We start from the raw sequence: 144,179 nt of genomic DNA on the forward strand, positions 1-144,179 counted from the left end.
TTTTGTCAATGACCATGTGGTTTTTTTGGAATGACCATGTGGCTTTTTTTCTTTGAGTTTGTTTGTGTAGTGGATTGTATTGATGGATTTCCATATATTGAACCATTGCTGCATCCCTAGGATGAAGCCTACATGATCCTGGTGAAGGATCATTTTGATGTGTTCTTGGATTCAGTTGGCAAGAATTTTATTGAGTATTTTTACATCAATATTCATAAAGGAAATTGGTCTAAGGTTCTCTTTTTTGTTGGATCTTTGTGTGGTCTTGGTATCAGTGAAATTGTGGCTTCATAGAACTAGTTGGGCAATGTTCCTTCTGTTTCTATTTTGTGGAATCATTTGAAGAGTATTGGTATTAGGTCTCCTTTGAAGGTCTGATAGAATTCTGCACTAAAACCATCAGGGTTCGTTGGGAGACTGTCAATGACCACTTCTATTTCTTTAGGGGTTATGGGACTGTTTATATAGTCTATCTGATCCTGATTAAATGTTGGTAGTTGAGATCTGTCTAAGAAATTGTCCATTTCATCCAGATTTTCCATTTGTGTTGAGTATAAGCATTTGTAGTAGGATATGATATATTTTTTTAATTTCCTCAGTTTCTGTTCTTATATTTCCCTTTTCACTTCTGATTTTGTTAATTTGGATATTGTCTCTGTGCCCTCTGGTTAGCCTGGCTAAAGGCTTATCTATCTTGTTGATTTTCTCAAAGAAACAGCTCCTGGTTTTGTTGATACTTTGTATAGTTCTTTTTGTTTCAGTTTGGTTGATTTCAGCACTGAGTTTGCTGATTTCCTGCCTTCTGTTCCTCTTTGGTGTATTAGCTTTTTTTCTGTTATAAAGCTTTCAGGTGTGCTGTTAAGCTGCTAGTGTATGTTCTCTCCAGCTTCTTTTTGTAGGCGCTCAGAGCTATGAGTTTTCCTCTTAGCACTACTTTCATTGTGTCCCATAAATTTGGGTATGTTGTGCCTTCATTTTCATTAAATTCTAAAAAAGTTTTGATTTCTTTCCTTATTTCTTCCTTGACCAAGGTATCATTGAGTAGAGCATTGTTCAGCTTCCATGTATATGTGGGCTTTCTGTTGTTTGGTTGCTGTTGAAGACCACGCTTAATCCATAGTGATCTCGTAGGAGGCATGGAATTAGTTCAATCTTCTTATATCTATTGAGGTATGTTTTGTAGCCCATTATATGGCCAATTTTGGAGAAGGTACCATGAAGTGCTGAGAAGAAGGTATATTCTTTTGATTTAGGATGAAATGTTTTATAGATATCTATTAAATCCATTTGGTCCAAAACTTCTGTTAGTTTCACTATGTCTCTGTTTAGTTTGTGTTTCCCTGATCTGTCCATTGAGGAGAGTGGGGTGTGGAAGTCACCCACAATTATTGTGTGGTGTGCAATGTGTCCTTTAAGCTTTAGTAAAGTTTCCTTTATGAATGTGGGTGCCCTTGTATTTGGGGCATTGATGTTCAAAATTGAGAGTTCTTCCTGGTAGATTTTCCTTTGATGAGCATAAACTGTCCTTCTGTCTTTTTTGATGACTTTTGGTTGAAAGTCTAGCTTATTGGATATTAGAATGTCTATTCAGCTTGTTTCATTGGACTGTTTGCTTGGAAAACTGTTTTCTAGCCTTTTACTCTGTGGTAGTGTTTGTCTTTGACACTAAGATGCATTTCCTGTATGCAGCAAAATGTTGGGTCTCATTCACGAATCCAATCTGTTAGTCTATATCTTTTTGTTGGGGAATTGAGTCCATTGATGTTAAGAGATATTAAGGAATAGTGATTGTTGTTTCCTGGTATTTTTGATGTAATTCTTTTTTTTTTCTTTTTGATGTAATTCTTATGTTTGTGTGGTTATTTTCTTTTGGGTTTGTTGAAAGAAGATTAATTTCTTGCTTTTTCTAGTGTGTAGTTTCCCTCCTTTTGTTGGTGTTTTCCATTCATTATCTTTTAAAGGGCTGCGTTTGTGGAAATACACTGTGTAAATTTGTTTTTGTCATGAAATACCTTTGTTTCTCCATATATGGTAATTGAGAGATTTGCTGGATATAGCAGTCTGGGTTGGCATTTGTGTTCCCTTAGGGTCTGCATGACATCTGCCCAGGCTCTTCTGGCTTTCAAGTCTCTAGTGAGAAGTCCAGTGTAATTCTGATAGGTCTACCTATGTTACTTGACCTTTTCCCCTCACTGCTTTTAGTATTCTTTCTTTCTTTAGTATATTTGGTATTCTAATTATTATGTGATGGGAGGTATTTCTGTTCTGATCCAGTCTGTTTGGAGTTCTGTAGGCTTCTTGTATGTTCATGGGCATCTCTTTCTTTAGGTTAGGGAAGTTTTCTTTTATAATTTTGTTGAAGACATTTACTTTAAGCTGGAAATCTTCACTCTCTTCTATACCTATAATTCTTAGGTTTGGCCTTCTCATTTTGTTCTGGATTTCCTGAATGTTGGGGTCAGGAGCTTTTTGCATTTTTCATTTTCTTTGACTATTGTATCAATGCTTTCTATGGTATCTTCTGCATCTGAGATTCTCTCTTCTACCTCTTGTTTTCTGTTGTTGGTGCTTGGACCCAAGACTCTTGACTTCATTCCTAGGTTTTTTATGTCTCGAGTTGTTTCCCTTTGTAATTTCATTATTGTTTCTACCTCCTTCTTTTGATCCTGGATGGCTTTGTTTAATTCCTTCACCTGCTTTGTTGTGTTTTCCATTCTTTAAGGGCTTCTCCCTGTTTACTTCTGTTCTCCTGTATTTCTTTAAAGGAGTTTTTTCAAGAAGTATGTCCTTCTTGATGCCCTCGATGAAGCCCTCCATTAGCATCATGACCCGTGATTTTAAATCCAAATCTTGCTTTCCTGGTGTCTTGGGGTATCCAGGACTTGCTGTTGTAGGAGAATTGGGTTTGGATGATGCCCTATTGCCTTGATTACTGCTAGCAGAGTTCCAACATTTGCCTTTTGCCATCTGGTTATCTCTGGTGTTTGTTGGTCCTGCTGTCACTGACTGGTGCTTGCCTCTCCTGTGTGCCTGCAGGCCCATCTCAACAACCCTGGGTGACCTGCTTTCCCCTGGCACAAATTGCTGTGGTGCTGCTGAGTTCCTGGTTGCAGGTGGAGTCCTGGTGGAGTGTGTCCCAAGGAATCCTCTACTCTGGTGATCCCTGCCTACCAATGTGTTTCACAGGCGGTATGCTGCAGAACTGGGGATGAGACTATAATGGCATCTCAAGGAGCAAAGGTGTAAATCTTAGGTTAGTCCACCTGCCTCCCTCACCAACAGTAGCTTTTTCAATGATGGCCTTGAAGTTTTTAGAAATGTTATATCATCTGCACATAACAATGATTTACCTCTTCTTTTTTTCCTTATTCTTCTCTATTAGGAGGTATTAGTTAATGCTTTTAATATAACATTGTATGATATATTAGGGTTTCATGAAATGGCTTAAAATATTACTTTCTTCCATTCTGACCACAGCTTTGTCCTGTATATACATATTATTCTCACTTGGGATCACTTGGGTTATTATCTTCACTTGTGGTCATGGTAGTTCCACTAAACAGGTGGGAGAAATGAATGGTCCTATTTTTGCTTTGACCAAAAGTTATCTTTCTTGTCCTAAGTCTACAAGGATGTGCATATCAGAGGCAGGTTGATACCTTGTGGAACTAAGAATTTACTGCACATGAGCAGTATTGCCTTGATTTGTCCCAAAGCTAAAAATGAGGAAAGACCTGAGTCACCTTCCCACACACATTTCCTCTCTCAAACAGAAACCCAACACTAGTCAAAGAAACTCATGCTTGCTCTCCTATGGGAGCCACACCAACCTCTAAGCCTGACAAAAGTCCAAGTCTTTTAGACTAAGGCATAGCTAGGGAATTCCAGGGCACTGAATGCCATTAGACAATTAGACTAGTGTCTTTTGACTGGTTCAGTGGAACTCTGACCTCCAAATACCCAACTAAAAATTTCACTTTACAAACCTTGTCAGATGTCATGACAGAATTCAGTCATTCTCCTGAATTGCATGAATGAATGAGTAATAGGGACTTCATCATTTGTGATTGTGGGATGTCAAAAAGAAACTGTCTGGCATGATAGTTCCAGTATTCCTTTCAGTACTCAAGAAGGAGGGCAGGAGCTAGCAGATTTCTGGTAGTAGATCAGCCTCATCTACATAAATAGTTCCAGGCTAAACACAAACAGAAAACCAAAACCAAAACCAAACCCTGTTCTTCCAAGATATATTTCTTAGTAAAGGGACACCCAAGATGATCTTCTCATTGCAAATATTAGTTGTGTTACTTCTGAGTAGAGTGTAAGATCAAACTTCATCATGCCAATATGAATTCAAAAACCTTGTGACCAGTGCAGTGCAGACAAAAACTTAAGTGAATAAAACAGTATAAAAGTGTAAAGCCCCCAATTGAACTTTATATGTGATATTTTGTAAGCTACATTAAAAAAATATAATGATAGGAGAAATAAGTGGTTAGTAAACTCGCATGTATTTGACTTAGACACATGAATGTTTGCACTCACTTCAGAATTATTTTACATAGTCACTATGTTTCCTTATGAAATATCCTATAGCATCCCCTGGTTTATTAACTTCTACTCTATTTTCTGGGACAACTGATATTTATAGGCAGGGATATAATGACGTTGACTAAAATTAGGAGCTCACCTTTGCACATTAAGCTAAAAATACATATCAAAGCTTAAGACTCCATGATTAGACTTATAGGAAGAATCCTCTTGTAGGTTAGGGTGAACAGCTTTACCTAGCATTTCTCAACAAGCAATTCCTATTGTGTAAATGTAGGGATTTCTCTGTTTTATTTTTTTTAGTGGATCCTTTGTTCCATATTTTCACCAACTAAATTATCTTGCTACAAAGAACCACAGTCAAGGTACAAAGGTAAGAGGATAGTGGACAAAGTCCTGTTGATGTGGTAGGAGGGACTGAATGCTCTCAATACAGTTTCTTGTCTAGTATTGTATGAAGATTACCCAGGCAGCAGATAATACAGGTTGCTTGGTTTGGCATGTATCATGTTACCTTTTGTTACAAAATATGTACCTATGGGTTGTTTATTTTGGTCTAAAATTAATATAATTTACATTCTCTGAAAAGGGGAATGTCAAAGGGTGAAGGATGGAAATAGAAGCTTAGCTGTCATCTCGCCCTTTGCTATACAAACCACCCTCTTCTACCCTATTCCCATGGAGCAAGAAGACATTCCCTTCTTTCCTTAGATATTTGAACCAGGGGACAGGGTGGACAACTTGCGAATAACTACTTAGTAACATTCTTTAAGGCCAAGGCTTTAGCTACACATTTCTCTCTCCTCTAATATCTGACTCCTCTCCAAGTTGCCTTGAGAAACAGTGGAAGGGCAGATGTATGTCTTGCAGGATTGCTTCCATCTCACCTTTAGAAGGGAGAAAGAGGAGCCTACTTTTTAGAAACAGCCAACTGAAGGAAACAGGAATAACCCAAGACTTTGGGACATGGATTCTCCTTTCTCCCTGTCCTTTCCTTCTCTCCAAAGCTGAACCTTTGTCTAATCCTGTGAGCAATGATAGCATTATCCTAAAAAAAAAATAGAGACCAACGAAATCCCTCTTCCCTTCATTCAATCTAGAAACATTACTTCAGTCCCAATCCTGATTCTTCTCCAAACTTTAATGCTCAATCTCTGCCTCCAGTAAAGCTCAACTTCTAGATTCATGACAGCAACTGCCACTCATCTTTTTGACATAGAGGTATACAGATCCCTATGCACTCCCACAAGGAACAAGGTTATTCTGAGTCACAGAAGTCTTTGAAATGTTTCTGTTTCCTGCATTTTATGCAAGTTAAGAGCCTTTCCTATAGACTTTGTTTCTAGAAAGCCTTTGCTTTCTCGATCTGTCCTTGTGCACTAAGAAACCTGTGTGACACCAGAGTACAATCCCCTGGGAGTCCACTCTCCCACTACAGTGAGGAGGGCCACTCATCTCTGCTTGTCATGCAGCCAAATCCTATCTTTACTCCTTCACACAGACCATCCCAGATGCGAGGTGGTTTTTCAAGGTGGCTCAAGACTGGAACCACACAGACGCCAAGACATTCCAGCAGGTCACAGTTAGGAAGGCTCACCGCTGATCTTGACCCTGCCTCACCCCAATTAAACTGCATCTCTTGTCATTCCCAATCAGTTGGGGTCTAATGGTAAGTGGTGTAGCATTCTTCCAACCAGCTCACATCCCTGGGTAGAAGAGAGGCCAAGGTTCTTCAGCAAAAGTATCAGTGAAGGTGTAGATATGTGAATGGTCTGTGACATTGTAAAAGACAGTGTGCTAGCCTTATAGTCTAGGAATATGTCTACCCACTTAGGCTTCACCTTGATGTGAATAGGGGTAAAAGGCGTGGTGGTAGCTGCATACTTGTCTCCATTCCACAGCCTCACATGCCAGTAGCCAATCTCAGGGAGTGAGTCAGTTCGCCCTTTCTGCATACTCCTACTGCCCAGTGGGTCTTGTCACCTACCTCCACCTACTAATGAGGTGAAGCCTTCAGTAGCTAAGACACAAGGGTAGAAATTGAAATGCTGCAGTGTGTCAGGGAGGTCTTGAAGTCTTGCCTCCACAAACTTGACACTTTTACAATCCTCTGACAGGCTGAGGTTAGGATGAAGACATCTCAAGGTCCTGGGTCACATCCTCAATTAACTGTTTAAGAATTTTTCTTATGGTAAAGTACTTCCAGGGGAAATTTCTGAACTTCTTTCCAGCTTTATAGATACTGAAGTCTCTGTAATAAGGATGCAAGTAATTCTGTTTGGCTATGTAATTCTGACATACTGTGGCTTTAGTTGAATAACAAGTAATCCCTGCTTTTCTGCCTAGGGAAAGCTTTTTGCACCTTGCTTAAAAGGACTTGTACTTGTATCTCATCTATGTGCACAAATGATCTCTTCCAACTGAATTTTATTTTGCTTTTATATTTATGTGTATTTTCCCTGTTTGTATAGGTGGATGCACCATATACATGCCAGGTGTGGGTAGAGACCAGAAGAGGGCATTATATATCCTGGAAATTGAACTTAGCAAGGTGTTTTTATATGGGTCTTGGGAACCAAATCCACATACAGTGCTTATGTTAACTACTTAGCTAATTTTCCAGTCTCAATCCCCATCTCTGCTACCACCATGCCCTTTCAATAGCAACCCTTCTACTAAACTTCTGTCTTTATGTAGCCTCTTTAACTTTTCCTGAAGTGTACTGCTGGTATTTCCCATGCAGAAGAATATATGTAATATTCATGAAATGTAGAAATCCTAAGAAAATGATTCCCAAGGTTATATCACTTAAAAATGAAACATTACTGTAACTGAGGGTTCCATCTAGATCTTGCTGTGGTTTGGAATAGATACCCATATAATTTTCTTCTCTGTTTAAATGGTAGGAGAGAGTCACATAGAAGCAGTAGGGCTATCTTACAGGTTAGTACTCAGGAAAAATGCATGAAGACCCACTTGCCAGAAGAGGTCGCCAAAACACCACCTTTAGTTTTTCACCAGTTGGCTTGGAACATTTCTTTACACATGCAACAAGGTTGTGATCAACACATTTCTGTGAAGTCCCTCATAAAATAAATAAATAAAAACTATGTGTGCATTGAGAGATAGGGTGTCCTTTAGTGTATATCTGAAGGTCAGAGAATAAATTAAGATGTCCTTTCTCTCCTTCTAAGGGCCTGTGGATGTAACTTAAGTTTTCAGGCTCAACTGGCAAGCAATTTTCCCCTATAAACCATCTCAAGTCATTGGCCCAAGGTGATTTGTTTGTTTGTTTATTTATTTATTTATTTATTTATTTATTTTTGTTGTGCTTTGTCTATGCTGGTCTGGAACTTACTATGTGAAATAGTCTGGTCTCGATCTATTTCTGACTCCCTAGTTCCGAGTTTAAAAGCATGCATCCCAGGTCCTATCTGTTCTGGAACTTCCTCAATAGATCAGGATAGCCATGAGCTCAGAGATCTCCTTGTCTCTTAAGTTCTGCGATTAAAGGGGTGCACCACCAAGTCTGGCCCAACTACTAGATGAACACTTTTGTTTTAGTAGATCAGTTTACTGAAATGTTCTAGCAGGACAAGGAGCAGGGATGTACACATGCAACAGGAAAGTCAGATGTGCTACACCTGTATCACACATGGATCAATTGGAACTGTGGTGAACATAGATTTGTTAGTAAAGAGGCTCAACTGAACATACTATTCCTGCCCTGCACACAGACTTAAATGTGCTCATACAGAAGAAGTAGGGCAGTTCACACTGATGCCCTAATCAGCATGTCTATGTATTTATCAGTACACGAGAACACAGATATCCATGAACAGCAGTGCACTTGAGTACACTTGAACAACAGCACTTGGGAAAGAAGAAATGGAGCACACACTGAATTTGGTATTATGGGGTAGCATGCATGTTCTTGCACAGCAGCACATGAAGGTGCACTAGTACAGCTATACCCAGATATTATAGAATCACTCAAAGGCAATACTACTGCAGGACTCATGAATGGACTGCATCAGCATGCATGGAAGTAATAGACAGGAACACCCAAGAATATACTAAGACATCAAGGCATATATATGTATTAAGAGACCATGAATCTATTATTAAAGCAATCCACAATGGCATCTTTGCAAAAGAAAAAAAAAGATGTGTCACAACTGCTGTGTAAACTAATGTACATTTAAAATAAAGGTGTACTTGAGTGTCAGTGCATATTGATGAACGGGAAAATCAGTGAACACCTCTGCAGGGGTAGAGCAGTGCTCATGAATCAGAAGTACACTGTGCTCACGGATGTAAAGCACAGGAAGAGCGGTTGTATTACAATAATATCATACAGAGAAGTACTAAAATAGAAGTGATCATAGGATTACTTGAAAACCATGCACGAGTATATTATTGTGATGAGGACATGAAATTATTAATGCAGGTGTATAGATATGCAAATTGATGACCTAGTACAAGTTTTCATATTTATATACAAGTACAGCACTACAGATGGATTTCTGTGGACATAAGTGTGCATGGATGTACTCTAACCACAGCATGAATGATGTACTATGACATCTATGTGAATTACAAAAGCGTACATGCATGCACTGTTAAAGGACAGAAGGGTGCTTCAGTAAACCAGGATACAAGAGACTCCAAGCAGGCGCACACACAGATACACTGCTGCAGCCATGCACTTGAATGTACTGGTACAAAAGCAAACATCATTGTGCTAACTACTACAGTATGCATTAATTACTGTGACAACAGTGATCATAACTGCTGCTAAAGCAACAAACTGAGTATAGTTACATCTTCAAATACTTTAAAAAATGGATGAATGAATGCAGAAGTACAGGGCTGCACACTGATGTCCTAGTATAGCCTATTATATCCATCTCTGTGAAAACTGAAGCAAAACAGATATGCAAACAGTTGTATAGAATATGAAAATGCTGGCATCAAAGCCCATAGATATAGTAATATACCACTGTACCCAGATGTCTTGATAAATCAGTTTCTATGGATATACTATTAATGCAGTACATGTGTAAGCACTTGTACACATTGGTTTACAAGTAACACAGTAGAGGCAAATATATTTTTGCAATACTGTACATGGATGTATTCAGTAGCAGCACAGATATTAAAACAATGTTACAAAGTCATGTAATAAAATATACGCGAAGAAAGATGAAGTACAGATGAAGACATGGATGTAGTACAGCAAAACAGTGCACAAAGATGTACTAATACTGAAGTACACCTGCAGGTCACACTATAGCAGTGCACATGAATTTATAACACTTCACATAGATGCAATAATTTTAGAAGAATTCATTGCTACACTAGTACAGAAGTGTACACAATTTGCTATAGTATAGAAGTGCACTTGAATATAGTAATATATCAATATTCATGGTTGTAATAGTAAAGATGGTTGCATAAATTTAATAGAGTAATGATTAGGGACACAGAGAGCTTCACACATGCATGTACTATTGAACTCTATTAACAGATGTTCTATTATAGGGAGAGGCACATAGAAATATTGTATCATAGCAGGACATAATAGATGTACTTGTAAACCAACAATAATGGAAGTACTAGATAAGAGCACACAAGTACAGCACAGAACATGCATGTATTTATCATACAGATATCTCTTACTAATGTACTTTATATCAGTGTCAAAAAGCCAAAAAGGAAATTCTATTATTGCAGTGTAAATAGGTGAGCATTAGCTAAGACAACAACATAATGGGGCAGCGGGGCACATGCCTATACTAGAACATCAGTGCACAGATTATTTAGTAGTAATTCAGTTTGTCTCGATGTTTGACTACAGTACTGAATACAAATGCACATGTACAACAGACAACATGAATGTACTACTATGGCACCAGCCATAGACCTACACAAACAACAGTGAAATATGTTCAATTGTAACAAAGTGTACATTAACTTACTATTATTGCACTGTACATGCACATAGATGCAGTAATGCAGAAGTAAAAGGTGCACACTGATGTGTTACTCAGTATGTTCATGTATTTACTAGTACACCAGTACTGATGGATGTCTGTGAACAGTAGTGTACACTCATGCATTAGTACTTTGGCATACAGGAAAATACACATAGATTCAATATTACAGGAGATTCTTCTGAAGCTCCACATATGGCTGTATGAGTAGAATGTGGAACTATGAATAGTAGTGTGCACAAAGATTCAACATTACAGTAGTGCTTATAAAGTAACAGACTTGGAAAATATGATTATAGTCTTACATAGATGTATTATTTCAGAAATGCACATGGGTGTGTTCGTTCAACAGGAGTCATGGATATATCATATCAGTGTGTGTGGATGCTCTTGTGAATGGTACAGGAATATAATATATAGAAGCAGACAAGGGAGAACTGTACAATCCCAGCACATCTCAAATAGTAGTCTAAACAATAAAAAGGATTCCATCGCTCTCCCTAGTGTCTTCTGGATCTCCTGCTTGATTTTTATCTAAAAACCATATAACTTTTCTCCATTCTTTCCTCTTTCTCTTTTCTCTGTCCTCTCCTTTCTCCCTCTATCCTCACTCCTGTCCATCCTTCCTCTCCTCATTTTCATTTCTTGTTTCTCCCTTTCACTTGCCTTCCACGTTCTTCATCTGTCGCTATTTATCACCATCAACCATATTTTCTATATTCCTGCATGTCTCTTCGCTCCATGCACTTCTTTCTACCTCTTTCTTTCTTTCTTTCTTTCTTTCTTTCTTTCTTTCTTTCTTTCTTTCTTTCTTTCTTTCTTTCTTTCTTTCTTTCTTTCTTTCTTTCTTTCTTTCTTTCTTTCTTCCTTCCTTCCTTCCTTCCTTCCTTCCTTCCTTCCTTCCTTCCTTCCTTCCTTCCTTCCTTCCTTCCTTTCTTTCTTTCTTTCTTTCTTTCTTTCTTTCTTTCTTTCTTTCTTTCTTTCTTTCTTTCTTTCTTTCTTTCTTTCTTTCTTTCTTTCTTTCTTTCTTTCTTTTTCTCCTTTCTTTCTCCATAACAATTGTTTGTATCAACTGTATCTCCTATATTGCCTCTAACACTCTCCACAATTTCCTATCTTTATCTCTCTATCCCCCCTCTAGTTTCTCTCTCTTCTCTTCTCCCACCAATCTCTCACTCTTTACTGTCTTGCCCCTTCTGTTAATCTCATGTCTCCTATCTCTGTCTCTGTCCCCTCTTTCTGTCTTTGACCCTTTCCCCTCCTCTCTCCTGCAAATCTCCTTTTTCCTCTACTACCAACTCTTCTTTCACTCCATCATTTTTTCCTCTTTTGTATTTCTCCCTCCTTTCTATCCTCTCTTTGCCCTCCATTTCCTTGTTCAGTCACTCCCCTTGACCTCATTTCTCTCTTTTTACTCTCTCCTCTCTTTTCAGTCTCTCCCTTTTCTTTTCTACTCCCTCTCCTCCCTCTCTTCTATTGGTCTCTCTATATCTTTGCTCTCCCTTCCCCATTTCCTCTCTCACATATTGTACTCCTGTCTCTAATACCCCTCTCTCCTCACTCTTCCATTTACTCCTGACCCTTTCTCACACCTTTCTTCATTCTCACTCCCTATCTCTCATCTCTTGTTGATCTCACTTCTTTCTTTCCCCCTCTCCTATTTTCCCCAATTTTCTCTTTCCTCTCTCCTATTTCTCCACCCTCTCCACCTTTCATCTCTCTTCTCTCTCCCCTTCTCTACCCCTTCTCTTTTTTCCTCTCCTTCCCTGTCACTTCTCTTCTTTCTCTCTCCTCACTGACTCTTCACTGCTCCTCTTTCTTGGCTCTCTCTACTTTCCTTTCTCTCTGCTCACACTGCTCTTTCTCTTTCACCCCATCCAATCTTCCCTCCTTTTTATCTCTCCCACTTCTCTCATCTCTCTTTGTGTTCTCTTTCTACTTTCCTGTCTCTCACTTTTCTCTTCTCTTTTGTATCTCCATATCTCCTCTTCCCTCTTCTCTTTTCACTTTCCCTACTATTCCTCTCTTTCTATTCTCTTTCTCTACTTTTCTGTACTTCTCTCCCCCTCTTTTACATTCTTTTTTTTTTATTTGATATAATTTATTTACATTTCAAATGATTTCCCCTTTTCTAGCCCCCCCCCACTCCCCGAAAGTCCCGTAAGCCCCCTTCTCTTCCCCTGTCCTCCCTCCCACCCCTTCCCAGTTCCCCGTTCTGGTTTTGCCAAATACTGTTTCACTGAGTCTTTCCAGAACCAGGGACCACTCCTGCTTTCTTCTTGTATCTCATTTGATGTGTGGATTATGTTTTGGGTATTCCAGTTTTCTAGGTTAATAACCACTTATTAGTGAGTGCATACCATGATTCACCTTTTGAGTCTGGGTTACCTCACTTAGTATGATGTTCTCTAGCTCCATCCATTTGCCTAAGAATTTCATGAATTCATTGTTTCTAATGGCTGAATAGTACTCCATTGTGTAGATATACCACATTTTTTGTATCCACTCTTCTGTTGAGGGATACCTGGGTTCTTTCCAGCATCTGGCAATTATAAATAGGGCTGCTATGAACATAGTAGAGCATGTATCCTTATTACATGGTGGGGAATCCTCTGGGTATATGCCCAGGAGTGGTATAGCAGGATCTTCTGGAAGTGAGGTGCCCAGTTTTCGGAGGAACCACCAGACTGCTTTCCAGAGTGGTTGTACCAATTTGCAACCCCACCAGCAGTGGAGGAGTGTTCCTCTTTCTCCGCACCCTCTCCAACACCTGCTGTCTCCTGAATTTTTAATCTTAGCCATTCTGACTGGTGTAAGATGAAATCTTAGGGTTGTTTTGATTTGCATTTCCCTAATGACTAATGAAGTGGAGCATTTTTTAAGATGCTTCTCCGCCATCCGAAGTTCTTCAGGTGAGAATTCTTTGTTTAACTCTGTACCCCATTTTTTAATAGGGTTGTTCGGTTTTCTGGAGTCTAACTTCTTGAGTTCTTTATATATATTGGATATTAGCCCTCTATCTGATGTAGGATTGGTGAAGATCTTTTCCCAATTTGTTGGTTGCCGATCTGTCCTCTTGATGGTGTCCTTTGCCTTACAGAAACTCTGTAACCTTATGAGGTCCCATTTGTCAATTCTTGCTCTTAGAAAACAGTATTCACTTATCAATGAGTGCATACCATGTGTGTTCTTTTACACTGACTGATAAGTGGATATTAGCCCAGAAGCTTCGAATATCCAAGACACAATTCACATATCAAATGATGTCCAAGAAAAAGGAAGAACAAAGTATGGATTCTCTGGTCCTTCTTAGAGGGGGGGACAAAATACCCACAGAAGTAGATACAGAGACAAAGTGTGGAGCAGAGACTCAGGGAAAGACCATCCAGAGACTACCCTACCTAGTGATCCATCCCAAATACAGTTACAAAATCCAGACACTGTTATCGATGCCCACAAGTTCTTGCTAACCAGAGTTGGATATAGCTGTCACCTGGGAGGCTCTACTAGTGCATGACAAATACAGAGGGGGATACTCTCAGCCAGCCATTGAACTGAGCACAGGGTCCCCAATAGGGGAACTAGAGAAAGGACCCAAGAAGCTGAAGGAGTTTGCACTGCCATAGGAGGAACAACAATATGAGCCACCCAGTACTTCCAGAGCTCCCAGGGACAAAACCACCAACCAAAGAGTGCACATGGTGTCACTCATGGCTCCAGATGGCAGCAGAGGATGGCCTTGTTTTACATCAAAGGGAGGACAGGCCCTTGGTCCTGGAAAGGCTCAATGCAGTAGTGTAGAGGAATACCAGGACCGGGAAGTGCGAGAGGGTTGATTGATGAACAGGGGGAGGGGAGATGGGTTATGAGACTTTCGGGGGAGGGAACTAGGATAGGCGACAACATTTGAAATGTAAATAAAGAATATATCTATAAGAATAAAGGAAACTGAACTAACAAAAAAGAAAAGAGGATTCACCACACAAGTGTGGAGGTACAGTCAAAATACAGGTTCAGTTTGAGACAAGACTTTCACAAAGGTTCACTACAGAAAAACAGAGTAATAAGAATAGTTCACATCTGAACTGCATGAATGATAAAGGATTTTGATACACAGTGAAGGAGTCTGACCTTGGCCTGCTTGTGATACTATAGAGATGAGGGCAGATGATATTCATCTGAATGCTGTGAAAGTGGTAAAAACAAGTGATTTAACTACCCATCCCTCCTGATGTAAAAGGCTTCATGATCCAAGGCAATATGTGGGATTAGATAACCATTAGTCACCTGGTTACTTCTGGCTGAGGGTCTCAAATATATTGGAAACTAGAGGAATTGGACATATGTGAGACAGTATTTAGTATACAGTTCACCTGGACCTATAAGGTGTTCACAGAATAGTTAATTCATCAGGTACCTCAGGACCAGTATTGACCTTCACTGGATTTGCTGGGCTGTGTGTTGGGTTAAAACCTTAATGAGTTAGGAGAGGTAGATCTAAATAATTTAAATCAGCACATGAATTGGGTTTGTTTTGATGCAATGGTCCCGATATGGTAGTTAAATGTGTAAATTGCTATAAGCACTCACAGGGGAATGAAAATGCAAGACACACGATGGGGTCTGCCTGGATCACTGAAATGGAAGTGTGGCAAGATTTGTATGGTGCTAAAGTCCATACTGGGAAATTTCATAGCCAAATTCATCATTATCAGCTTTTGGAAAGCTTTAAAAGCAAACAACAGCTCAGCAAGGGAGCTAGAACAGTGCAGTTAAGAAGAAAAACTTATAGATACAAGAGACAACATCCTGAAACAACAGCTCAGGCTGTAAGATCAATAATTAATAAATGGGCCCTTAAGAAATTGAAATGCTTCTGTATGTTAAAGGAAACCATCAACAGGACAAAACAGTAGGATATAGAATGGGAAAAGATCTTCATCAACCTTATATCCAACAGAGAGCTAATATCCAAAATATATAAGTAACTCAAGGAACACCAATAAACAAAATAACCCAAATAAAAATGGGAAACACATCTAAATAGAGAATTCTTGACAGTGGACTCTCTAGTGACTGAGAAACACTCAAACTCAAAGAAATGTTCAACATCCTTAATCATCAGGCAAATGCAAATGAGCACCACTCTGGGATTCCGTCTTATACCTGTCAGAATGGTGAAGATTAATGGTCACCTGAAGTGACAGCACATGCCATTGAGGACATAGAACACAGGAGATATACATCCATTGCTGGTGGGAGTGCAAACTTGTACAACCACTTTGCAAATCAATTTGACAGTTTCTCAGAAAGTAGGGAAAAGTTCTACCTGAGGACCTAGCTATACCACTACTGGACATGTGCTCAAAAGATGCTTTAACGTACCAGAAGGACACTTGCTCAGCTATTTTTATAGCAGCTTTAATCATAATAGCCCCAAACTGGAAACAACCTAGATGCCCCTCACCTGAAGAATACATAAAGAAAATGTGACACATTTGCACATTTCTCACTTTTTAAAAATCAAGATCATGAACTTTGTAGGCAAATAGATGGAACTAGAAAAGATAATCCTCAGCCAACCATTGGACTGCTCATAAGATCCCCAATGGAGGATCTAGCTATATCACTCCTGGGAATATACCCAGAAAGTGCTCCTACATGTAATAAGGACACATGCTCCACTATGTTCATAGTGCCTTATTTATAACAACCAGAAGCTGGAAAGAACCCAGATGTTCCTCAACAGAGGAATGGATACAGAAACTGTGGTATATATAACAATGGAGTACTATTCAGCTATTAAAAACAATGAATTCATGAAATTCTTAGGCAAATGGATGGAAATAGAAAGTGTCATCCTGAGCGAGGTAACCCAGTCACAAAAGAATGCACATGGCATGCACTCACTAATAAGTGGTTGCTAGTCCAAAATCTCAAAATAAACAAGTTACAATTCACCCAGCACAGGAAGCAACAAGGAAGCCAATGTGTGGAGAAGAGTCTGAAGTAAAGGCCACCCAGTGAGTGCCCTACCTGGGGATTCATCCTATAAACAGTCACCAAACTCTGACACAACAACGAGAAGTGCGTACCAAAAGGAGCATGCCATGGCTGTCTCCAGAGGGTCCCTGCCAGAGCCTTACAAATACAGAGGCAGAAACTAGCAACTAACTATTGGACTGAGCTTGGGGTCCCCAATGGAGGATCTGGAGGGTGGTCCAGAGGAGCGGAAGGGGTATATAGCCCCATGGGAAGAACAGTGACTTCAGACACCCAGATACCCCAAGACTCCCAGGGACTGAACCATCAACCAAGGGGTATACATGGTTCCAGCCAAAAATGTGGCAGAGGAATGCCTTGTTGGGCATCAGTGGGAGGAGTGGTCTTTGGTCAGGTAAAGGCTCAATAAAGGCCACAACAAAGGGAAATGGATGGGGTGTGGGGGGGAAGTTGGGGGGGAGGTGAGAATGTGTTGGGTAGAGGGGCATATACATGGAGGCAGGGGTGGGAGGAGGGGTAGGGAATCGTTGGGGAGGGGGGGTTTTGGGAGGGGGGAAATTGGGAAAGGTTTAACCATTGGCAATGTAAACGAAGAAGATACTCAAGGAGCTGTCAGCCCCATAAGAGGAACAACATTATGAACCAACCAGTACCCACAGAGCTCCCAGGGACTAAACAACCAACCAAAGAGTACACAAGGAAGGACCCATCTGCAAATATAGCAGAGGATGGTCTTGTTGGACATCAAAGGGAGGAGAGGCCCTTGGCCCTGAGAAGGCTGGATGCCCCAGTATAGGGGAATGCCAGGACAGGGAATCGGGAGTGGGTGTGTTGGTGAGCGGGGGGGGGGGGGGGGGGGGGGGGGGATACAATAGGGTTTTTTTGGAGGGGAAACCAGAAAGGGGATAACATTTGAAATATAAATAAAGAAAATATCTAATAAAATAGATAATCCTGAGTTAGATAACCCAGATCCAGAAACTCACACATGGCATATACTCACTTTTAAGTAGACATCAGTCATAAATTACAGGATAACCATTCTCTAATCCATAGAATCAAAGAAGGTAAGAATCAAGGAGGACCTAAGGGAGGATATTTGAATCCCTCCGAGAAAAGGAAATAAAGTAGACATTAGGGATGGATAGAGGGAGGGATCTGAGTTGGGACAGGGTGTCAGAAAGGAAACAGAAGGGATCAAATATGAGGAAGACTTATGGAAAACGAACTAGAATTGTTTTGCAGAGGGGGCATCTCTGGGAAAAACTGGAAACCTAGGAAGAGAAACTCCCAGGAACCTATGATGGTGGTCCTAGCTAAGACTCCTAACAATAGGGGATATAGAACCTGTAACCAGGCAAGACCTCCAATGGAAGGATGGAGATACTAATGTACCCTCAAAACATTTGAACCACAATTTGTCCTGCTTAGAAGACATGCAGGGATAAAGATGGGAGAGAAATTAAGGGAATGGCTAACAAATGATGAGCCTAACTTGAGACCCACACCATGAGAGAGAGCCTACCCTTGACACTATTAGTGATGTTATCTTGTATTTGCTGAGAGGAACCTAGCACCTAGCACAACTGTCCTCTGAGAGGCTTTACTCAGCAGCTGATAGAAACAGAAGCTGGAGGGCCATGAGTCATGGAGCCCTGTGGAGCTGGCCTGGAGCAAGATTGGGTATGTCTAAACCCTGGAAATCTCATACTGAGATTGGCAGGAACAGGAATGCTCTCCATATCTGATCTGGGCCTGAATACTCTTCCCTGGGCCTGCATACCCTGGCCCATGCAGTCTTGTGCCCCACCTTTGCCCTTCAGAGGCAATCACATAGCCTGGCAGCCTGGATGGACTTCCTCTCTTCATAAGGTTATCTCCAGCAATATCTGATATTCTTCCCTATGCGTGTAAGGCATCCTCACTGCTCTGGCCAGGCTAGTGATTTACACTCTCTCCGAAGACCCCTGCTCACTCCCCAAAGGTTCAATTTTTTTTCTTCTCTCAATTAATGAACTATCTTATGGACACGTCTCTCCTGAGGGTCTGTTCTCACCATGCTCACTCACTGTCTGAGGTTTCCATTATTCATTTAATTCTTCCTGTTAGTCCACTGGTTGTGATTTCAGGCAGTCTCTCTATTATAGGTAGTGAAGCAGTCTGGGAAAACACAATACAGAGACCCATCGCCAAACATTAGGCATAACCCAGGGAATCTCGTGGGAGATGGGGAGGGAGGATTGAAGGAGCCAAATAGGTCAAGAACACCACAAAAATTCTACAAAACCAGCTAACCTGGGCCCATAGGTGCTTACAAAGACTGAACTACTAGCCAAAGAGTAAGTATGTGATGTACCTAGGCCCCCTATACCTATATAACATATGTGCATCTTGGTCTTCCTGTGGGACCCCTAACAACCAAAGCAGGAGCTGTCTGTCTCTGACTCTTCTGTTTGGCTTTGGGTCCCTATTCTTTAACTGCTTTGTTTAGGCTCAATAGGAGAGGACACACCTAGCCTCACAGAAACTTGATGTGCCAGGGTGGGTGATGCCCAAGTGACCTCATCTCAGAGGAGAAGGAAATGGGGCATAGGGGGAGGATTGTCGAACAGGATGACCTGGAAGGGGTCAGTGAGCAGAGTGTAAAGTGAATACGGTGGATAAAGGGTACGGGCTCAGACAGGGTCTCACTATGTAGCCCTGCTGGCCCTGGTTATGAGGATGTTATGGAGATCTGTCTGCCTCAGCTTCCAGAGTTCTGGAAGTAATGGTGTGTGGCACCATGCCCAATCCACACTTCTTGCCCAAATTGGCTTTCCTTTGTTCTTTCTTGGTAAAATGTTTATCTCTATTTGTCTCTTAGAAAAATGCCTATCTTCTATTTCTACTTCTAACCATGTGTCCCTGGTACTGTTATTTAGCCTGGGTCACAAGAAATCCCAGTAGGTGCCCCTTGGACTTTGATTGCTTAGTCATACCACCTTCTTAAACTTAAATAAAGAAATGATAGCATTCAACTTAATTATGGGACAAAATTGCAAAGTTCCTCTCTTAGCATTCTAAATGTACTTACTGTTTTTCTTTCATAAAAAGGAGCTTTACGTGTACAACTTACATGGATGAATTTTCATTTAATTTCAATTTGAAGTGCACTGTTGAATGACCATTGCCAACACAAGTCTAAAAGTAATGAACACTGCAATCAAGACACAAAACAAGCAGGGGTGGTGGCACATGTCTTTAGTCCCCAGCTCTCAAGAGGCAACCCTGATCTACATATTGGGTTTCAGTCCAGCCAGGGCTATATAGTGAGACCTTGTCTCCAAGAAATAAGACAAAATCCATCACAAAACCTTTCCATAATTGACAAATTTCACTGTCTGCTTTGTATCCAGGCTGCTCTCCTCTACCAGCAGCTGTTTATCTCCTTTCTAATTCCACAATGCCCCTGTCTCCTGAACTCCCTTGTTTCCACCCTATCTCCCCTGTTCTCACTGACCTGAAGCTCACTATGTCACCAAACAGCAACAGTGACTTTCACACTAAGCCTACAAATTCCCCAGCCACAGGTTTGTCACCAAACTTAGGAGCTTCCTTTCTGCAGTTACATAAGGTAGAGTATGAAAATGTGGCAGTCTCCCAGGAGCCTTCAAAACACCATCAGCTGTTTATATTTAAAGGTGCAGATTATAACTATGTTAGGTATCATATCCATAATGAGCCCAACTGTGCTTGGGTCTATTGTATGGAAAGATCATCCACCCTACCTGGAGGTGCACATGTATGTGTTATGGATCCTTTCTCAATCTGTGAGTAATGCAGATGTAAGAACTGATGTGTATGTCATTCCATTGCAAGTAGAGGCACTAAGAAAGTAACTGTGTGAGTAGATTCAATGATGGAGCACTGCTAGAATTCTGAGGTTAATTTGAATTGGTGTTGGAGCTAAAGGAACACAGAAAAAAACCTTTAGAATCTATTTAAAAAATAAAAATTAAATTAACAGAGAGTGGTGCCTGAGAGAGAGAGAGAGAGAGAGAGAGAGAGAGAGAGAGAGAGAGAGAGAGAGAGGCAGAGACAGAGACAGGGGGAGGGAGACAGAGCAAGAGAAGAAAATGCCCCACAGATATACCTAGTGGGAAATCTGATGGCCACCCTTATTTGAGGTCCCCCCTCCTCAGATATGTTCAAGAACATGTCAAGTTAACAAAAACTAACACAACAAAGTTTTCTTCTCTACTTAAATCTTTAAGTGCATTGACATTAGAGAGAATATGTCTGTTTAGGCAGTAGTTTCCCTCACATTTCTTTTAAGGGAAAAGTTTAGGGTCATCAATAATAAATTTATGCACCTTAAAACAAACAAGAAAACAAACAAAAACCAAAAACATGGATGGCATCTGGTGGCAGCCTGGTTAAAGAAGGTCCTAAGGAAAAGTTTCTTGCTGTTGACCTGCTTGCTTTTCTGCAGAGCCGGTAAGTTCATCTTCTACAGTGTTACTGCTGCAGAGGTGTTGTCACAGCTGTTTTCGGTTGTGGCTATCAAACCCCAGCTTCTTCAGTCTTCCAACATGTATTGAATCCTCCAGGCCTCCGGTGCCAGACAGGAACTGCTGAGACACCCAGCTTTGTTGACCAAGCAGATTCCAGACTCCCAGTTTTTTCAGTGTCAGAAGAGTATTATTATACAACCCAACCTCCATCACGTAAGCCAATATCACACTTCTCTTTTGTGATGTATATTCATTCTATTGTTTTTATTCCTCTCAGAACCTTAACACAGGAGCCAAGCATAACCTTGAACTCGTGATTCTCCTTCCCTACATTCCACGTGCTAGTATTACCAGCATGCACCACCACACTCAGTTTATGTAGTGTTGGGGTTGAACCCAGAGCTTCATGCTCTTTACCAACTTAACTATATCCTCAGCAATTTGTTGAATTTTGCATGTGTATGTGGCATGAATGTGTGGGGACACATGCAGGTGTGCACGCACATGTATGTGTACATATGGAGACTAAAAGTTGTCATGAACTATCTCCATGTTCCACCTCATATTTTGAGGCAGGATCTCTCACTTGATTCTAGAGCTCACCTGTCTGGTAGTTTATAGGTAGCCAGTTTGTACCCTGAGATCTTTTGTCTTTGGATCTGATTGTTGATATTATTAAAAAGTAACCTTTATTCACCTAATGTAACTGTCATCTCAAAGTCTCACTGCTGAATAAGATCACTTTTTCAAGTTTTTTCCCCCTGATCTCTGGACTCGTTTAACTCAGCTGTTTTGGCACAAAACTCTCCAAGCTGACGGAGTCAACCTGTGTTCTCTTGGTTTCTTACTGAATTGCTTTGTTTGGAAAAACTGCCTCTGCGTTTCAGGAACTGAACTGTACTTTGAGAACTGAATTGAACAGAACTAAATGTAACTTCACAAACTCAATTGAATTCAATTGCATTCAACTGAACTGCATTGAACTGCACTGAACTGAACTCAACTGCATTCACCTGAGCTGTACTAAGCTGCACTCAACTGAATTCAACTGCGCTCCACTGCATTACCTGAACTCAACTGAACTGTACCCACTGAACTGCCTCTCAACTGCTCTTAGCCTCTTTCCTCTGCATTCTCTTGAGTGTTGTGTGTATTCAATCTCTGACTCATTCTCCCAAATCTTTCTCTGAATCATCACTTTACTACCTTTCAGTTAGATATCAATTTCAAACATGGGTGTTTCTTTTTACAAACTAACTTTACCTTCATTGTTTGGGATTAAAGGTATGTTTGTACTCCAGTCAGAGTCATTAAAGGTATGTCATTCCTGCAGGATCACAAATATCGAAGACCTAGAAAGTTTTTTGATGCAATCCTTTGTCAGAGCAGCCATGTTGCTGGATTATAATTCCTCTACAGTATTACAAGCATGTCATCACACTTATTTATCATTTATAAGGATTCTGGAAAGCAGAACTCTGGTTTTCATGCTTGAGTGGTAAATAGTTTATTAGCTGAGCCATCTCCTCAAGCTTGTTCATTTATTTATTTATATTTATTTATTTATTTATCTATTGTCTTGGTATGTATTCCAGGTGGACCTCAGATTTACATCAATTCTCTTGTGTCAGCCCCTGACTGCTGCTATTAGTGATGCAATAACTTAACTATCTGGAAATACAAGTTTTGGAAAAGAAAATAAACAAAAGTTTTGCTGCTAGGGTCATGGTATCTTTGAAAAGATGTGGCTAAGTAAATACTCAATTGTTTTAACACCAAAGAAAACCCTCACTTCCTGACACATGCAGCATTTGTGAGGAGTAATTAAGTGAAATCCTGTATCCACTGCACCCAAGTGTCCCTGGTACTTGGTTAGAATTCTTCACTGAGATATACCTGCTCAATGATTTGTTAACTACCCCTCCCCCAACACCAACACCAACACCAACACAAACACCGACAGCAACTGCAAACCAGGCAGCTGTGTGGAATGTCTGAGCAGACAAAGAGAGTCTGAATTATGTAATACATGTTTATAGTGTAAGAGGGAGAAACTACCCCTCCCAGGTTGCACTAGGAAGGCAGAAGTATGCTGGACCTAACAAAATAGCTCCCAAACATTCCTCCCAAAAGTGCTTGCTCTCCTCTTGGAAGTTTTGCTCAAAGGCTGTAATGCCTACTGACAAGAAAACTCGGAGTAATGTTTCCATTTCTTAAGTTGGTTGTGACGATTTTCAGAACATTCTAGGGCCCTTTGCAGCCTCTGTACTGTGAACCACTATTCTTGCGTTCATGTATGTCAGTAAATTTTCAATGCTTTGTGTTAGGATCATACTTTTCTTTCTTAATTCAGCAATAGTTGCATAGCTACTTCTTAAAAACATGTGACATGAGACTAGGGAGAGATTTCTCAGTGAATTAAGTGCTTTTTATGCTAAAATGAGGACCTGAGTACAAATCCTCAGTACCACACAGAAAGCTGGGAATGGCTATAACCTAGAACTTGATAGAACTTCAGTGAAGTGGTGTTGGGGGTGAGACAGGAGGATTCATTGGATGTGCTGGCTAGCTGTCAGTCTTGACTCCAGGTTCAATAAGGGACACTTTCTCAAGGGAGTAAGGTAGAGAGAGATAGAGGTCACACTTCCCCAGGTGCACACACCTGTGTAGTGTGTACTCAGTCACATATTTAACACACACACACACACACACACACACACACACACACACCACAGCACAGCACTCACATTAAGGTGAAGAGTGGTTTGAGGAAGATTGTGACATAAACCTCATGCATGCACATATCCCACCTTCCAAAAAATGTGACTTCTAATGGCATGTTTTTGTATGTCTGTGACAGAAGTTAAATTGAAACCAGTTTCAAAAAGATGAATGGATATTCTTGATATAACCAAAAATGTAAAGTTATCAGGTATGGCTGGATCAAATGTGGCTAGATCAAGACACTCAAGAATGTCAAGGAGACATCTCTTCCTATCTGTGGATTCTGATTTCTTTGGAGTTAACTTTATTCTCAGTCTAGAGCTCGAACATGTCAGGTAGAACATGTGATGGAAAAGAGCCCAGCATCTCAGGATGGTAGGGCCAGCGTTTCAGAGAAGCTGTAAAAGTGTCCTATTCAGTGTCCAAGTATGGATTACAGCGTTTTGGGGGTGTGTCACTTGTTTATGTGGTCCTAGGTGTGGCAATGCTCTTCTGTAATGTTAACACTCAGGAGGAGGTTGAATTAAGATCAAAAGTTCAAGGATATCTTCACTTACATAGAGGCCAGCCTTCACTTTAGGTGATCTTGTCTCAAATTAAAAAAAGAAGATAGTAAAAAACAAATAAGAAACAGCACTGTAATAAACATCTCTGACCTCAGCACTTCAGATGAAGAAGCAGTTGGATCTCTGAATTACAGAAAGTTTTGGTCTACATAGTCAGTTTCTAGCAGGCCAGGGCTACACAGTGAGACTCTGTCTCAAAAACAACAAAGAAAACAAAAAAGGAGATAAGGAAGAGGAGGGAGACTCCTTGCTCCTACAGTGAGAGTTACATCTGTCTAGGAGACCATGTTTAGCTCACATGACTCATTCTTGATTATTTAATGCTGCCACCACATCTAATTTTTATAGTGTTTCTTTATCCACGTGGAAGGAATATGCTACCGAATGAATGAAATCTCCAGCCACCACACCCATTTCCTGTTTTACATTTCATTACAAGTTTCTATCATAGAACATGTTTACATTTCCTTTTACTTCTTCATGGGGAAAAATTTTAATGGCTGGAGAAATGGCTCAGTGGTTAAGAGAACTCGCTTTTCTTATCAAGGACATAGGTTCAGTTCTCAGCACTTACAGCATAGCATAGATCTGGATAGGGAGATACTATCTCAATATAAAACACATGAACAAATATAAAACAACCAAGGGCATAGTGATGCACATCTATTTTCTCAACACTTCAGAGCTGAAGGCAGGAGGATCAGGAGTTTGAGATCAGGCTAAGCTATATCTCAAGTTCTAAGCAAGCTTGGGCTACAACCTTGTCTCAAAAGCAAGCAAGCAAGCAAGCAAGCAAGCAAGCAAGCAAGCAAAAAAGCTGACAGAAAACTTTCCATATCACTTATAATTTACTAAGCATCAAAGAGAAAGTAGAAGGAAAAATGTCATGCTCCTTCAGAAAAAAAATGCTATCTCTTCTTAACACTGCTCCAATAGTACAGTCTCTAGCCGGCTGATGGATAGGAGCTTAATTCTGCTTTCCCACATCAACAACTCCAAGACCACAGAACAAAGAGTGGATGGAATGGCTGGAGTTATAAAGTTAAGACCCAAACCTTTGAACAGAAACCACCTTTGACAAGTATCAAATGTCTTGAGTTCTTTTCTTCTGAACATCAGAGAGTTGATAGTTTTATTTATAGACAGTGGGATTCTAAAATTGGTAGCATCTGGCTTTTGAGGACACCCACTCGTGTTCTTCTGTTAGCACAGTAGAAGCAGTATGAGCATCCAGATACCTGCTGAGCAATGTAATTATAAAACTAGAGAAATTTACAGGCAACGTATTAAAAAATAACTTTGCTTATTTCGTATTTGTGAATATTTAGCTTGAATTTATGTATGTATGTGAACCCATGCCAACCTAGTGCCCTCAGAAGTCAGAAGAGGACACCAGCTTTCTGAGAACTTGAGTTACAGCTGGAGGGAGGGTGCACATGTGGGTGCTGGGAATTGAATTCATAGTCTCTGCAAGAAAGATGTTCTAAGCCAAGAAGTCATATGCCTCCAACCCTCAACCTTTTAAGAGAAGAAATCACAATGTAGCCCTGGCTTGTCTACAATTTTTCATGTAGATCAGGCTAGCATCAAACTCATAGAGACCCACCTGGCTTTGCTTATTGAGTACTGGGAAGGTCTCATGTATCCCAAGCTGGTTACAAGCTCACTGTGTAGCCAAGAATGGCTTTGAACTTCTGCTTCTCCTGTTTTTCCCTCCCCAGTGCTGGTATCAGAGGCATACACTATCACACAATATAGGCAGTGACAGGGTGAGAATACATGGCTTTGTGCATGCTAGGTAATACTCTACTACCAGCTGAACTACATTTGTAGCCTCAACAATACTTTAATGCAATCAATGGTGCATTAACTTCTGTCTTAAGATAAACTCTAATTTTTCAAGTGTAATTAAAAAGTTGTTTTTGAGAGGCAAAAGCCCCCAGAACTGCAGCATTGCTATGTAACCTAAAAACCAACTCCAACTGGATGTAGTGTCACATGCCTGTAATTCCAGCACTCTGGGACCTGAGGCAGGAAGACGGAGAGTTACAATGAAGCCCAGAAAGACACTAAACAACAAAAACAACAATAACAAACACACAAACAAATAAAAGAAAGGAAAATCCAAATGTTGAGATTACGAAGGGAAGCAGAAAAATGACACAATTCTCAGTACAGTGTTTACTTTGTGCTTCTTACCAAGGCTTCACAGATAATTCAACTTGAGACAAAAATATACATTGTAAGTTCAACACTGTGTTTAGGGGCTGGAGAAATTTCTTAGGGGCTGGAGAAATTTCTTAGTGGTTAAAAAAAAAACCTTGTTGCTCTTTATGAAGACCCAAGTTTATTTTTTTATTAGATATATTCTTTATTTACATTTCAAATGATTTCCCCTTTCCTGGTGCCCCATCCCTGAAAGTCCCAAAAGCCCTCTTCCTTCTTCCTGTTGCCTAACCAGCCCCCTCCTGCTTCCCTGTCCTGGTATTCCCCTTTACTGCTGCATCAAGCCTTTCCAGGACCAGGGGCCTCTCCTTCCTTCTTTTTGGGCATCATTTTATATGTGAATTGTGTCTTGGGTATTCTGAGCTTCTGGGCTAATATCCACTGATTAGTGAGTGCATACCATAGGACATACTCTCTCCTATGTGCTCCAAAGTTGTATTCTAAAACTGAAAAAAAAAAACCAAAAAACAAAAAACAAAAAAACCAACCAACCAACCAACCAACCAACCAAACAAACAAACAAACAAAAAAACCAAAACCATTGTTGTTACAGTGATTATGGTAGCAAGACAATGTCCCTCTTAGGAAATTTTACTCTTACCTTTAGAGTAATTTAATTTTACTTTTACTTTTAGAGATTGGGGGCTTGGGAATCTGGATCAGTTTGCAGAGTCCTTGTCTGGCAGGTAGAAGCCAGCCCTGCAGAACCAGCATGGGGGTATCTACCTGCTATCCCAGCACTTAGAAAGTAGAAGGTGGGGGGGGGGGGGAGATCAAACATTGAAGGTCCATCTCAGCTATACAGAAAATTTGGCGCTTTCTTGGAAAAAACAGATCTTGTAATAATACAAATGGTGACAATTTAACACCAGAGTATACATTTTGTACTTCTCTCAATCTGTAAAAGCAGGTGATTGCAGATTACATTTCTTAGGTTCTATTGCCACCTAGTGGTACGTTCCTGTTATCTTGCTAACCTCTCTCTCTCTCTCTCTCTCTCTCTCTCTCTCTCTCTCTCTCTCTCTCTCTCTCTCTCTCTCTCTCTCTCTGAGGAGAAGTCATAGTCAAGTGACTAGTACCAAAAGCGACTTGGGGAGAAAACGATTTATCTTGTTTACAATTCCATGTCATATTTCATCATCGATGGTAGGCAAAGCTAGGACCCTGGAGGCAGGAGCTGAGGCTATGGAGGAGTTCTGCCTGCTGGCTTCTTCTGCCTGCTTTCCTATAGAACCCAGGACCACCAGTCTAGGAATGGAACTATTCACAATGTGTTGGGTCCAAAACCGATCACTAAATAAGGAAAATTCCTGCAGGCCTGTCTAGTGGAGGTTCCCTTCTCTCTGGTAGACTGCAGTTTTTTTTTTTCTTTTTTTTTTATTCGATATAATTTATTTACATTTCAAATGATTTCCCCTTTTCTAGCCCCCCCACTCCCCGAAAGTCCCGTAAGCCCCCTTCTCTTCCCCTGTCTTCCCTCCCACCCCTTCCCACTTCCCCGTTCTTGTTTTGCCGAATACTGTTTCACTGAGTCTTTCCAGAACCAGGGGCCACTCCTCCTTTCTTCTTGTATCTCATTTGATGTGTGGATTATGTTTTGGGTATTCCAGTTTTCTAGGTTAATAACCACTTATTAGTGAGTGCATACCATGATTCACCTTTTGAGTCTGGGTTACCTCACTTAGTATGATGTTCTCTAGCTCCATCCATTTGCCTAAGAATTTCATGAATTCATTGTTTCTAATGGCTGAATAGTACTCCATTGTGTAGATATACCACATTTTTTGCATCCACTCTTCTGTTGAGGGATACCTGGGTTCTTTCCAGCATCTGGCAATTATAAATAGGGCTGCTATGAACATAGTAGAGCATGTATCCTTATTACATGGTGGGGAGTCCTCTGGATATATGCCCAGGAGTGGTATAGCAGGATCTTCTGGAAGTGAGGTGCCCAGTTTTTGGAGGAACCGCCAGACTGATTTCCAGAGTGGTTGTACCAATTTGCAACCCCACCAGCAATGGAGGAGTGTTCCTCTTTCTCCACACCCTCTCCAACACCTGCTGTCTCCTGAATTTTTAATCTTAGCCATTCTGACTGGTGTAAGATGAAATCTTAGGGTTGTTTTGATTTGCATTTCCCTAATGACTAATGAAGTTGAGCATTTTTTAAGATGCTTCTCTGCCATCTGAAGTTCTTCAGGTGAGAATTCTTTGTTTAACTCTGTACCCCATTTTTTAATAGGGTTGTTCAGTTTTCTGGAGTCTAACTTCTTGAGTTCTTTATATATATTGGATATTAGCCCTCTATCTGATGTAGGATAGGTGAAGATCTTTTCCCAATTTGTTGGTTGCCGATCTGTCCTCTTGATGGTGTCCTTTGCCTTACACAAACTCTGTAACCTTATGAGGTCCCATTTGTCAATTCTTGCTCTTAGAGCATACACTATTGGTGTTCTGTTCAGAAACTTTCTCCCTGTACCGATGTCCTCAAGGGTCTTCCCCACTTTCTTTTCTATTAGCTTCAGAGTATCTGACTTTATGTGGAGGTCCTTGATCCATTTGGATTTGATCTTAGTACAAGGAGACAAGGATGGATCAATTCGCATTCTTCTGCATGCTGACCTCCAGTTGAACCAGCACCATTTGTTGAAAAGGCTATCTTTTTTCCATTGGATGTTTTCAGCCTCTTTGTCGAGGATCAAGTGGCCATAGGTGTGTGGGTTCATTTCTGGATCTTCAATCCTCTTCCATTGATCCTCCTGCCTGTCACTGTACCAATACCATGCAGTTTTTAACACTATTGCTCTGTAGTATTGCTTGAGGTCAGGGATACTGATTCCCCCAGATTTTCTTTTGTTGCTGAGAATAGTTTTAGCTATCCTGGGTTTTTTGTTGTTCCAGATGAATTTGATAATTGCTCTTTCTAACTCTGTGAAGAATTGAGTTGGGATTTTGATGGGTATTGCATTGAATCTGTATAGTGCTTTAGGCAAAATGGCCATTTTAACTATATTGATTCTACCGATCCATGAGCATGGGAGGTTTTCCCATTTTTTGAAGTCTTCTTCCATTTCCTTCTTCAGAGTCTTGAAGTTCTTGTCATACAGATCTTTCACATGTTTGGTAAGAGTCACCCCAAGATACTTTATACTGTTTGTGGCTATTGTGAAGGGGGTCATTTCCCTAATTTCTTTCTCAGCCTGCTTATCCTTTGAGTATAGGAAGGCCACTGATTTGCTGGAGTTGATTTTATAACCTGCCACTTTGCTGAAGTTGTTTATCAGCTGTAGGAGCTCTCTAGTGGAGTTCTTTGGGTCACTTAGGTAGGCGATCATGTCGTCTGCAAATAATGATAGTTTGACTTCTTCCTTTCCAATTTGTATCCCTTTGACCTCCTTATGTTGTCGAATTGCCCGAGCTAGTACCTCAAGTACAATATTGAAAAGATAAGGAGAAAGGGGGCAGCCTTGTCTGGTCCCTGATTTCAGTGGGATTGCTTCAAGTTTCTCTCCATTTAGTTTGATGCTGGCTACCGGTTTGCTGTATATTGCTTTTACTATGTTTAGGTATGGGCCTTGAATTCCTGTTCTCTCCAAGACTTTAAGCATGAAGGGATGCTGAATTTTGTCAAATGCTTTTTCAGCATCCAATGAAATGACCATGTGGTTTTGTTCTTTGAGTTTGTTTATGTAGTGGATTGTATTGATGGATTTCCGTATATTGAACCAACCCTGCATTCCCGGGATAAAGCCTACTTGATCATGGTGCATGATCGTTTTGATGTGTTCTTGGATTCGGTTGGCAAGAATTTTATTGAGTATTTTTGCATCTATGTTCATAAGGGAAATTGGTCTGAAGTTCTCTTTCTTTGTTGGATCTTTGTGTGGCTTTGGTATCAGCGTAATTGTGGCTTCATAGAAGGAATTGGGTAGTGTTCCTTCTGTTTCTATTTTGTGGAATAGTTTGAAGAGTATTGGTGTTAACTCTTCTTTGAAGGTCTGGTAGAATTCTGCACTGAAGCCATCTGGTCCTGTGCTTTTTTTGGTTGGAAGACTTTCTATGACTCCTTCTATTTCTTTAGGCATTATGGGACTGTTTAGATGGTCTAGTTGGTCCTGATTTAATTTTGGTATTTGGTATCTGTCAAGGAAATTGTCCATTTCCTCCAGATTCTCCAGTTGTGTTGAGTACAGGCTCTTGTAGTAGGATCTGATGATTTTTTGGATTTCCTCAGTTTCTATTGTTATATCTCCCTTTTCATTTCTAAGTTTGTTAATTTGGATACTTTCTCTGTGTCCTTTGGTCAGTCTGGCTAAGGGTTTATCTATCTTGTTGATTTTCTCAAAGAACCAGCTCCTGGTTTTGTTGATTTTTTGTATGGTTCTCTTTGTTTCTACTTGATTGATTTCGGCCCTGAGTTTGATGATTTCCTGCCTTCTACTCCTCCTGGGCGAAATAGCTTCTTTTTGTTCTAGGGCTTTCAGGTGTGTCATTAAGCTGGTAATGTATGCTCTCTCCATTTTCTTTTTGGAGGCACTCAGGGCTATGAGTTTTCCTCTTAGCACTGCTTTCATTGTGTCCCATAGATTTGGGTATGTTGTGTTTTCATTTTCATTATGTTCTAAAAAGTCTTTAATTTCTTTCTTTATTTCTTCCTTGACCAAGGTATCATTGAGTAGAGTATTGTTCAGTTTCCACGTGTATGTGGGTTTTCTGTTGTTTCTGTTGCTATTGAAGACCACTTTTACTCCATAGTGATCAGATAGAAGGCATGGGATTAGTTCTATCTTCTTATATTTGTTGAGGTCTGTCTTGTGACCAATTATATGGTCGATTTTGGAGAAAGTACCATGAGGTGCTGAGAAAAAGGTATATTCTTTTGTTTTAGGATAGAATGTTCTATATATATCTGTTAAATCTAATTGGTCCAAAGCTTCAATTAGTTTCATTGTGTCCCTGTTTAGTTTCTGTTTTCCTGATCGGTCCATTGAGGAAAGTGCAGTGTTGAAGTCACCCACAATTATTGTGTTAGGTGCAATGTATGCTTTTAGTTTTAATAAAGTTTCTTTTACGAAAGTGGGTGCCCTTGCATTTGGGGCATAGATGTTCAGGATTGACAGTTCTTCTTTTTGTATTTTTCCTTTGACCAGCAAGAAGTGTCCCTCAGGGTCCCTTTTGATGACTTTGGGTTGAAAGTCAATTTTATCTGATATTAAAATGGCTACTCCAGCTTGTTTCCTGAGACCATTTGCTTGTAAAATTGTCTTCCAGCCTTTTACTCTAAGGTAGTGTTTGTCTTTGACCCTGAGGTGTTTTTCATGTAAGCAGCAAAATGTAGGGTCCTGTTTATGTATCCATTCAGTTAGTCTGTGTCTTTTTATTGGGGCATTAAGTCCATTGATGTTAAGAGATATTAAGGAATAGTGATTGTTACTTCCTATCATTTTTGCCGTTATTTTTTAAATTTGAATGCTTATCTTCTTTTGGGTTTGATGTAAGGTTACTATCTTGCTTTTTCCAGGGTGAAGTTTCCCTCCTTGTATTGGTATTGTCCTCCTATTATCCTTTTCAGGGCCGGGTTTGTGGATAGATATTGGGTAAACTTGGTTTTGTCATGAAATATCTTAGTTTCTCCATCTATGGTGATTGAGAGTTTTGCTGGATATAGTAGTTTTGGTTGGCATTTGTGTTCTCTTAGAGTCTGCATGAGATCTGCCCAGGACCTTCTAGCCTTCATAGTGTCAGGTGAAAAGTCTGCTGTGATTCTGATAGGTCTTCCTTTATATGTTACTTGGCCTTTTTCTCTTACTGCCTTTAGTATTCTTTCTTTGTTTAGAACATTTGGTGTTTTGATTATTATGTGACGGGAAGTATTTCTGTTCTGGTCCAGTCTGTTTGGAGTTCTGTAGGCTTCTTGTATATTCATGGGCATCTCTCTCTTTAGGTTAGGGAATTTTTCTTCCATAATTTTATTGAAGATATTTGCTGGCCCTTTAAGTTGTAAATCTTCACTCTCATCTATGCCTATAATCCTTAGGTTTGGTCTTCTCATTTTGTCCTGGATTTCCTGGATATTTTGGGTTACAAGCTTTTTGCATTTTGCATTTTCTTTAACTGTTGAGTCCATGGTTTCTATGGAATCTTCAGCATCTGAGATTCTTCTATCTCTTGTATTCTGTTGTTGAAATTTGCATCTCTGTCCCCCGATTTCTTCCCAAGGCTTTCTATCTCCAAAGTTGTCTCCCTTTGAGTTTTCTTAGTTGTTTCTACTTCTGATTTTAGATCCTGGATGGTTTTGCTTAGCTCCTTCACTTGCATGTTTGTGTTTTCCTGGAATTCTTTAAGAGATTTTTGTGTTTCCTTTTTCATGACCTCAGCCTGTTGACCAAAGTTCTCCTGTATTTCTTTAAGAGATTTTTGTGTTTCATTTTTCATGACCTCAGCCTGTTGACCAAAGTTCTCCTGTATTTCTTTAAGTGTTTTTTGCATTTCCTCCTTGTTGGCTTTTGTATTCTCCTGGATTTCTTTCAACGATTTTTGTGTTTCCCTTGCAAGGGCTTCTAACTTTTGATCCATTTTCTCCTGAATTTCTTTAAGTATGTCCTTCATGTGTTCCTGTACCAGCATCATGACCAGTGATTTTAAATCCAAATCTTGTTTTACTGGTGTGATGGGGTATCCAGGACATTTTGGTAGAGGAGAATTGGGTTCAGATGTTGCCATATTGCCTTGATTTCTGTTAGTGATGTTCCTGCGTTTGCCTTTTGCCATCTAGTTCTCACTGATGTTAGTTTGTCTTGTCAGTGCTGGACTCACCAGTGTAAGCTGCCCCTTCCCAGTTGGCCTCTGGTGCACAGCTTACCTCCTGCATTGCTTGTAGACAGGGTGCTGCTGCCCAGGCTGTTCAGATCCCAAAGCAGGCACCCGAAGGCTCCCGCTGGGGCCCGCTGGATTCACTGGAGCACACTGACTTCTCCCAGCTGGCCTCCCGGAAGCCCAGCTAGCCACTTGCAGGACTTGGAGATGTGGTGCTGCCGCCCAGGCTGATCTGGATCCGGAAGCGGAGGGAGTAGAGCTGAGGGCTTCAGCCTGAGGTCTTGCCCCAGATTGTGTCTGTGGACCAGATGGAGCCTGTGTGCACCCCCAGGGAGTGCTGATGATGTATGCTGCTGTGATCTCCCCTGTGTTCCGCTCACTCTGCTGGGCAGCCGATCCACCAACCGGGCTGTCGCACACAAGGTTAGCCTGGCCGCCCAGTCCCTGAGTCCAGGCAAAAGCCTGGGAGGCCAAGGTCCGAGCAAAGTTCCCCTAGGGCTATGACTGTTAATTGGGTCTGCCAGGTGACTAGGATGGTGGGCGTGCGTGCCTGCGCTCCCTGAAAGCGCCGGGAGAGTCTGCTGTGCTAACAATCCCCTGGGCGGACTGACTCGCAGATGGCCCACCAAGCCGCCCAGTCCTTGGGGTCAGTCCTGTGCCTTTTGGGGCCTAGACCCTCACTTTGTTAGCCTCAGGCTATGCCTGTTACTGGTCTGCCCGCCAGAGCTCTCTGTTGTCCTGCAGGCAAAATGGTGGTGGTGCGCGCGCGTGCAGGCCTGGGCAAAAAAAACCCTGGCTGGATTGGCACCCCGATGGCCCCCCCGACCCGCCCAGGGCCTGGGTGCAGGCCAACGCCCGTCGGGCTCACACCACCGCAGTGTTGGCCTCGGATTATGTTTGTGTACCTCAGTCTGTCCGATCCCCGGAGTCCGGAACCAAGATGGATGCACCTCTCCTGACTGGTGGGAGGCCGAGTTCTGAAGTTAGACTGCAGTTTTATGCATGTCAAGTTGACATAAAACTACACAGCACAGAAACTAAATGGAAAATCTTGAACTGCTTTAGGATAATTGCCACAGTGCCCCATTTTTGTCCCCACACAAGGCTTTTGTACTTTTACTTTTCTTTGCCAAGAACAATATATCAGTCATGCTCAGCCCATTGAAAGAAAACAAGGGTTTGAATGAGATTAACTGAAGAATCATTTACTGTGTTGCAGACAAGTTATCCTTGGGCCTTAATTCCCCCTACTTTTGGACGAGAATAATAACTGACTAGAGGGTTTTTCCCCCTTAAATCAGTTAATAGAGGACCTGGGGCACACTTGGTGGGTGTGGTGGTTTAAATAGGAATGGCCCGCATTGATTCATTGGCCATAGGGAGTGGTACTATTAGGAACTGTGGCCTTGTTGGAGTAGATGTGACCTAGTTGAGAAAAGTGTGTCACTGTGAGAGTAAGCTTTGGTGTCTCATAAACTCAAGTTATATCCACTGTGGAGCAGTCTCCTTCTGCTGCCTGTGGATTCCAATGTAGAACTCTCAGCTCCAGCACCGTGTCTGCCTGCACATCATCATGCTTTGTGCAGTAATGATAATGGACTAAACTTCTAAACCAGACCCAATTAAATCTTTTTATTTTATTTTATTTTATTTTATTTTATTTTATTTTATAAGAGTTGTTGTGGTCCTGATGCCTCTTATAGCAATAAAACCCTAACCACGATAGTGGGTAAAGTACTTGCCTCACAAACATGACCATTAATACCCACATAAAAAGCAAGGTGTGACAGATAGCTCATGGCTGCAAAAAGCAGCACTGAGGAGCTAAGACAGGAAGTTCCATGGGAATCGTAGGCAACTCATTCCAGCTAAAATGCTGAGCTCCAGGCTCATCAAAATAGCCTGTCTCAGAAAATAATATTGAGGGCTGAAGAGATGACTGAGCAGGGAAAAGTTCTCATCTTACAAATCTCCAGAGCTTAGTTCAGCACCTGCCTTCCTTACTGTCTCCCAATGCTGTATGGCATAGAAACCTATATGTAGTAGCATGCATCAGTAATCCCAGCACTTACATAATGAAATGGGAGGCAGAGATAGGAGGCCTACTTGAGGTTCTGGGCTAGGTATCTTGGAGTACTTAGCACAGCAGAAACAAGGGATACTATGACTTAGGAAGTACTAAACTGATTTCTAAAAGTTGATCTCCTCAATACAGACATTTATAGACATGTCTATACACACATGGACATGGAGAGAGAGAGAGAGAGAGAGAGAGAGAGAGAGAGAGAGAGAGAGAGAGAGAGAGAGAGAGGGAGAGAGAGAGAGAGAGAGAGAGAGAGAGAGAGAGAGAGAGAGAGAGAGAGAAAGAGAGAGAAGAGAGAGAATAAGCAGTGGTCTTTGTTCACCACAGTACTTGACAAAAATACTACCTGGTATAAAACACTACAAACTATGATCATGTACTTTCTATCATGTAAAAGCATAAGTGCATACATGGGAAGTCAAGGATTCAAAGTATTTCATATTATTATTCTGTAGTTTGATAAAGTCTCTTGTATGCCAGACCAGACTTAAGTCACTGTATAGCTAAGATGACCTTGAACTTTGTGTCCTCTTGTCTCTACAACGACTGTCTTAGTTATGGTTTTATTGCTATGAAGAGACACCATGACTGTAGCAACATTTGTTTTTTTTTCTTTTCTATATTCTTTGTTTACATTCCAAATGCTTTTCCATTTCTAGGTTCTCCCCTCCCCATAAGTCCCATAAGCCCTCTTCCCTCTGCCCATTCGCCAATCATCCACTTCCTACTTCTCTGTCTCAGTAATCCCCTATAATGCTGCATCAAGCCTCTCCAATACCAGGGCCCTCTCTTTCCTTCTTCTTGGGAATGATTTGATATGTGAATTGTGTCTTGGGTATTCAGAACTTCTGGGCTAATATCCACTTATCAGTGACTGCATTCCATGTGTGTTCTTTTGTGATTGGGTTAACTCACTTAGGATGACATTTTCCAGATCCAACCATTTGCCTAAGAATTTCATGAATTCATTGTTTTTAATTGCTGAGTAGTATTCCATTGTGTAAATATACCACAGTTTCTGTATCCATTCTTTCATTGAGGGACATCAGGGTTCTTTCCAGTTTCTGGCTATTATAAATAAGGCTGCTATGAACATAGTGGAGCATGTGTCCATATTGCATGCTGGGGAATCCTATAGGTATATCCACAGGAGTAGTATAGCAGGGTCTTCTGGACATGCCATGCCCAGTTTTCTGAAGAGCCACTAGACTGATTTCCAAAGTGGTTGTACCAACTTGCATTCCCACCAGCAGTGGAGGAATATTCCTCTTTCTCCATATCCACGCCAACACCTGCTGTCTCCTGAGTTTTTAATCTCAGTCATTCTGACTGGTGTGAGGTGAAATCTCAGGGTTGTTTTGATTTGCATTTCCCTAATGACTAATGATGCTGAACATTTCTTTTTTTTTAATATTTTTATTTTCTATATTCTTTGTTTATATTCCAAATGATTTCCCCTTTCCCGGATCCCCCCTCCCCATATGTCCCATAAACCTTCTTCTTTCCATCCCTTCTCCAATCACCTCCCTCCTTTTTCTCTGTCCTTATATTCCCCTCCAATGCTAGATCATTCGTTTCCAGGATCAGGACCCTCTCCATACTTCTTCATGGGAGTCATTTGTTATGCAATTTGTGCCTTGGGTATTCAGGGCTTCTGGGCTAATTAATGTCTACTTATCAGAGATTGCATTCCACGTGTATTCTTTTGTGATTGGGTTACCTCACTTAGGATGATATTTTCCAGATCATACCATTTGCCTAAAAATTTTGTGAATTCATTGTTTCTAATTGCTGAGTAGTATTCCATTGTGTAAATATACCACATTTTCTGTATCCATTCCTCCTTTGAGGGGCATCTGGGTTCTTTCCAGCTTCTGACTATTATAAATAAGGCTGCTATGAACATAATGGAGCATGTGTCTTTATTGCATGCCGGGGAATCCTTTGGGTATATGCCCAGGAGAGGTATAGCAGGGTCCTCCGGAAGTGTCATGTCCAGTTTTCTGAGGAACCTCCAGACTGATTTCCAAAGTGGTTGTACCATCTTACAGCCCCACCAGCAGTGGAGGAGTGTTCCTCGTTCTCCACATCCTTGCCAACACCTGCTGTCTCCTGAGTTTTTGATCTTAGCCATTCTGTCTGGTATAAGGTGAAATCTCAGGGTTGTTTTGATCTGCATTTCCCTAATGACTAATGATGTTGAGCACTTCTTAAGGTGCTTCTTGGCCGTTTGAATTTCTTCAGGTGAAAATTCTTTGTTTAGATCTGTACCCCATTTTTTAATAGGGTTATTTGGTTCCTTGGGGTCTAACTTCTTGAGTTCTTTGTATATATTGGATATTAGCCCTCTATAAGATGTAGGATTGGTGAATATCCTTTCCCAATTTGATGGTTGCCATTTTGTCCTTTTAACAGTGTCCTTTGCCTTACAGAAACTTTGTAATTTTATGAGGTCCCATTTGTCAATTCTTGATCTTAGAGCATAATCTATTGGTGATCTGTTCAGAAACTTTTCCCCCATGCCCATGTCCTCAAGGGTCTTCCCCAGTTTCTTTTCTATTAGTTTCAGTGTGTTTAGTTTTACATGGAGGTAGTTGATCCACTTGGAGTGAAGTTTAGTACATGGAGATAAGAATGGGTCAATTCGCATTCTTCTGCATGCTGACCTCCAATTGATCCAGCACCATTTGTTGAAAAGGCTATCTTTTTTTCCACTGGATGTTTTTGGCTCCTTTGTCAAAGATCAAGTGACCATAGGTGTGTGGATTCATTTCTGGATCTTCATTTCTATTCCATTGGTCCACTTCTCTGTCACTGTGCCAATACCATGCAGTTTTTTTACACTATTGCTCTGTAGTATTGCTTGAAGTCAGGGATACTGATTCCCCCAGAATTTCTTTTGTTGTTGAGAATAGTTTTAGCTATCCTGGGTTTTTTGTTATTCCAGATGAATTTGAGAATTGCTTTTTCTAACTTTGTGAAGAACTGAGTTGGGATTTTGATGGGGATTGCATTGAATCTGTAGACTGCTTTTGGCAAGATGGCCATTTTAACTATATTAATCCTGCCGATCCATGAGCATGGCAGAAGAAAATCTTTTCTCAATTTGTTGGTTGCTATTTTGTCCAATTGACAGTGTCCTTTACCTTACAGAAACTGTAATTTTATGAGGTTCCATTTGTCAATTCTTGATCTTAGAGCATAAGCTATTGGTGTTCTGTTCAGGAACTTTTCCTCTGTGCCCATATCCTCAAGGGTCTTCCACAGTTTCTTTTCTATTAGTTTCAGTGTGTCTGGCTTTATGTGGAGGTGCTGAATCCACTTGAAGTTGAGCTTAGTACAAGGAGATAAGAGTGGATCGATTTGCTTCTTCTGAATGCTGACCTCCAGTTGAACTAGGACCATTTGTTGAAAAGGCTATCTTTTTTCCACTGGATGTTGTCAGCTCCTTTGTCAACGATCAAGTGACCATAGGTGTGTGGGTTCATTTCTGGGTCTTCAATCCTATTCCATTGATCTACCTGCCTGTCACTGTACCAATGCCATGCAGTTTGTAACACTATTGCTCTCTAGTATTGCTTGAGATCATGGATACTGATTCCCCCAGAATTTCTTTTGCTGTTGAGAATAGTTTTTGCTATCCTGGGTTTTTGTTATTCCAGATGAATTTGAGAATTGCTCTTTCTAACTTTATGAAGAATTGAGTTGGGATTTTGATGGGGATTGCATTGAATCTGTATATTGCTTTTGGCAAGATAGCCATTTTTACTATATTAATCCTGCCAGTGTCATGTCATGTCAGATTTTTCCATTTTCTGAGGTCTTCTTCGATTTCCTTCTTCAGAGACCTGAAGTTCTTGTCATAGAGGTCTTTCACTTGTTTGGTTAGTCACCCTAAGATACTTTATATTGTTTTGGCTATTGTGAATGGTGTCATTTCCCTAATTTCTTTCTTAGACTGTTTATTCTTTGAGTATAGGAAGGCTACTGATTTGCTTGAGTTGATTTTATAACCAGCCACTTTGCTGAAGTTGTTTATCAGCTTTAGGAGTTCTCTGGTAGAGTTTTTTGGGTTGCTTAAGTATACTATCGTATCATCTGCAAATAGTGATAACTTGACTTCTTCCATTCCAATTTGTATCCTTTTGACCTCCTTATGTTGTTTAATTGCTAGAACTTAAAGTACTATATTGAAAAGATATGGAGAGAGCGGGCAGCTTGTGTAGTCACTGATTTTAGTGGGATTGCTTCAAATTTCTCTCCATTTAGTTTGATGTTGGCTACCAGTTTGCTGTTTATTGCTTTTACTATGTTTAGGTATGGGCCTTAAATTCCTGTCCTTTCCAAGATTTTAAGCATGAAATGATGCTGAGTTTTGTCAAATGCTTTTTCAGCATCTATTGAAATGACCATATGTTTTTTTCTTTGAGTTTGTTTATGTAATGGATTGCATTGATGGCTTTCTGTATATTGAGCCATCCCTGCATCCCTGGGATGAAGCTACTTGATCATGGTGAATGATTGTTTGATGTGTTCTTGGATTTGATTGGCAAGAATTTTATTGAGTATTTTTGCATCAATATTCATAAGGGATATTGGCCTGTAGTTCTCTTTCTTTGTAGGATCTTTCTGTGGTTTTGGTATCAGCGTAATTTTGGCTCATAGAACGAGTTGGGTAGTGTTCCTTCTGTTTTTATTTTGTGGAATAATTTGAGGAGTAATGGTGTTAGGACTTCTTTGAAGGTCTGATAGACTTCTGCACTAAAACCATCTGGTCCTGTGCTTTTATTGGTTGGAAGAAATTCTATGACCCCTTCTATTTGTTTAGGGGTTATGGGGCTGTTTCAATGATCTATTTGATCCTGATTTAATTTTGGTATTTGGTATCTGTCTAGGAAATTGTTCATTTCCTCCAATTTTTCCAGTTGTGTTGAGTATTGGCTTTTGTAGTAGGATCTGATGATTTTTTTGAATTTCCTCAGTTTCTGTTGCTATATCTCCTTTTTCATTTTTAATTTTGTCAATTTGGTACTGTCTCTGTGCCATTTGGTCAGTCTGGCTAAGGGCTATCTATCTAGTTGATTTTCTCAAAGAACCAGCTCCTGGTTTTGTTGATTCGTTGTATGGTTCTCTTTGTTTCTATTCGATTGATTTCAGCCCTGAGTTTGATGATTTCCTGTTTTCTATTTCTCCTGGGTGAATTAGCTTCTCTTTGTTCCAGAGCTTTCAGGTATGCCTTTAAGTTGCTAGTGTGTGCTCTCTCCAGTTTCTATTTTGGAGGCACTCAGGGCTATGAGTTTTTCTCTTAACACTGCTTTCATTGTGTCCCATAGATTTGGGTATGTTGTTCCTTCATTTTCAGTAAATTCTAAAAAGTCTTTGATTTCTTTCTTCATTTCTTCCTTGACCAAGTTATCATTGAGTATACTATGGTTCAGCCTCTATGTGTATGAGGGCTTTCTGTTGTTTTTGTTGCCATTGAAGACTATTCTTACTCCATAGTGATCTGATAGGAGGCAAGGAATTAGTTTGATCTTCTTATATTTGTTGAGGTCTGTCTTGTGGCCAATTATATGGTCAATTTTGGAGAAGGTACCATGAGGTGCTGAGAAAAAGGTATAATCTTTTGCTTTATGATGAACTGTTCTATATATATCTATTAAATCCAATTGGTCCAAAGCTTCAATTAGTGTCACTGTGTCCCTGTTTAGTTTCTGTTTTCCTGATTGCTCCATTGAGGAGAGTGGAGTGTTGAAGTCACCCACAATTATTGTGTTAGGTGCCATGTGTGCTTTGAGCTTTAGTAAAGTTCTGTTTACGAATGAGGGTGCCCTTGCACTTGGAGCATAGATGGTCAGAATAGAGAGTTCTTTGTGGATTTTTCCTTTAACTAGTAAAAAGTGTCCTTCCTTGTTTATTTTGATGACTTATGGTTGAAATTCAGTTTTATCTGATATTAGAATGGCTACTCCGTCTTGTTTCCTAAGACCATTTGCTTGTAAAAATGTTTTCCAGCCTTTCACTCTGAAGTAGTGTTTGTCCTTGACACTGAGGTGTGTTTCCTGTAAGCAGCAAAATGTAGGGTCCTGTTTATGCATCTAGTCTGTTAGTCTATGTCTTCTTATTGGGAATTGAACCCATTGATGTTAAGAGATATTCAGGAGTAGTGATTATTACTTCCTGTTATTTTTGATGTTATTTTTATGTTTGAGTTGTTATCTTCCTTTCGGTTTGATGAAGGAAGGTTATTGTCTTGCCTTTTCCAGGGTGTAGTTTCCCTCCTTGTATTGGTGTTTTCCACCTATTATCCTTTCTAAGGCTGGATTTGTGGAAATATATCGTGCCAATTTGGTTTTGTCATGGAATATCTTGCTTTCTCCATTTATGGTAATTGAGAGTTTTGCTGGATATAGTAGTCTTGGCTGGCAATTGTGCTCTCTTAGAGTCTATATGAGATCTGCCCAGGATCTTCTAGCTTTCATGGTCTCTGGTGAGAAGTCTGGTGTAATTCTGATAGATCTTCCTTTATATGTTACTTGGCCTTTTTCTCTTACTGCTCTTAATATTCTTTCTTTGTTTTGTACCTTTGGGGTTTTGATTATTATGTGATGGGAGGTATTTCTGTTCTTGTCCAGACTGTTTGAAGTTCTGTAGGTTTCTTGTATGTTCATAGGCAACTCTCTTTTTAGGTTGGGAAGGTTTCTTCCATAATTTTGTTGACGATATTGGCTGGTCCTTTAAGTTGTAAATCTTCACTCTCATCTATAACTATAATCCTTAGGTTTGGTCTTCTCACTGTGTCCTGGATTTCCTCAATTTTTTGGGTTACAAGCTTTAAGCATTTTGCATTTTCTTTGACTGTTGTGTCAATGGTTTCTATAGTATCTTCGGCATCTAAGATTTTTTTTCTTCTACCTCTTGCATTCTGTTGTTGATATTTGCATCTATGATCCCTGATTTCTTCCCAAGTTTTTCTATCTCCAAAGTTGTCTCCCTTTGTGATTTCTTAGTTATTTCTACTTCTGTTTTAGATCCTGGATGGTTTTGCTCAGTTCCTTTACTTGTTTGTTTGTGTTTTCCTCTATTTCTTTAATAGATTTTTTTGATTCCTCTTTCATGACTTCTGCCTATAGATTCAATTTCTACTGCATTTCTTTAAGTGATTTTTGCATTTCCTGTTTATTGCCTTCTATCTGTTTACCCATATTCTCCTGAATTTCTTTAAGTGATTTTTTTTTGTTTCCTTTTGTAAGGACTTCTAATTTATTCATGTTCCTCTGTATTTCTTTAAGAGATTTGCTTATGTTCTTTTTGTGTTCCTCTAACAGCATCCTTACCAGTGCTTTTTTAGTCCAAATCTTGTTTTTCTGGTGTGTTGGGGTATCCAGGACTTGCTGTTGTTGGAGAATTGGGTTCAGATGCTGCCATATTGCCTTGATTTCTGTTAGTAATGTTCCTGGGTTTGCCTTTTGCCATCTGGTTATCTCTGGTGTTAGTTGGTCCTGCTGTCCCTGGCTGGTGCTTGAACCTGCTGTGGGCCTGTAAGCTATTTCTGCACCTCTGGATGACTCGGTTTCCCTTGGCACAGATGACTGATGTACTACCCCACTCTTGGGTGCTGTTGGAGCTCTAATGTGCCTTGTCCCAAGCAATGCTATATTACTCAGGTTGTCTCTGTGTACCTGGTGGTGCCTGCCTGATCAGACCAACAGTGATGACGATGTGAGGACCTCCTCCAAGCTCTGATCATTCTGCAGGGCAGACATCCCAGGACAGGGCTTGCTTCCAGATTTCAAATGCTCTGCTGATGTTGGTTCTTGAATGCCCAGCTTCTACCGAATAACCTACTCCTGTCCGTTCTTGAGAGAGTATCAGGAAGTAGGATCTTCCTCGGTTCAGATGTAGCACAGGTCTATCACATCCGATGGAAAGGGGCAGTGATGATTAACCTGCTCCTTCTATATCTCTAGATATTATCTGGACGTGGGTTCTTCCCCCTGCCAGATATGGTACAGGTCTCTGGCTGATCCCCCACTCAGGTGTTCCCCCATGCACCTGGTTGAACTGGTTGCTTGGTCACCAGAGCCAAGATGTTGGCAACCTCCTACTGCAGGGCTCTGTCTGACTGCTGGACTCCCTGCAGGTCAGATGCTCCCCTGTAGGATACGTGCCCAGATAGCTGTAGAGCTGCCCGGCTCCTGCACACAGAAGGAACCCAGGCAGGATTTGTCTCAAGTTTTCCCCCCTTCCGGTGTTCCCTGAGCACCTGGTCAAGCTGGCTGCTTCCCACAGCAACACTTATACAAGAACATTTAATTTGTGCTGATTTAGAGCTTAGATGTTTGTCTATCAACATCATGGTAGAAAACATGATATGAAGGCAGAAATGGGAGAGTTCTATATGATTGACAGGCATCAGGAAGAACAAGTGAAAGTTGCTGGGCCTGGTTTGAGCATTTTAAACCTGAAAGCCCACCCCCAGTGACATACTTCCTCCACAAAGGCCTCACTAATCCAACAAGGCCACAGGACCTAATCCTTTCAACAGTGTCATTCCCTTTGAGCCTATTGGGGTCATTTTCATTCAAATGACTGATTTGTACTGTTGAGGATGAACCCTGAGGATTAAAGCATGCTAGATAAACAACTAGACTCCAGCTCATTTTTCTTTTCTTTTCCTTTCCTTTTCTTTTTTTTTTTTTCTTGAAGTTGATTCTGCTGGCCTCAAAACTCTCTATCCTTCCTATTATCCTGAGAATTACAGATATGGAGTGTTGTGGATGGGCCTGGTGCTATTCTTGTGAACAAAACCCCTAATGAATAAAGGAACCAATCACTGGGCAAGTAGTCAGGCCTTCCAGGTTGAATGGAGGAAGAGAGAAAGCAGGAGAGAGTGATTTCCTTTTTGGAACAGGGACAGCAGAGGGGTAATATGTAGCTGCTAGAGTTTCCTAGCATCATGGTGGATCCACAAGGATTCACCACCAGAGGGATCAGACTTTAATAAGGTTTACAGGATTAGTTTATAGTTGTTGTGCCCAGAGATTGAGATACCATTATTTCTGAACTAAGTTTGTGTTGCATTTTCCTTCACTCGATGGCTTGTATGGGTTCAAGAAAGAAAGGTATGGACTCCTGGGCGTATAGCCAGAAAATGCTCCTGCATGTAATAAGGACACGTGTTCCACTATGTTCATAGCAGCCTTATTTATAATAGCCAATAGCTGGAAAGAACCCAGATATCCTTCCACAGAGGAATGGATACAGAAACTGGAAAGAACCCAGATATCCTTCCATAGACGAATGGGTACAGAAACTGTGGTATATATACATAATGGAATACTATTCAGCTATTAAAAACAATGAATTCATGAAATTCTTAGGCAAATGGATGGAACTAGAAAGTGTCATTCTGAGTGAGGAAACCTAATGACAAAAGAACACACATGGTATGCACTCACTAATAGGTGGATGTTAGCCCAAAATCTCAAAATAAACAAGTTACAATTCACCCAGGAAGCTCAAGAAGGAGGACTTAAGTGAGGGCGCTTTGGTTCCTCTGAGAAAGGAAACAAAATACTCACAGGAGCAATAAGGGAAACAATGTGTGGAGCAGAGAGTGAAGTAAAGGCCACCCAGAGACTGCCTTACCTGGGGAGTCATCCTATAAACAGTCATCAAACCCTGACACTACTATGAATGACAAGAAGTGTAAACCAAAAGGAGCATGCCATGGTTGTCTCCAGAGGGGCCCTGCCAGAGCCTTATAATTACAGAGGCAGATGCTAGCAGCCAACCATTGGACTGGGCTTGGGGTCCCCAATGGAGGATCTGGAGGGTGGTCCAGAGGAGCTGAAGGAGTTTACAGCCCCATGGGAAGAACATTGATTTCGGCCACCCAGACGTCCCAGGACTCCCAGGAGCTAAACCATCAACCAAGGGGAACACATGGTTCCAGCCAAAATTGTGGTAGAGGAATTCCTTGTTGGGCATCAGCGGGAGGAGTAGTCCTTGGTCAGGTAAAGGTTCAATAGATGCCCCAACAAAGGGAAATCAAGGGGGGGTGGTGGGAGTAAATCGGGTGGAGGGGCATATATGTGGAGGCAGGGGGTGGGAGGAGGGGTTGAAGGTCTTTGGGGAGGGGGAAATTGGGAAATGTTTTATCATTGGCAATGTAAATGAAGATGATATTCAATAAGAAATTAAAAAAAAAACAAAGAAAGAAAGGTATGGTGGCAAAGCATGGGTTTGCCAGATGTGTACCACAAAGGCTGTGGGGGATTTGAAGCACGGGGTTGGCATGGTAGTGACCCACCACTGGGAACCTAGTGAGCTGGGTGGAGATATTTTGGGAGGTCTGGGCCAGTGAATCTCCATGAATCTCCAGTGCATGGCTGGCCAGGCCACTGAAGCAGAGGCACAAGCTCAGGAACGTGACAGTTCTACTTGTTTAATATTTACCTCAGCAACACAGCACCATGCCGAGCACTGAATAATCTAAGTTTGTGTCATGGTGTCACAATGAAACAATGCAAAGGATTGTTTAAAGATTGTGGTATCATCATATTTCAATTTGGTATCACAATGGTGTTCTGTGATGTCATAATTCCTCATTGTGACGGCATAATTCAGAATTGTGGTGCCACAATTACATTTTGCTGGCTCTTTGGAGCACCTAAATGCCAATCTTCAGCACTGTCAAAGCAAAATGGAGCATTATTTCAAAGAAGTTGAGCATTTACTATAAAAGTTCTGGTCTGTGATGTCACAATGGAGCACTGGGATGTCAAAGTTCAGTATTATGAAGGCACAGTTGAATATTTCAATGGCACAATCATAATCTACAGTGGCATGCTGTGGAACACTGTCTTGTCAGAGGGGACTTTCTGGTCTTTGCTGGGCACTGTGATATTGTAAGAGCTCTGTGTTGTCACAATGCCACATGTTGGCACAGTGGAGCCTTAGTTATCTCAGCTTACCATTGTGACATAGCAATGAGTCATAATCCAATGTCACATTTGAGTGTGGTGATGTAATAATGGTATAGTGTGATTGCCCAAAGCAACAATGAGATGGAAAATGGATAGTATGATGCTACAACTCAAATTATGATGGTCCTGTTTAATTTTACATGCATTATGGTCTACTGACATTAACATAACCTCAGGATACAGCTTAGACCATAGACATCCACGTGGTCTTTTGTGGTACTGACACACCAACACAGTGACATAGGGCCACTGACATCAACATAGTTGATGGAGCAGAACCTAGGACTTTTCATGGACATTTGCAGCAACACAGACCTAGGCATCAGAATAGCCCCATGTGGCAGTTCTCAGATCAATAGTGGCAGGCAACATGGCTCATTGTCATCAACATAATCACACAGGGCAACAAAGATGATAGACACCCGATGGTCTTCATGGGAAACACAGGCTATGGGCATCAACACAGACCCCAGCTGCAGTAGAACCATGAGCTCAGACATGGCCATCAACAGAAGCATAGACCTGGACATCACCATGGCCTCAGCAGTGCACACCTCTCATATCAGCATGGCTCCCAGTGGAAGCATGGCCTACAGACATCAGGATGGCCTCAGGTGATGGCTCAAACCAAGGATATCCACGTGGCATTCAGTGGTAACTTGGGCCAGGGATATCAACAAGCCTCCCAGTTGTTGTAGGACTATGGGCATTAGGCTTCAAAATGTCCTAGGGCAGTGGACCATGGATACCCAAGTGGCCTCCTGAGGCAGCCTGGACCGTAGAGGTAATTTTTGAAGGTCCAATCCAGAAATCGAACCATTCTTTATCTTGAACATTCTGTTTTCTCTTAGAACCAGGGTGATCATGTGACTCAGCAGAAAGTTTGGGGCCTGAGTCAGTGTGTAAGCTCCAGGCTACTGTTTACCTTACTCAGCAGTCCCCAGTACATGACAGCCCTCTCTCACACCTGCCACTGCTGTAATGTCTCTATTGCTCATTTACTGCTCCTTTCCTCCATCTTTCCCATCTCTCCATTTCACATTTGTTCATCATAGTTGCATTAGAAACTGCAATGTGTCACACAGTTTGTCTTTTTGTCCAAAGAGATTTACATGCAAATATTCATTGCAATGTGTCATTGGTCTAGTTCAAGTTTTCTAGTCTGTGATACACCATAAATACTGGACCACTGCTGAGACTCATTTTAAATATTCTGCTGTTGCCCCAAATCAGAATGATCTGTGGCTAGGCAGGGTGTCTGAGGACAGGTTCCCTTTGAGAATGTGTCACACACATTCTCCCTTCTAATTCAGTTGCCCTGAGCCTTGCTGGGCTTGACCTTAGTGCTTGTAAGTTACAGGCAGTACCACTGCACTGTGATCTCTGTGTCCCTTCAGGGAAAGCAACTTGAGCTGAAGCCACGGTGGCTCCATGCTGGAGGCCTGATGGGGGCCTGTCAGCGGGCCTAGCACCAGCTTTATTTAGTAATGATTCCTAGTTCCTCCTAGCACTAGCACTAGTTCCTCCTCTGTTTCCAGCAGCTCACAGATAGAGTAGCTGTGTTGGATTAACTCAACACGCTGAATCTGGGCCTGATAGCAGCTGAGTTTGTCAGTGTATCTGAGCAGGCCTGCCTTCCACGCATTGCACTTAACCCTCAAAACTGAAATTTCAAACCTACACCTGACTTCATATCAGTACCTGAGTGCAAATGCAAGTCTGTATTAACACTTAGACTACCTTCTCATTCTATGTGTATTTAACATCCAGTTAAAGCTGCCTGAGATTGAAGCTGGACACATTCTTCTGTGTTTCATGTATAACCACCACCTCACAAAAAGCCAAACAACTAGTAGGGCCATTTAGAACAAGGTGTTTAAGCCTGTAGTATCATGCAGATAGAGTAAAGGAAAGAGAGCTATGGAACCTGATCAAAAATCTAGGACTAGGAGAGGCCAGAACAGCTAAGTTTCTGATGGCTTCCCTCACCAGTGTGAATAAATGTGTTTTTCCTCCAAAGTCTCATCAGCACTAGGTCGCTCTGCATCCAGTAATATATAGTAGCCCTTTATAATAAAATCCTAGTACCCTCAAATCTGCCACACAGAATGTTTTCAGAATCAGTGGTCACTTTTTCTTTTCCTTAGTCATTTTTTTCCCTTGAGGGTGGAGGTGTGGAACTTTCTTGCTCCTCTTCTTTCACTGTAAATATAGTTTGTTTGAAATTGATATCAGTGTCCTTTATTGTCCTTCATTTTTGTCACTTCTAATTTTTGTGTCTCCAGGAATGTTGAAGTACAACTGGTGTGGGACCCTGAGACCAACAAGTACATTGCAATCCAAGACTGAGAAAGGGTATCAGGAATGACTATACAAACATTCTAATTTTAAGTTGTGTCATGTTTGTGATCTATTTTTGACCCAATTATATGTCTTGGTGTGACAACTGAAGACATTTAAGAGTTTAGAAACTTAAAAATTCAGTATGCAAACTCATTAACTGGACATGCTTTATTATAAGGTATTAGATGCAAAACTGTTAAATCACTAGTTAGGGATTTACCAAAATGTCACAAAGCCAGGTACTGTGGTACATATCTTTAATTCCAGAACTCAGGAAGCAGAGGCAGGTTGATCTCTGTGTGTATGAGTCCAGTCTGAGTTACACAGCAAGTTCCAAGATAGCTAGTGCTATAGAGAAAGACCATATCTCAAAAAAAAAAAAAAAATAAACAAACAACAAAAGTCACAAGGTTCAAGCTGCAATCTAGCCAGATTGATGGTTTACCTTTTTTTTTTTAAATTAGATATTTTATTTCCATTTCAAATGAAATGTTATCCCCTTTCCTGGTTTCCCCTCCAAAAACCCCATATCCCATTCCCCCCCTCACTAACCCACCCACACCTGCTTCTCTGTCCCGGTTTATCTTTGTAGTGTCAACTATTGTAAGTGGAGGCAGGAAGACCAGGAGTTTGGCCAGCCTGGCCTACAATGAATTGTAGACCTGCTTGAACTACATGAGTCCCATATCTAAGGATCAAGACCAGAAAACCTCAAAAACTCTCCCAGTACTGCTGAATGAAATAGTGGAGACTGACTTTTTCCTTCAGAATATGCTCACCTGGTTGTCTGTTATTCCTAGGTAACAGAGGAGTATCATTGGATACTTCCTCCTCCCTCCTGTCACCTCCTTAGGCATGAATGAAACCTTTATTCCTAGGTTAGGCAAAAACTAAAAATAAATGCGAAAGGTTTCATAATTTTCATATTTCCCAGTCATTTGCATATACTACAGCCATATGACACATCATACCTTGTCTAATAAATGACTCGGCACAGTGCTTCTATGACTGGTAAAGGTTGGGGCAGGAAGTATAGCAAGAGGTGACAGATATGTAGTTTCTGAGGAAGGTCTAAGTAGTTGGCATAGCTCATTAACTAATTAGTATTGTGGAAAAAATGGTGACAGGTTCAACAGAAGATGGAAAACATTTTCAAGATTCAGCAAGCAAGAGGTAAGATGTTTGCCAACTCCCTTTACACCCTGATGGGACTTTCGGGGAGTGGGGGGTCCAGAAAAGGAGAAATCATTTGAAATGTAAATAAATATATCAATAAATTAAAAAAAAAGAAATCTTTCTGCCTTAAAAAAAAAAAAAGAGTGAAAGACTCCTGCACACTCCAGTGGTGATTTGAATGAAAATGTTCCTCATAGACTCATAGAAAATGACATTATTTGAAGGGATTAGGACATGTTGCTTTTTGTTGGAGTAGTTGTGGCCTAGTTGGAGAAAGTGGGTCACTGGGGCTATACTTTGAGGTTTCAAAAGTGCAGGCCCAGTGACTCTCTCTTTCTTCTTGCTGCCTGTCAATCTGTATAGAAAACTCTCAGCTGCATCTCCTGCACCATGTCTGCTGTGTGCCACCATGTTTCCTGTCATGATGACAGTGGACTAAAGCTTTGAACTTGTAAGCAAGGCCCTATTTGTTCTCTTCACAGCAATAGAAACCCTAGCTAAGACAACTCCTTTTAAAACACAGAGAGGAAAGTTCAGGAAAGATTCTGTAGTCTTATTCCCTGACTAGCAAAAACCTTAGAATAATTTCTGCCAACTCCCTTCCCATTCCTGGGATTGCTGTAGTCCAATCTATGCACATTCAAAATTACAAACTGGGGTTCACTGAATCATTTTGATACAGATTTTACTAATATTTCTGATTGAAAGAAACAGGAAACAAAATATTACCTGGAATAGCATAAAAATGAAGATCAAAGTGCTGGAGAGATAGATCAGTGTTTAAGAGTACTGGCTACTCTCCCAGAGAATCTGGGTTCAATTTGCAGCACCCACATGTTAGCTCATAAATCTCTGTGTATGTGAGTCTGCAGAGGCCAGAGCACAGCCTTGAGTATTCTTCCCCATCACTGCTTTATTTCCTGTAAATGAGGTCTCTCAAAGAACTGGAAGGTAGGATCTATGACTGTGGAGAGACACCATGAACAGGGCGACTCTTGCAAAGGAAAACACTAAATTTATGTCCCGTCATGTTCCTTCAACATGTGCCAAAATTCCCAGTGGGTGACCATTTTTTTCTCTCCTCTCTTCCCTCCCTCCCCCACCCTCTCTTCAACACTCCGTTTCTTTGTTTCTTCCATTGTCTTTCCTCTTTCCTCACTCTCACTTTCTTTCTGCTTTTTCTTCTTCTCTCTCCCTTTCTTTACTATCCTCTCCCTATTTTCGTCTTCCTCTTCTTCCTTATATGTCTCTTTCTCTTGTCCTCTTTCTCTCATTTTCTCTCTTCATATCTCTCTTTCTTCCTCTGCCCCTTTTTATTTTCCCCCTTCTCTCACTGTCTTTCCCTCTCTCCCTCGACCTCCCTCAATTATCCTTTCTCTCTCCATCCATTTTAGTCAGTGTTTTATTGCTGTGAAGAGACACCATGGCCAAGGTAACAATTAAAAGCAAAAAAAAAATTACTCTAAGCATTTAATTGGGGGCTTAATGACAATTTCATAGGTTTAGTTCATTATCATGGGCGGGAGCATTGTGGGATCATGACTGCACTCATGTCACTGGAGTAGTAGCTGAGAGCTACATCCTAATCTATAGGTAGAAAGACAGAGACAGAGATATAGAATATATATGTGTGTATGTGTGTATGTATGTATATGTGCATATGTATATATGTGTCCGTGTATATGTATATATATGTGTCTCTCTCTCTATATATGTATATGTATATCTGTATCTATATATAATAAAATAGGCTTAGTTTGAGCATTTGAATCTTCAAAATCTACCACCAGTGACACACTTCCTCCAACACCTACTTCCTACACCTACTCCATCAAGGCCACATCTACTCCATCAAGGCCACAAGTCCTAATCCCCAAGTAGTACCACTCTCTAATGACTGATCATTTGAATATAGTAGCCTATGGGGGCCATTCTTTTTCAAACCATTACATCTTTTTTCTTGTCAGCACCCTCTTCTTCTCTCCTGCTCTCTCCCTTTCTTTCAACCCCTCTCACTTTTGTTTCCTCCCACCCCTCTCTTCATCTTCTTTTTTTCTTTTTTCCTCTTTATATCTCTCACTGTTGCTCCCTCTATGTCCTTCCCCCCTCTTTGTTTTTAGTCTTCTCTCCCCATTTTTCCTACTCTCTCTCATTTTCTTTTTCCCTTATTCCCTTCTTTTCTCTCATGCTTTCCCTATCTTCTTCCCCATCTTTTCTGTCCTACCGCTCCTTCTCCCCCTCCTGTTTCTCTTCCTCTAGGATCAAATGCTCTCCTCTGGCCTTTGTGGCACTCAAACCAGTTGTGCAAAGATAGATAATTTAGTACAGGTGGGGAGAGAAAATATCTGGAGGATTCCATTCGTCCAGCATTCTAAGCCAACAACTGACAGATGTAATATCATAAATTTAAAACCTTTCTGGAGATAAAAAGACAATTAGTGGAATAATACATTATTATTTCTTTTGCTTTTAAGGATTTGGGTTATTTTATGTACATGGATGTGGTGATTTGAGTATGCTATTATTAGGAGGGTTTCACCTTGTTGAAGTAGGTGTGGCCTTGTTGGAGAAAGTGCATCACTGTGTGATGAGTTTTGAAGTCTTATGCTCAAGCTCTGCCCAGTGTGGAAAAAGCCTCTTTCTAGCTGCCTGAAGAAGAGAGTCCTCTGAAGGATTGAGGTGTAGAACTCTTGGATCCTCCACCAAGTCTTCCTGTACACTGCCATGCTTCCAGCCATGATGATAATGGACTGAACCCTGAACCTCTGAAACTATGAGCCAGTGACAATTAAATCATCTCCTTTATAAAAATTGCCTTGGTCACGGTGTCTCTTCACAGCAATGGAAACACTAACTAAGACACGAGATATATTTGAGCTAGAGAACATCATACTAAGTGAGGTAACCCAGACTCAAAAGGTGAATCATGGTATGCACTCACTAATAAGTGGATATTAACCTAGAAAACTGGAACACCCAAAACATAATCCACACATCAAATGAGGTACAAGAAGAAAGGAGGAGTGGCCCCTTGTTCTGGAAAGACTCAGTGAAGCAGTATTCGGTAAAACAAGAATGGGGAAGTGGGAAGGGGTGGGTGGGAGGACAGGGGGAGAGAAGGGGGCTTATGGGACTTTTGGGGAGTGGGGGGCTAGAAAAGTGAAGTCTCCAGAGTCTTTCACAGTCTCAAGGTTGTTTAAAAGTCCAAAGTCTATTCTCAAATTGAGTAGTGCCCCTGTAAAATCAAAATAAAAAATATCAAATACTTTCAACATACAATGGTATAGAATAAGCCTTACCATTCCAAATAAGAGGAGAGAGAGCACACAGAGAGAAGACACTGGTTCAAAGCAAGACCAAAACCCATGGGGGCAAGCTTCAAATTCTATACCTCCATGTTTGATATCAAAAAGCTATTTTATTTTACTTTATTTTATTTTATTTACAATTAAATGTTATCCCCTTTTCTGGTTTTCCCTCTGCAAAACACCCCTTACCCTGCTTCTATGAGGGTGCTTCCCCATCTACCTACCCTCTCCCACCACACCACCCTAGAATTCCTCATCACTGGGCATTAAGCCTTCACAGGACCAAGAGCCCCCTCTCTCACTGATGCCAGATAAGGCCCCTTCAGCTCTTTCAGTTCTTCCTCTAACTCCTCCCCTGGGGTCCCTGTACTCAGTCTAATGGTTGGCTGTGAGCCTCTGCAACTGTATTGGTCAGGATCTGGCAGAGCCTCTTAGGAGACAGCTTTATCAGGCTTATGTCAGCAAGTACTTCTTGGCATCCTCAATAGTGTCTGGGTTTGGTGTCTGCACGTGGGATAGATCCCCAGGTAGGGCAGTCTCTGGGTAGCCTTTCTTTCAGTATCTGCTCCACTCTTTGTTCCTATATTTCCTTTAGACAGGAGCAATTATGTATTAAAATTTTGTAGCTTGGTGAGTGGCTCCATCCCTCACCCGGGAGCCATGCCTAACTTATGGATATGGTCTCGACAGATTGTCCCTGTCGGATATTTCATCTAATATATACTTCCCTCCTATATTTACTGGCAACAACCCACTTCTCTCTATTGGGATAGTCTCATGTCTAGTCTATAGCTCTCCTTGGCACTCATCCCCAAATACTGACATCTACAACAACTTAGGGTCTCTAATGCAATCCAGGCTTCACCTTCATAGCTTAATCTTGATTTTTTGAGGTTGGAAGATCCATTTCTAATCTGGGTCATGCCTTCTGCTCGAAGCCTATATAAGGATATGGAAGAGAAGTAGTCTTGCTCTTTGCCTGCTTGCTCTTGCCTCGTTGGCAAGTGCATTTCTTTACTGGCTTGAATTAAAGCCCACTTCTTGGAATTCTGGTGTATTCTGAAGAACTGCTAAGATATCCAGCCTTGTGGACTGAACAACTAGTTGATTCTTGGACTCTGTTCATGGGCACCCATTGTTGGATTCCCTAGACTACAACTTGTAAGTCATCCTCTCTATCCATCCCTTCCTTTCTTCTTGCTACTCTTTCTAAATCCTTTACTTCCTCTCTATCTCTTTCCATTTCATTTTTCTCTCATACCCTCTTTCCTCCTTTGCTCTTTCTGTTATCTTTCTCTTTGTTTTTCTGCCTCTCACCATCTCTGTTTCTCAGCCCCCTCATCCATTTATCTTTTCCAGTCTCTTCCTCTTTTCCTTCTCTCATTCCACTTTTCTCCTGATCATTCTCTATTTCAATATCTCAGTTTTCTTTCTTTCATTCCCCATCTCCCTCAACTCCATTTGTATCTCTCCTCATCTCTATTTCTCTCCACAAATGTCAATTTCTCTTTATCCCCTTCTCTCCCTTTCCTTCTCCTGCTGTTTTGCTTCCAGTCCATAGACTTCTCTTTCTTATTCTCTCCCTCTCTTACCTTCTATCTCCTTCTTTGACATTTTTTCTGTTCCTATCTTTCTTCCACTTTCTCTCCTTAACTTTCATGAATCTTATATATATATAAAAAAAAAAACCCAGACTAATTCTTTACTTCCTTGTCTTCACAAATTCTTCATTGGTTCTTTTTTTTTTTTTTATAGGTGGAAAGTATTTGGATGTATGAAGTTCATCGGTCTATTGTTGGTCTGGCTCCCTGGGCAAATTAAGACTTCTTCATTAACTTCTTCTCAACACCTATGTAGCGTTGGGAACTGATGATGTTTTCTAATTGAACATACAGTATGTCTAATTTCACATTTAGGTCCTCTGTCCTATCAAAATTTAATTTAGAATTCATTTTTGTTCAATGTGATTGATACTTACATGAAAGCATGCTTTACTCTACTTCATTTTTCTATATGTATATAACCAGTCTTTTCAACTCTAGTTTTCAAAGGATTATCTTTTCACTTGTGTGTTCCTGGCATCTTTAAAAAAATATTAGATGGCTGTAATATCACCTTCTCATGCTGTTGTCTTGGATATTGCTCTCTCAGTCTACATGTCTGTTTTTGTGCCAGTAACATGCTGCTTTCATTACCAAGGCTCTGTATTTTATTTTTAAGTCTGGAATGCTCTCAGGATTGTTTCGGTGTACCAGAGTCTTTTCTGATCCCATATAAATTTTAGGATAGTCAGTCTTTCTTTCTCTCTTTCATTTCTTATGTTCCTGTTTCTGTGATGGATAAGTTAGGACTTTTAATTGGAATTCCAATCATAGCCTTTGGTAGAATAATAATTTCCCCACTGCTATTCAAAAAGCATGTTATGTCTTTGCATTACTTTCATCTTTATTTCTTCAGAGACCTAAAATTTTCATTGTTGAAATCTTTCACCTGCTTGCTTAGAGGTATTATTAGATATTTGCTTTTCTTTCAGGCTATTGTAAATAGCTTCATAGAAACTTTGGGAGAATTCTTCCTGTTTCTGGAACTTTTTTTTTAATTTCTATTTCAACCCACTTATCACACATTAATGAATGTTTTATTTGATCTCTAGTTCCTTAGGACTAGGTGCCCAGATTGGTCCTCTGAGTATACAGGGCAGGGACTTGGTTTATATGCAGGCAAAACACATCTCCACATAAAAATAAAGACATAAAAAATGAGCCACTGATTTTCACCTGTATTCTAAATTTATTAGCATACACACACACACACACACTATATATATATATATATATATATATATATATATGTATATATATATGCTAATAATTATTATTTTTCTCTTGGTACATCACATGCCTGTTTCTCCAGATGTCTATGGGGTGAGGATTCTTCTCAGAGCAATCTTGTTCATTGTTCTCTTTGACTGGGGACTGGTGTCTGTGTTCTTATTGTAGTGTATAAAAATGGTGGCTGTACTTACAGTTAACTACCTTTCTTATCCTTGCCTCTACCATGTGTGCCCAGGCTAAACCAGGGGACCTCTGGTTGATAGCAACTGTGATAATATGATAGCATTCAAAATGTGATAACATTTTGAATATTATGAAAGCATGCTTTACACTACTCAACCATCTTTTTCTAATCCTGGGACTGAAGGGGATAACGTCTTTTATAATAGGTTGTTCCTATAAATTTAAGTTGGGTATGTAAGAGTGTTTGCACTAGCCCCTGTTTTTGGTTTGTTTTGAGTTCCATTTTTATTTTTGTGTGTTCATGTCTCCTTGCTTTTGTCTGTCTGTCTGTCCATCTGTGGTCTTCCTGACGAATAAATCCTAGGGAGGTATTGCTAAGCTCTTTGTTTCTTAGCCAGATCTGGAACTTTTTAAATAGAAATGTGTGTCTCTTTAACATTTTTATGACTCATCAACTACACACAGTATAATATATGGACAAATGAGTCCTTTGATGTGTAAATTCTATTATCTCAGACTTGAATGAGAGAAAATGGAACTTGCTGGCACCACTCTATCTGAACAGAAATGCAGAGGTGAAAGCAGATGTATTAGAAGTTGATGTGCATCATTCATTTATAGCACTTTGAAGTTGTGCCAGAGACTATAAGGGAGAAACTTGAAGGATGGGGCCACAGCTTGGAATGGGAAAAAATGTGCAAGAACACAAGGCTACTCTAGCATTCTTTAGGATTCTAAGAGTGACCCTGTTGTGCTGAAATCTCCTCACTTTGTCCTTTTTACTTCTCCTGTAGGGAAAACCTATGTAGCTATACACAGAGATAAGTAAATGCTAAAGCTCATAGCTCTCTGATACCCACTCCTCAAGAATATGCAAGGGGAACATCTTCTCTTTCTAGAACTTGGTGCTTAAACTTTTTTGTTGTTATACTTCTTTTTTTTTTTTTTTTAAATCTCAGAGATACCTTAATAGGGTTTATTGGTTAGGAAGACCACAGTAATACAGACAGACAGAAACGAAACACAACACACATAAAACACACACACACACACACACACACACACACACACAGAGAGAGAGAGAGAGAGAGAGAGAGAGAGAGAGAGAGAGAGAAGCGATCACAAACAAACACACAAACAAGGAAAATGTCCTATTACCATCACTCTTGCTTGTCCACTACAAAGTAGATGGTGACAACTTACTAACAAAGAGCTCTACAATGAGAACGTCAGATCTATAAAGAAGGATATGGAGAAAGACACTAGAAAATGGAAAGAAATAACATGAATTTGGATTGGTAGGATTAATAGTGTAAAAAAAATCACTGTGTAAGGCCATGATTGGAATCAGTATAATTCCAATGAAACATCCTACCACATTGTTCACAGAAATAGGAAAAAAAAGTAGAAAAAAAGAGAGACTGACAGACTATCTTGAAATTAATTACTTAATTAACGATAAAAGATAGTAGTTTACCATAGCAGTCCTTATAGCATTCCTGACATGATATATTACAGACACTTAGTAATTAAAATAATATGATGAAGGTACAAAAGCAGATATATAGGCGGAAGAAACAATATCCAAGAAATAAAATGAGAACATGTAGCTACAGCCATCTGATATTTGAAAAGATACAAAGAAACACACATTAGAGAAAGGACAGGATCTTCATAAAATAGCATTGACAAAACTGGATACCCACATCTATAAAAATATAATTAAGCAGTGTATCACTTATCCTGAATAAAAAATGATCTTTCAAGGCATGGAAGACCTAAACATGAAGTACAAGACACTAAAGAAGCTGTTAGACTCCATCTCTCTCCCTCTCCTTCTTTCTCTCTAGCATTCTCTTTCCCTTGCTTCTTTCTCTCTCCCACTTACCCTCTCCCTCAGCTTTTGTCTCTGCTTCTTTCTCCCCCTCTCTCAAACTTTTCAGTACTCTGCATGGTATAGATATGTGTAAAGACATAATAAAGGGGATTAAATTACCTGTCTTTGTACCAAATGTTTGCAGTATCCAGGGAGGTCGGAAGAAAGTATTGAATACTAGACAAACAGAAAGACAGGTGGCAGAGAGAGAGAGAGAGAGAGAGAGAGAGAGAGAGAGAGAGAGAGAGAGAGAAAGAGAGAAGCTGGGGGAAAATAAGAGGGAGAGAGTACAAGGGAGAGAGAAAGGTGCAATAGAGAAAGAGGAAGAAAGGACTAGAGGAAAGGGAGAGAATTGGAGTCATAGGGTAAGATTGGGAGAAAGGGGAGCAGGAGAGAGATTGTGAGGGAGAGAAACAGAGGTAGAGGGGAGGAGAACAGAGAGTGGTGAAGTGAGGAAGTTAGGTGGGAAGTATGAGAAAGGGAAAGAAAGACTTAAAGAGTATGAGGAGGGGAGAGAGTGGGAGAGGGGATGGAGGGATATAGTGAGAGAAGAATTGTAGAGAGACACAGAGATACAGGGAGAAAGTACAGGAGTAAAAGAAGGTAAGAAGGATAGGATGCAAGACAGAGTGAGGGAAAGACAGCAAGTGAAAGAGAGAGAAGCAAGAGTGAAAGAAAGGGAGAGAGAATGAGAGAAAGGGGGAGATGCAAAGGGAGAGGGAGAGAGAGCAGAAGACAGGGATAGAAGCAGCACTTCTCATATAGGTAGAGTGAGAAGATTAGATAGAGAGAAGAAGAATGAAAGACAGAATAGAGAGGAGTAATGAGCAGGAGAGAGGTAGAGGGAGACACAAAGGGAAAGAAATGAAGAGAGAAATTGAGAGTGACACAGAGTGAGAGAGGCAGAGAAAGGTCTAGAGAATGAGGTACAGAGAGTGAAGCAGAGAGAGGAGAGAGGGAGAGAGGAGAGAGAGAGAACAAATGAAGTGGAGGGGCAAAGCAAGGAAGAAAGAAAAAGAGGCAACAAAAACAAGAGAGGATGAAAAATAAAGGGTAAGGGAGAGAGAAGAAAGCAGATAGGGAAAGAGAGAGAGAGAAAGTGAGAGAGCTATGGGGAGAGAGACTAACAAAGACGGGAGATTCAGGGAAAAATTTTGGGTAGGGGAGAGAGGAATCAAGAATGGGAACATGTGGAATGAAAGAAGAGGACAGACAGGAAGGAAGAAAATAAGTGAGCAGTGGAGAGGGACTGACAGAGATAGAGGGGGAGAAAGGGAGTGAGAAAATATATGAGTAATATAAAGTGATGGAGAGGAAAAGAGAGGCAGGGAGGTAGGCAAAGGAGGGAGAAAGGAGAGGGAGAAGGTGTGTGTGTGTGTGTGTGTGTGTGTGTGTGTGTGAGAGAGAGAGAGAGAGAGAGAGAGAGAGAGAGAGAGAGAGAGAGAGAGCTGGAGAGAGAAAGAGTACAGAAGAAAGAAAAGTATGATATTCACCTTTTGAGTCTGGGTTACCTCACTTAGTATGATGTTCTCTAGCTCCATCCATTTGCCTAAGAATTTCATGAATTCATTGTTTCTAATGGCTGAATAGTACTCCATTGTGTAGATATACCACATTTTTTGTATCCACTCTTCTGTTGAGGGATACCTGGGTTCTTTCCAGCATCTGGCAATTATAAATAGGGCTGCTATGAACATAGTAGAGCATGTATCCTTATTACATGGTGGGGAATCCTCTGGGTATATGCCCAGGAGTGGTATAGCAGGATCTTCTGGAAGTGAGGTGCCCAGTTTTCGGAGGAACCGCCAGACTGCTTTCCAGAGTGGTTGTACCAATTTGCAACCCCACCAGCAGTGGAGGAGTGTTCCTCTTTCTCCGCACCCTCTCCAACACCTGCTGTCTCCTGAATTTTTAATCTTAGCCATTCTGACTGGTGTAAGATGAAATCTTAGGGTTGTTTTGATTTGCATTTCCCGAATGACTAATGAAGTTGAGCATTTTTTAAGATGCTTCTCCGCCATCCGAAGTTCTTCAGGTGAGAATTCTTTGTTTAACTCTGTACCCCATTTTTTAATAGGGTTCTCACTAATAAGTGGTTATTAACCTAGAAAGCTGGAATACCCAAAACATAATCCACACATCAAATGAGATACAAGAAGAAAGCAGGAGTGGTCCCTGGTTCTGGAAAGACTCAGTGAAACAGTATTTGGCAAAACCAGAACGGGGAACTGGGAAGGGGTGGGAGGGAGGACAGGGGAAGAGAAGGGGGCTTACGGGACTTTCGGGGAGTTGGGGGGGGGCTAGAAAAGGGGAAATCATTTGAAATGTAAATAAATTATATCGAATAAAAAAAAAAAAGAAAAAAAAAAAAAGAAGTTGTACAGAGCCATATTGGAGCAGTCTTGCACTTGGTCAGAGTTTGACTTTGGTCAAGGTTAACTTCTCCCAGAAAGCCAGGATCCTTCTCCACCTAGGGTGGAGTGCTCAAAGTAAAGGTTAAGTTCATTGTTCCTCCAGGTCTAGGAATTCCTGAATTAAACAGGTGACCCACCCAGCTGCCGGAGCAGTCAAGACGAGGACCTCCAAGAGAAGCTAGACAACTTCCACCGGAACTCAGCCTGGAGTCTGGGGGGAAGGGTTTGCCCAAACTGTTAAAACGTCTGGCGCCATTAAAGTTTCGGGCTTTGATCAGTGAAAAAAAAAAAAAAAAACAAAAAAAAAAAGAAAAGTATGATATTGAGCCTGTGGGAAAGAAGATAGATGTAGAGAGGGAGAGAGTGAAAATGAGAAATAGACAAGGAGAAGGCAGGATAAGAGATGAGTGGCTTGAGAGAGGCAGAGAATAAGGGATAGAGGAGTGTGAGGGGGAAATGAAAAGAGGTATGTTGGGTGGAAGAGAGGGGAGGTGGGGAAACAGTTAAGAGGAAGGAAGACTGAAGGATATAGAAAGTGTAGGAGTGATGTGAAGAGAGACTGAGAATAAAGGGAGGGTAGAGAATGTGGGAGAGAGGAGAGTGAGAGAGGGGAGGGAGGGAGAGAGATCAGAGAGGAGAGAGAGGGGGAGTGCGCAGGAAAGCGAAGGGGAAGGGAGGTTCCACTGCTGTGAGGAGTCACCATGACCAAGGCAAATTCATTTGAAAGAAAATATTTATTTGGGGCTTGCTTATAGTTCCAGACACTTAATCCATTATCATCATGGCAGGGAACAAGGCTTTGGAAAAGTTGAGAGCTTCGTCCTGATCTGTAGACACCAAGAGAAAGAGACTCTGGGCTTGGCATGGGCTTTTGAAACTTTAAGGCCCATCACCTGTGATATACTTCATTCAGCAAGCCACACCTCTTATGTCTTCTAATCCTTTTAAACAGTCCACTCCTTAGTGACAAAGCATTCTTCAAACACATGAGCCTATGGAGACCATTTTTATTCAAACTACCACAGAAGAGAATATGGAACAGGAACAAAAGTGAGATAGGAATCTGATGAGAGAGAAGAGAAACAGGTAGAGTTAGAGAGTAGGAAAGAGAGGGACAGAATGAGAGGGAGAGAGGGAGGCTGAGAGAGAAAGAAGAGAGGGAGAGAAAGGCAGAGGAGAAAACAGAGAAAAAGGCAGAGAGAATGAGAGGGGAGAAGGAGCAGAGGGAAAGAGAGAAAGGGAGAGAAAGAAGGTGAAATAGAAAGGGTTTTTGAGTGTTAGAGAGAATGGTGGAGAGTAAGAAAGAAAGAGAAGAAAGAGGAGAGGGAGAGTGACAGGCAGAGGGATATGGACAGAGAGCAGAAGAGAGATGGGGAATAATATCGATAGGGGTGACACAATGAGGGTGCAAAAAAGTGAAAAAGAGAGAGTTAGAGGAGGAAAGAATAAAGAGAAAATGGGAGGCAGGGAAAAGGATAAGAGAGGAGAGAAAAGAGAAAGGAGAGGAGAGGAGAGAGAGAGAGAGAGAGAGAGAGAGAGAGAGAGAGAATGAATTTGTGTTGAATGAAAATGTGGAGAAATGGAATGTTTGTTACATGCTGGTGAGAACAATGTCAGTGTGGTTGCTATGAAAAATATCACAGAGGCTTCTGAAAAATTTAGGCATAGGCACCAGGTTATGATAAAGACATCTGTTGTGATGAAGCATCATGACCAAAAGCAACCTGGGGATGAAAGGACTTATTTCACCCACAGTTTCATATAACAGTTGATCACTGAAAGCAGTGAGAGTGGGAACTGAAGTAATGCAGGAGCTGGACACTGGAGCTGGTGCAGAGGCCACAGAGGGATGCAGCTTAGTGGCTTTCTTCCCGTGGATTGCTCACCCTGCTACATCTTTCTCTACATCTCTCTTCTTTCCGACTCAGCCTCCCAGGAGCTTAGAACCCAGGAACACCATCCTAGGGATGGTGCCCTTCACAATGAGATAGGCTCTCCCACATTAATCATTAGTTAAGAAAATGCTTCACTCCCTCCTCCCCTCCAAGTCTCCCTTCACGTCCCCATCTTTCCATGCTCCTCCTTTCCCTAGAACAGGCTGAGAAAAAGGGAGACTTCCCATGCATATCAAACCATCCCTGCATATCAAGTTGCAGCAGGGCTAGGCACACACATTTTCTCCTATTGAAGTTCAACAAGGCAGCCCAGCTAGGAGAAAAAGATCCAAAGACAGGCAACAGAGTCAGATACAGCTCCCACTCCTGCAGTTAGGAGTCCCACATGAAGACCGAGCTGCACAACTGTTACATGTATGCTGAATGTCTCAATCTCTCCCATGCATGCTTTGGTTCAATCTCTGTGAGCCCCTATGGGCCCATATAAGGATCTTGTGGCATCCTTGACCTCTCTGGTGTCTTCAATTCTTTGTGCCCCTTTTCTATAGTTTTCAGTTGGCTTTGGGTCTCTGCATCTGTTATCATCATTTGTTCGGTGAAGTTTCCCAGATGACAATTTGTTATGCACCTTCTGAAAATCTATCAGAATATCATAACAGTTTCAGGGTTGGTTCTCTGTCAGGGCATAAGTCTCAAGCTGTGCCAATCATTGGTTGGTCATTCCTTCAATCTCTGCCCCATCCTGACCATTGTGCATCTTGTCAGCAGGATAAATTGTAGGTCTAAGGCTTTGTGGCTGGGCTGGTTTACCAGTTTCTCCATTGGAAGTCTTTTCTGGTCACAGGAGATGGTCATTGAAATCTCTATATCCCTCACTGAAGGCTCTATATCCCTCACTGCTAGGAATCCTAACTAGGATCACAATTACACATTCCGAGGAGCCTCTCCATTGTCTTAGGTTCCTAGCTTTTCCCATAGATATTCCATCCATTCCAGTTTTCTCTCCCAGTACTTTCTCACCAGCACTCCCAATTGATTCCTTTTGCTTCCCTTCTCAGCCCATCCCCCACCTCATTCTCTCCCTCTATCTACCTCTGATGTCCACTCTATTTCCCCTTCTCAGTGAGGAGATTTCCATTATCATGTCTGGAATTGAAATTTTTGTTAGGTGGTCTTTGACTCTTGGAAGGAGTGCCACCCACCCAGATGACAATAGTCCATTTGAACTATATGTATATACGTATACATGTATATATGTACATATATATGTATATATGTATGTATATATATACACATATGCGCACACATTGCATTGCCTGCAGTAATTTTTAAAGTCAAATAGTCAATTTTATGGTTCTTGATGGCTTTTAGACATAGATATCATTATTTGACTCCCTCTCTCCTTGTCTTGTATTTAACCCTTTCCCCTCTCCAAGTAGCCCCTGTGTTTTTCCTATCAGTTCATTTGTATCATTCTGTTATCCTTTACCCTTCTCTCAGCTTCTTCTGTATTTTCCTTCCTGCATCTTACTAAGGATTCTTTCACTTTCCCATTTCCCTGATCAGATTGCTTGTACCACACACTTCCCTCTCTTCTCTGTTTCATACAACTCTCCTATCCTGACGGTGGTGGTGTTCTGCTTTCCTGGTTTCTGTAGTTACTGCAGGCTTTTTACTAACATCTGAAGATTTGTAGCCAGGAGCCTCCAATAATAGAGGACGAGCAACATTTGTCTTTCTGGGTCTGCATTACCTCACTCAATATGATCTCTTCCAGTTTCCTTTATTTATTTGTAAAGTTCAATAGTGTTTTATGGTATATATGTATATCATTTCATTATCCATCTATCAGTTGTAGGACACAGATTGTTTCCATTTCCTAGATTTTGTGACTAGAGCAGCAATGAACATTGCTATGCCAGTGTATGTAAAGTAAGATCTTGAGACCTTTGGGCATATGCCAAGTTTATTTATTTAAAAATAAATAAACTTATTTATTTTTAGCTTTTTGAAAATTTCCCACATTGCTCTTTATAGTGGCCATAGCAATTTGCATGCTAACAACAGTGAATGAGGGTTTAATTTCCCTCATATTTCCTTTAGTATTTGTTGCTGGTTATTACATTGATATTTGCCATTCTGACTTGGAAAGAAAATAATCTCAAAGTTGTTGTGGTTTGCATTTCTTCTAATTGCTAGGAATAATGAACTTTTTAAAATTTCTTAGTCATTTATTTTTTTCTTCTATTGAGAACTCTCTGTTCAGGTTCCAGTGCCATTTTTTGAATGTGTCAATTTTTATTGTATGTTCATTTTTGTTTTTGACATTTTGTTTTTTGTTTGCATATTTTGGATATTAATTCTCTTTCTAGATATAGCTGGGAAAGATTTTCTCTTATTCTCTGGACTTCCTTTTCAACTGATTGTTTCTTTTGCTGTGTAGAAACTTTATGTCAGAAGACAAACTTGTCAATTGTTGGCTTTAATTCTTGGGCAAAAGAATGCTAATTAGAAAATCTTTTCCTATACCTATATCATGTAGGATACTGCCTATATCTTCCTGGAGTTTCAGTGTATCAGGTTTAGGACTTTGATCTATTTGGAGTTAATTTTGTGCAAAGTAATACAAATGGATTTAATTTCATTCTTCTGCATGTGAACATCCAGTTTTTTAAGTACTGTTGGTTGGAGATGCTTTCATTTTTTCCAGCATGTTTTCATATCTTTGTCAAATATTAGGTTGAAGCTACCTTATGTTTGTGTCCTCAATTTTGTTCCATTTGACTTTCAGTTGTTGTGCCAATAATGGTGTTATTACTATGCTTCTGTAATAAATCTTAAGATATATTGTAATCACTCCATTAGTTTGGTTCTTTAGGATTATTTTGGCTATCTTTGGTGTTGTGTAGTTTCAGATGAATTTTAGGATAGCTTTTTATTTCTTCAAAAAAAAGGAGATGAAGATTTTGATTGATATTGCTTTGAATTTGTAAATAGCTTTTGGTTAAATGATTTTTTTTTACAACATTAATTATACTGGTCTAAAAGCATGCTTTATCTTTCTACTTTCTGGTATCTTTATCTATTTCTTCAGAGTTTTAAAGTTTTCACTGTAGAAGTCCTTCATTTCCTTGGTTAGGTTTAGTCCTAAACTTATTTTCTTCAAGGTTATAGTAAATGGGAGTATATACATCATCTCTATCTCTGTATCTTTTTTATTGATTATCTATATCTATATGTATATCTATATCTATATCTATCTATACTTACTTATACCTATACATATAGGTGTTGTGTAGTTTCAGGTGAATTTTAGGATAGCTTTTTTATATAGATATATATATAAAAATTTTTATACAGATATATATCTGTATCTGTATCTGTATCTATATCTATCTATCTCTATCTCTATATCTGTAAGATATTGATCTGTACAAGTTGTTTTCATATTCTACCACATTGCCAATTTTGTTCATCATATCTAGGAGTGTTCTGGTAAGATTTGGGAGTTCTCTCTTGTATTAATATCATGTCATGTAAATAGGGTTAGTTTGACTTCTTTCTCTACATGTGTCCCTTTGTCTTCTCTTGTCTTCTTGTTCCAACTAGTACTTCAAGCACAATGTTGAGGGAGTGTGGCTATTGGACATCCTTGTCTGTTTCTGGCTCTATATGGATTGCTTCAAGCTTTCTTCCATTTAGGATGGTGTTGGATAGGGGTTTCTTGTATATAGCTTTTTGATGTATTGTAGTACATTCCCTTTAGCCCCACATTCTCTAAGATGTTCATGATGAAAGTACATTGGATTTTGTCAGAGGCTTTTCCCATACCTATTTAAATGATTATGTGAGCTTTGTCTTGAAGTCCATTTATGCAGTTATTACATTTATTGACTTTCTTCTATTGAGCCATTCCTGAAGTTCACAGTAGGACCAATGTCCTTCTAGTCTGTTCCTCCACCCAGGCCAAATCAGAGGCCTGATACCTTCCCACACCCTACAGCCTGTCTGCTTCCCAGGACATCTGCAGTAACTGGGGACACAGGTGAGAATCTTGCCCAAATACCCAAGCCAGCTGGGACATATGTCAGGCCTTTTAACTTGAGTTCAATACCAGGGATGGACATGATTGAGGGAGAACAGATTCCTACAGATTGTTCTCTGTTCTCTAAACACACTTTATGGTTGATGTATATAAGCATGTACAAGTAAATGCATAAGCCAAATAAATGTTGTTTTTAAAAAGTGATGAGAAACAACAAAAGATGTAGAAATCTTTACATTCACCAAACCCAGACACTATTGTAGATGCCAACCAGGTGCATATGTAGCAGAGGATGACCTTGTTTAACATCAAAGAGAGGAGAGGCTTTTGGTCCTGAGAAGGCTTGGTACCCAAGTATAGGGGAGTACCAGGACAGGGAACTGGGGGTGCGTGGGTTAGTGAGCAGGTGGGGGGGGATGGGATAGGGTGATTTTGAGGGGGAAACCAGGAAAGGGAATAACATTTGAAATGTAATTTAAGAAAATGTCCAGTAAAAAAAAGACAGCTAATTTGGAAGTTACCACTGACTGGCAAGTGAGAGAGTCATAAATTTATATACTCACTCTTTGTAGATAGAGCACAATAGGTATAAATTTACAAAAGGGACAGGGACATGGAAACATGGAGTTAGAAGGAAACGCTTCTTAGAGCAAGTGACTTAGTACTGCATAAAGCCCTTGGCAAGTAGTGGTTTTTATGTAATGTTTTTTAGCTGGGGTTTTCTGTGGATCTTGCAATCAATGACAAGGGGCTCTGATTTTAAAAGAAGTTATGGTTTTGCATAGGGAATAGAGAAAAAAAACTGGAATGCAGTATATGTTGAGGGCTCTTACAAGGCCCATAGGTGGAAGGGTTTGAAGTTAATGCCAGGATACCAAGTCTACAATTTAGAAAAGGAACATTTATATAGTTTGTAAATGTAAGGATGCTACTCTGTGCTTTGTGTACTCTTACAAATGCTTGCATATATTGACTACAGTTGACTGAGTTGTGTCATCCATGACTGTTTTCCTGGAGACCTGGGGTAATGGGTATCTCCTGCACTGTTCCAGTATGTAGAGGGCCAAGGTTATAAGTGTGAGATGTGTGAAATTTTCAAATTAAACTTCTGATATTTTATGTGAAGATAAAGGAAATAGAAACATGATTACAGATGGTTGTAGAACAAGGTGAACTTGATGATTTACAGGCAACCTGAACTGTTATTAATGTTAGGCAGTATGCAAGGGAACTTCATCAACATTTGTAGTTCCAGATGAAAGAACTTTGTAATATTTTTACAATTTTCCATATGAAATGTTCATTTATTTATTTTGTGTGTGCACATCTCTGGCACAGCACTTCTGTGGAAGTCAGAAGACAACTTCTGAGAGAGTTAGTTTAATGCTTCCACCTTTTAGATCTTAGAGACTGAACTCACTTGATCAGCCTCAGCAGGAAGGCCTTAATCTGCCAAGCCCATCTCACCAGATTCTAAAAGCTCCATTTGTGAAAAGCAATGTTGGTTGCTGTTTCTGTTGTACAGTAGGAAGTGCTTGGACCTGTATAGGGCACTGGACAAATGACACCCGATTTTCTAGTGTGCTGGTTTCCCTACCATCTCCCACAACTCATTTGTTTTTATTTTGTTCTCTTTTTTTTGTTATATTCATCTCTCTTCATCATATCTAATGCAATTACTCTCCTTGCATGCTGGTGTCATTTTTTTCTTCTCCAAATTCTGACAGAAAAATAATTCTTCATATTTGATCCTTGAACCCTTTTTTATTTTTCCTTTTTAAGATAGAAAAATAGGTGCATGGTAAGGGCTTCTGCTACTCTTGTACATTCCCAGTATGTACATCAGATAGCTTATTGCTGCCTCTCATTCCAGCCACAGGGAATCTGATGCTCTATTCTGGCCTGGATGGGGAAGTGCAGCTCTGTGTCATTGACACACATAGACACACATGTATACACTGTTTTGATTTTGTTTTTTGTTTATTTGTTTGTTTTTAAACATTGTGTGGCCTAGAGAAATTAATGGCTTGGTATTCAGAACGTTTCCTGTTCTTTCTGAGGAAACAATTTTATTCCCAGCACCCACATTGTGGCTTATAATTTTCTGTAACTCCAGTTGTAGAAGTTCTGCCCTCTGCTGGCATTGAATGCATGTGGTACATAAACATACATATAGGCAAAATACTGATACAAATAAAGTAAAAATAAAAACAAAGTATGCAGGTTACATTTTTATATTTAGAAATAATGAACTGATAAAAAAAGACTATATATTTGAGAAAGAGGAAGAGTGGAATTACCTGGGAAGGGTTGGAAGAAGGAAATAGAAGGGAGAAATTATGTAATTATAATTTCAAAACATAAAATTACTATAAAGAGGAAAAAATCCCTTAAAGATAGGAAACTAAAGATAAGAGAAATTTGAGGAACAAACTGAAATTAAGTCTAATTTCTTCTACTTAGTCTAACTGTCCTACTAATTCTATGGATTAAAAGATAGTTAAACCAAGTGTAATATTTAGGACTTGGTAATAGAGGAGTAAACATTGTTTAGATTTCTACAGTCTTTTAGTTCAAAGACTATGTTTAAAGCATTAGTAATGGTCATTTACCTTCTCTCATTCCTGGCCTGCAGAGATGTGAGCAAGCAGCCCCCTTTTCCTGCTGCTTCAGCCATAAGTTGCTTTTTGGCAGAACTGCCCTATCATGATAGACTTTACCTTCAGATTGTGAGCCAAGACAAATCCTCTCCTTTTTTTTTAATTTTTTTTATTTTTTTTTAATTTATTTTTTTTATACGATATAATTTATTTACATTTCAAATGATTTCCCTTTTCTAGCCCCCCCACTCCCCAAAAGTCCCGTAAGCCCCCTTCTATTCCCCTGTCCTCCCACCCACCCCTTCCCACTTCCCTGTTCTGGTTTTGCCGAATACTGTTTCACTGAGTCTTTCCAGAACCAGGGGCCACTCCTCCTTTCTTCTTGTACCTCATTTGATGTGTGGATTATGTTTTGGGTATTCCAGTTTTCTAGGTTAATATCCACTTATTAGTGAGTGCATACCATGATTCACCTTTTGAGTCTGGGTTACCTCACTTAGTATGATATTCTCTAGCTCCATCCATTTGCCTAAGAATTTCATGAATTCATTGTTTCTAATGGCTGAATAGTACTCCATTGTGTAGATATACCACATTTTTTGCATCCACTCTTCTGTTGAGGGATACCTGGGTTCTTTCCAGCATCTGGCAATTATAAATAGGGCTGCTATGAACATAGTAGAACATGTATCCTTATTACATGGTGGGGAATCCTCTGGGTATATGCCCAGGAGTGGTATAACAGGATCTTCTGGAAGTGAGGTGCCCTGTTTTCGGAGGAACCGCCAGACTGATTTCCAGAGTGGTTGTACCAATTTGCAACCCCACCAGCAGTGGAGGAGTGTTCCTCTTTCTTCACACCCTCTCCAACACCTGCTGTCTCCTGAATTTTTAATCTTAGCCATTCTGACTGGTGTAAGATGAAATCTTAGGGTTGTTTTGATTTGCATTTCCCTAATGACTAATGAAGTTGAGCATTTTTTAAGATGCTTCTCCGCCATCCGAAGTTCTTCAGGTGAGAATTCTTTGTTTAACTCTGTACCCCCATTTTTAATAGGGTTGTTTGGTTTTCTGGAGTCTAACATCTTGATTTCTTTATATATATTGGATATTAGCCCTCTATCTGATGTAGGATTGGTGAAGATCTTTTCCCAATTTGTTGGTTGCCGATTTGTCCTCTTGATGGTGTCCTTTGCCTTACAGAAACTTTGTAATTTTATGAGGTCCCATTTGTCAATTCTTGCTCTTAGAGCATACGCTATTGGTATTCTGTTCAGAAACTTTCTCCCTGTACTGATGTCCTCAAGGGTCTTCCCCAGTTTCTTTTCTATTAGCTTCAGAGTGTCTGGCTTTATGTGGAGGTCCTTGATCCATTTGGATTTGAGCTTAGTACAAGGAGACAAGGATGGATCAATTCGCATTCTTCTGCATGCTGACCTCCAGTTGAACCAGCACCATTTGTTGAAAAGGCTATCTTTTTTCCATTGGATGTTTTCAGCCTCTTTGTCGAGGATCAAGTGGCCATAGGTGTGTGGGTTCATTTCTGGATCTTCAATCCTGTTCCATTGATCCTCCTGCCTGTCACTGTACCAATACCATGCAGTTTTTAACACTATTTCTCTGTAGTATTGCTTGAGGTCAGGGATACTGATTCCTCCAGATTTTCTTTTGTTGCTGAGAATAGTTTTAGCTATCCTGGGTTTTTTGTTGTTCCAGATGAATTTGATAATTGCTCTTTCTAACTCTGTGAAGAATTGAGTTGGGATTTTGATGGGTATTGCATTGAATCTGTATAGTGCTTTAGGCAAAATGGCCATTTTAACTATATTGATTCTACCGATCCATGAGCATGGGAGGTTTTCCCATTTTTTGAGGTCTTCTTCTATTTCCTTCTTCAGAGTCTTGAAGTTCTTGTCATACAGATCTTTCACATGTTTGGTAAGAGTCACCCCAAGATACTTTATACTGTTTGTGGCTATTGTGAAGGGGGTCATTTCCCTAATTTCTTTCTCAGCCTGCTTATCCTTTGAGTATAGGAAGGCCACTGATTTGCTTGAGTTGATTTTATAACCTGCCACTTTGCTGAAGGTGTTTATCAGCTGTAGGAGCTCTCTAGTGGAGTTCTTTGGGTCACTTAGGTAGACGATCATGTCGTCTGCAAGTAATGATAGTTTGACTTCTTCCTTTCCAATTTGTATCCCTTTGACCTCCTTATGTTGTCGAATCGCCCGAGCTAGTACCTCAAGTACAATATTGAAAAGATAAGGAGAAAGGGGGCAGCCTTGTCTGGTCCCTGATTTCAGTGGGATTGCTTCAAGTTTCTCTCCGTTTAGTTTGATGCTGGCTACCGGTTTGCTGTATATTGCTTTTACTATGTTTAGGTATGGGCCTTGAATTCCTGTTCTCTCCAAGACTTTAAGCATGAAAGGATGCTGAATTTTGTCAAATGCTTTTTCAGCATCCAATGAAATGACCATGTGGTTTTGTTCTTTGAGTTTGTTTATGTAGTGGATTGTATTGATGGATTTCCGTATATTGAACCAACCCTGCATTCCCGGGATAAAGCCTACTTGATCATGGTGGATGATCATTTCAATGTGTTCTTGGATTCGGTTGGCAAGAATTTTATTGAGTATTTTTGCATCGATGTTCATAAGGGAAATTGGTCTGAAGTTCTCTTTCTTTGTTGGATCTTTTTTGGCTTTGGTATCAGCGTAATTGTGGCTTCGTAGAAGGAATTGGGTAGTGTTCCTTCTGTTTCTATTTTGTGGAATAGTTTGAAGAGTATTGGTGTTAACTCTTCTTTGAAGGTCTGGTAGAATTCTTCACTGAAGCCATCTGGTCCTGTGCTTTTTTTGGTTGGAAGGCTTTCTATGACTCCTTCTATTTCTTTAGGCATTATGGGACTGTTTAGATGGTCTAGTTGGTCCTGATTTAATTTTGGTATTTGGTATCTGTCAAGGAAATTGTCCATTTCCTCCAGATTCTCCAGTTGTGTTGAGTACAGGCTCTTGTAGTAGGATCTGATGATTTTTTGGATTTCCTCAGTTTCCGTTGTTATATCTCCCTTTTCATTTCTAAGTTTGTTAATTTGGATACTTTCTCTGTGCCCTTTGGTCAGTCTGGCTAAGGGTTTATCTATCTTGTTGATTTTCTCAAAGAACCAGCTCCTGGTTTTGTTGATTTTTTGTATGGTTCTCTTTGTTTCTACTTTATTGATTTCGCTCTTGAGTTTGATGATTTCCTGCCTTCTACTCCTCCTGGGTGAAATAGCTTCTTTTTGTTCTAGGGCTTTCAGGTGTGTCATTAAGCTGGTAATGTATGCTCTCTCCATTTTCTTTTTGGAGGCACTCAGGGCTATGAGTTTTCCTCTTAGCACTGCTTTCATTGTGTCCCATAGATTTGCGTATGTTGTGTTTTCATTTTCATTGTGTTCTAAAAAGTCTTTAATATCTTTATTTCTTCCTTGACCAAGGTATCATTGAGTAGAGTATTATTCAGTTTCCACGTGTATGTGGGTTTTCTGTCGTTTCTGTTGCTATTGAAGACCACTTTTACTCCATAGTGATCGGATAGGAGGCATGGGATTAGTTCTATCTTCTTATATTTGTTGAGGTCTGTCTTGTGACCAATTATATGGTCGATTTTGGAGAAGGAACCATGAGGTGCTGAGAAAAAGGTATATTCTTTTGTTTTAGGATAGAATGTTCTATATATATCTGTTAAATCTAATTGGTCCAAAGCTTCAATTAGTTTCATTGTGTCCCTGTTTAGTTTCTGTTTTCCTGATCAGTCCATTGAGGAAAGTGCAGTGTTGAAGTCACCCACAATTATTGTGTTAGGTGCAATGTGTGCTTTTAGTTTTAATAAAGTTTCTTTTACGAAAGAGGGTGCCCTTGCATTTGGGGCATAGATGTTCAGGATTGACAGTTCTTCTTTTTGTATTTTTCCTTTGACCAGGAAGAAGTGTCCCTCAGGGTCTCTTTTGATGACTTTGGGTTGAAAGTCAATTTTATCTGATATTAAAATGGCTACTCCAGCTTGTTTCCCGAGACCATTTGCTTGTAAAATTGTCTTCCACCCTTTTACTCTAAGGTAGTGTTTGTCTTTGACCCTGAGGTGTGTTTCCTGTAAGCAGCAAAATGTAGGGTCCTGTTTACGTATCCATTCAGTTAGTCTATGTCTTTTTATTGGGGCATTAAGTCCATTGACGTTAAGAGATATTAAGGAATAGTGATTGTTACTTCCTATTATTTTTGACGTTATTTTTTTTAAATTTGAATGCTTAACTTCTTTTGGGTTTGATGAAAGGTTACTATCTTGCTTTTTCCAGGGTGAAGTTTCCCTCCTTGTATTGGTGTTGTCCTCCTATTATCCTTTTTAGGGCTGGGTTTGTGGATAGATATTGGGTAAACTTGGTTTTGTCATGAAATATCTTAGTTTCTCCATCTATGGTGATTGAGAGTTTTGCTGGATATAGTAGTTTTGGTTGGCATATGTGTTCTCTTAGAGTCTGCATGAGATCTGCCCAGAACCTTCTAGCCTTCATAGTCTCAGGTGAAAAGTCTGCTGTGATTCTGATAGGTCTTCCTTTATATGATACTTGGCCTTTTTCTATTACTGCCTTTAGTATTCTTTCTTTGTTTAGAACATTTGGTGTTTTGATTATTATGTGACGGGAAGTATTTCTGTTCTGGTCCAGTCTGTTTGGAGTTCTGTAGGCTTCTTGTATATTCATGGGCATCTCTCTCTTTAGGTTAGGGAAGTTTTCTTCCATAATTTTATTGAAGATATTTGCTGGCCCTTTAAGTTGTAAATCTTAACTCTCATCTATGCCTATAATTCTTAGGTTTGGTCTTCTCATCGTGTCCTGGATTTCCTGGATATTTTGGGTTACAAGGTTTTTGCATTTTGCATTTTCTTTAACTGTTGAGTCCATGGTTTCTATGGAATCTTCAGCATCTGAGATTCTTTCTTCTATCTCTTGTATTCTGTTGTTGATATTTGCATCTCTGTCCCCTGATTTCTTCCCAAGGCTTTCTATTTCCAAAGTTGTCTCCCTTTGAGTTTTTTTAGTTGTTTCTACTTCTGATTTTAGATCCTGGATGGTTTTGCTTAGCTCCTTCACTTGCTTGTTTGTGCTTTCCTGTAATTCTTTAAGAGATTTTTGTGTTTCCTCTTTCATGACCTCAGCCTGTTGACCAAAGTTCTCCTGTATTTCTTTAAGTGTTTTTTTGCATTTCCTCCTTGTTGGCTTTTGTATTCTCCTGGATTTCTTTCAATGATTTTTGTGTTTCCCTTGCAAGAGCTTCTAACTTTTGATCCATTTTCTCCTGAATTTCTTTGAGTATGTCCTTCATGTGTTCCTGTACCAGCATCATGACCAGTGATTTTAAATCCAAATCTTGTTTTACTGGTGTGATGGGGTATCCAGGACATGTTGGTAGAGGAGAATTGGGTTCAGATGTTGCCATATTGCCTTGATTTCTGTTAGTGACGTTCCTGCGTTTGCCTTTTGCCATCTAGTTCTCACTGGTGTTAGTTTGTCTTGTCAGTGCTGGACTCACCAGTGCAAGCTGCCCCTTCCCAGTTGGCCTCTGGTGCAGAGCTTACCTCCTGCACTGCTTGTAGACAGGGTGCTGCTGCCCAGGCTGTTCAGATCCCAAAGCAGGCACCCGAAGGCTCCCGCTGGGGCCCGCTGGATTCATTGGAGCACACTGACTTCTCCCAGCTGGCCGCCCGGAAGCCCAGCTAGCCTCTTGCAGGACTTGGAGATGTGGTGCTGCTGCCCAAGCTGATCTGGATCCGGAAGCGGAGAGAGTAGAGCTGAGGGCTTCTGCCTGAGGCCTTGCCCCAGATTGTGTCTGTGGACCAGAAGGAGCCCATGTGCACCCCCAGGGAGTGCCGAAGGTGTATGCTGCTGTGACCTCCCCTGTGTTCCGCTCACTCCGCTGGGCAGCCGATCCGCCAACCGGGCTGGCGCACACAAGGTTAGCCTGGCCGCCCAGTCCCTGAGTCCAGGCAAAAGCCTGGGAGGCCAAGGTCTGAGCAAAGTTCCCCTAGGGCTATGACTGTTAATTGGGTCCGCCAGGTGACTAGGATGGTGGGCGTGCGTGCCCGAGCTCCCTGAAAGCGCCGGGAGAGTCTGCTGTGCTAACAACCTCCTGGGTGGGTTGACTCACAGATGGCCCACCAAGCCGCCCAGTTCTTGGGGTCAGTCCTGTGCCTTTTGGGGCCTAGACCCCCGCTAGCCTCAGGCTATGCCTGTTACAGGTCTGCCCGCCAGAACTCTCTGTCGTCCTGCAGGCAAAATGGCGGCGCGCGTGCAGGCCTGGGCAAAAAACCTCCTGGCTGGGTTGGCACCCTGATGGCCCCCCGACCAGCCCAGGGCCTGGGTGCAGGCCAACGCCCATCGGGCTCAGACCACTGCGATGTTGGCCTCGAATTATGTTTGTGTACCTCAGTCTGTCTGATCCCTGGAGTCCGAGACCAAGATGGATGCACCTCTCCTGGTGGGAGGCCGAGTTCTTAAGTGGCTTCCTTGCAGGAAAAGCGCCGCACAACTGCAGCTGCTTGCCGCCCGGCTGGTCAGCGAAGGTCAGTGGTCGTGGGCGCAGGGCCTAACTGGACCCTGTGTCGCCTTGGTTCCACTGCTGATGGCCCTTCAGCTGGACCAGCCACTGCTGCACTGCCGCCGCCACCGCCGCCGCCACCGCAGCCGCCACCGCCGCCGCCGCCGCTGCCTCCGCTGCCCGACAGGTCCAAATCCTCTCCTTTTAAAAAAGACTGACAGAAGAACAGAGAGAAGGAACGGTGTGAAGAGAAATAGAAGTAAAGGAATAATAAAGGAAGGGCAGAGAGGACAGAAAGCAAGAAACAAAGATACAGAAAAAGAAAAGTATGACAAATAAAGGGAGGAGTATATGAAGACAGAAAGGAAGGAAGGAAAGAATATGGAAATAAAGACAGAGAAAAAATGAATATAAGCTGGCAGTCAGATAATTCTGTACCCCTGGACTAACCCAGGAATGCTAATTAGAGGGCAGGCATTTTGAAGAGACAATGCTTCAGGTTAGCTGATGTCAGATTACACTCAGATAACCCTGCTATGGACCCTACTATCACATGATGAAGACTGAATAATTTTGTTTAATGATCAATGAAAGGTGCACCTTTGGTAAAGCCAATAAATGATTCAGTTTTTCTCATGGTATCTGGGACAAATGTAGTGTAGCCTAAAGGATCATTACCTTTTATATTTTTGGTTAGTAACACAATTGGAGTCTTATTGTTTATCTTAAAGAACTGAAAACTTTTCAGGAAAATGAGGTGTATTGCTTACTTTGTGCCATGACTTCTTTGGGAATAATACAACAGGATTATTGTGTGAGCCTCTGACATCTATGATCAGCCTCCTTCACCTCCCCTTCATCTCAAGCACACCACCCCTGCCATTACATAGCTCCCTGAGTCTTCCATACATGGCCCTTTTCAATATAGATCTTAGACACCCATTCAATTATTGAAGAATGCCCTGTTATATTTATTGCAGCAAGAACTGATATTGATGCCAATTGTTGATTTTCATGTATGAGGAACAAAGAGTTGTTATGTGGGTGCCAGTGCACTATCAATCTCTCCAGGCCACTTTGCCCTTGGAGTATGTAAGATTTGCAGACAAACTAGAAGATCAATGAGTTGTCCCTCTTGCTATACCAGCTGCTGTTGAGAAATTAATATGAGGATCACAATAAATAAAAGATGATATGGCTTGTAGTGTAAAATATTAAGGATGGACAGAATGTGTTCAAGGAATCTAAACAAAAGCCTAAATAACTAATATAAGGGCATCTTCTGGAAAAAAAAATCCAGATTTTGAAGGCGATCAAGCTATTGTATGGTATGTATTTCTTTACACTAGCAGATAGAGGGAATGCAGAAACCCTGCTGAAATGCTGCCCCTTCCTTTCTCATCCCACAGAGCTTGGAGAATTTTTTGGAATTACAAGGATTATTTACTCCTGTTTTACAGGAGAAATACAAAGACAGAAAGCAAATTGCTTGGTTGATGTTTTTGCAGTTAGCTGCTAATGGCTGTAATTTGTAAGGTTTGCTTCTTAATTAGGCTAATACCTATCAGAAAGGTGCTTAATAAAATTATGGGTTTTGTTTATTCTTTTTAGTGTGTCTAGTAGTGTTAACCTTGTTCATCTCATGTTTCAGCAGTCATGTTGGGGGAGTCTTTTTGAATGAAGCTTCTGATAAAGCTAGGAGACATAATCTCACAGAAAACGTCCTGATTCTTTGCCAATGCTTCTGCAATGGTCCATGAGGCATAAGTAATGGATATTTTTGTAAATGTATCCACTGGAACTGGGGTACAAAACTCAGTAATTTGTCTTGGTTTTCCTTGGTGGTCTCTGTGTATCACAAAGAAAAGTATCCTTGCTGAAGACTGATGAATACTGTGGGTACAAGCACAAATGTTTATATTGTTGCTAGTGGTTATGCTGGTTTAGTAAGAAGTAGTTGTAGGTTCTTCTCCAGTATTCATGACTTCATTAGCACTGAGTAGTGATCTAGGTTGCCAGTACCAAATATGTTTTCCTTCTTGTTGAGTGGCCTCAAGCCTACACAAAGAACTACAGGTAACTATGGAAAGCTGAAAACAGGAGAAACAGCCTTCCACAAAGAATGCCCAAATTGATTTTCCACCACCAAATAGTTATTCTTGAAAACACACATATAATTAAAGTTTTATGGTCATAACAGGTTACTTTTAGAAACATGTATGTATATGCAAATACGTTTAAGCACCTGGTAACAATAAAAATGACCATGAATTTGAAAAAGAGCAATCATAAGTACATGGGGTGGGGCTTTGAGGGAGAAAAGGTAAGGGAGACATATAATCACATAATATCCAAAAAAGAAAATCACTCACTTCTGGGCAAAAGAAACTCAGACCTCTGGATTTTTTTTGTGCTCTCTTGGATATTACTTAGAAAAGAATTTATTTGACATCACACTGGAATCTGTTGAAGGCTGTGGTCTTTCTCAATCTGCCGTCAAACAAAAGACCCACATATGACACTATAGAAATTCTTAGCAGATATCATTAATGGGGCACATTTGTTTCTGTGTATCAAACAGAACCTTACCCACACTTCTCTGAGGATCACAAAACCAGAGACTATTAGAGATCAACAGAAAATTTGGGAAGGCAAAAGGAAAGAGTTGGTATATCAGAGAAATGGAGAAAATGAGTTGTAAGAAGCAACATCTTGGCCTGAAAATGGACATAAAATTGAGTCATAGTTAATTTTACCTAAATCATTAGCATCTTTTACAAACATCTTAGATATGCAATAATCCTGATATCTCAACTCCAAAGTGATTCTGTTCTTTGCATCTACCTGGGTTCATGGTCCACTGTGCCCTTTCTGTGATATCACAACAGTAGAGACATGACTGTTACTGATACCAGAGGGACAAATTTTTTGCACACCTTGATTCACAATGTGTCCTGGCTGTCTGTGCCTCAGGGGAGCTATTTGGGACCTATATTCCTTAAAGGTAAAGACACACTTGCCCTTGACTCTAAGTTTTCACACATTCAATTTGTACTTGCCAAAAGTATTTAATATCTCATCTCTCCCCCTTCCCTCCCCCTGTTTTCCCACCCAACCCTTCCGACTTCCCTGTTCTGGTTTTGCCCTATATTGCTTCACTGAGTCTTTCCAGAACAAGGGGCCACTCCTCCGTTCTTCTTGTACCTCATTTGATGTGTGGATTATGTTTTGGGTATTCCAGTTTTCTAGGTTAATATCCACTTATTAGTGAGTGCATACCATGATTTATCTTTTGAGTCTGGGTTACCTCACTTAGTATGATGTTCTCCAGCTCCATCCATTTGCCTAAGAATTTCATGAAATCATTGTTTCTAATGGCTGAATAGTACTCCATTGTGTATATATACCACATTTTTTTGCATCCACTCTTCTGTTGAGGGATACCTGGGTTAAAGATAAAGGATGGATTGGCAGGATTAATATAGTTAAAATGGCCATTTTGCCAAAAGCAATATACAGATTCAGTGCAATACCCATCAAAATCCCAACTCAATTAATTCTTCACAGAGTTAGAAAGAGCAATCCTCAAATTCATCTGGAATAGCAAAAACCCCAGGATAACTAAAACTATTCTCAACAATAAAAGAAATTCTGGGGGGTATCAGTATCTCTGATCTCAAGCAATACTACGGAGCAATAGTGTTAAAAACTGCATGGTATTGGTACAGTGACAGGCAGGCAGATCAGTGGAACAGGATTGAAGATCCAGAAATGAACCCACACACCTATGGCCACTTGATCCTTGACAAAGGGGCTGAAAACATCCAATGGAAAAAAGATAGCCTTTTCAACAAATGGTGCTGGTTCAACTGGAGGTCAGCATGCAGAAGAATGCGAATTGATCCATCCTTGTCTCCTTGTACTAAGCTCAACTCCAAATGGATCAAGGACCTCCACATAAAGCCAGACACTCTGAAGCTAATAGAAAAGAAACTGGGGAAGACCCTTGAGGACATCGGTACAGGGAGAACGTTTCTGAACAGATCACCAATAGCATATGCTCTAAGATCAAGAATTGACAAATGGGACCTCATAAAATTACAAAGTTTCTGTAAGGCAAAGGACACCATCAAAAGGACAAATCGGCAACCAACAAATTGGGAAAAGATCTTCATCAACCATACATCAGATAGAGGGCTAATATCCAATATATATAAAGAACTCAAGATGTTAGACTCCAGAAAACCAAATAACCCTATTAAAAAAATTTAGTGTTGCCATTGAGAAATACCCACTTGAAGTTATTTGAATTATGTAACATTGTTCTGGGTTGGAATTCAGCATCACGCATGTATTGCATGTTAAAGGACTTCATGCCTAAGAATAGCAATGCATAGGTTTAACCTCATCTCAAAGCTTGCTGTGTAGATAAAACAGCATAGCTAGAAAATAATGGTTGCCAAGCCATTCATCTGTATAATTTTAGTAAAGTGTCTAAATATTTCAGGAGAGCTGTTTTTTTTAAATTAAACTGTGAGTGGAATGATTTTAATATGCTGTTTTTAGAATGAAACATGAAAATTCAAAACTAAAATTTGGAACAGCAGTTGATGTGATGATAATAAAATAGAAAACTTAATAAAATCTTAAAAGTTAGCTAAAATCATTCCTCTAGGAGACACATAGGCATATACACATATCATACATGTGTGGGCATGCACACACATACACACACACACACCTAAACACAAACACAGGAAACACACCCACACCCATATGCATACATGCACACATATTACACACACTTACCCAATACACACACACACAATCACAGACACACACACACACACACACACACACACAAACACACACCCTTGAAAATGACATTAGAAAAGAAAACTTTTGAACATACAAATGCAGATGTAGAGATTTTGCACTTAATTTCATGGATTCATTTGTTCATCCAATTTTCTTACATTAGTGGAAGAGAAGGATTACATATAGCATGTTACTTTATACCTCCATACCCTGCTGACAAAAGAACTATAAGTTCAATCTGATCCATTTCTTGAAATATGATTTGTGAGTAATATTAAAATAATTAATAAAATTTATGAAATCATCACAATTGTTAAACATAAAACATTGAAATCAACTTTATTTTTATATAGTATTTCACCAAAACACATTGATTTTTTTATATTATGTATGTAGCACATTTTTTCTCCGGCCTTTGCATGCCTCCCAACCTGTCCAGAATTTCTGCCCTGTGTAATAAGTTTAGAGAAATAGGCCTCCAGTCTGTGCTGGGTTGGAGTTCAGCATCATGCATGCATTGCATGTTAAAAGACCACATGCAAAAGAATAGGAATGTATAGGTTTAACCTTATCTCAAAGCTTGCTGTGTACATAAAACAGTAGCTAGAAAATGATGGTTGCCAAGCCATTCATCTGTATAATTTTAGTAAAATGTCAGAATATTTCAGGAAAGATGTTTTTTTCATTAACCTGTGAGTAGAATTATTTTAATATATTGCTTTTAGATTGAAACACGAAGAATCAAAACTAAAAGTTGAAACAGTAGTTGATATGAAGATAATAAAATAGAAACTAAAAGTTAGCAAAAATCCTTCATCTAGAAGATACATAGGCATATATGCACCTCACACACGTGAGCAAGTGCGTGCACACACACACACACACACACACACACACACACACACACACACACCTCAACACAAACTCAGGAAACACACTCACACACACACAAAAAAATAGAGTACAGAGTTAAACAAAGAATTTTCACCTGAAGAACTTCAGATGGCAGAGAAGCATCTTAAAAAATGCTCAACTTCATTAGTCATTAGGGAAATGCAAATCAAAACAACCCTGAGATTTCACCTTACACCAGTCAGAATGGCTAAGATTAAAAATTCAGGAGACAGCAGATGTTGGTGAGGATGTGGAGAAAGGAACACTCCTCCACTGCTGGAGGGGTTGCAAATTGGTACAACCACTCTGGAAATCAATCTGGTGGTTCCTCTGAAAACTGGGCACCTCACTTCCAGAAAATCCTGCTATACCACTCCTGGGCATATATCCAGAAGATTCCCCAGCATGTAATAAGGACACATGTTCCACTATGTTCATAGCCCTATTTATAATTGCCAGAAGCTGGAAAGAACCCAGGTATCCCTCAACAGAAGAGTGGATGCAAAGAATGTGGTATATATACACAATGGAGTACTATTCAGCCATTAGAAACAATGAATTCATGAAATACTTAGGCAAATGGATGGAGCTGGAGAACATCATATTAAGTGAGGTAACCCAGACTCAAAAGATAAATCATGGTATGCACTCACTAATAAGTGGATATTAACCTAGAAAACTGGAATACTCAAAACATAATCCACACATTAAATGAGGTACAAGAAGAACGGAGGAGTGGCCCTTGTTCTGGAAAGACTCAGTGAAGCAGTATAGGGCAAAACCAGAACAGGGAAGTCGGAAGGGTTGGGTGGGAAAACAGGTTGAGGGAAGGGGACTGATGGGACTTTGGGGGAGTGGGGGTCTAGAAAAGGGGAAATCATTTGAAATGTAAATAAAAAATATATCGAATAAAAAAAATTATGTCTCCTGTCAGTGTTGGTTCCTGAGGTTAAAATGAATGTGCTACAGAAAGGGAAAGATTAGCTATCAATGCCAATTCCCCCTGTAGTACCTGTCTTACTTGAGAAATTAATAAGATCACTATAAGTAAAAGATAAAGGATGATATGGGTTTGGTAATAGGATAATAAGCCATTCACAATTTGCTGTATCTAATTAAGCCAAATTAACCCTTTAGGATAAATGGTGATTTATTATTTTTGTTTTCAAGGAAAGTGCTAGTACAGAAAAACCCGACACTTTAAAATGAAGAATCATCCAAGGGCTCCAAAAGGACAATTCCATACCTTTCTTTTCAGATCAACTCTTCCAGACACCTGCATGGTGAGATTTGTAGAGAGTTTTCCCTGGGCAACAGAAGCAGACCAGTCACTTGGCCCTCTACATGGATTCAGTAACTAATCTTACTGGTGGTTGTGGTTGCTGCCAGCTATGTTTAGGACATGAAGTGCTGTTTACATTTCAGTCCAAAAGCTATGCACAGAAACTTTGCCTTCCCTTAGGATCTATAAAAATCATTCACTAGTGTATCAGCCCTGCATTAAGTGCATATGTATCCCAGACGTTCTTCTAGGAATACATTATGTTACACGGGGTAGGGGTGGGGGTAGTTTATACTGACAAAGGCTTCAAACCCTGGGATTCAGAGGAGACTTCGTAAACAAGATAGCAATATGAATTTCCCACTCCGTTGCCCAGTCTCCCTAAATTATATCTGTTTCACAAAACTAACTATGGCTAAAAAGAAAAGTTGAGATTCAGAAGCAGGAGTTATTTTTTGTGCAGAGAAAGGAAGGTCCTTTCTCTAAGTCCATTAGGTATAGACTTCTTCCTCTGAATTTTTGATTCAAAAAGAACGTAGAGATGAGTTGAATGACTCATTTAATTTTGGAATAGTGCAGTGAATTATTTATCCATAAGCAATGGGGGAAATAGTAGAGAAGTAAGATGGGAGGAGTAATTTTAAAATATCTTTAACTGGAGGAAGCTTGGTTCGCCCACACATGAGCAGTATGGCATGTACAATGACATTCAGAGAGGTCTGCATTTGTAAGAAGAACAGCTCTGGACACCATCATTGGCAGAAGCATATGTACACCTCCAAATCTACCATGTAGGAAGAAACAGATTTGTGTCATGACCTTCTAAAATGAGAGCTGTGAAGAAAACTGCAAGTGCCTTCTAAAATGAGAGCTGTGAAGAAAACTGCAAGTGAACAGACAGAAATTCAAGGCTCCTGTGTTGCACTTCTGGCAAAATAGTCCTCTGAGTGAGCTCTAGCCAATTTCTAGCTGTGATACATGAAGCTTACAACACTGACAGGCCACAGTGTGTGCTTTTTTTGCCCATATTTTAGAGTAGAGATTAGACATGTCTTTGAAATGTCTGCCAGTGTTTGCCAGAGGTAAAGCTTCTGAAAATGATGTTATGTGAGCACCAACATGGCTTGTGGAAGCAAGGCTCTGAGTTTAGGCCCCTATAGTACAAGGGGACAAAGATGACTGTAACCTTTGGGAGTTTTATGCTCTTGTCAATACAATCAGCATCTTTAATATGACTTCAACTTGAGAAAATTTTTGAATAGGAAATATATCTAACTCAATATAAGAAAATAGCTAGCACAAAATTGCCACAAGAGTCACCATGACTGCTGCTGTTACCAATTCTTTATTATTGCTTATAAATAATTAACGTATATGTACTGCATTCTATTTGAAAGAATAGAAAAGGTGAAGGAGCTCAGGGTTATGCCATAAGCCACCATGCAGGCATTGTAGAGCTTAGCCATGGGGATTTAATCATAAATCTCCCTGCCATAATACAGTAACAAACATGGAACTCTGAATGCTCTATGATGAGGAGAAGGCTCCTTTTAGATATTTTTTAGACAGTTGTATAGAAAGCAGAACTGAATTCTATGAAATAATGATGGTGTAGTTGTACTCCTCTGGGACATAGAAGACCAAACTTTATGCATGATAGTTACATAAAGACTGGATGTTTGGACACTAGTGTAGCTTTGTGGAGCTTTCACACATATTCACTTACACATGGGAAAGAATTGGAATCCTATTGACTCTAGCCTCCCAGAACTCCTTTTGTTTCACTTATACAACAAGATAAATATGTAATAAGGATACATGCTCTACTATGTTCATAGCAGCCCTATTTATAATTGCCAGATGCTGGAAAGAACCCAGGTATCCCTCAACAGAAGAGTGGATGCAAAAAATGTGGTATATCTACACAATGGAGTACTATTCAGCCATTAGAAACAATGAATTCATGATAATATTCAAAAAAATAAAAGAAAAGAAAGAAATCCCTCTGTTGCCCTTCTGCCTGCTCCTTCTGCTGGGGGAGATGCTTAGCTATTGTCTACTCCAGTAAAGACACCATATCCTGATCCATTCTAGAGGACCTGCTGCACTCAGAGCAGTGGAGGATCAACTGCACTCAGAGCAGTTGAAGATCAGCTGCACTGAGAGCAGGTGGATAACAGCTTGACTGCTACATTAACGACCCAACAGTCTGAAGGCCTCTCAGAAGATCTACTATAGCCAGGACAACATATCAGCAGATTCTTTGCCTCTGTAGAGAGACCCCATTTGGAAGGCCCCATAGGTGGGCTGCTACAGCAAAGGCTGTAGGCCTACCAGGAGACCTGAAGCAACCCAGGGACAAAAGAAGCAGACTCCAAACAGTCACTCAGACCAACAAACATCACGCATATTCAGTTGGCAAAAGGCAAGCACAAGACCATAAACAACAGAAGCCAAAATACATGGATATCATCAGAACCCAGTTCTTCCAATACAGCAAGCTGTGAATACAATACACCTAAAAATGAGGAATCTGTCTTAAAATCCTATGTCATGAAGATAGAAGAGTCCTTTAAGGAGGATATCAATAACACACTGAAAGAACTACAGGTAAACACGGGTGAACAGGTGAAGGAATTGAATAAAATGTTCTTTTGGAAAGAGGCCAGGATGAAGGTGAAATCCAACTTGTCACACTTCTTTATTCTGGTGGGAACAAGTTGCATAAATAATATGCAATTTTTGAAGTGTTTATAGGGAAAGGTAAGTTCCACTGGCATCTATTTCTTCATAACCTGATACAAAATCCTTAAGTACAAAAATCATTAAATTAAAAAAAAATTCTGCCATCATCTTTTACAAATACACTGAGAATTTGAAGCTCCAGTAGGCTTTATAGAAGTGTCACTGACATTTCCACCTCAGCTGTGTCAGCTGTGCCTTTACTTCATTTAGATGAAGACTACTTTGTGTTTTTTTTTTCTTTTCTTTTTTTTTTTTTTTAATAGTCTCTGTCTCTTGCAAAGGACAGATAAGCGGTGAAAACACACCTACCAGTGGAAGTAAGGACTACTATTTAGAATATAGTTAGATATTATGATAGTTTGGAAAGGGTAGTGGTTGTCGATTTCCCTACAATATATATACAGGATTTCACTAGTCCTGAGTAGTTATCTACATTTTTCGTACCAAATGTGGTTTCTTTCCTGTTAAGCAGGTGTTAAGTCCAATTAGAGAACTATCAAGACATACATGTCTCTATTAGACCCTTAGGATTATTGTGCTGGCCATTTTTGAGATTCATAGCTATCAGAGCTATGAATATTAATTGCTTCCCTCCTTTGGAAGCTTGCATGAAGCAGATGAAAGTCGACTAAATCTTTAAAATTGTAAGCAAGCCCCAATTAAATGCTTTCGTTTATAAGAGTTGCTGTGGTCATGGTGTCTCTTCACAGCAATAGTACACTGTCTAAGGCACTATCACATAGAGTCTTTTAGAATCTTTTATGGGACATAATTTAATATTTAAAACTCAGTAGAAACAGTAATCCAATATCTGAAGATTTTTTCCTTAGTAGAGAAGTTCTTATAAATTAAAGATCTAGAATTTTTAAATTAATTATATTGAATTATGAGACAATTATTTTAATCAGCTAATGATAAAAACTCTAATAATTTTAACTAATATTTAGCTTAAGTAATATAACTATTCTGGGTAGATATACAGTTGTAGCAGAAAGATAATAGAAATGATATATCTTTCTCATTGCTAGCTTCATTAAAACCAAGATTAGCATTTTTTTACTTATGAATATTCCAAGAAACCCTATAAATATCTTTGACAATTTTAAGGAAATCTAAATATAAAAGAACTTGAAGATTATTAAAAGTGAGTGCTATATGCTCAATAAGGCTTTGAGTTAGGCTACTCTTTTTTTTTTAAATATTTTTATTTTCTATATTCTTTGTTTACATTCCAAATGATTTCCCCTTTCCCGGATCCCCCCTCCCCATATGTCGCATAAACCTTCTTCTCTCCATCCCTTCTCCAATCACCTCCCTCCTTTTTCACTGTCCTTATATTCCCTTCCAATGCTAGATCAATCCTTTCCAGGATTAGGACCCTCTCCATACTTCTTCATGGGAGTCATTTGTTATGCAATTTGTGCCTTGGGTATTCAGGGCTTCTGGGCTAATTAATATCCACTAATCAGAGATTGCATTCCATGTGTATTCTTTTGTGATTGGGTTACCTCACTTAGGATGATATTTTCCAGATCAAACCATTTGCCTAAAAATTTTGTGAATTCATTGTTTCTAATTGCTGAGTAGTATTCCATTGTATAAGTATACCACATTTTCTGTATCCATTCCTCCTTTGAGGGGCATCTGGGTTCTTTCCAGCTTCTGGCTATTATAAATAAGGGTGCTATGATCATAATGGAGCATGTGTCTTTATTGCATGCCGGGGAATCCTTTGGGTATATGCCCAGGAGAGGTATAGCAGGGTCCTCTGGAAGTCTCATGTCCAGTTTTCTGAGGAACTGCCAGACTGATTTCCACAGTGGTTGTACCAACTTACAGCCCCACCAGCAGTGGAGGAGTGTTCCTCTTTCTCCACATCCTCGCCAACACCTGCTGTCTCCTGAGTTTTTGACCTTAGCCATTCTGACTGGTGTAAGGTGAAATCTCAGGGTTGTTTTGATCTGCATTTCCCTAATGACTAATGATGTTGAGCACTTATTAAGGTGCCTCTTGGCCATCCGAATTTCTTCAGGTGAAAATTCTTTGTTAAGATCTGTACCCCATTTTTAAATAGGGTTATTTGGTTCCCTTGGGTCTAACTTCTTGAGTTCTTTGTATATATTGGATATTAGCCCTCTATCAGATTTGGGGTTGGTGAATATCCTTTCCCAATTTGATGGTTGCCGTTTTGTCCTTTTAACAGTGTCCTTTGCCTTACAGAAACTTTGTAATTTTATGAGGTCCCATTTGTCAATTCTTGATCTTAAAGCATAAGCTATTGGTGATCTGTTCAGGAACTTTTCCCCTGTGCCCATGTCCTCAAGGATCTTCCCCAGTTTCTTTTCTATTAGTTTCAGTGTGTCTGGTTTTACATGGAGGTCCTTGATCCACTTGGAGTGAAGTTTAGTACATGGAGATAAGAATGGATCAATTCGCATTCTTCTGCATGCTGACCTCCAATTGAACCAGCACCATTTGTTGAAAAGGCTATCTTTTTTCCACTGGATGTTTTTGGCTCCTTTGTCGAAGATCAAGTGACCATAGGTATGTGGATTAATTTCTGGATCTTCAATTCTATTCCATTGGTCAACTTGTCTGTCACTGTGCCAATACCATGCAGTTTTTAACACTATTGCTCTGTAGTATTGCTTGAAGTCAGGGATACTGATTCCCCCAGAATTTCTTTTGTTGTTGAGAATAGTTTTAGCTATCCTGGGTTTCTTGTTATTCCAGATGAATTTGAGAATTGCTTTTTCTAACTCTGTGAAGAACTGAGTTGGGATTTTGATGGGGATTGCATTGAATCTGTAGATCACTTTTGGCATGATGGCCATTTTAACTATATTAATCCTGCCAATCCACGAGCATGGCAGATTTTTCCATTTTCTGAGGTCTTCTTCAATTTCCTTCTTCAGAGACCTGAAGTTCTTGTCATATAGATCTTTCACTTGTTTGGTTAGAATCACACCAAGATACTTTATATTGTTTGTGGCTATTTTGAAGGGTGTCATTTCCCTAACTTCTTTCTCAGCCTGCTTATCCTTTGAGTATAGGAAGGCACTGATTTGCTTGAGTTGATTTTATAACCAGCCACTTTGCTGAAGTTGTTTATCAGCTGTAGGAGTTCTGTGGTGGAGGTTTTCGGGTTACTTAAGTAGACTATCATGTCATCTGCAAATAGTGATAATTTGACTTCTTCCTTTCCAATTTGTATCCCCTTGACCTCCTTATGTTGTCTAATTGCTCTAGCTAGAACTTCAAATACTATATTTAAAAGATATGGAGAGAGAGGACAGCCTTGTCTAGTCCCTGATTTTAGTGGGATTGCTTCAAGTTTCTCTCCATTTAGTTTGCTGGCTACCAGTTTGCTGTATATTGCTTTAATGATGTTTAGGTATGGGCCTTGAATTCCTGTTCTTTCCAATACTTTTAGCATGAAAGGATGCTGGATTTTGACAAATGCTTTTTCTGCATCTAATGAGATGATCATATGGTTTTTTTCTTTGAGTTTGTTTATGTAGTGGATAGCATTGATGGATTTCCTTATATTGAATCATCCTTGCATCCCTGGGATGAAGCCTACTTGATCATGGTGGATGATTGTTTTGATGTGTTCTTGGATTCAGTTGGCAAGAATTTTATTAAGTAGTTTTGCATCAATATTCATAAGAGAAATTGGCCTGAAGTTCTCTTTCTTTGTTAGATCTTTGTGTGGTTTTGGTATCAGCGTAATTGTGGCTTCATAGAACGAGTTGGGTAGATTTTCTAAGAGTATTGATGATAGGTCTTCTATGAAGGTCTGATAGAACTCTGCACTGAAGCCATCTGGTCCCATGCTTTTTTTGGTTGGGAGACTTTCTATGATCCTTTTTATTTCTTCAGGTGTTATAGGACTGTTTAGATGATCTATTTGATCCTGATTTAGTTTTGGTGTCGGATATCTGTCTATGAAACTGTTCATTTCCTCCAGATTCTCCACTTTTATTGAGTATAGACTTTTGTAGTATAGACTTTTTGTAGTCTAATGATTTTTTGAATTTCCTCAGTTTCTGTTGTTTTATCTCCCTTTTCATTTCTAAGTTTGTTAATCTGGATACTGTCTCTGTGTCCTTTGGTTAATCTGGCTAAGGGTTTATCTATCTTGTTGATTTTCTCAAAGAACCAGCTCCTGGTTTTGTTGATTCTTTGTATAGTTCTCTTTGTTTCTACTTGATTGATTTCAGCCCTGAGTTTGATGATTTCCTGCCTTCTACTCCTCCTGGGTGAAATAGCTTCTTTTTGTTCCAGGGCTTTCAGGTTTGTCATTAAGCTGGTAGTGTATGCTCTCTCCATTTTCTTTTTGGAGGCACTCAGGGCTATGAGTTTTCCTCTTAGCACTGCTTTCATTGTGTCCCATAGATTTGGGTATGTTGTGTTTTCATTTTCATTGTGTTCTAAAAAGTCTTTAATTTCTTTCTTTATTTCTTCCTTGACCAATGTATCATTGAGTAGAATATTGTTCAGTTTCCACGTGTATGTGGGTTTTCTGTTGTTTTTGTTGCTATTGAAGACCACTTTTACTCCATAGTGATCTGATAGGAGGCATGGGATTAGTTAGATCTTCTTATATTTGTTGAGGTCTGTCTTGTGACCAATTATATGGTCGATTTTGGAGAAGGTACCATGAGGTGCTGAGGAAAGGGTATATTTTTTTTGCTTTAGGATAGAATGTTCTATATATATCTGTTAAATATAATTGGTCCAAAGCTTCGATTAGTTTCATTGTGTCCATGTTTTGTTTCTGCTTTCCTGATCAGTCCATTGAGGAAAGTGCAGTGTTGAAGTCACCCACAATTATTGTGTTAGGTGTAATGTGTGCTTTGAACTTTAATAAAGTTTCTTTTACAAAAGAGGGTGCCCTTCCATTTGGAGCATAGATGTTCAGGATTGAGAGTTCTTCTTGTTGTATTTTTCCTTTGACCAGCAAGAAGTGTCCCTCAGAGTCTCTTTTGATGACTTTGGGTTGAAAGTCAATTTATCTGATTTTAAAATGACTAGTCCAGCTTGTTTCCTAAGACCATTTGCTTGTAAAATTGTCTTCCAGCCTTTTACTCTAAGGTAGTTTTTGTCTTTGACCCTGAGGTGTGTTTCCTGTAAGCAGGAAAATGTAGGGTCCTGTTTACATATCCAGTTGGTTAGTCTATGTCTTTTTATTGGGGCATTGAGTCCATTGATGTTAAGAGATATTAAGGAATAGTGATTGTTATTTCCTGTCATTTTTGACGTTATTTTTTAAATTTGATTGGTTAACTTCTTTTGGGTTTGATGAAAGGTTACTATCTTGCTTTTTCCAGGGTGAAGTTTCCCTCCTTGTATTGGTGTTTTCCTCCTATTATCCTTTGTAGGGCTGGGTTTGTGGATAGATATTGGGTAAACTTGGTTTTGTCATGGAATATCTTAGTTTCTCCATCTATGGTGATTGGGAGTTTGGCTGGATATAGTAGTTTTGGCTGGCATTTGTGTTCTCTTAGAGTCTGCATGAGATCTGCCTAGGATCTTCTAGCCTTCATAGTCTCAGGTGAAAAGTCTGCTGTGATTCTGATATGTCTTCCTTTATAATTTTATTCAAGATATTTGCTGGCCCTATAAGTTGTAAATCTTCACTCTCATCTATGCCTATAATCCTTAGGTTTGGTCTTCTCATTATGTCCTGGATTTCCTGGATATTTTGGGTTACAAGCTTTTTGCATTTTGCATTTTCTTTAACTGTTGAGTCCGTGGTTTCTATGGTATCTTCAGCATCTGAGATTCTTTCTTCTATCTCTTGTATTCTGTTGTTGATATTTGCATCTCTGTCCCCTGATTTCTTCCCAAGGCTTTCTATCTCCAAAGTTGTCTTCCTTTGAGTTTTCTTAGTTGTTTCTACTTCTGATTTTAGATCATGGATGGTTTTGCTTAGCTCCTTCACTTGCTTGTTTGTGCTTTCCTGTAATTCTTTAAGAGATTTTTGTGTTTCCTCTTTCATGACCTCAGCCTGTTGGCCAAAGTTCTCCTGTATTTCTTTAAGTGTTTTTTGCGTTTCCTCATTATTGGCTTTTGTATTCTCCTGGATTTCTTCAATGATTTTTGTGTTTCCCTTGCAAGGGCTTCTAACTTTTGATCCATTTTCTCCTGAATTTCTTTAAGTATGTACTTCATGTGTTCCTGTACCAGCATCATGACCAGTGATTTTAAATCCAAATCTTGTTTTACTGGAGCCTAAGCTCAGTGCCACCAGAACAAGCTGGGTGCTCTCCCAGACTGCCTCTGGGTGCATACCAAGTCTCCCACTTCCTTGAGCCTGAGTGCTGTGGCCCAGGCTGTTCAGATCCCAAAGCAGACACCTGAAGGCTCCCGCCGCCGTGTCCTGCTGGATTCACCAGAGCACACTGACTTCTCCCCGCTGGCCGCCCTGAAGCCCCTCTTGCCTCTTACAGGACCTGGAGATGTGGTGTTGCCACCCAGGCTGATCTGGATCCGGAAGTGGAGAGATCTGAGGGTTCCTGTAAGAGGCCTCAGGACTGGAGCCTAAGCTCAGTGCCACCAGAGCAAGCTGTGCGCCCTCGCAGACTCGAGTTAGGTTACTCTTGTGCTCAGGTTTTGATGTAGTTGAAGGTATCACTCATATTTGCTGAAGTTTATGGGGATGCATTTCACAAAGTTTATGGTGACAGAAGTGCATCTGTGAGTTCAGCTTCTGAAGTTTTTCAGCACAGTAGGTGTCTAGATATACCTGACAGAGTCCTTTCTCTTCAGAAAGGTATACTTTTGTCTCTTAGGAATTCAGTGTGGAGTGATGCCAGTCCTGACATTTAGTTATTGTATGTAAAATTCAGTATTGTAGTTGTTCCCCAATAATGGACATGGCTCACACATGTTTATAGAATTTTCAGTACTTATTGTATGAGGTCATAGATGCTTTCCTACTGGAAGTGTCAGCTAGGAAAGAGAAAATTTATTTAACTTTGAGAAAGAAAGCCATTATATTTATTTAATCACCAATGTATCATAGTCATCAGACAAAATTTTATGAATAGAAATAATATTCAAGTTTGTGCTTTCGATATGTGGAAACTGGGAGCCTCCAAAAGGAGAAATAAGATTTAACAGAACTCTCCTTATTGCTAAATCAGTAGTTATCCAGAAAGTAAAGCCTTTAGAGAGTGGGAAAAATACAAACAGCACTCATGAAAATTCTTTTTGGCAAGTTTTAAATGGCTTAATTAATAAAATGATAAGCAACAAAATACATTTCTAAAATTTTCTAAAAATGTCTTTATGAAGACACCAATATTTAAGAAAACTGTGCCATAAAGAGAAGCAGTTATCTGTTTTAACTTAGTGTGTTGAGTTAGAAAACTTTAGTATTTTTATTGTACTCAACTTTGTCATTACATTTTCTTTGGGTTTCAAGTTTCATACTTTTTTACAGTGTGCATTAGCTACCTCACTTTGTTGTCATCTTACTATTCCTATTGTGGAACAGTAATTTATCTGAGGACAAATTCTCCAAACAAAATTCTCTCATTTACAAGCATTACCTTTTCTTTAATTTCCATAATGAAAAATACTTTTAATATCTAAAACGTGTGTATCTCTTTTCCTTATTTGATAATTATTTTAATTTTCTCCACAAAATTTATTAGAATACCTTTATATAATAATTCTATTTCAAATGAAAACCTCAGAAGGTATATCTGAATTATGGAAAATATTGGTATGGTATCTTAAAAACAAAACAGTTATAAGTATAGATTATACATGGATGTAGTAGTATTGGGCACAATTTTTTATTCCCAACAAATTTTAATTAACTAATTTGTTAAAGATTTAAGGTTTATCCTTTTTCCTTTTTAAATCAATAATTAATAATTAGTATTCTCCCCTCCCAGTCTTCACTTCACAGAGCCCTTCCCCCAATTCCCCTTTTCCTCTGAGAGTATACCCCGGGTAGACCCCAACACTGACTCATCAAATTTCTGGCAGTTTAGGTGAAGCCAAGGCAACCCTGTTGGGGAATGGCTACCATAGTCAGGCTACCGCTTTAGGGAGAGCCTCTGCCCCAGTTATTGGGGGACCCATATGGATACTGAGCTGCATGTCTGCTACATATGTGCTGTGGGCCTTGTTCTAGCTCATGTATATTGCTTAGTTGGTGGCTCAGTCTCTGTGAGCTCTCAAGTGTCCAGGTAAGTTGCCACCATTGGTCTTCTATGGGGATCCTATCCCCTTCAGGTCCTCAATGCTTTCCCCAGCTTTCCATAAGAGGGCCTGATCTCCATCCAGTGTTTGGTATTTGCATCTGTTTCAGTCAACTGCTGGATAGAACCTCTCAGCAGACAGTTATGCTAGACTCCTGTCTACAAGCCTAATAGAGCATCATTAATAATGTCAGAGATTTGTACTTGTCTATTGGATGGGTTTCAAGTTGTTGAAACAACTTGATGTATGTTTTCATCCATGGCCAGTTGTTGATTGGCCATTCCTTCTATCTCTGTTCCATCTTTGTCCCTGTATTTCATTTAGACAGGAAAATTTTGGGGCCAAAAGTTTTGTGGGTGGGCTGGTGCTTTTATCCCTCCATCTAGGGGTCCTGATGGCTATAGGAGGTGGCCTCTTGAGGTTCCATGTCCCCATTGTGAGACATCTTAGCTAAGGTCACATGTATTGACTCCTAGGAACCTCCCCCTTCCAGATCTCTGGCACTTCCTAGAAAATCTGTGCTGACCCCCACCTTTGGGAGCTGCAGATTTGTATTCATTCTCCTGGCCCTCAAGGCCTTTCTCCTGTCTCTTCTCACACCTATTCCAGCCTCCATTCCCTTCCTTCTTCCTTCTTAGACCCAGTTACCTCCCTCCCTCTGCCTCTTATGTCTATTTTGTTGCCCTCTTAAGTGTGATTCAAGCATCCTCACTTGGGCATTTCTTCTTGTTTAAGTTCTTTGACTTTCTTGGGTGTATCATGGGTTTTCTGTACTTTATAATTAATTTCAGCTTATCAATAAGCACATAACATGCATGTCTTTTGGAGCTGGATTACCTTACTCAGGATATTTTCTAGTTCCTTCCATTTGCTTGAAAAATTCATGATCTCCTTGTTTTTAGTATCTGAATAGTATTCCATTATGTAAACAAAACACAATTTCTGTATCCATTTTTGGTTGAAGGACATCTGGGTTGTGTCAGCTTTCTGGCTGGTAAGAATAAAGCTGCTATGAACATAGACAACATGTGTCCTTGTGGTATGGTGGAGCATCTTTTGGGTATGTGCCCAGGTAAGGTATAGCAGGGTCTTTAGGTAGAAATATTTCTAGTTTTCTGAGAAAGTGCCAGATTGGTTTCTAGACTGGTTGTACAAGTTTGCAATCTCACAAGCATTTGACAAGTGTTCTCCTTTTTCCACATCCTCACCAGCATGTGCTATCACTTGAAATTTTGATCTTAGCCATTCTGATAGGTGTAATTCCCAGTTCTGATTGGCCATGTAAGGAATGGAATGAGACAGTTTCTGCCCCTGGAAAAGAGTCAGCAGGGTGTGGCCCTCTACATGTATTGATGGTTGCTATGGTTCTGAAGCTTGTTTGTGTAATAATGTACATATTTTCATGTTTCCCCTTTGAAGAATGTCATCTCTACCAAAATAAATGCTCCATGCTAATCAGAGACAGCAGAAGTCTAGGAGATGAGCATGTATCTAAAGTCTCAGCAAAATAGTAGATTGCTGTGGCCTTCTTCACAGCCCTTAAGGCTATGGAAAAGAATGCTGAAAATATGAGTTCAAAAATATATAATTTCTTAAATTTATGTAAAATGTAAGATTCAATATGAATTATATAAGAGCTTCACAGATCTAAAGGAAGATATGCAGCTGCACTGTGAGTCAGTTTGTCAGAAGATACTAAAGAAGGAAATAAGGACATTCAGTGGTGATTGCAGGGCAAGATCCCACCCAGCTACATGTTTTCTGTTTGCATTTTCAAAGGAAGGGAGATGCCTAAGTTCAAGGTAAGTCTGAGTCTGAGGGAGTTTAGGTCCAGACACAGGTGTGGTAGGAATGTTAATTTCAAGGCAGAGTACCACTCAGGTATCTTATTTTCTGGGCTTGATGTCTCTTTCTAAGAATCAAGGGAACTGGGGTCAAGGGATAAAGATTCATTGGATAATCAAAAGAGAACCTGGGATAATGATTGAATTGATATGTAAATAAAAGACTGGGCTTTTGATTTGGAAGAGATGAGCTATTATTATTTTTAGAATGGCAAAAGAAAGTTATTTCTCTTTCAGAACACACACACACACACACACACACACACACACACACACACACAGTAGTCTTAAAAAACTATCTTGAGCAGAACATAGGCCATGTGTAACCCATGTTTTGACGCTGAGTTATTTGTTTGGCCATATGCAGAAACTCCTTTCCCCAGGAATACCTCTCTAAGTCAAGGCTGGTCCTTGATAGTGTAAGGTGGAAATTCGGGGTGCTTTTGGTTTCATCTCTCTGATGACAAAGGATGGAAGGATGTTGAGCATTTCTTTAATTGCTTCTCACCTATTCCAATTTCCTCAGTTGAGAACTCTGTTTATCTGTGTACCCTATTTTTTAATTTGGGTTATTTGGTTTGTTGGGGTCTAACTTCTTAAATTCTTTGTATATTTTAGATATTAGCCCTCTGTCAGGTATAAGGTTAGTGAAGATCTTTTCCCAGTATGTATGCTGCTGTTTTTTTCCCATTGACAATGTCCTTTGCCTTATAGAAGTTTTTCAGTTTCATGAGGTCCCATTTATCAATTGCTGATCTTAGAGGCTGAGCCATTGGTGTTTTGTTCAAGAAATTGTCTCCTGTACCAATGTGATCAAGGTTATTTCCCACTTTCTCTTAGATTTAGTGTATCAGTTTTATGTAAAAGTCCTTGATCCACATGGACTTGATCTTTTTGCAAGGCAGTAAATATGGATCTATTTGCATTCTTCTACATGCAGATATCCAGTTACATCAGTACCATTTGTTGAAGATGCTTTCTTTTCTCCATTGTATGGCTTGTCTTTTTTGTCAAAAATCAAGTGTCCATAGTTGTGAGAGTTTATTTCAGGGTCTTTGATTCTATTGCATTGATTGAACTGTTTGTCTCTGTACCAATCCTCTGTGGTCTGTAGTACAGCTTGAGGTCAGGGATGGTGATTCCTCCAGAAGTTCTTTTGTTTTGGCTGTCCTGGGTTTTTTTATTTTCAATATGAAGTTGAAAATTACTTTTTCTATGTCTGTGAAGAAAGTCTTATAATTTTTATGGGGATTGTATTAAATTTGTAGATTACTTTGGTGACTGGGGTCAACGGGTATATGAGGCTATCTTGACATAGAGGCTATCTTGACATAATTGACTCCATATTGAGATAATCCTAACACTAGGTTTCTTACAGATAGAGCCTCTTCTCAGAAATCAGGTGACTTCTTTGTGGTTAGACAGCTGACTGATAATAGATAGTCACCCTGATAATGCATTCTGCTTGGTAACCTCCCTACACTCAACCTTGTGAGAACTTCCTCTTTGCCCCACTGCTTATATTGCTGATAGAAATGTTTTTCAAAGCTTGTTCAGATCACCTGCCTTGCTCTCTGTCTTTGTGTCTCTTGTCCCCCATTTGTCAGTTCTCTCTTCAGGTCCAAGTTGAAGGCTCGCAGGACAGGGCACTTTGGAAAGATAGCCATTTTTGCTGTTAATCCTAGCTATCCATGAACATAGCCAATCTTTCCATCTTCTGAGGTCTTCTTTGATATCTTTCTTTAGGTGCTTGAAGATCTTGTCATACAGACCTTTTACTTGCTTTGTTAGTTAGGGTAACACCAAGATAGTTTTATTATTTGTGGTGATTTTGAAGGGTGTTGTTTTCCCAATTTGTTTCTTAGCCTGCCTATCCTTTGTATAAAGGAAAGGTACTGATTTGTTTGAGTTAATTTTGTATCCAGCCACTTTGCTGAAGTTGTTTATCAGGTGTAGTTCTTTGGTAGAATTTTGGGTGGTTGCTTATGTATGCTATCATATCACCCACAAATAGCAATGCCTTTACTTCTCCCTTTCAAATTTGTATCTTCTTGATCTTCTTTTGTTTTCTAATTGCTCTAGCTAAAACTTCAAATACTGTATATTGATTATCTAGGGAGTGAGTAGGTCTCCTTGTCTTGTCCCTAATTTTAGTGGAATTGCTTCAAGTTTCTCTCTATTTAATATGATGTTGACTATTGGCTTGCTATATATTGCTTTTATTATTATTTTGTTATTTTTCATTATTTAGGAATGTGCCTTAAATCTCTGATCTCTCCAAGACTTTTAATGTAAAGGGATGCTGGATTTTGTTGAAGGCATTAATAGCATCTAATGAGATTTTTTTCAGTTTGTTTATATAGTGTATTACATTGATGGATTTTTGTACACTGAACTATGCCTGCATCGCTGGGGTGAAGCCTATTAAATTGTGGTGAATGATGTTTTTGATGTTTTCTTGACTTTTGTTTGCAAGAATTTTATTGAGTATTTATGAATTGATGTCTATAAACAAAATTGGTCTGAAGTTCTCTTTCTTTGTTAAGTCTTTGTGTAGTGTAGGTATCAGTGTAACTACGGCCTCATAGAATGAATTATGTAGTATTCCTTCTATTTCTCTTTTGTGGAATGCTTTGGGTAGTATTGGTATTACCTCTTCTTTGATGTTCTGGTAGAATTCTGCACTAAATCCATCTGGTGCTGGCCTATTTATGGTTGGGAGATTTTTTTTTTAAAAAAAAAACTTTTTATTGAATATATTCTTCATTTACATTTCAAATGTTATACCTTTTCCTGGTTTCCCCTCTCCCAGAAAACCCCCAACCCATTCTCCCATCCCTTGCCTCCAAGAATATGCCCCTCCACCCAACTCACTCCCACCTACTCCCCCTTCCATTTTCCCATGCTGGGGTATCTATCAAGCCTTCATAGGATCAAGGACCTCTCCTCCCACTGATGCCCAACAAGGCATTCCTCTGCTACTCTTTTGGCTAGAACCATGTATACCCCTTGGTTGATGGCTTAGTCTCTCGGAGCCCTGGGGCGTCTGGTTGGCCAACATCATCATTCTTCCCATGGGGGTGCAAACCCCTTCAGGTCCTCCAGTACTCCCTCCACCTCTGCCATTGGGGACTCCACACTTAGTCCAATTGTTAGCTTCTAGCATCTGCCTCTGTATCTGTAAGGCTCTGGCAGGGCTCCTCCAGAGACAACCATGGCATGCTCCTTTCAGCACACACTTCTTATCATCCATAATAGTGTCAGGGTTTGGTGACTGTTTATAGGATTAATCTACAGGTAGGACAGTCTTTCAGTGGCCTTTCCTTCAGTTTTTGCTCCATACTTTGTCTACATAATTGCTCCTGTGAGTATTTTGTTCCCTTTCTCAGAAAACTCAAAGCATCCACATTTTGCTCTTCTTTCTTCTTGAGCTTCATGTGGTATGTGAATTGTAACTTGTTTCTTTTGCGCTTTTGGGCTAAGAACCACTTATCAGTAAGTGCATACCATGTGTGTTCTTTTGTGATTGAGTGGTTGGGAGAATTTTAATGACTGCTTCTCCTTCTTTAGAGGTTATAAGGCTGTCTAAATAGCCTTCCTAATCTTGATTTAACTTTGGAATGTGGTATTTGTCTAAAGAACCATCCATTTAGTTTAGATTATACAGTTTTTGTGAAGTAAAGGCTTTTGAAGAAAGACCTAATGATTTTTTGATTTCCTCAATTTCTGTTGTCTCTCCTTTCATTTATAATTTTTTAAATTTGGATACTGATTCTGTGACTGTTAGTTAGTCTGGCTAAGGTTTTGCCAGTCTTGTTGTTGTTTTTTTTTTTTTGTTTTTTTTGTTTTTTTTGTTTTTGTTTTTTCAAAGAACCAGCTCTTGGTTTTGTTGAGTTTTTATTTTCTTTGTTTCTAATTGATTTATTTCAACCTCAAGTTTCTTGCCATCTATTCCTCTTGGGTGTGTTTACTACTTTTTGTTCTAGAGATTTCAGGTATGGTATTAAGTTACTAATATGAGATTCCTCTTTATGAAGGCACTTAGCACTAGGAACTTTATGAATTTTTTCTCATCACTGCTTTCATTTTTTCCCTAAGTTTGGGCATGTTCTGACTTTATTTTCATTGAATTCTAGAAAGTCTTTAATTTTTTTATTTCTTCCCTGACCAAGTGATCATTGAGTAGAGAGGTGTGCAATGCCCATGAGTATGTGGCCTTTTCGTTGTTTCTGTTGTTGAAGTCTAGCCTTAATCTGTGATTATCTGATATAATGCAAGGTGTTATTTCAATCTTCTTGTGTTTATTGTGGCTTTCTTTGTACCTGATTATATAATCATTAAAAGAAGGTTTTGTGAGGAATTGAGAAGAACATATATTCTTATGGGTTTTGGTGATAGGTCCTGCAGATATTTTTTAAACTCCGTTGGTTCAAAATATGTTAGTTTCCTCATTTCTCTGTTTAGTTTCTGTTTCGATGACCTGTCTGTTGTGAGAGTAGGGTGTTGAAGTCCTCCAGTATTATTGTGTGGGGTTCAAACTGTGATTTGCTTTTTAGTAAAGTTTCTTTTATGAATGTGAGTCCTCTTGCATTTGTGTCATGGATCTTCCAAATTGAAATGTCTATTATTCTTTGTAGGGCTGGATTAATAGAAAATATTGTTTAAATTTAGTTTTGTCATAGAATATCTTAGATTCTCCATGATTGAGTGTTTTCCTAGATATAGTAGTCTGGGCTGGCATCTGTGATCTCTGAGGGTCTGCAAGACATCTGTGCAGCATCTTCTGGTGTTTAAAGTCTCTGTTGAGTAGTCAGGTGTAATACTGTTTGGTCTATCTTCATATGGTACTTTACCCTTTTCCTTTGCAGCTTTTAATATTCTTTCTTTGTTTTGTACATTTAGTGTTTTGATTATTATGTGGCAGGAGGATTTTTCCTGGTCCAATCTATTTGGTGTTCTGTAAACTTCTTGTACACTTATAGTCATCTTTTTCTTTAGGTTAGGAAAGTTTAGTTGTACAATTTGTTGAATATATATTTTTGGCTCTTTGATCTGGAAATCTTTATCCTCTTCTTTTTTTTATTATTGCTACGTTTGGTCTTTTCATAGTGTCCCAAATTTCTTGGATGTTTTGAGTTAGGAACTTTTTACATTTGGCTGTAAATAGTTTCCGTTTGCTTTCCTAGGTTTTTCATCTCTGGGGATACTCAGTTTGTGCTTTCCTTACTTCTTACTTCTTCTATTTCCATTTTCAGGTCATGAACTGTTTTCTTTATTTCCTTCACCTGTTTGATTCTATTTTCCTGTATTTCTTTAAGGAATTTGTTTCCTCTTTAATGACTTCTACCTGTTTGATTATATTTTCCTGTATTTCTTCAAAGGAATTATTTATACCCTCTTTAAAGGCCTATATCATCTTCATAAAATGGGATTTAAAGTCCCAATCTGGCTATTTAGATGAGTTAGGTTATCCAAGCTTGCTGTAGTAGGAGAGCTACATTCTGATTGTGCCATATTACATTGACTTTTGTTGATTATATTCTTGTGCTTGCCTTTTTGCCATCTGGCTGTCTCTGGTTTGGGCTGGCTTGGACATCTTGGGTTGGAGCAGGCTTCCTGGGATGTAGAATGTGCATTTTGTCAAATGCTTTTTCAGCATCCAATGAAATGACCATGTGTTTTTTTTCTTTGAGTTTGCTTATGTAGTGGATTGCATTGATGGATTTCCGTATATTGAACCAACCCTGCATCCCTGGTGTTCATAAGGGAAATTTGTCTGAAGTTCTCTTTCTTTCTTGGATCTTTGTGTGGTTTTGGTATCAGCGTAATTGTGACTTTGTAGAAGGAATTGGGTAGTGTTCCTTCTGTTTCTATTTTGTGGAATTGTTTGAAGAATATTGGTGTTAGGTCTTCTTTGAAGGTCTGATAGAATTCTGCACTGAAACCATCTGATCCTGTGCTTTTTTTGGTTGGAAGATTTTCTATGAACCCTTCTATTTCTTTAGGGGTTATGGGACTATTTAGATGATCTATTTGGTCCTGATTTAATTTTGGTATTTGGTATCTCTCTAGGAAATTTTCCATTTCCTCCAGATTCTCCAGTTGTGTTGAGTATAGGCTTTTGTAGTAGGATCTGATGATTGTTTGGATTTCCTCAGTTTCTGTTGTTATATCCCCCTTTTCATTTCTGATTTTGTTAATTTGGATATAAACTACCTTGGCGTGACTCTGACCAAACAAGTGAAAGATCTCTATGACAAGAACTTCAAATCTCTGAAGAAGGAAATGGAAGAAGACCTCAAAAAATGGAAAAATCTGCCATGTTTGTGGATTGGCAGGATTAATATAGTTAAAATGGCCATCTTGCCAAAAACAATATACAGATTCAACACAATACCCATCAAAATTCCAACTCAGTTCTTCATAGAGTTAGAAAGAGCAATTCTCAAATTCATCTGGAATAACAAAATGTTATTGTTGTGTGGAGTATAGGCTTTTGTAGTAGGATCTGGTGATTTTTTGAATTTCCTCAGTTTCTGTTGTTATATCCCCCTTTTCATTTCCAATTTTGTTAATTTGGATACTGTCTCTGTGCCCTTTGGTTAATCTGGCTAAGGTTTTATCTATCTTGTTGATTTACTCAAAGAACCAGCTCCTGGTTTTGTTGATTCTTTGTATGGTTTTCTTTGCTTCCACTTGATTGATTTCACCCCTGAGTTTGATGATTTCCTGTCTTCTACTCCTCCTGGGGGAATTAGCTTCTTTTTGTTCCAGAGCTTTCACATGTGCTGTTAAGCTGCTAGTATATGCTCTCTCCCGTTTCTTTTTGGAGGCACTCATGGCTATGAGTTTTCCTCTTAGCACTGCTTTCATTGTGTCTCAAAGATTTGGGTATGTTGTGTCTTCATTTGTATTAAATTCTAAAAAGTCTTTGACTTTGTTCTTTATTTCTTCTTTGGCCACGGTATTATTGAGCAGAGTATTGTTCAGCTTCCATGTGTATGTGGGCTTTGTGGTTTTTTTTATTTTTTTTTATTTTTTTTATTTTTTATTTATTTATTTTTTTTTGCTATTGAAGACTACTCTTACTCCATAGTGATCTGATATGAGGTATGGGATTAGTTCGATCTTCTTATATTTGTTGAGGTCTGTCTTGTGACCAATTATATGGTTGATTTTGGAGAAGGTACCATGAGATACCATGAGCTGAGAAAAAGGTTTAGGGTGAAATGTTCTATAAAAATCAGTTAAATCCAATTGCTCCAAAGCTTCAATTAGTTTTATTGTGTCCCTGTTTAGTTTCTGTTTTCGTGATTGGTCTATTGAGGAGAGTGGAGTGTTGAAGTCACGCACAATTATTGTGTTATGTGTAATATGAGCTTGGAACTTTAGTAAAGTTTCTCTAACGAATGAGGGTGTCCTTGCATTTAGCGCATAGATATTCAGAATTGAGAGTTCTTCTTGATGGATTTTTCATTTGACCACCACGTAGTGTCCTTCTGAGTCTCTTTTGATGACTTTAGGTTGAAAGTCAATTTTATCTGATATTAGAATGGCTACTCAGGCTTGTTTCCTGATACTGTTTGCTTGTAAAATTGTCTTCCAGCCTTTTACTCTAAGGTAGTTTTTGTCTTTGACACTGAGGTGTGTTTCCTGTATGCAGCAAAATGTAGGGTCCTGTTTCCTTATCCAGTCTGTTAATCTATGTCTTTTTATTGTGGAATTGAGTCCATTGACATTAAGAGATATTGAGTAGTGATTATTACTTCCTGTCATTTTTGATGTTATTTTTATATTTGAGTGGTTATCTTCTTTTGGGTTTGATGAAAGAAGGTTACTATCTTGCTTTTTCCAGGGTGTAGTTTCCCTCCTGCTATTCTTTGTAGGGCTGGGTTTGGGAATGATATTGGGTAAATTTGGTTTTGTCATGGAATGTCTTGGTTTCTCCATCTATGGTGATGGAGAGTTTTGCTGGGTATAGTAGTCTCGGCAGACATTTGTGTTCTCTTAGAGTCTGCATGAGATCTGCCCAGGATCATCTAGCTTTCATGGTCTCTGGTGGGAAGTCTGGTGTAATTTTGATAGGCATTCCTTTATATGTTACTTGGCCTTTTTCTCTTACTGCCTTTAATATTCTTTCTTTGTTCAGTACATTTGGGGTTTTGATTATTATGTGATGGGAGGTATTTCTGTTCTGGTCCAGTCTGTTTGGAGTTCTGTAGGCTTCTTGTATATTCATGGGCATCACTCTCTTTAGGTTATGGAAATTTTCTTCCATAATTTTGTTGACGATATTTGCTGGCCCTTTCAGTTGTAAATCGTCACTCTTATCTATACTCCTTATGTTTGGTCTTCTCATTGTGTCCTGGATTTCCTGGATGTTTGGGTTACAAGCTTTTTGCATTTTGCATTTTCTTTGACTGTTGAGTCAATGGTTTATATGGTATCTTCAGCATCTGAGATTCTTTCTTCCATCTCTTGTATTCTGTTGTTGATATTTGCATATATGGCCCCAGATTTCTTCCTAAGGTTTTCTATCTACAAAGTTGTCTCCCTATGTGATTCCTTAGTTGTTTCTACTTCTGTTTTTTATATCCAGGTTGGTTTTGCTCATTTCACTCATTTGTTTGTTTGTGTTTTCCTTTAATTTTTAAGAGATTTTTGTGTTTCCTCTTTCATGACTTCTGCGTGTTCACTCAATTTCTCCTGCATTTCTTTAAGTTTTTCTTTTGTGTGTGTGTGTGTGTGCCTGTGTATTTCTTCTTTAATCGCGTCTATCTCCTGACCCTTATTCTCCTGAATTTCTTTAAGTGATTTTTGTGTTTCCATTGTAAGGGCGTCTAACTTATTCATGTTACCCGAATTTCTTTTTTTTTTTTTAATTTTTTTATTCGATATAATTTATTTACATTTCAAATGATTTCCCATTTTCTAGCCCCCCACTCCCCGAAAGTCCCTCAAGCCCCCTTCTCTCCCCCTGTCCTCCCACAAACTCCTTCCCACTTCCCCGTTCTGGTTTTGCCGAATACTGCTTCACTGAGTCTTTCCAGAACCAGGGGCCACTCCTCCTTTCTTCTTGTACCTCATTTGATGTGTGGATTATGTTTTGGGTATTCCAGTTTTCTAGGTTAATATCCACTTATTAGTGAGTGCATACCATGAGTCACCTTTTGAGTCTGGGTTACCTCACTTATGGATGTTCTCTAGCTCCATCCATTTGCCTAAGAATTTCATGAATTCATTGTTTCTAATGGCTGAATAGTACTCCATTGTGTAGATATACCACATTTTTTGCATCCACTCTTCTGTTGAGGGATACCTGGGTTCTTTCCAGCATCTGGCAATTATAAATAGGGCTGCTATGAACATAGCAGAGCATGTATCCTTATTACATGTTGGGGAATCCTCTGGGTATATGCCCAGGAGTGGTATAGCAGGATCTTCTGGAAGTGAGGTGCCCAGTTTTCAGAGGAACCGCCAGACTGATTTCCAGAGTGGTTGTACCAATTTGCAACCCCACCAGCAGTGGAGGAGTGTTCCTCTTTCTCCACACCCTCTCCAACACCTGTTGTCTCCTGAATTTTTAATCTTAGCCATTCTGACTGGTGTAAGATGAAATCTTAGGGTTGTTTTGATTTGCATTTCCCTAATGACTAATGAAGTTGAGCATTTTTTAAGATGTTTCTCCGCCATCCGAAGTTCTTCAGGTGAGAATTCTTTGTTTAACTCTGTACCCCATTTTTTAATAGGGTTGTTCGGTTTTCTGGAGTCTAACTTCTTGAGTTCTTTATATATATTGGATATTAGCCCTCTATCTGATGTAGGATTGGTGAAGATCTTTTCCCAATTTGTTGGTTGCCGATTTGTCCTCTTGATGGTGTCCTTTGCCTTACAGAAACTTTGTAATTTTATGAGGTCCCATTTGTCAATTCTTGCTCTTAGAGCATACGCTATTGGTGTTCTGTTCAGAAACTTTCTCCCTGTACCGATGTCCTCAAGGGTCTTCCCCAGTTTCTTTTCTATTTGCTTCAGAGTGTCTGGCTTCATGTGGAGGTCCTTGATCCATTTGGATTTGAGCTTAGTACAAGGAGACAAGGATGGATCAATTCGCATTTTTCTGCATGCTGACCTCCAGTTGAACCAGCACCATTTGTTGAAAAGGCTATCTTTTTTCCATTGGATGTTTTCAGCCTCATTGTCGAGGATCAAGTGGCCATAGGTGTGTGGGTTCATTTCTGGATCTACAATCCTGTTCCATTGATCCTCCTGCCTGTCACTGTACCAATACCATGCAGTTCTTAACACTATTGCTCTGTAGTATTGCTTGAGGTCAGGGATACTGATTCCCCCAGATTTTCTTTTGTTCCTGAGAATACTTTTAGCTATCCTGGGTTTTTTGTTGTTCCAGATGAATTTGATAATTCCTCTTTCTAACTCTGTGAAGAATTGAGTTGGGATTTTGATGGGTATTGCATTGAATCTGTATATTGCTTTTGGCAAAATGGCCATTTTAACTATATTGATTCTACCGATCCATGAGCATGGGAGGTTTTCCCATTTTTTGAGGTCTTCTTCCATTTCCTTCTTCAGAGTCTTGAAGTTCTTGTCATACAGATATTTCATATGTTTGGTAAGAGTCACCCCAAGATACTTTATACTGTTTGTGGCTATTGTGAAGGGGGTCATTTCCCTAATTTCTTTCTCAGCCTGCTTATCCTTTGAGTATAGGAAGGCTACTGATTTGCTTGAGTTGATTTTATAACCTGCCACTTTGCTCAAGTTGTTTATCAGCTGTAGGAGCTCTCTAGTGGACTTTTTTGGGTCACTTAGGTAGACTATCATGTCGTCTGCAAGTAATGATAGTTTGACTTCTTCCTTTCCAATTTGTATCCCTTTGACCTCCATATGTTGTCGAATTGCCAGAGCTAGTACCTCAAGTACAATATTGAAAAGATAAGGAGAAAGGGGGCAGCCTTGTCTGGTCCCTGATTTCAGTGGGATTGCTTCAAGTTTCTCTCCATTTAGTTTGATGCTGGCTACTGCTTTGCTGTATATTGCTTTTACTATGTTTAGGTATGGGCCTTGAATTCCTGTTCTCTCCAAGACTTTAAGCATGAAAGGATGCTGAATTTTGTCAAATGCTTTTTCAGCATCCAATGAAATGACCATGTGGTTTTGTTCTTTGAGTTTGTTTATGTAGTGGATTGTATTGATGGATTTCCGTATATTGAACCAACCCTGCATTCCCGGGATAAAGCCTACTTGATCATGGTGGATGATCGTTTTGATGTGTTCTTGGATTCGGTTGGCAAGAATTTTATTGAGTATTTTTGCATCGATGTTCATAAGGGAAATTGGTCTGAAGTTCTCTTTCTTTGTTGGATCTTTGTGTGGCTTTGGTATCAGCGTAATTGTGGCTTCGTAGAAGGAATTGGGTAGTGTTCCTTCTGTTTCTATTTTGTGGAATAGTTTGAAAAGTATTGCTGTTAACTCTTCTTTGAAGGTCTGATAGAATTCTGCACTGAAACCATCTGGTCCTGTGCTTTTTCTGGTTGGAAGACTTTCTATGACTCCTTCTATTTCTTTAGGCATTATGGGACTGTTTAGATGGTCTAGTTGGTCCTGATTTAATTTTGGTATTTGGTATCTGTCAAGGAAATTGTCCATTTCCTCCAGATTCTCCAGTTGTGTTGAGTACAGTCTCTTTTAGTAGGATCTGATGATTTTTTGGATTTCCTCAGTTTCCGTTGTTATATCTCCCTTTTCATTTCTAAGTTTGTTAATTTGGATACTTTCTCTGTGCCCTTTGGTCAGTCTGGCTAAGGGTTTATCTATCTTGTTGATTTTCTCAAAGATCCAGCTACTGGTTTTGTTGATTCTTTGTATGGTTCTCTTTGTTTCTACTTGATTGATTTCGGCCCTGAGTTTGATGATTTCCTGCCTTCTACTCCTCCTGGGTGAAATAGCTTCTTTTTGTTCAAGGGGTTTCAGGTGTGTCATTAAGCTGGTAATGTATGCTCTCTCCATTTTCTTTTTGGAGGCACTCAGGGCTATGAGTTTTCCTCTTAGCACTGCTTTCACTGTATCCCATAGATTTGGGTATGTTGTGTTTTCATTTTCATTGTGTTCTAAAGAGTCTTTAATTTCTTTCTTTATTTCTTCCTTGACCAAGGTATCATTGAGTAGAGTATTGTTCAGTTTCCACGTGTATGTGGGTTTTCTGTTGTTTCTGTTGCTATTGAAGACCACTTTTACTCCATAGTGATCTGATAGGAGGCATGGGATTAGTTCTATCTTCTTATATTTGTTGAGGTCTGTCTTGTGACCAATTATATGGTCGATTTTGGAGAAGGTACCATGAGGTGCTGAGAAAAAGGTATATTCTTTTGTCTTAGGATAGAATGTTCTATATATATCTGTTAAATCTAATTGGTCCAAAGCTTCAATTAGTTTCATTGTGTCCCTGTTTAGTTTCTGTTTTCCTGATCGGTCCATTGAGGAAAGTGCAAAAAAGGTAGTGTTTGTCTTTGACCCTGAGGTGTGTTTCCTGTAAGCAGCAAAATGTAGGGTCCTGTTTACGTATCCAGTCAGTTAGTCTGTGTCTTTTTATTGGGGCATTAAGTCCATTGATGTTAAGAGATATTAAGGAATAGTGATTGTTACTTCCTATCATTTTTGACGTTATTTTTTAAATTTGATTGCTTAACTTCTTTTGGGTTTGATGAAAGGTTACTATCTTGCTTTTTCTAGGGTAAAGTTTCCCTCCTTGTATTGGTGTTGTACTCCTATTATCCTTTTTAGGGCTGGGTTTGTGGATAGATATTGGGTAACCTTGGTTTTGTCATGAAATATCTTAGTTTCTCCCTCTATGGTGATTGAGAGTTTTGCTGGATATATTAGTTTTGGTTGGCATTTGTGTTCTCTTAGAGTCTGCATGAGATCTGCCCAGCACCTTCTAGCCTTCATGGTCTCAGGTGAAAAGTCTGCTGTGATTCTGATAGGTCTTCCTTTATATGTTACTTGGCCTTTTTCTCTTACTGCCTTTAATATTCCTTCTTTGTTTAGAACATTTGGTGTTTTGATTATTATGTGACGGGAAGTATTTCTGTTCTGGTCCAGTCTGTTTGGAGTTCTGTAGGCTTCTTGTATATTCATGGGCATCTCTCTCTTTAGGTTAGGGAAGTTTTCTTCCATAATTTTATTGAAGATATTTGCTGGCCCTTTAAGTTGTAAATCTTCACTCTCATCTATGCCTATAATCCTTAGGTTTGGTCTTCTCATTGTGTCCTGGATTTCCTGGATATTTTGGGTTACAAGGTTTTTGCATTTTGCATTTTCTTTAACTGCTGAGTCCATGGTTTCTATGGAATCTTCAGCATCTGAGATTCTTTCTTCTATCTCTTGTATTCTGTTGTTGATATTTGCATCTCTGTCCCCTGATTTCTTCCCAGGGCTTTCTATCTCCAAAGTTGTCTTCCTTTGAGTTTTCTTAGTTGTTTCTACTTCTGATTTTAGATCCTGGATGGTTTTGCTTAGTTCCTTCACTTGCTTGTTTGTGCTTTCCTGTAATTCTTTAAGAGATTTTTGTGTTTCCTCTTTCATGACCTCAGCCTGTTGACCAAAGTTCTCCTGTATTTCTTTAAGTGTTTTTTTGCATTTCCTCCTTGTTGGCTTTTGTATTCTCCTGGATTTCTTTCAATGATTTTTGTGTTTCCCTTGCTAGGGCTTCTAACTTTTGATTCATTTCCTCCTGAATTTCTTTAAGTATGTCCTTCATGTGTTCCTGTACCAGCATCATGACCAGTGATTTTAAATCCAAATCTTGTTTTACTGGTGTGATGGGGTATCCAGGACATGCTGGTAGAGGAGAATTAGGTTCAGATGTTGCCATATTGCCTTGATTTCTGTTAGTGACGTTCGTGCGTTTGCCTTTTGCCATCTAGTTCTCACTGGTGTTACTTGGTCTTGTCAGTGCTTGACTCACCAGTGCAAGCTGCCCCTTCCCAGGTGGCCTCTGGTGCACAGCTTACCCCCTGCACTACCTGTAGACAGGGTGCTGCTGCCCAGGCTGTTCAGATCCCGAAGCAGGCACCCGAAGGCTCCCGCTGGGGCCCGCTGGATTCACTGGAGCACACTGACTTCTCCCAGCTGGCCGCCCAGAAGCCCAGCTAGCCTCTTGCAGGACCTGGAGATGTGGTGCGGCCGCCCAGGCTGATCTGGATCCGAAATCAGAATGAGTTGAGCTGAAGGCTTCCGCCTGAGGCCTTGCCCCAGATTGTGTCTGTGGACCATATGGAGCCTGTGCGCACCCCCAGGGAGCGCGGACGGTGTATGATGCTGTGACCTCCCCTGTGTTCTGCTCACTCTGCTGGGCAGCTGATCCCCCAACCGGGCTAGCGCACACAAGGTTAGCCTGGCCGCCCAGGCCCTGAGTCCAGGCAAAAGCCTGGGAGGCCAAGGTCCGAGCAAAGTTCCCCTAGGGCTATGACTGTTAATTGGGTCCGCCAGGTGACCAGGATGGTGGCGTGCGCGCCCGCGCTCCCTGAAAGTGCCGGGAGAGTCTGCTGTGCTAACAACCTCCTGGGCGGGTTGACTCACAGATGGCCCACCAAGCCACCCAGTTCTGGGGGTCAGTCCTGTGACTTTTGGGGCCTAGACCCCCGTTTTGTTAACCTCAGGCTATGCCTGTTACAGCTCTGCCTGCCAGAGCTCTCTGTTGTCCTGCAGGCAAAATGGCGGCATGTGCGCGCAGGCCCGGGCAAAACCCTTCTGGCTGGGTTGGCACCCCGATGGCCCCCCCGAACAGCCCAGGGCCTGGGTGCAGGCCAATGCCCGTCGGGCTCAGAGGCCCGCAGTGTTGGCCTCAGATTATGTTTATGTACCTCAGTCTGTCCGATGTCTCTGGACTCCGAAACCAAGATGGAGATGAGCCTCTCCTGGCTGGAGGCCAAGTTCTGAAGTGGCTTCAGTGCAGTGAAAGGCGCCACACAACCGCAGCTGCTTGCAGCCCGGCTGGTCAGCGAAGGTCAGTGATCGTGGGCGCAGGGCCTAACTGGACTCTGTGTCGCCTTGGTTCTCCTGCTGATGGCCCTTCAGCTGGACCAGCCACTGCTGCACTGCCCCTGAAATCAGTTTTTTCGTTACCCGTATTTCTTTAAGAGATTGATTTATGTCCTTTATGTGTTCCTTTAACAGCATCATGACCAGTGATTTTAAATCCAAATCTTGTTTTTTCTGGTGTGTTGTGGTATCCAGGACTTGCTGTTATTGGAGAATTGGGTTCAGATGCTGCCATATTGCCTAGATTTCTGTTAGTAACATTCCTACATTTGCCTTTTGCCATCTTGTTATCTCTGGTGTTAGTTGGTCTTGTTCTCACTGGCTGGTGTTTGAACCCCCTGTGAGCCTGTATGGCTATTTCCTCACCCCTGGATGCCTGGATTTTCCCTGGCATAGTTTGCTGATGTGCTGCCCTCCTCTTGGGTGCCCTTGGGTCCCTAGTGTGCCCTGTTCCAAGTTGTCTCTGTGAACCTGGTGTTGCCCATTTGCTCCTTCAGGAAGTGATGATGGTGGATGCTGCGGGGACTTTTTCTGAGTGATGATCTCTCTGCAGGGCAACAGATCCCCCAACTGGGTTGGTGCACACATGGCTGGCCTAGCTGCCCAGGCCCTGAGTCCAGGTCAAAGCCTGACAGGCTTAGGCCAGAGTAATGTTCGCCTCGGGCTATGTCTGCTAACTGGTTCTGTCAATCAAGATGGCAAGGTGTGCCCCTGCAAGTGCTGGGCAGTCTGCAGGGTAAACGACCTCCTGTCTGGGTTGGCACACAGATGGCACATCTAGCTGCCCAGGGCCTTGGTGCAGGCCAAAGTCTATCAGGCTTAGACCCAAGTGATGTCAGCCTCGGGCTATGTCTGCTAGTTGGCTTTGTCTGTTAGATCTCTCTGGCGTGCCCTTGCAAGTGCTGGGCAGTTTACAGGGCAAACGACCTCCCAGCCAGGTTGGCACACAGATGGCCCACCAAGCTTCCCAGGGCCTGGGTGCAAGCAAAAGCCTGCCAGGCTTAGACCCCAGTGATGTTAGCCTTGGGCTATGTCTGCTAGCTGGCGGTAGCCAAGATGGCAGCTTGCGCCCCTGAAAGTGCTGAGCAGTCTGCAGATCAAACGACCTCCTGCCTCAGTTGGCACATAGATGGCCCACCGAGCTGCCCAGGGCCTGGGTATAGGCCAGAGCTTGTTAGGTTTAGACCAAACTGATGTTAGCCTCGAACTATGTCTGCATATCGGGCACTGTCAGATCGCCCTAGAGTCCAGGAGCCAAAATAGCAGAGCGCCTCTCATAAAGGCCTAGCAGGAAGCAGAGGTCTAATGTGGCTTCATTGTGGTAAAAATTGCTGTAACTCCACCATGCCCAGCTGGCTGGTGGTGGCCAGTGGTAGCGGTTGCAGGACCCGCCTGGTCACTGTTGCCTTGTTTCTGCTGGTGGTGGCCCTCTCCCCTGGAACAGCTGCTGCTGCCTCTGCTGCTGCTGCCGCTGCCACCCAGGACCTGTGATTTTAAACCCAAATCTTGCTTTCCTGGTGTGTTGGGGTATCCAGGACTTGCTGTTGTGGGAGAATTGGGTTTGGATGGTGCCATATTGCCTTGATTTCTGTTAGCAAAGTTCCCATGTTTGCCTTTTGCCATCTGGTTATCTCTGGTGTTAGTTGGGCCTGCTGCTACTGGCTGGAGCTTGCCCCTTCTGTGTGTGTGCCTTTAGGCCTCTCTCAGCAACCCTGGTTGAGCTGCTTTCTTCTGGCACAAATTTCTGTGGTTCTGCAGAGTTCCTGGGTGCAGGTGGAGTCCTGGTGCGGTGTGTCCAAAGTGATCCTCTACTCTGGTGAAACCTGCCTACCAATCTTTTGCACAGTCACAGAATCAAAGATGGCAGCCGAGACCAACTCTTTTGTAGTTGTATTTGGGTATGTACCTCTGTGGCCCTGATCAGCTCTGGATGCAGGCTGTGCAGGCTGCCTCTTCCTAGCTGGCTACTTGGTGTTATAGCTGGCCTCCTGCACTGCTTGGAGATAGTGTGCTGTGGCTCAGGGTGTTTCCAATCCAGAGGCAGAGATGAGAAGGCTCTTGACAGAGGCCTCCGGACTGGATACTCTGCCCTGAATTGCCAATTTAAAGCCTGTATCCTTCCTCCTTCACTAGTGGGACATCTTGAATCCTTGAGATGTTTCTGTGGCATAGTATTGTTTGGAAGTCATCAACTGAATGGTGGAAATCCATTCTTTAACAATCTTAATTAAAGCATTGATTATTCAGTGAATCTTAGTCAAGGCTAACATCTGTCAGGAGCCAATTAGGAGAAGCTAAAAACTAGCAGGTGATCTTCCTGAGATGAGTCTGCCTTGGATTAAAATCTATGACAGATTTGCTCCATTAAACAAGGCTGAGGAGAAGTTCATTTTTAGGAAAGATTCCTTCTATTAGTATCCTTTTCCTGTTATTATTAAATATATAAAAATCACTAGGTATTAACCCACCATTTTGAGCATATTTGTGCAGAACATTAAAGATGTACTGCATTGTAGTGATGCTATATAGACAAATAAATAATAATACTGTAGAATTTCTGTTCAAGGAAAAACATTAAGGTCCAAAGATAAAGTCACAGGTGTGCAGTATGATAAGACAAGGCCATGTAGAAACTGTTTCTGTGAACTCTTAATGAGTATATTTTAATGAAACACATCTTTAAACTTGATATCAACATTCTTCAGTATCTCCCATTCTATGTCACATTTTATCTGTGAGGGAGTTCCTAAATAACTTTTTGTCTAGAAGGTATAAAAAACCAGAGAGGAGAAACAAGGTTGTTGGTTTGGCTTGAGGAGCTTTTCCCCATCCATCCATCTATCATTCTAAATATGTATTTCTGTTTGTTTATATGTCTGTTGTAGGGTATATGTATGTAAGCATGCATGAATACTTGTGGAATTGATTGTGTCAGATAGTTGGGCCTGCCAGAGTGTGGGTATATGAATGTTTGGATGTATATGTGTCTGTGTATAATTGAGTATACAAAGCATCTTAATTCTTTTCCTTTCCTTCCTCTTTGGTTCACAAAGAGTTAACCAGCTTAGCCAGAGAGACTTCTGGCTGACTCACCAAAGAAAGTAGCACTAGCAATAAATCCTTTCACTTAATCCCCTGCTTTTTTATGATGAAATGTAAACAGTTTCTAGTGTAAGAGGAGCTCACAGAAGACAGGCAACTTCTGAAGCAAAGTGACTTAGACTTAAGATAGATATTTTATTATTTTACAGAAACCCTAAATATCCTAAAACCAAATCTTCAGTCTCTGCTGCCTTGAGAAGAACCAGAACAAGAAAGAAGAACTACCAGGCCTGGCCTCCAGCAAGCATCAGCAGAACAAAAGGAGAGGTCAGGGCAGAAACAAGGGTTGTCATCCAAGGAGACCTTAACTTTGAGACTATTCTCTGTCTATTCTTCTGTCTCATAGTCTCTTTCTGACTAAGGCCCTTCTTTTACCACCCTTGAGTGGTCAACATAGAAGCAACGTTCCTCACCTAAGTCTGCACAGGAAGAGTCCTTCCTGCTAGAGGAACAGCAAGTCTAGGCCTCTTCTGTTCTGTATTAATACTTCTGCCAGGGAGGATAGAGAATCCTGCAGAGTCATGATAGACTAACTTTTCCATCTTCTGCATATCTGCATGTATTGCCACCTGTAGGACCTTAGGGCTTTGTAATTTTTATCTTGGAGTAGGAGGGTTGAGGCCCTAATACTAGCATCTCTGGTCAACCCTATGCCAAGGAGATAACCTAGTAACACAGTAGAAATGGCCAACCTTTTTGCCTGATTGTTTGGAGGTGCTATAATCCTCCCCAGAGGAAGAAGTCACTCTGGGAAAAAGCTGTAATCAAACATAAAAATTCTCAGTCATATTTGCAACCAGCCCATAAATTCATGGAGTAAACCCTGAGGTACAAGCTTACCAAGCATTCTCTGAGGTCAGCATGTATCCTGTAATAGTAGGTGTTTCAATGCAGTTGCAGAAGTGGGAATAGGGTGGGGTACCTTATTTCCAATACAGAAATCCCTGCCTGGTTATCATCAGTTCTGGGTTCAGTCTGGGTTGTGAGGAGTTAAGAACCAGCAGTCCAATTGGCCTTCTTGCCTGCCACTGTGTACCTGATGAAAAGCCATATTCGCTGCTGGCCAGGGCAGAAGAGCCTTACTAGGTACTGTATCACCCCGAGCTTTAGATCTCTGGGAGTGCAAACTGCCAGCGGTCTGCCTGTGCTCAGGAACTGAGCTCATAGGTGGTTCTTCTGCCAGACCTCCAGGCGTGGGGCCTGTGTCCTGCCTGCAGACCAGCACAGGGAGAGAAGCCCCGCGGCCATATTCACTGCCTGCTGGAACAGAAGAGCTTCATTAGGTACTGTATCACCCTGAGCTTTAAATCTCTGGAAGTGCAAGCCACCAGGGGTCTGCCCGCCCTCAGGAACTGAGCACATAGGTGGTTCATCTGCCAGTCCCCTGGGCGTGGGGCCTGTGTCCTGCCTGGAGACCAGCAGAGGGAGAGAATCCCTGCAGCCATATTCTCTGCCTGCTGGAGCAGAAGAGAGTCACTAGGTACTGTTTCACCACGAGCTTTAAATCTCTGGGGGTGCAAACAGCCAGAGGTCTGCCTGCACCCAGGACCTGAGCACACAGGTGGTTCATCTCCCAGCTGGTAGGTTGTGGGGCCTATATCCTTTGCAGAGAATAGCAGAGGGAGCTACTCCCGTGGCCATCTTTGTGGCCTGCCAGGGCAGAAAAACATCACTAGGTGCTGTATTATCCTGAGCTTAAGATCTCTGGGGGTGCAAATCTGCAGGGGTCTGCCTGCTCTCAGGACCTGAGAACATAGGCGGTTTATCTTCAAGCCTATATCCTACGTGAGAATCAACAGAGGGAGTGACCCCCCCACTCACCATCTTTGCTCCATAACAGAGCAGTCTGAGAACACCTGGTTCACCTTGACAACCCAAGTATAACATTTCCTGAGGCAAGACTGAGCAGGGCTCCAAAGGCACAAAACTGGAAGGCAGCATATCAGTAATCTATGCCAGAGGAAACCCAGTCATCCAGTGTCTCAGAAATAACCCTAAAGGTCCACAATAGGTTGTGGCACCAGCTAGTGACAATAAGACCATCTAACACCAGTGAGAACTAGATGGCTAAAGGCAAGCGTAGGAACTTTGCTAACAGATAGCAAGGCATTATGGCAGCATCTGAACCCAATTCTCCAACAATAGCAAGTCCTGGATACCCCAACACACCAGAAAAACAAGAGTTGGATTTAAAAGCACTGGTAAGGATGCTGTTAGAGGAACACATGAAGGACATAAATAAATCTCTTAAAGAAATTCAGGAGAAAAATGATCAAAAACTAGAAGCCCTTACAAGGGAAACACAAAAATCACTTAAAGAAATTCAGGACAATATGGGTCAGAAGTTTGTAGGCAATAAGGAGGAAATGCAAAATTCACTTAAAAAAATACAGGAGAAGTTTGATCAACAGGCAGAAGTCATGAAAGACGAAACACAAAAATCTCTCAAAGTATTAGAGGAAAACACATACAAGCAAATGACAGAACTGAGCAAAAACTTCCAGGATCTGAAAACAGAAGTAGAAACAACGAAGAAAGTACAAAGGGAGACATCTTTGGAGATAGAAAACCTTGGGAAGAAATCAGGGACCATAGATGCAAATATCAACAGCAGAATACAAGAGATAGAAGAAAGAATCTCAGATGCCGAAGATACCATAGAAACCATGGACTCAACAGTCAAAGAAAATGCAAAATGCAAAAAGATTGTAACCCAAAACATCCAGGAAATCCAGGACACAATGAGAAAGCCAAATCTAAGGATTATAGGCATTGATGAGAGTGAAAATTTACAAATTAAAGGGCCAGCAAATATCTTCAACAAAATTACGGAAGAAAACTTCCCTAACCTAAAGAGAGAGATGCCCATGAATATACAAGAAGCCTACAGAACTCCAAACAGACTGGACCAGAACAGAAATACCTCCCGTCACATAATAATCAAAACCCCAAATGTACTAAACAAAGAGAGAGAAAAAGGGCAAGTAACATATAAAGGAAGACTTATCAGAATTACACCAGACTTCTCACCAGAGACCATGAAAGCTAGAAGATCCTGGGCAGAGCTCATGCAGACTCTAAGAGAACACAAATGCCAGCTGAGACTACTATACCCAGCGAAACTCTCAATTACTATAGATGGAGAAACCAAGATATTCCATGACAAAACCAAATTTACACAACATCTTTCCACAAACCCAGCCCTACAAAGGATAATAGGGGGAAAACACCATTACAATGAGGGAAACTATACCCTGGAAAAAGCAGGATATTAATCTTTCATCAAACCCAAAAGAAGACAACCACACTAGTATAAAATTAACATCAAAAATGATGGGAAGAAATAACCACTACTCCTTAATATCTCTTAACATCAATGGACTCAGTTCCCCAGTAAAAAGACATAGACTAACAGACTGGTTATATAAACAGGACCCTACATTTTTCTGCATACAGGAAACACACCTCAATGTCAAAGACAAAAACTACCTTAGAGTAAAAGGCTGGAAGACAATTCTACAAGCAAATGCTCTCAGGAAACAAGCCGGGGTTGCCTTTCTAATATCAGATAAAATTGACTTTCAACCTAATGTCATCAAAAGAGACATGGAAGGTCACTTCTTGCTGGTCAAAGGAAAAATCCAACAAGAAGAATGCTCAATCCTGAACATCTATGCTCCAAATATAAGGGCGCCTTCATTCATAAAAGAAATTTTACTAAAGCTCAAAGCACACATTGCACCTAACACAATAATTGTGGGTGACTTCAACACTCCACTCCCATAAAAGGACCGATCGGGAAAACAGAAACTAAACAGGGAGAGAGTGAAACTAATTGAAGCTTTGGACCAATTGGATTTAAAAGATATATATATATATATATATATATATATATATATATATATATATATATATATATATATATATACAACTTTTCATTCCAAAGCAAATGATTATACCTTTTTCTCAGCACCTCATAGTACCTTCTCCAAAATCGATCATATAGTTGGTCACAAGACAGACCTCAACAAAAATAAGAAGATTGAAATAATCCCATGCCTCCTATCAGATCACTATGGAGTAAAAGTGGTATTTAATAATATAAAAACAACAGAAAGCCTACATATAAATGGAAACTGAACAATACTCAATGATACCTTGGTAAAGGAAGAAATAAAGAAAGAAATCAAAGATTTTTTAGAATTTAATGAAATTGAAGGCACAACATACACAAATCTATGGGACACAATAAAAGCAGTGCTAAGAGGAAAATTCATAGCTTTCAGTGCCTCCAAAAATAAATTCGAGAGAGCATACACTAGAAGATTAACGGAATAACTGACAGCCCTGGAACAAAAAGAAACTAATTCACCGAGGAGGAGGAGAAGACAGGAAATCATCAAACTCAGAGCTGAAATCAATCAAGTAGAAACCAAGAGAACCATACAAAGAATCAACAAAACCAGGAGCTGGTTCTTTGATAAAATCAACAAGATAGATAAACCCTTAGCCAGACTAACCAAAGGGCACAGAGAAAGTATCCAAATTAACAAAATTAGAAATGAAAAGGGAGTTATTACAACAGAAATTGAGGAGATTCAAAAAACCATCAGATCCTAGTACAAAAGCCTGTACTCAAAACAATTGGAGAATCTGGAGGAAATGGACAATTTCTTAGACAGATACCAAATACCAAAATTAAACCAGGATCAAATAGATCATCAAAACAGACCCATAACCCCTAAAGAAATAGAAGGGGTGATAGATAGCCTTCCGACCACAAAAAGTACAGGATCAAATAGTTCCAGTGCAGAATTCTATCAGACCTTCAAAGAAGACTTAACACCAATACTTTTCAAACTATTCCACCAAATAGAAACAGAAGGAACACTACCCAACTCCTTCTACGAAGCCACAATTACACTGATCCAACACAAAGATCCAACTAAGAAAGAGAATTTCAGGCCAATTTCCCTTATGAATATCGATGCAAAATTACTCAATAAAATTCTTGCCCACCGAATCCACGAACACATCAAAATGGTCATCTACCAGGATCAAGTAGGCTTCATCCCAGGGATGCAGGGATGGTTCAATATAAGGAAATCCATCAATGCAATCCACTACATAAACAAACTCAAAGAAAAAAAACCACATGATCATTTCATTAGATGCTGAAAAGGCATTTGATAAAATTCAGCATCCTTTCATGCTAAAAGTCTTGGAAAGGACAGGAATTCAAGGCCTATATCTAAACGTAGTGAAAGCAATAAACAGCAAACCGGTAGCCAACATCAAACTAAATGGAAAGAAACTTGAAGCAATCACACTAAAATCAGGGACTAGACAAGGCTGTCCCCTCTCTCCATATCTTTTTAATATAGTTCTTGAAATCCTAGCTAGAGCATTTAGACAACATAAGAAGGTCAAAGGGATACAAATTGGAAAGGAAGAAGTCAAACTACTACTATTTGCAGATGATATGATAGTATACTTAAGTGACCCTAAAAACTCTACTAGAGAACTCCTACAGCTGATAAACAACTTCAGCAAAGTGGCTGGCTACAAAATCAACTCAGGCAAATTAGTAGCCTTTATATACTCAAAGGATAAGCAGACTGAGAAAGAAATTAGGGAAATGACACCCTTCACAATAGCCACAAACAGCATAAAGTATCTTGGGGTGAATCTAACCAAACAAGTAAAAGACCTATATGACAAAAACTTCAGACCTCTGAAGAAGGAAATCGAAGAAGATCTCAGAAAATGGAAAAATCTTCCATGCTCATGGATTGGCAGGATTAATATAGTTAAAATGGCCATATTGCCAAAGGCAATCTACAGATTCAATGCAATCCCCATCAAAATCCCAACCCAGTTCTTCATAGAGCTAGAAAGAGCAATGCTCAAATTCATCTGGAATAACAAAAAACCCAGGATAGCTAAAACTATTCTCAACAGTAAAAGAACTTCCACGGGATTCAGTATTCCAGACCTCAAACTTTACTACAGAGCAATAGTGATAAAAAACTGCATGGTATTGGTACAATGTCAGGCAAGCGGATCAATGGAATAGGATTGAAGACCTAGAAATGAACCCACACACCTATGGTCACTTGGTCTTGGACAAAGGAACTGAAAGCATCCAGTGGAAAAAAGATAGTCTTTTCAACAAATGGTGCTGGTTCAATTGGAGGTCAGCATGCAGAAGAATGCGCATCGATCCATTCTTATCTCCTTGTACCAAGCTCAACTCCAAATGGATCGAGGACCTCCACATAAAATCTGACACACTGAAACTAATAGAAAAGAAACTGGGGAAGACCCTTGAGGACATGGGCACAGGGGAAAAGTTCCTGAATATAACACCAATAGCTTATGCTCTAAGATCAAGAATTGACAACTGGGACCTCATAAAACTACAAAGTTTCTGTAAGGCAAAGGACACTGTCAGAAGGAGAAAACATCAACCAACAGATTGGGAAAGGATCTTCACCAACCCTAAATCTGACAGAGGGCTAATATCTAATATATATAGAGAACTCAAGAAGGTAGAACCTAGAGAACCAAATAATGCCATTAAAAAGTGGGGTACCGAACTAAACAAAGATTTTTCACATGAAGAACTTTGGAGGGCTGTGAAACACCTTAAGAAGTGTTCAACATCATTAATCATTAGGGAAATGCAAATCAAAACAACCCTGAGATTTCACCTCACACCAGTCAGAATGGCTAAGGTCAAAAACTCAGGAGACAGCAGGTGCTGGCGAGGACGTGGAGAAAGAGGAACACTCCTCCACTGCTGGTGGGATTGTAAGATGGTGCAACCACTTTGGAAATCAGTCTGGCGGTTCCTCAGAAAACTGGGCATGGCACTTCTGGAGAACCCTGCTATACCACTCCTGGGCACCCAGAGGATTCCCCAGCATGTAATAAGGACACATGCTCCACTATGTTCAAGAAGCCCTATTTGTAGTAGCCAGAAGCTGCAAACAACCCACATGTCCCTCAACAGAGGAATGGATGCAAAAAATGTGGTATATTTGCACAATGGAGTGTCTATTCAGCCATTAGAAACAATGAATTCATAAAATTCGTAGACAAATGGATGGAGCTGGAGAACATCATACTAAGTGAGGTAACCCAGTCTCAAAAGATCAGTCATGGTATGCACTCAATGATAAGTGGATAATAACTAGAAACTTGGAATACCCAAGAAATAATCCACTTATTAAATGATGACCAATAAGAACAGAGGAGTGGCCCCTGGTTCTGGAAAGACTCAATGCAACAGTATAGGGGAATACCAGAACAGAGAAGTGGGAAAGAGTTGATAGAGGAACGGGGGGGGGGGGGGGGAAGAGGGCTTATGGGACTTGCAGGGAGTGGGGATCCAGAAAATGGGAAATAATTTGAAATGTAAATAAAGAATACAATAAATAAAAAAAAAGAAAACAAAAATATCATTGAAAAACAAAACAAAACAAAACAAAACAAAACAAAATAAAATGTTGATGATATTTATTTTGATGTGGAGGCCTGGAAATGATATTAAATTATAACTGAAGAGTTTTGTCTATCAGAAAAATACTCTAAAATTATAACTGAAGATGTTTATTTATTAGAAAAATACTTATAGGCATTTCTGAAAGATAAAATGTCTAATCTTGGTTATCTATTTCAATTCAGCCAGAATCCATTAAAACCTAAGTATCTGGGAATCTCTGGGAAGGATTTTCCTGATTAGATCATTTAAGATGAGAAAACATATTCTAAATCTGGGCCACATTTTTTGGTGGCTGCCTACATAAAAGGCCTTGAAAGAGAGAAGAAAAAAATGTCTTCACATGTTATCTGCTTGCCATTATTCTTACAAGAAAACATATCTATCCTTCTGATGAGGCCTTCCTTTACTGGTGTTAGAACCTAATTCTTTGGAATGCCAAAGGTAACTGAAGACCATTTAAGACATCCAGCTTCTTAGACTAAACAACTACCAGAATTATGGAGCTTCTGTTAGGAGACAGGCAATGTTCAACTAGCTGAACTACAGCTTATAAGTCACTGGAGAAACTACTGACCAGTACAGAAGGGGAAAGATAGTGGGGATTAATAAAACAGATTAAACTTTTTTTAAAAAAAGAAAAGTTTGTTGCATTGCCAACTGGGGGATATTCAGATAGTAAGGGGCTCCCAGTTTATCCACCATTGCAGCATTAACATGGGAGTCATATATCCATGTCCTGATCCCATCTATAGGCGTGGCCAGGGTCACAGTGTAACGTCCTTCCCAGCAAGGTTCCAGAGTCTTGTGGTTATATCTCTTAACCCAGACTTTATTTCCTGGCTCAAATCAATGGGGATTAGGCAGAGGAGCAGACTCATAAACCTGGCAGATGGCAGGCCAAAGTTGTGTCTGGACACTTTGGTGGGCTTCCACGGACTTTAAAAACTTACGTTGATCATATTCAGCTAAGAAATCAGACTGGAAGTTAGGCAGCATGGGAGGGGCCTCTCATATAGGATCTCACAGGGGGTGAGACCAAAATATAGGAATGTTCCTAGCCCCATATAAGGCATACAGTAGGAGGGACACCCAGTCACCAACAGTTTCAAGTGTTATTGTTCAAGGCCTTCTTCAGGGTCCTATTCATTAGCTCTACTTACCCTGAACTCTAGGGTCTGTGTGCACAATGTAATTTTCAATTGGTCCCCAGAAGCTGTGCTAGAGACTGGGGTACCTGAGAGATGAATGTTGGTCCACTGTCAGACTAAACCTCAGTATACAAACCATACCTGGGAATGATGTCTTCCATAAGCTTCTTTATTACTATTTTGGCAATCTCCTTCTTTGTAGGGTAGACTTCTACCCCTCCTGAAAAGCAAATACCCATATCTGTATTTCCTGGTTTTATTTCTGTTAAATCTATTTCCTAATTTGCCCCTAGCTGTTGACCTCTGATTTGGGTTCCTTGATTGATGCCTGAGGAGTTTACTGCCTGAATGTGGCACAGTCTGAGATTAACTGTTCAACCAACTATCCTAAGTCAAATATTTTGTACCTTGCCCCTCACAGAAATTTTCTGGTTTTGGTGACCAGGTGTGAAGTTTAATGAATCTGATCGATGAGTTGTTTAGCAAACTCCTTAGGTAGTATGGTGAAGTCTTCAGTGGTTAGCAATCATCTGTTTCTTCTGTACACTTCTTGGCATTTCACACAATGTTGTTCGTCTTCAGCAGTACATTTAGGGATGCCTGGGAGCACAGTGGGCAGCAAGGCTATTAGAGTGTTGACAGTGGAAGCTTGGGTGATCTCTCTTTCAGCTTTATCAGCTAGCCTTTTCCCTCTGACTGTTTCTTATGTCCTTTTCTGATGTCCAGGGCAATGAATTATGGCCACTTTGGGAAGAAGCCATAATGCCTCCAATAAAATAAGTATATCTTCCTTATTTTTAATGTTTTTTCCTACAACACTCAATAATCCCTTCTCTTGTTATATGGGCTCATGTACATGAGCCATAGCAAAAGCTTATCTGCTCTCTGTGTAAATATTATCTATGGATCCCTTTTCCACTTTAAAAGCAGGGTTAGAGCCTTTAGTTCAGCTTTCTGAGCTGGCATTCCAGGCACCAAAGCAATTGTGGAAGTAACAGAGTCTAAGTCCACTACTTCTGCCTCTCCATACCTGATTCAATTCTGGATGAAGCTATTCCCATCTATGAAGTAGATGTGCTCACTGTCTTGCCATGTTGTGTCAGTCACACCTGGCATGATATTCTGGACATGCCCAGAACTATAGAACAATCATGCTGTGCATAGGACAGGACAGGTAGCAGAATGTTTGGTTTTAGGGCAGATGATCCGTTATATCTTATGTTAGGGGGATTCAAAAGTAGAACATGAAAGTGTATCAGTCTGGCATTGGACATCCACAGGCTGGGTGGGTTCTTGTGGTTTTCCCTCAATAGCATGGGGGTGGCGATAATAAGTCCTTGCCTCATAGGTATTTTGTCAGCATCTCTGACTAGCAAGGCAGTGGCAGTGGCAGTGGCAGCTATGATCCAGAGGCTGGCTAGCCATCCTTGGCCCCCTGAGTTTAGCTTCTTAGATAAATAAGCCACAGGTTTTTTCCATGGTCTCAAAGTACCCACTTTGCTATCCCCTTTCTCTCATATATATATATATATATATATATATATATATATATATATATATATATGCAGGTAGAAATGTTTGTGAATGTCCAGGAGGACCAGGACCAGCACCTCCAATAAGGTTTTTCTTAAAGTATTAAAAGACATTTATCTCAGGGGGCCATTCTATTTTTTCTTTTTGACCCCTGGTGACTTCATATAATGGTTTGGCTATCTCAGTGAACCCTGGTACCCAGAATCTACAAAACCCAGTAGATCCCAGAAATTCCCATACTTGTTTTTCAGGTTAATAGAACTGGGATGCTAAGTATGGTTTGCTTCTGGGCATTTGACATAGTGTATTTCTTTCCCCCACCCACACACCCTTGAGTATTTACCCCAGTTAGATGACCTAAAGTTGACAAAACTAGTCCTTCTTAGCCTACATTTGGTAGCCAAATTGACTTAGCTTCTTTTGCAGCTCTTCTTTTATGTCTCCAAGTTGGGGGTTGCAATCAGGATGCCATCTATGTACTGGAACACTGTTGTTTGTGGGTGGGCCCACAGGTACTCACCTAAGTCCTAATGCAGTGCCTCTTCTAAGATGGTGGGTGAGTTCTTGAATCCTTGAGGCAGGTGTGTACAAGTTAGTTGTCCCTTGAAGTTTCTCTCCAAATCTTTTCATTCAAAGGCAAATAGAGACTGACTTTTGGGTGCCAGATGCAGGCCACAAAGCCATTCAGTGGCTGAAACTTGCAATGGATGCCAGGGGTAGCTTGGTTAACAAAAGCCATGTTCACAGCTGACTGGTGCTCTCTGGCTTCTGAGTCAAAAGAAGTGTAGGTCTTACAGGCTTCAAAAAGTCTTTCTAGATATTCCTTGGGGCTCTCATTTTTCTCCCTGCATTACCTGACTTAACTTAGATAAATCTGTAGGCCATCTGATGGCTTCTCAGAGGCCCCCCATCAGAATCTGGTGGTAGACTGGGAGCATAACTTTACCTTCAGTAGTATTAAAGTCCCTGTTGGGTTGAGTCAAAGGAAAGACTGCATCAATATCTGCCTGGACTTAAGTGGGGAAACCATTCGCTCCTGAAACCAATTTCTGGGCAGTTCCCATGATCCTCTCTCCTCTGTTGTAAAACGTATTTGGAGCAATTGCTGATAATCGTCCTATGTGGGCAGGTGAGTGAGCATGATTGAATCTAGAAGACCTGTGAGAGATGATGGTCTTTCTAAAAAATGGGGGTTTCTACAACTTCCAATTGTAAAGATCATGACTGGTAAATGGCACATATGTGATGAACTGTCTCCCCGAGCATCCAGGGGTCCTTTAGCATAGAGGGGTAAGGCAGCAGTAGAGTTAGCTCTCTGGGCAGTATGAGGTGATCCAAGTATGAGGTAGATTCCAAGTGGAGTAAGGAGAGTCAAGGGAGTCAGGGGCTGCTCCTCCCTCTGCCTGTGTTGGCTGGGCAGGGTCAGTGGTGGCAGGAGTAGGAACAGAAGAAGGGGGACATAAATCCTCCTTGAGGGCAGAAAGAGAGAGCAAGGCAGTGGGCTGAGATGGACCTTTCTTTAGAGGAAGAAGGGCAGGGAGCAGAGAGGCCCATAACAAAAAAGGTCTCATCCAAACAAGGAGCTTTTCAAAGAGGTATTGCCATGTGATGATATATGACTGTTAGTCCTTTCATTCCTACAAAAGATGATTAGTGGGGAAAGAGAAGCAGACTAGAGTCTTATGCAACTCTTCAAAAATCCTTAAAATGCTTCAGGACCAAGCCCAGTGGGGTGCTTTGTGTCTGTCCCATCGTAGGAGTCAAACAAAAAATTGTAGAAGAAGACAAAAAGCAATAACAGAATACACACAGACAGGCACAGAAGGACATTCCCAGGAAACAAAGTAAAATGTAAAGGCTGTCTCAGACAGTCTTCTTCCTTATGCATGGGAGGCCGATAGACCCACAACCAGTTCAGAACTCAGATGAGAACTAGCAAGGCAAGTTCTCTTGCTTCTGTTAGGTGGTGGGAGCGTCCTCTGTTGCCCCTGTATGAGTCACAAACTATGTGTCTGTTTTGTCCCTCTTTGCCTGAAATGGGAACACAGAAATGGAGAATTGTCAAAAGACAACTGGTGCCTAGACTTACTGATCAGAAAAATGCTCCATTATTTGGGTCTGAGGATCTCCAGGGAGTCTCAGAGAAGAGCCCCAAATGTAAGGGTTCACAACACACCAAAAATTGATACCCTGGACTCAAAAGTAAAGAGCGTTATATTCTGCAGAAGTTGAGCATGCCAGGGTCTAGTATCTACCAAGATGGAGGCCAAGAATTTATACTTAGATCTGAAATAGCATCTAAAACTTTTAATAGTCTTCTTATATTAGTGCTTCCATTTTTAACTATTTGTAAAAATAATGTAGCATGTGGACTTGTTTAAGAAAGGACCTGACTCAGAATTGCCCTTCATAAATGAGGCCTATTGAGAGAAAGGGTATTAGATCCATGGGAGCAAAGACCAGGAATTGAGGTGGATGAGCATTAAAAACATATAGTCTGAATGGGGCTCGGAAGGGGAAACCTTTGAAATCTGGATAGAAACTTCAATTAAATAGAACAGCTTAAAGGAAGAATAAGGGAGGGAGAAAACCCATAACTGGCATGGGAACATACCAGGGGAAAGCAACAAGAAAGGCCCCAAGGGACAATTCCTGATTATGTATTTTCTGATGGTATTGGAAGCTGCATATCACATGATTCACAATTATGTATATCTGGATGTCTCCAAATGACGTACTCAACTTCTTAGCTCTTCACTCTTTACACAAATTCATAGCCTGTGTATAATCGAAAACTGAACTAAGGTCTTGTAAAATGGCTCAGTGGGTAGAGGCAATTGTGTGCAGGCCTAATGACAGGAGTTCAGCTCCTGGGTCCCAGGAGGAGGCAGGAGAGAGCAGACTCTAGAGAATTTTTTTTCCGACTTCTATGCATGTATATTGATACAGGCAAAGTTTCTCTCTCTCTCTCTCTCTCTCTCTCTCTCTCTCTCTCTGTCTCTCAATCTCTCTCTCTCACACACACATGCATACATAAAAATAAATAAGCAGAATTTAACTACAATTTTGAATTTATAATATAAGATTTACAACAGAAGAGAGTAATATGTAACATTAAATTCTCACATTTTTCTCTAATTAAAAGAAAATAAGAAGCACTGCTGCATCATTTTGGTCACTCTTATTAGTTCTACCTACTGAAATTAACTTTGCTTTCTACTTACAGTTTAGCTCAGTACTTTTGTTTCGTCTGTTCTCAGTCATGCAAACTGTCAGTACTGGGCAGTGAGCCCTAAGTGGACTGTCTGTAGCAGGTCTTTCAGCCAGCGAGCTCATGTTACATTTAGGAAGGCAGCGATACATCTGGGATTATAGCAGGAGCTGTTGTTGAAATGATAAGTGTCCTCCCTTTGGCAGTTATATAGAATAACAATGGAATGTAAAAGTGCAAGCCAAGCACACTGTAGATGAAGCCGAGCCTTCAACTTGAAAACATGGAAATGTCCATTATCTGAATGGGTAGTTCTTGAATGCCGACTACAATTTAAATAGAGCTGGATGAAACAATGAATATCAACTAATCATGGTGTACACCTGGGAGCCCCAACAGGAAAATTTTGGTTTTCTTAGGACTTTTGCTTGACTTTGTTTTGATACAGATAGTAAAGCTGACTCAGGAATTTTTACTTACTTTTGCTTTGGTTTTTAGGACGACCAGAAGCCAGACTGTGTTGTACTGAGTCAGGTAGAACTTCACTATGTTCTCCATTTCAACTCACTCTTCCCCATTCTCCCCACTTCTTCAATTCACCCCATCTCAATTGGAAGATCATTTTTCTTTCCTCCAGCAGCTATTAATTGCTACGAACTTTTTAGTTAGGAGTGAGATAATTTCCAATGTTAGGGCGTTTTTTTTTTTTTTTTGTCTATCTTGAACTTATACAGGTCTTGTGCATTCTGGTAATAGATGGCAGATGATGTCTAGTTATGGTATTGTATACCCCGCTATTTAGACTTCTTTCATATATTAAGTTTCTCTATGATCTCTCTAATTGACTTTGGTGTTAATTGTCCTTCCTGGATTCCCTGCCCTTTTCTTCCACCCTTCTCCCCATTTCAGCTTCCCATTTCAGCCTCTTCTGTCTCTCCATAATTATATATTCTCTCCTTTGTTGGGAGATCCTCCCCTCCTCCCTAGTTCCTTACTCTATACCAAACCTTTGTGGTTATATATATTCACATGTACAGATATCAAAAGCTTAAAAGCTAACCACATATAAGAGAATACATACATATCTTCCTTTGTGGATGGAGGTTACCTCACTCAATTTTTTTTAAAGTTCCCTTCATTTACCTGAAAATTCCATAATACCATTTTTAAGAACTGAATAATATTCCTTTGTGTATATTTCCCCCTTTCTTTCTTCCTTCCTTTTTCCTTTCCTCCTCCCTACCTCCCTCTCCCTTCCTTCCATTCATCCTTCTGGGCATTCATTCATTCTTTTTTTCTGTTACCTGGATTTTTGTTTAATAATTCATGGCTTATAGGAATAATATGACCCAGTCAATCTGGATAACACTTCTTATTTTTTAATTTGAATTTTAATTGTCTTATAAATATGTCTCCCTATAGCCTTTCAGAAAAAAATATTTTCCTTTTATTGAATATAGACTTCTTCTCACATGATATGATTATTTTTTTCCTCCCTCTCCCCTTCCTATTTCTCCCTACCGCCCCTCCCACCTAGATCCTCCTCACTTTTGTCTCTCCTTAGAAAACAAACAAGTTTCTAAGGGATAATAATAAAATATGTCATAATAAAATAAAACACAAGACAACTCCAAAACTGACACATTTGGAATTGGACAAAACAAACAGAAGGAAAAGAACCCAAGAAAGGCTGTTCACATTTATACCATGATTATACATGTGCATTATATATAATGAATATATATGTCCCCCCCCCTCTCTCTCTCCATCCATCTATCTATTCTGTTTCTGTATATCATACACATATAACACACACACGTTGATTTAAAGGGCCTTATTTTCTTGGCATTCTCCTTTCCCTCTGGCTCTTACAATCTTTCTGCCTTATCTTCTATAGAGTTTTGCAAACTGTGAAGGGAGTGATTTGATGGAGCTATTCCATTTATGACTAAGTGATCCAAGGTCTCCCACTCTCTGTATAGTTTCTGGCTGTGGGTCTTTGTATTTGTTCTTGTCTGTTTTAGGAAGAAGACTCTTTGTTGATGGCTGATACCCATTTCCATTAATCATGCATCTTTTGATGGACATTTAGTCTGTTTCCAATTTCTGGCTATTATGAACAGAGCAATATTCAGCATGGGTAAACAAGTATCTTTGGAGTGGAATGTAGGGACCTCAGTTTTATTCTTAATGTACACTGCACTAATGGTTAAGAATTAAATGATCTCAGACTCAGTGTCTTTCTGGATTGTTGTCTAGATGTTCTTACCATACACATTGAGGTTTGATTCCCAAGAAAGTGGCATTGGGAAGTGGGCATGTCATAAAACAGAGGTCATTCTCCTGAGACTGGATCAGTTTTTATGAAAGTAAGATTGGAATCACCTGGGCCACTCTTGTTTTCTCTCGTATACATGCTACTGGGAAGCTCTTGTGTACTCTTATTATGTAACGCCCTCCACCAAGTTACAATGTAGAATGAGGTGTTTATTCTTATTTCGGGTACTCAGTCACACTTGAACTTCTGTTCCTCCAGAACCACCAGTCTCAATAATTTTTTTTTTATGTTATAAAGTGCTGAGTCTCAAGTATTCTCTTACAGCAATAAACTACAAACTAAGAGACTTTGTATCTCAGTTATCTACTTTAATTATGCTATCTCAGTTCTTTATATTTTGTGTTCTTAGTATGCATGACAATAAAGGAAAAACATCATTTAATTGACTGCCTATTGTTTGATTAGGAAATTTTTAGGAAGGACCAATGGATGTCTTCTTAAGCACAATCGTTTTCAATGGGCTAAGGACGTGGTATGAAGAATTAACAATTATTGCTCTTTCTCTTGAGACCTAAACATGTCTTATATAGAAGTTTATAGAATTGAAGATTTTCTCACCTCACTGTTGAGATAAATTCTTTAGTCAAATGTGAATGGTATCTTGTTGATTAAAGTTTGAAAAAAAAAAAAAAACGCAGCCGGGCGGTGGTGGCACACGCCTGTAATCCCAGCACTTGGGGGGCAGAGGCAGGCAGATTTCTGAGTTCGAGGCCAGCCTGGTCTACAGAGTGAGTTCCAGGACAGCCAAGGCTACACAGAGAAACCCTGTCTCAAAAAACCAAACCAAAAAAAAAAAAGAAAAAAAAAGAAAAAAAAGAAAAAAAAACATTTATTCTATATCATCCATTTAGTAGCTCCCTCCTGTCCTTTCTTCTTCTTTCTTCATGCTTTCCTAACTGGAATATTTTCCCTTTTTATCTGTTTTTACTCGCAAAATTATAACAACTCTAATGGAAAAGGAACATCCAGAGAGAGATATGATGGCAAAGCATGGGGTTGCCTGATGTGCACCACAAAAGGCCATGGGAGTTTTGAAGCATGGGGCTAGAAGGTAGTGATCTGCCAGTGGGAACCTAGGGAGCTGGGTGGAGAGATTTTGGATCTCTGAATCAAAGAGTCTCCATGAGATAAGACCATACCAGCCATTACCCACAAGTGCATGGCTGGCCAGCCCTCCAGGGCAGAGAATAGCTGGGTTTAGCATGGGATTCTGCCACTTTTTTACTATTTCCTGAAACAGTCAACTAGCAGAGAAAACAATCTAATGGCAAATATTAATGTAGATTGTTATTAGAGTTTTTCTAATTGAAATTATAGTATTCTCTATCACTCAGTGTTGGGGTTGGTCTGTTGCTGCTGCTATGTATTCAAATACTATTTCCCCCCAAGATCTGGCTGACCTAAGACCAACAGATTCCCATGTACATCTGCTTTTGTTGTGCAAACTTTGCTCTCCAAGTTAAGGGTCAAGAAAAAATGATGCCTGTGATTGGACAGTAGAGAGAGATAGGCGGGACTTCCTGGGAGGGAGAAAGGAATTCTGGAAAGAAGTAAGAGGAAGGCCCTTTCATCAGGAGAGATGAGGGGAGATAGACCTGACTATGGACCTCAAAGATCTAGCAAGCCATGTGGCTGGATCAGCCTAGATGTCTGGGTTAACTTGGATGAGTTAATTGTGAGTCTGTCTAGCTAAGATCGAAGCTTTGAAATAGTAAAAGGTTTCTGAGTCTTTATTTGGGGAATGGTTGATCAAGGAATAACTGCCACCATATTAATTTCCAGCATAATTTATTATATATAGACTAATAATCATTTTCTACAACACAGAAGAAAGTCTAATCATTGTACTATTCTTATGTCAAGTATACAGCCCATTGAAGACTATGTGCTTCATTAATCATTATTTGCTAATTACTAAATAATTCAAATTCCAACATGAAAATAAGACTCAAAATTTAAATTAAACATTAAAATTAATTGTAGTTTGTCAATCATTATTGGCAACTTTACATTCTAAGTGTAACATTTATGTCAGAGAGTCAGCAATGTCATTTGGAAGATGGGACAATGAAAGACATACCTCTCAGCAAAGCCTCTGCTGTGTCAATGTCAGAATCTGAACCTTTTTCATTTTCCCATGGGAGCAAGTGCTATGAAGGAGAGAGGCAGTGAAATCTAATTGAATAAAGCTTTCAAAATGGATGGAGCAGAAAGCATTCCCAGAGGCAGGTGGAGTTCAATCCAAGAACAAGTCTCTCTGTGCTTCCACAACTAGTTGAAATACAAGACCAAAGCTAACACAGCTATGCAGTCAGCACTGAGCTCCAGCAGAATGTTGTTAATATTGATATGGCTAATGTACATCAAACAGAAATCCTTTAGTTTTCTGAACTGAGGAATTCAAAGTGTTGACACTTCCTCACTGAACTCTTGGGATTATTTGGTTTCAAAGGCTGTAGGGACCAAGATGCATTTTGTTTTAAATAATCCTTCATGAAAAATTCAGCTTGCAGTCTAAAGTGATTGAAACTCAGCCTGAGTTTGTTTTATAATGCATTGGACTAGAAAGTCTATGAACATTGAATTATTCAAGATACGTAGACAAACGAGGGATTTGTGCTCTCATATGGGGAAGGGTGATCAAAGAAATAAGCAAAATCCAATAAATCTTGTTATCTCATTTTATTTACCTTTTAGAACTCCTCCAAATATTAGAGGAAAGAAATAAATATCAATTTTCACCTCTGTCAGGTTCTGCACTTCAATTATTAATAAATGTCAAATTTGACCAAAGTTCTCTGTACCATATGCTCTGTAATACTATTTCTGAGCCTTTATTAAAAATGTAAAATTGTCATTGAATTTTCAAAAATGATTCTCCAGTGTCTAATTTGGCTTGTTTTATTAATAAGAAGATTCTGATGAGTAATACTAATTTAGTATGCCTGCATGTAAAATTGAAGTATAAATTATTCCCACTGAAGGTGATGAACAATGGCTGCTCTGAAACTCTTGGCAGTTACCTTTGGAATTAACCCTGCAAGCTTGCAGTTCTTAGAAGAACCACAAATTCATATAGTAGCAAACTGGTATATGCTCAAATGGGATTTGAAATGAAATTCTCCCCAAGAAATAGCCTTACTAGTGATTCTCATCATGTATGAATTTGTCTGTATTGACACTCTCTCTTCAAGTCCTTTACTATTTTGCTGTCCATGCAACAGTGTAGATTCCAGATTTCTAAATATACACTGAAATAATAATCAGAAATGTTGGCATAAGACATCAAAATTGTTGCAAGAGACAATCAGAATATCTTGTCTATTTAATAACAATATTTCTATAAGGAAAGGAAGTAGATTGTGTTTATACTGAAGGAGGAAACGTGACTGGACAACACAAATCTTTCTGGAAATCCTTCTAAATGGATAGAGTTAGGACAACTTCTGATGGTTTAATAAAAGGTTGATTGAAGCTGTATTGTTGGTCATCAGAAAGAGACAATGGGAATTATCTTCAAATCTGTAACGTTTGACTTACTACTTGTCAAAGTTATTTTGAATAATGTGTTATTTAAACACAGTGTTTGCAACATTCAAACTGCTGTAGTCTTATCTACAGAGAAAGGACAGTGGCTTAACATCTAAGCACCTTGAATAATCAGCCATGGTAGCAAATTATCAAATATCTTATCAGATAGAGACAGTTCATCATTTGTATGCAGTTGCAAAATACTTCCATTCTGTTTTAGGCAGAAATTCCTTGCTGGCTATTATTTTAAATGAGAATTATTCACTTTTGTTGATATAAAAGTTGATGACCCAGAAATCAGAAAAAAAACCCTATTCCCTACACCCCCCAATGTGAAGATGTGAAATTTAGCAGGTCTTTCTTCTGTTGCTCCAAAATTTTAACTTAGCATTCTTTTTACCAAAGTCAATGACACAACATTGTTTATCTGATGAAGAAGAAATAAAGATGCCATGATCCCATCTTCCTTGACCTACTGGTCAGTGGACAGGTGCAGAGTCTGGGTGCTATCTTATTGTTGCCATTCCTTACAACATTGCTTTAAATTATTTCAATTATTTGCTCTGCATGTGTGTGTATACAAACAATGCATATGTACAGAGGTTATAGAGCAACTCACAGAAGTCAATTCTCTTCCTCATCTTGTGGGCTCTGTGGGTCAGTCTCAGGTGAGTGCTTTTACTAGCTGAGTCATCTCACCAGTTCTAAAACCATTATTATTAATGTTGAACCTTAGAGCAGCCCCATTTTGGGAATATATTGAAACCTTAATTTTGGAGTATTTTATGAACATTATAATGAAGGGGATTCAGCTTCATTTTATTTCCACAGACTCATAATAAATAACCCTGTGACTAAATCCAAGTTCAGTTGAGAGCTGACAGGTGGTTTCCATTCCCCAGGTAACAGTCACAAAAATCTCATTTCTGATCAAATGTACACTTCTGAAGAACATATTAAAAGAAAAAAGTTAAACTCAATAGAGACTCCCAGTTCTGAATAAGTTCCTCTGCATTACAAGATAAACCTATACAAATTGAAGACTGATGTATTTTCTTAGTCATAGCAGAAAATTGAGGTTTCTGGATAAATTTGTGTGGCCTGCAATCTGGAACATCATGTAAATCCTGAGAATCATAGCCAAGATCCAGGTGCTTTGGGTCAGGGCACAATTGGGAAGAACTCTGACATAGCAAGTTTCAGAGTGTCAGTGTGAACTAACACAAAGGTGCGTGCCTGCTCAGATAGCAGCACTCCAGAGATCCCACCCAGTTCCCATTGTGTTGGAAGGAACAAGAGCTAATCAAGGCTCATGCACTGAAAAGGAAGGGAAGCATAAACAGTGTGGACTAGACCCGGACAGTTTCCACAACAAATGCCTGCTCTTCAGGAGATGCCACTAACACAGTCCTAATACAGTGACATAAGAACCCTTTTTCCATACTCTGGTCTCCTCTGTCTTCTTTCTTTCCTTAAGGGAAGTGGGTTGTAGAAGCATGAACATGAATTTCAGTGAAACAGACTAGAAACACTTCAGCCAAGGAACAGTGGGAAAATCCTCTCTTCCTATAGGAATCTGTTATCCAGTTTAAGGAAAGGTGTGGTCTCATCCATCCCATTATCTTAATCCCATCTTCTGGCCATGGTTAGCCTGGACTCTTCCCTCTGCTTGCTTTCTCCCTTATATCTAAAATTAGAGAGCAAAACAAAACAAACAAACAAACAAACAAACAAACACAAACCCACAAACCTCCATACTTTAGGAGTAGTCATCATGTCTTCCTCCTCCTCCTCCTCCTCTCTCTCTTTCTCACTCCTCTCTCTTCCCTCCTTCCTTCCTTCTTTACTTCCTTCTTTCCTTCCTTCCTCTCTCCCTCTCCCTCTCTCTTCTTTCTTTCTTTCTTTCTTTCTTTCTTTCTTTCTTTCTTTCTTTCTTTCTTTCTTTCTTTCTTTCTTTCTTTCTTTCTTTCTTTCTTCCCTTTCTTCCTTCTTTCTTTTTTGTTTCTATCTTTGTATGTGTCTCTGTCTCTGTTTCTTTGTCTTTCTGTCTCTCTCTTTGTATCTCTCTCGGTTTCTCTCTCTGTCTCTATCTGTGTCTCTGTCTCTGTATCTCTTTCTGTCTCTCTGTCTGTCTCTGTCTGTCTCTGTCTCTCTTTTTGTATCTCTCTCAGTTTCTCTCTCTGTGTCTCTGTATTTCTTTCTGTCTCTCTGTCTGTCTCTGTCTGTCTCTGTCTGTCTGTCTGTCTCTCTCTCTCTGTCTCTGTCTCTCTCTCTCCTCATTTAGTTGAAACAGTGGGCCTAGTTATTCAGGACAACAGAATGGAAATTTAAGTTACTTAAGTTTTTTTTTTTTTTTCAGGTCCTGGAGGGTAGTGTGGGAGTAAGAGGAAAGAGAGGGCAGCCCAAGGAAAGGGATTCCCACATGTGACTGTGGCTGTAGTCCAGAAAAGACAAGGCACAGTGACCTACTTAGCAAATAAAAACATAACCAGAGGAATTGGCCAAGGTCATTGACATACATCCTCTCCTGTTGAGATGATTTCAAAAGTTCAGAGCAAGAAAATAAATTGTTCACACAAGGGACTCCCTTGAACTCTCTTGAGCAATAAATCAGAGAGAGTTGAAATTTTTGCTTTGCTAAAACTTTGCTAAATAAATGGCAGTAGGAAACTGAGGTCTGATCTCTATGTACTTTCCTTTTTTAGATAAAGGCAACATCCGACTTACAACAGTGTGGATGGTTTCTGCAATCAGTTTTCCCAAGGTCATCAGAAACTCCACAAAACAGATGCTTTTGACATAGTCTAATGAAACCCTTGCTCTTCAATTCTCATTTCTTTACACAAACACTCTCACTGTGTTTTGTCTTCTAAAGTAGCTTAATTTTATTCAAAGCTTTCTACTGACTAGAAAGATTAAAAGGGGTTAGATTGTCCAGGCCCAAACCATCAAAAGTCTCTGAATGAAGTAAAAAAAAGAAAAAGATAGGTCAATGAAGTTGTATTACATCCATACCTACTGCCTATCAATCAGTGCGTCTGTCTCCTTATCCATCTACCTAATCTTATATCATATTATGATCATCATTCAAATACAACATGCATAGAAAAATAGCCATCACAAACCACTGACAAGCTCAAAAGAAAATATCCTTAGAAGATACCGTTATAAGTGAGATGTTTCTGCTAAATCTTTTTACCAAACCATTAATATCAGCATAAATAGAAGGTAGAAACTGCCATCTCCAACAGCCTGATGAGTTCTTCTTTTTTATTTTTTATACTGTGACAAGCAAGACAATGCAGAGGTTCCTCTACCTTATATTCTTGTTGAGACAATTTTAACTTTGTATAGAATTTGAACCCCTGGATGGAAAATCTCATGGAAAATTATTCAATTTTATTCTAGGAATCTGAGGCCAAAATGCCCCAGCTAATTTAAAAACTTCCTCTTTAGCTACATAGCAAGATAACAGGATGTGGTTTTTACTTTTAAAATCCCTTGCTCTAAACACATGGAACTACACTTGGGCCCTAATACCTAAGTATAGTCTGCGCTTGCTGGAATAAAGACGTCCAATTGGATACAGAGTATGTCTGAATGGGCTTTCTATAACAATACATATATAAGAAATACTAAAAAAGGCTGTCAGTGGCACACACCTTTAATCCCAAAACTTGGGAGGCAGAGGCAGGTGGATTTCTGAGTTTGAGGCCAGCCTGGTTGGTCTACAGAGTGAGTTCCAGGACAGCTAGTGCTATACAGAGAAACCCTGTCTCAAGAAACCAAAAAGAAAAAAAATATCAAATAAGATTCTTTTCTCTCAAATACTATAAAACTTGCAACTAGGAGAAGGAATTGTACTTTTTTTTTTATCTTCACCACCTTGTATTACTTTATGCAAAAGATGCCAACTGCATTTCTCACATATGAATCCTCACTTCTAATTATTGCATACATGTACGTGGTAGGTAGTAAATGTGAATAGAGGAGCCATGAAATTAGAAAGAAGCCCACGAGAAGTTTGTGTGCCCCTACATTTTAATGGAGTTAGGAAGGATGATGGAACACATGAGATATTAAAGCAGAAAGGGGACATACTGGGTGTCAAAAATTACAGTGGGTCAAGGTGGAAGATACGGAGAGAAGAAGAGAAGGGGAACCAGACAAAACTAAGGGTGCATATAAATGTCATGAGAAAACCTTTTACTCTATATATCATTAAAAATTAAATTAAAAAATAGCAAAATGTAGAAATTCAGGTTAGTGAAGGATGCTTTCTATAATGCAGTTATCTACTTTCTCATTTTGAATATATAATTTAAGACACAGTGATCAGAGGCCATGCATTTTTATTTGATTAGAAAGTAGCTCATTATGATAAAGATTTGCTTTACTCCAGAAAAGCCAGAATTTGCTTCAAAGGCAGACCCAACAGCTCATAGACATAGAAAAGAAACACAACAAAAATGTTACTAGGCCATGCCTACTTAAGGTTTGGATCAGAGATGGCAGCCTGGGCAAGCTGCACCTTTCTGGAAGAAAGGAGGAGATCTGTGATTACTAGTAAAGATTAATATCAGATTATTTTTATTTATTTATAAAAATTATTGATCAAGATTTATAGAAAAACTGTACCATGTAACTCAAGATATTATCACATGGGAAAATATAGTTCAAGTACTATAATGTGCTTGTTCTATGAAGACAGTCAAACATGATTAGGTGGGAGCTTTGCAAACACCACTAATCAATTGAATTTTGTTTTGCATGTGTAATCATTCCTTTGCTTCTGAAATGATGATCTAGTCTAGGCACTTAGAAGCTAAGATTAGAGTCTGTGCTAGAAAATATTTATTGTAAACTTGGCAGAATCCAGAATAATTCAGGAGACAAGTTTTCTGGCATTCTTATCTAGAATAGATTATCCTCTGAGTATGTGTATAAGAAATTTTCGGAATTAAGCTGATTGAAGTGAGAAGCCATAACTTAAATATGAATGGTACCTTAGCCTGAGGTCCAAGAGAAAATACTTCTACTTTCAAATCTTGCTTTCACATCTTGATGGTAAACTCATTTCCAGTGTTGTCTTCCTTCACTGGCATCAGAGCTCAGCCTCTTCAGCCTTGCAATCTGGATTGAATGTCACTGGCTCATCAGAACATCTCTAAGGCTTCATTACCAGACTGAGGTGTTGAGACATCTAGCCTCATGGACTGAGAAGCTACCTGGTCCTCAGACTCTCTGATGTGAAGATAACCATTGTTGGACTACCCAGAGTATATCATGTCATCCAGTCTAATATATCCCATTTTATATATTCATCTTCTAAGTTTTCTTCTTCTATAGGACCTTGAATAATATGGGGATTTAGGTCTCTAACAATCAAAGAGCTTCAGGTTTTCCTGAGGAAATCTCTGTCTTGATAACTGGGACTTTGGCCAGCAGATGTTCTGTAAGCTTCTCTTCTCCTCTGAAGTAATTTCTGTGCCTCTCTGCTCACACTGCTGTTAACAAGTGCTCCATTTACATAGGTCTAATTTTGGTACTGACAAATAAATGCTCAGGAAGGGACAAACCCTGTTACCTCCAGAGACCAATTTCCATGTTTGCATAATCATGAAAATTATGGTTTCAAAAACAGTTCTTATCTGATTCTTGCTTGGCCTAAAAGTGAGGTGACATGACAGCTTTAGCAAACTTAATGTGAGGATTCAGCAGGAACACCTCCTCCAGCAGACCTCGTACCGACACTGTCATTTCTGCTGAGGCATCTGTGCTCTCATTGTCTTTCTATGGGGGAGTCCACTAATCATTCATCTAGGCAGCCTACATTGTGAATGCGCCCTTTAATGAACATCTCATTTTCCACAATGTCTTTTCTGACTCTAGTCTATACAATGCAATCTTCCCATTGTGCTGTGTGTAAAAGTAATGTCCAGTATGTTATCTTGTATCCTGCTTAGCCAATTATTTCAGTTGTATACTAGTTTTCTACCTCTGATTCTGCTGTTGATTATTCTCTTTGTATCTTGTTACAAAATGTTTAGTTCATCTCTTTTCTTCTTTTATAGGCTATTACAACTTGCACTCACTCTATTAGCCTGTTTTCCTGTAACTATAGCATTGGCTCCTTCAGACACATATGATGCCTCTTCTAAGGGACTTCATAGGATTTTCCTAAATGTCATTGCTCTAAATTAATAAAATTAAAATCAATAAAATAAATCAAAGATAACAATATATGTGACTATTCATAGAAAACTTTCCCAAAGTAATCTTATTTTTTCTAGATCTGCAAACTTTGTAAGATGAGACTGTACCAACCAACTATATAACACATTTAACTTTAACATGGCCACTGTGTTCATTGAATTTCCTGTTACAATGAGAGATTTGTTATTAAATTAGCTCATGGACCATCCAGTTTGGTTATCAGGAGAGGCTTAGTGACCCAAATGTTCCTGTCATACTTGTATGTAAGAATGCATAAATGAGTTATCAAAATCTTAGTAATCAGAGTCTACCAGTAAAGGGAGATGAATGATGGTACTACATTTCACCCAGCAGTGGATAATATGATTGTGGGATGCCAATGGCATCAAACAATGCTTTTGAAGTACTAATTTTAAACTTTGGAACTTGGAAGACTTTCATACAATGCCTGGATTCTGTTTCCTCACGGCAAACCTGCTATTTCCTTTTGATTTATTTCCCTTGTAACTATGAGTGTAATGTTGGATTATTTTGTTGAGTACCATGTCAGTGTTAAGAATGGTATTTTGGAAATAGTGAAAAACATTAGCTTTTCAGAGTTCCACACTGTTATTCTCTTTTGATGCTTGAAATTCCATTGGGTTGTGTGGTATAAAGAAATATTAACCTGGGTAATTTGGGTAATATATGGTTATCCATTATTGTCCACACTTGTACCAACATATATCAAAATATATTTATACTTACTTCACACAAAAGGGCAAGTTTATGCTAATCCAGGAAGGGATACAACTTCAGCAACTCTTTTTCCTGGCTAGTCATGTTGTGAGCCTCATGGGTACTTGTGATATATGTGGAATAGTGCAGTGGGGTCATCTTTTTTCACAACAAACACAATGTATTTACTCTGGAATTAGAATTTCAAAAGCTTCAATGACTTTAACAGTTTGACTGAAACCTCACTTAGTTTGAGGTCATCAGACAAAGCCTCATGCCAGCATCTGTTACATAAATGCAAATTGGGCTCTGTTGACTACAAGTATATCTCATCACACTTTGCATATAATAGGAATAATGAGAACTATTTCTCCCCATTAGAATCTTCTATTGCTTATCTAAAATACCCATGGAACTGTCCATCAATTCTAACTACAGAATTTAAGAAAATATTGGTTTCTTTTACTACTTTAGAAAGGGCAGTTTCAGTTTTCACAGACTCTGAAACACTGAAATGTTAAAGGGGGGCTTGAAAATAACAGAAGGGGTACACACCCACATTTGGGCACACATATGTTCAAGTATAGGTGTTAGTATTCTGTCTAAGCTCCACCCCACACTTAACTGGCAACAGTCAGGTATGCCCGGCCCCATAGACCTGATCCACTATAAAAGGGGCTACTTGCCCTCCTCTCTCTCTCTCTCTCTCTCTCTCTCTCTCTCTCTCTCTCTCTCTCTCTCTCTCTCTTATTGCTCTTTCTCATCCCACTCTCACCTCTCTTCCCCTTGGGCTCTCCTCCCCTCCTCCACATGGTCATGGCCAGCCTCCACTTATCTACTCCCTACTCTCTACTCTCTCTCTCTCTCTGCTTCTCTAACTCCCATTCTCTTCCTTGAATAAACTCTATTCTATACCGTGTCTGTGTGCGTGTGGTCCCTCAGGGGGAAGAGGTGCCTGCCTAGGCACCATTCCCCCACACAACCGTGCCACACTCCCTAAATCCCTCCTCTCTCTTTTTAAGCCCCCTTGATTGGTGTGTTGACTGGGAATGAGAAACACTGTGAGTATGCTTGCCAGTTTTGCCATTTAAGCCACAGCCTTGCTCGTTAGCCCTGGATGCTAAGCTAACCACCTCCCACAGGTCAGATAGCTGTGTTTTCCTAAACTGTTCTTACTCTGCTCTCCTAGTTCTGTCCCTCTGGGACAAACAGTCTATATTTGTGCCACTATGGTGGCAGCATGCACTGCCTGCTGCTGTGAAAAACAAACAGTTCTGCCACACAGCCACTATCGCATTGAAGTCCTGTTTCCCACCTGCCAGGCCCCTGCAGTGGTTCCGGCTGTGATAGACCATGGCCGCAAGTGGTGCTTTGCGCTCCCATTGCTTTGCACTGTTGCTCTGAGCAAGTGCTAGGATACAAAAGAAGCTACTTGGGTACTTTCTTTTCCTGCCCACCAGGCACAGCTATCTCATTCACCCCTGCGATGTTGCTAGGATATGAAACAAGTTACTTTGGTATTTTCTCTTCCCAGGCCATGACTTCTGCTGCTGGCAGGAAGTCCCATCCTGCGCCTGTGCAACCATAAAATCTTTCCCCCAATACAACTTTTCCCACTGACAAACCATTCAGTGCCCTATAGCCACTGCCACCCCTGTGACGACCACGAGACCATGAGTCCTGGCAGCACAGCCACTGCAACCCTGCACTCCATCCCTGCCGCCCTGTGGTCCTGCCACTGCAGGGTCCTGCCACCGCACTCAGAGCTTCTGTCGCTGCCATTGCTGTTCCTATGGGTGGGTCGTAGTGGGTCTTGAGGTCCGGCATGGGCAGGAGTAGCAGGATTGGAGGCCGGGCCCCGCGGCCAGGCAGTTCAGAGCGTGCAACATGACAGCCAGTTGTACTGGCTCCCACAATGTGCACACTGCCTGTCAGGTTCTTATTTCTTCTACCAGATTACAAATTCAAACAAACACTGACCATAATAATAAATAACCCCTAGCCTTCAAATGAAGCCTGGCCAGCCTATTTTGCTAAAACTTGCTTCTCATGCGTGACTGGCATTCCAGCTAACGTTCCTGATAGGACATTTAAGCCCTTGGGTGTCTCTTCACTCAGAAGTGACACAGAGCCCCCTCTTAGCTTTTACAGCTGCTGATAAAAGTCCTGGTCCAGGCATGGGAGCTTCTCTGGGCATTCCGGGAATGCCAAAGCCCCTAAAGACTCTCACAACAGCCTGAGTCTTTAGCCTGGTTATACCGTGTTGCTAATATATTTTTAGAACACTGAAATTATATTTAGCAACTTCCCCACCTACCCAATGTGCTTTAACCTGTCTTTGACTATATATTTTTTAAAATTAACAGTCTGGTAAATGATAAAGGACCTAAGCCTGACCTATTCAGTGTTCCCACACCTGTAACTTGTTCATTCCCTTGGCCTGCGTGCTGAAGTTGATGTTAATGAGCCTAAATCTGCCTAGACAAACTCATTTTCTGTCACCATGATTTAATCCATTGCTGCCAGCTTTCGTACTCTGATTCTAGCATCTTTACTAACAAAACAATATACTCTGCTCTACGTATGCCACCTGTCAAAGCTACTTAAGATTCTTATTCCTATCCTCTCTTGACTATTGCTCTCCTATCTTGCACTCAATCTTGTCAGAAGTTTGTTATTAAATTTAAGACAGACAAAATTCCCAAAGGCCTGACAGCTTCTCCCAGGAGGTCTTAGAAGAAAGATATAGACACTGCTACAGGATGCTGCCTAAAAGAATGCCGTAGACAAGACCAGATACCTTGAGTCAAATGACTTAGCTAAACAAAGATCAGCCATTTCTCATGTGATGGGTATCCATTCCACAGAGAAAAAGCTCTGCATCTTCTATGCTTGAAAGCCAGACTGACAGCCAAAGTTGCTGTGGAGACCAGAGACCACACAGAACTGCTGACTACTAGAATCTGCCACTTTTTAATAAAATAACTGCTAAATTATTGTTTATTGCTCAGATTTCTGACTACATTGACAGCTAGACAGTTATCTCCTTACTTAACTCTGTTTCCATTAAATTCTTCATATTTTCTCTTCTTGCTCTGTCACTGTCCTAACATCTGCGTTCCTATAAATTTGCCTAACTCTAATAATAAATATTCCACTATATGATCCACTTTCAATCTTGTTCCTTCTGCTCCACAAAAGGCTCATCTTAAAGACTGTTCATGGTCTGCTTTGGGATCTGAACAGCCTTGGCCACAGCACTCAGTCTCCAGGCAGTGCAGGAGGTCAGCTGTGTACCAGAGGACAGTTGGGAAGAGGCAGCTTGCACTGGTGAGTCCAGCATTGACAAGACCAACTAATGCCAGTGAGAACTAGATGGCAAAAGACAAACACAGGAATGTCACTAACAGAAATCAAGGCAATATGGCAGCATCTGAACCCAATTCTCCTTTAACAGCATGTCCTGGATGCTGTTAAAGCATACCCCATCACACCAGAAAACCAAGATTTGGATTTAAAATCACTGGTCATGATGCTGGTAGAGGAACACATGAAGGACATAATTAAAGAAATTAAGGTGAAAATGGATCAAAAGTCAGAAGCCCTTACAAGGGAAACACAAAAATCATTGAAAGAAATTCAGGAGAATACAAAAGCCAATAAGGAGGAAATGCAGAAATCATTTAAAGAAATACAGGAGAACTTTGGTGAACAGGCTGAGGTCATGAAAGAGGAAACACAAAAATCTCTTAAAGAATTACAGGAAAGCACAAACAAGAAATTGAAGGAGCTAAGCGAAACCATCCAGGATCTAAAATCAGAAGTAGAAACAACTAAGAAAACTCAAAGGGAGACAACTTTGGAGATAGAAAACCTTGGGAAGAAATCAGGGCACATAGATGCAAATATCAACAACAGAATACAAGAGACAGAAGAAAGAATGTCAGATGCTGAAGGTAGCATAGAAACCATGGACTCAACAGTTAAAGAAAATGCAAAATGCAAAAAGCTTGTAACCCAAAATATCCAGGAAATCCAGGACACAATGAGAAGACCAAACCTAAGGATTATAGGCATAGATGAGAGTGAAGATTTACAACTTAAAGGGCCAGCAGATATCTTCAATAAAATTATGGAAGAAAACTTCCCTAACCTAAAGAGAGAGATGCCCATGAATATACAAGAAGCCTACAGAACTTCAAACAGACTGGACCAGGACAGAAATACCTCCTGTCACATAATAATCAAAACCCCAAATGTACTAAACAAAGAAAGAATATTAAAGGCAGTAAGAGAGAAAAAGGCCAAATAACATATA

Source organism: Apodemus sylvaticus, chromosome 3 (genome assembly GCF_947179515.1).
Source record: "Apodemus sylvaticus chromosome 3, mApoSyl1.1, whole genome shotgun sequence".
Classification (NCBI taxonomy): Eukaryota; Metazoa; Chordata; class Mammalia; order Rodentia; family Muridae; genus Apodemus; species Apodemus sylvaticus.